At 34.1% G+C, this 131,917-nt stretch overlaps 5 protein-coding genes and 1 pseudogene across 7 annotated transcripts in view; 3 read left to right on the top strand and 3 right to left on the bottom strand.

Annotated features, from left to right (window-relative positions):
- Positions 1-4,194, bottom strand: part of LOC132031057 (beta-amyrin synthase) — a 9,625-nt gene extending 5,431 nt beyond the window's left edge. Inside the window, exons 1-3 of the mRNA XM_059420906.1 lie at positions 3,948-4,194; positions 2,799-3,036; positions 383-568 (exon numbers count right to left, since the gene is read on the bottom strand). Of these exons, the coding sequence (XP_059276889.1) occupies positions 383-568; positions 2,799-2,999 (387 nt within the window). The 5' untranslated portion in view covers positions 3,000-3,036; positions 3,948-4,194. The remainder of the gene's footprint in view (positions 1-382; positions 569-2,798; positions 3,037-3,947) is intronic.
- Positions 4,195-35,520: 31,326 nt separating this feature from the next.
- On the bottom strand, positions 35,521-37,094 carry LOC132031059 (probable sugar phosphate/phosphate translocator At5g25400). The gene has a single exon (XM_059420908.1). It carries the CDS (start codon positions 36,845-36,847, stop codon positions 35,792-35,794), a length of 1,056 nt encoding a protein of 351 aa, XP_059276891.1. The 5' UTR covers positions 36,848-37,094; the 3' UTR covers positions 35,521-35,791.
- Positions 37,095-55,743: 18,649 nt separating this feature from the next.
- Positions 55,744-62,516, top strand: LOC132031060 (beta-glucuronosyltransferase GlcAT14B-like). Of its 2 annotated transcripts, none has more exons than XM_059420909.1 (4): positions 55,744-56,439; positions 59,396-59,471; positions 59,581-59,696; positions 61,680-62,516. In XM_059420909.1, the coding sequence occupies exons 1-4, from the start codon at positions 55,908-55,910 to the stop codon at positions 62,192-62,194; spliced, it is 1,239 nt and encodes a 412-aa protein (XP_059276892.1). In that variant the 5' UTR covers positions 55,744-55,907; the 3' UTR covers positions 62,195-62,516. The 2 variants fall into 2 exon arrangements, with proteins under 2 accessions (XP_059276892.1, XP_059276894.1); XM_059420911.1 differs by lacking the exon at positions 55,744-56,439 and adding an exon at positions 57,696-58,124.
- A 2,330-nt stretch (positions 62,517-64,846) lies between these two features.
- LOC132031061 (nuclear pore complex protein NUP205) lies at positions 64,847-101,166 on the top strand. The gene is made up of 45 exons (XM_059420912.1): positions 64,847-65,141; positions 66,610-66,705; positions 70,078-70,152; positions 74,911-75,015; positions 75,096-75,206; positions 75,657-75,816; positions 77,036-77,121; positions 77,726-77,848; positions 77,928-78,158; positions 78,442-78,531; positions 79,365-79,526; positions 81,143-81,259; positions 81,361-81,567; positions 83,624-83,725; positions 83,842-83,973; positions 84,360-84,490; positions 84,570-84,689; positions 84,835-84,958; positions 85,381-85,578; positions 86,747-86,865; positions 87,679-87,829; positions 89,082-89,194; positions 89,280-89,361; positions 89,528-89,614; positions 89,727-89,804; positions 89,932-90,135; positions 93,276-93,368; positions 93,453-93,566; positions 93,710-93,880; positions 93,987-94,042; positions 94,123-94,195; positions 94,295-94,485; positions 94,581-94,704; positions 94,832-94,909; positions 95,291-95,452; positions 96,379-96,549; positions 96,623-96,760; positions 97,895-98,038; positions 98,184-98,306; positions 98,428-98,523; positions 98,675-98,812; positions 98,891-98,991; positions 100,045-100,164; positions 100,242-100,341; positions 100,880-101,166. The coding sequence occupies exons 1-45, from the start codon at positions 65,001-65,003 to the stop codon at positions 100,961-100,963; spliced, it is 5,622 nt and encodes a 1,873-aa protein (XP_059276895.1). The 5' UTR covers positions 64,847-65,000; the 3' UTR covers positions 100,964-101,166.
- A 2,694-nt stretch (positions 101,167-103,860) lies between these two features.
- LOC132031062 (putative late blight resistance protein homolog R1B-14) lies at positions 103,861-108,536 on the top strand (annotated as a pseudogene).
- Positions 108,537-114,897: 6,361 nt separating this feature from the next.
- Positions 114,898-115,969, bottom strand: LOC132029272 (proteasome subunit alpha type-6-like). 2 transcript variants are annotated; one of them, XM_059418593.1, is made up of 3 exons: positions 115,343-115,969; positions 115,086-115,145; positions 114,898-115,003 (listed from the first exon to the last, which is right to left on the bottom strand). In XM_059418593.1, the coding sequence occupies exons 1-3, from the start codon at positions 115,472-115,474 to the stop codon at positions 114,944-114,946; spliced, it is 252 nt and encodes an 83-aa protein (XP_059274576.1). In that variant the 5' UTR covers positions 115,475-115,969; the 3' UTR covers positions 114,898-114,943. The 2 variants fall into 2 exon arrangements, with proteins under 2 accessions (XP_059274576.1, XP_059274575.1); XM_059418592.1 differs by having other exon boundaries at positions 115,226-115,969.
- Positions 115,970-131,917: the final 15,948 nt, after the last annotated feature.

Below are 131,917 nucleotides of genomic sequence, written 5' to 3' on the forward strand. Positions count from 1 at the left end.
ACACAACCCTTGGGGTGCGGGCCTTCCCTGGACCCTGCTAACACGGGATGCTTTGTGTGCCAGGCTGCCCTTCTTTTAACTTATAATATAATTTTTTTTTTTTTTTGAATTGGTAACTTATAATGTTAATATTTTCTACACTACTAATGCATATAGCTTAAGGAAGGGGTAAATTGTCTCCACATGACCTCTATTTATAAGGTCACGGGTACGAGCGCGAAATAAGCTACTGATACTTGCATCCGGGTTTCTTTGTATGCATCACACCCCTCGAATGCAGCCCTTTTCCAGACCCTGGATCAACACGGGATGCTTCGTCCACTAACCTACTTTCTTTATAGCGCATATAACTTAAACTCAAAAAAAAAAAAAAAATACTTACCAGAGGTGGAAGAAAGAATAGAGGACCAGCATTTTCAGCAGGCCAATGACCATCATTAGCCTGTAAGGCTGAATAAAAATGAACAGCTCTACGCAATGCAGTTGTTGCAACTTCATGGGTTATTTCTTCACCTTCTTCTACTTTTACTGCTGCAATTCTCTGTTTGAAATTCTTCTCTCCAAGAAACTGTAAATTGATTATTTATTTATTTTAAGAAAAAGAATCGTTTAACAATAATTGGATCAGAAAATAAGAGTACTGAAAACACAAAGAATTAGATTGCTACCTCAATAATATATTGGGCTAATAACACTTTCAGTCCCTCAATAGTCTATAATTTTGATCCTCGTAATATATGATTAAACGTATTAACCTTCAACTAATTAAAAAATATTTTTGATCCCTTTATATAAGAAATATGTCACATTTAGACTTTTTATATTACCCTAAATGACTCAATATAGAGTAAGTATAAACTTTACATAACAAATAGCTAATAAAAAGATAATAGTTAATAATTCGATAAATTACTGAAAATTCACAAGTCGAGAGATAAAAATTACACATTTCAATTAATTAGTTAAATATACTTAGTCAAATATCAAAAGGACCAAAATTAAAATTTATCGATATTTGAAGGATTAAAAGCACAAATCTCTAAGTATTTACATGATATATAACTTGCTTAAGAAAGATAATTCTGGAAAAGAAAGAAAGAAAGAAATTGAAATATTATTCATTTATGTGTCACGGCCAACAACCAAACAATTTGAATTTAACAGTTAGAAATTAAAGTGATAATAGATATGCTTAACACACATCCTTCATTTATTATTTTGATATAAATATCAGGTGCAGATAAATTTTATCGACAAAAATAATTGTTTTAAACCTAAAATAGCATCCTCTGATTAGAAAATGGTTCAACCTATCTTTTTCACATTTGAATAGAAAAAAAATAACTTTACAAAGATTATTTATATTTTACTTTTTCAGATCTAGTACGAATGAAAAATTGAAAAAATTGACGTAAACGATAAAAATATATATTATAATAGACCATAGAATCAATTCTCCCTTCCAATTCAATTTATTAAATAATGACTTGAAGTCAAACATTCGATGATATCGAACTGTAAACTTTTCTTTGTGATGCTTATTGAAAAAATTGACGTAAACTATAAAAATATATATTATAATACACCATAGAATTAACTCTCCCTTCCAATTCAATTTATTAAATAATGACTTGAAGTCAAACATTCGATGATATCGAACTGTAAACTTTTCTTTGTGATGCTTATCCTTGTCTTTTACCCTTTAATTTAATTTGTCAGCCTTTTTTTTTTTTTTTTTAAATTAGTGAATTTACCCATTAATTTACAAAAGTCGTTGATCTATCTTTATTTTAATCATCTTTTTTCTTCTATATTATTATTGTTAATTCACAAAGTTTTTTAGGGTCTTCCTCTAATAGACTTCTTTTTGAGTCTTCTTCCTATTGCTTTCTTCTCTCACTATTGGACATCTTTTCATATTCTTTTTCCCACTTTCCATGATTTAGGATAGAAATATAGACTAATGAGAGTCATGTTTGAGTCTTCTTCCTATTGCTTTCTTCTCTCTCTATTGGACATCTTTTCATATTCTTTTTCCCACTTTCAATGATTTAGGATAGAAACATAGACTAAAGAGAAATATAGACTAATGTTCATCAATTACTTACAAAAAGTAAACAACTTAATCATTGTTAAAATAATCTTATATATTGAACAAATATATCCTAAAAACATATTTCTATCTAACAAGTGCACAATACCAAGCATAAGCTCACACTAACAAGTTAATTTTAAAATTTAAATTTGTTTGTAAATCTTAGGTAAAGTAAAAAATATATTAAAACTCTAATTTTTTTCAATCACACACGACTCTTCATCATCAAAATTTTGTGATCATCTTAAAAACTACTAATGTAGAGAGTACTTCAAAAAAAAAAAAAATGAAGATAGTACTAATATGGTTAAAACATGCCTGTATGTGGTCTTACGCTTTACACTAATCCGATTAATATACAATATATGTCTTCACACACTCTCTTATCATTAAACCACGATTAATTAATATATACTTTCATCTTAATTTATGAATTAACTATGGTTAATTATTAGGGAAAGTACAGTCAAATATCTATCATTCGATCGTCTAGTTTTCAAAATATGTACACAGTGTAAAGGTAGTGTATACTTTATACTAAATATACATATAATATACACACTATACATACCTATACACAACATATACAACTGAAATGTATAGGTAGTGTATACTTCGGCCATGTAGGTAAACTAGTTGGCCGAAGGGTACATTTACGTAAGTTTCCATAATTAGTACGCTTTGGTGGAAGCACTGAATATACCTGCATTCGCCAAAGAAGATCGCCACTAGGCTTGACTTTATAACGACTGTGCCAAAATTGTTGACGGGTCTCTTCGATCTCGGCCCATTGTTCTGGTGTTCCAGCATTTGGGTCGAACTCCCACGTTTGCCTTCCAACATAGTTGTTTGTGCTGTACAAATATGGTCCATCTTGTCCTTCAGCAATCTTCAATTTCCACATTCTTAATTTCTTTTTCTAGCTTCTAGCTTCAAGCTTACTAAGAGAAAAAAAAGACAATAAATTAAGAACATGTCAAGACGATGTCTTATACCACCAAAACTTACAGTATCAGTGCGAAGTTCACACATAATAATAGGTGTGAGTTTGATTCTCGTTGTCTAGGGGTGGAGAGTTACCACTAGCGAATACGTCAGGGTGGTATCTTACGCCGCCACCAAAACTTACAATCTATTGTTGTAAGTGAGAATCTCACACACAATATAGGTGTGAGTCAGATTCTCACTATCCAGGGGAGGTGCTACAACCAATGAAGAATTATTAAGCGAAGAATTTAACTAAATGTCTTTTATCAGAAAATTATATTGTACAGGTCAAATATTTCTTTATGCATATAGCGAAATTGATTTCGCCACTGTCTTGATTTCATGCCCCTTCCTTTCCATGATCTCCTATGGAACGAAAAGAGTTGTACTACCCCGAACATTCGCGCAAGAGGACTTTCATCAAGGGGGGTTCATCATTAGTAGCGGAATCGGGATTTTCACTAATGGGATTCAAAATATAAGGAAATAAACACATGAATAAATTATCAAGGGGATGCAATATCTACTATAAATTAATAAAAAATAATTTTTTAACCTTATATATTTAATGTAATTTTCTGCCCAAGGGGGGTCCGATGAACCCCTTTGCTTCCACTTGGCTCTGCCCCTGATCATCATCTATTATATATACGTACAAAAATTACCCTTATATATACAATTTGATTTTTTCATTAAAGAGGTTCGAATGAACCTCTTTCGCCTCTCTAGCTCCTCCCGGACCCTTACCACCTCATTTTCTTCAAACGATTCGAACCATTTGCTTCATGCAAAGTGAAAACCAAGTGTGTGTGTGTGAGAGAGAGAGAGAGAGAGCATATATGCAAGAAGGGCAAGATTTATATACCTGCTAGGATTATGTAGAGTGCTTGGATATGGAAAGAGAGAAGTGAAAATTCACTTAAATAATAAGAGGAGTTTCTGCTGAAAGAGTGTAGGTGTAAAAAGAATGAAATGAAATCTGGTAGACTTGTTATAATTTCTGTTAAAGAATCACCTAGTCTTTATGGGGGGAATTTGGAGAGAAAGCAATATCGAAAGAACACTTAATTAGTTCGGTAGAATGCAAAGATTAGAAATTATGATTGTGTGGAAAAAAGTGAGTGATTTATGCAACTATTTATATACCAAATAAAAAATGAGGATTGTCAAATTTTTTTGTCATTATGATAATGAAGATGCCATCTACTGTTTTTTTCTTTTTTTTTGGCCTATCTCCTTTTCTTTAAGAATTCTTCATTTTGTTTTTTTCTACCTTACATAAATGAACTTCACAATTAAGAGTACAAAATATTAGCAGTAAAAATTGAAGTGAAAATACATATGTTTAGTCATGGTTAAATGATACTTCACATAATCTTTATTAGATTACAAAAATCATATACAGTGAAAAGTACACGAATGCTCCCTCACTATTAAAAAATCTCTATTTTCCCACTCAATTTCCCACTGAAAAATGTTCAATAGGTATTTCCCACTGAATGTCGGTGGGAAATATCTAAATTGTAGTGTTTTCACACTGAAAATTTAGAAAATTTCCCAGCGTTTCAATGGGAACCTATTTCCCACCATGCGTTTTTCCAGTGATCTAATTCGGTAGGAATAAGGTAGGAAAATCATGTTTTATAGCACAATTTTCTCACCGAATGTCAATGGAAAAAACCTCTATTTCTAGTAGTGCATGCAGGAAAAACAATTACTCGAAAACGCCCTTTTACTTTCGTGCCCCCAAAACTATTTGCCGGGAAGCCCCAAAAATTATGATACTAACATGATATCGCCTTATCTCTTATATTGGTATCACACAAGACCATAAAGAAATTAATTTTGGGCCTAACTTAACTCCAAAAGTTAACTCAAAAGGAGGATTGCCCAAGATATACAAGGAGACCAAGGACCACTTATCCCACTGATGTGGAAGAACTCAACATCATTCATTTTTTTCAAAGCACTCATCACCCTCTATGAAACTGGTATGGAATATATAGTATACTAATAAGGTATCATAGAAGTCCTGTTCAGTTATTGAAAAAACACACTTTCCTAAAAAACCTCCATGATACCATCATCTTATATACATATACTGAGATGGTATCATGAAGAACTGCTTGAGTCCTTCAATGAGACACTTCTCAGTACTCCATGATACCACCATGGTATATACCATATACTGAGATGGTATAATACCATGGTGGTATCATGGAGGACTGCTTCAGTCCTTCAATGAGACATTCTCTCAGTCTTCCAATATGCTATCATCTCAGTATATTTATATATTGAGATGGTATCATGAAGGAAGGGTTCTGAGAGAGGAGGTATTCGGATAAATATTTTCGACCGGATTGGGTAGAAGTTAGTTTATGAGGAGGCATGACCCGGTAAATATTTTGCCTTTTATGAGTATTTTGTGTTGTTTTCTCTTTTATGTTCTATGTGCCGATGAAGTAAAATATATTTACTTAATTAGGTAAGTTATAAAAATAATTGCACGTAAATCTCTACTATAAGTATTTAATTGATAATTTGATATAAATGGAATTTAATTTGCTTTCATATGTCAAAGTTCAATGATAATGTAAAATAAAAAATTTACATTATCAAAGTAAATATATTACTACATTACTATTATATATAAGGGAAAACTTAGGGACTTTTGTAGTCCTCACAAGAATTTCTAAATTTTTTTTAAACTTTTTAATTAATTACTTCTAGGTCCTAATTTTATTTATTTAAGTCAATTTTTTGTTTTTTGTTTTTAAGGTCTACTTTTCAAAAGCTATCGAACCTCCTACCTCATTTTTCATGTTCTTTGGTTTTCTATTTGGTGCTCGATATCCGCATTTAGGCCCAATTAATCCAGATAATTCACATTGTATAGCGCCCATTCGGGGGGAGCGCTCCCTCCAAAGATTTTTTCCATATCCATGTTCGAACCCCTGATCCCTAATTAAGGCAAGAGCAGCTCCATCCGCTGCACAAGTTAAATTATGCATTTGTCTTAAAAGTTCATTAACATGTATAGATTATTTATTTAGAACTAAATAACTTTAGAAAATTAGGATACAAAACTTATAAATGTCAAATTCTGGTTCCGCATTTGATTTGAAGTAAATAATTTCATCAAAATGAAAGTTAAACTATTAAAGGAGTGGAATGAAAGTTTTGTTTTCACTTATATGAAAATTTAATTATTACTAACGTAATTACCCACTTGTGGGACTACAATTGGTATATGGTGGTTGTTGTTGTACACTTGTACTAACACAAATTAAATTTTTTTAATTAAAATATCTACTTTTATATCTTGAGTTTGGGCCCGGGCTTAGCACGGGCCTCACATAACTAGTACAATATATATAAGGGAGAACCAAGGGCTTTTGTAGTCCTCACAAAAATTTCCAAATTAATGTTAAACTTTTCAATTAATTATTTCTAGGTCCTAATTTTATTTTTTAAAGTTAAATTAACTTTTTTTTAAAAAAAAAAAATTATTTTATTACAGAGGGGTGGGGGAAGGGGAAATGCGGGAGGGGATTATAACATGGGGATTTGTGAAAGTCCAGGTAGCCAATCAACTGAGCTACTAGATCCCTACGTCATTTTTACTTTTTGTTCTTATGGTCTAATTTTTAAAAGCTGTCGAACACCTACCTTATTTCTTCTTTCACTTTCTTCTATTGATCTTATCTATTATCCTAAAAAAAATAATCATTTCTTCGCTAGATATTCTTGCTTCTTGTCGCTTTCTCGTTTTCCCTTTTTCATTTGTTGCTTATTATCCTCCAACTTTTTTTCCTCCTGTTATTGGTTCGTTGGTAGGCATTTCTTTTATTTTATACTTGCACTATTGAATTTGAGAATTTTTGAGAATTTGTTTACTTACATGCAGGAATTTCTATTACATTATATTTATACTTTACCGAGCTCATGTGTTTAAGAAAAATTGTACTAAAATGATTTTCAGGTATAATTTTAAAAATTATGTAGTCTAAACTAAGGTTAAAAATCACATTTAACCAGCATAAACCCTTAACACAAAATAATGAGTGCATAATTTAATAAGTATCAAAACAGATTTATTTTTATCTATAAATAAAATCACACACTCACAAATTCACAAAAATATGAAAATATTTTTCGATTTATGATTTTTTCAAGTTGTAATTATCCTACTTTATCATCTTAGTTTAGGATATCGAATCACTTGTGTCCCTTTGAGATTTGCTAATTTTTCTACTTAACTTTCTTCCTCATAAATAAATTTTTCGTTAAAAATCATCTAATTGTGTGATGAAGAAACTTTTAATAATTATAAAACTTATTAATAAGATATCATTAACTTGAAAATACATTAAATTAGTAATTTGGTAGAAAAATGTACTCCATCAGTTCCAATTTATGTGATATAGTTTGATTAGGCACAAAGTTTAAGAAAGAAAAGAAGAACTTTTGAAACTTGTGGCCTAAAACAAGTCATAGATATTTGTGTGGCTGTAAATCATTTCATTAAGGATAAAATGGAAAGTTTTAAATTAGATTTTTTCTAAATATAGAGATGTATCATTCTTTTTGGTACAAACTAAAAATGAATTCGTATCACATAATTTGGGATAGAAGGAATAGCAGGTTATACTTATTTAATAAAAGATTATATTTTTATATTTTGAGTAAGCCCGAACCTTCCATAAATAATATATATATATATAGATGTGATAAAAGTCATTAGAAATATTTATAAGTAGACATATATTACTATTAGTACTAGTAATAAGGGAGAAAGTGAGGAACTTCCGGTCAAAATGAAATTACCGAAAATCTTAACATTTCAATTTATTCTGCTGCATCACGAGGGTAATATGGTCATTTGAACTAAGAATATTTTCGGCACTCAGTCACTTTAGCGTAAATAATCGTACTTCATTGCTGCAAGTCAACTTTCCCTATACCTGTGGGGCCCAACACTCAATCTTTAGTCCTTATGGGGCCCACCATTATTGATTACTTTCATTTAATTGAAGTGTGGCTTTTTGTTTAAGTTGCATAAAGTATTAATAAATTTACCCCCACTTCACACGGTTGTAAAAATCCGCCTTAAATTTATGATTAATTTTTTTTGTTATTCAAATACTATAATAATCACAAATATATTTTTCAAAACCTAAAATAAATTATTGTTAGTTTGTTCCTCAAAAGATAATCTAAACATACAAGTTCATAATTTTAATGCTTATGCATTTTGCAAAACATTAATTTTCAAGAGCTAAACTAAATATCAAATTAAACTAAAGCATCACCTACATTTTTATTCAAATAAATAAAGTGAAAAAAAAAGATAAGCACGGAAAAGCAACAACAAAACTACTAAACCGTTTCACACATAAATGATAACCGTTTTCGTTAATTATTATGGTGATTAGTTATATAAAAAGATATTTATTTGTCTATACATTTTAAAAAGAGTTTAGATGTGCCAATGATCAGTGTAAATTGTTTATAAATATCTCGTTTAGTAAAAATAGAAGCATTTTAATATAGAAACAACACTTTTAACACAATCTGGAAAGCCATGACTTTAGAAATGCATCAAAATTTATCATATTTGAGATTATAATTGTCTCATGAACCTATTAATGTAAACATGGACTTATCATATATAGGTCCATCAAAAGAAATAAAGTTTAAACTTTCCATGATTACTAACGCATAGAATTGTATATATATTAATTTACTAATTCATAATCCAGAAAATTCAGTGAAGCACAACCCATCATTTATACCCTCATTAATCTCTTTATCATACATATGTGATATAGGCCCTGAAACTTTGAAAAAGCACCGATTGTTTTTCTTTTATTTTGAAAATTGACAGATTATTTTCTGCTGTCTAAACAACGATCCCCACCTATCCCATCTTTTGTGAACAGCTTGCATGAGAATCAGAATATATTATGCTTGAAAAATACAAGTACAGAAATCATATAAATTAAAGAACATGAAATTATCAAAAAGTCAAGCAAGAGATTGAACATACCAAAGTAGATGCTCCAGATTCTATCTTAATTTTCAAAAAAAAAAAATTAAAAAAAAAATCCAAAATATATTATGCTTGAACAATCCAAGTGCAGAAATAATATAAACTAAAGAACATGAAATTATCAAAAAGTTAAGCAAGAGATTGAACATAGCAAAGTAGATGCTCCAGATTCTATCACAGTGCCACTATATAATAGCAAGAAGCAGACTTTTGATGAAAGCAACTATTAATTTGTAAAATATAAATCTAAGAGAGAAGAGCAAGGAGTGTGATTAAGAGAATTTAATTAGTGTCTTTTGGGTTAATATGTGGAGTAGTGGAGTAATAAAGATATATTCATAGGCTAACGGAAAAATCATTGATGAATTGAATTTAAAGAATTTTTGGGCTACTAAAAATAGAGGAAAAGGTCAAAAAAAAAAAAGAGAGAGAGAGAGGAAAAAAAAAAAGATAAATGAATTTAGGCAGCGAGAGGTCTTTATATCATTGCCTACGTCTAACTTTATTATATATATATATATATATATATATATATATATATATATATATATATATACTCTCACAGGTACTTTTCAACGTATTACCTTAGTGGTAAATGAACAAGATGCCCATAATTAAAAGTGATTCTTTTATGATAAAGCATCTATATATATGTAAATAACTCCATTAATGACCCAAGGTAGATCACGCATATATCAAATTAAAAATAAAATTAAAATGTTACACACTTTTAGGATGACATAATCTATTCCTTAGCATTTTGTTGGTGCAATTCGGCAATATTATGAATCGTGCATTTGTAACTTCTTTATCTGGGCTCTAAAAAAATTATGTATTTATAAGTACTATCCTATTTGATATTTAATACCAAAAAAATAGTGACTCCAACTATTAACTCCAAGTAGATTTTATGTATTTACACTTATTTTTAAGTGGAGAAGAGCAAATATACACTCTTTAATGGACAATTCGCACGAATGCCCTTATTTTGGGGTGGTCTTTAATTTTTGTCCCTCAAATTTGAAATCTTTAACTTTTATCTTTCGCTAAAAATTTCTTGGTTTCAGGTTCGAACCCCTCTTCATTCAAAAAAAAAAAAATCTCAAGGTAGAGTTTGGATTCGCAAGGCAGAATTTTGCCTTCAAAACTCTGCCTTACATGCAAAACTCTGCCTGCAGGTAGAGTTTTGCATCAAATTGTCTGCGCAGTAGAGTTTTGCATGCAAAATTACGCAGCCAGTTTGAGGGGTAAAATCCAAATCTTTGCCTTGCGAAATTCCTTTTTTTTTTTTTTTACCTGAAATGAAATTTTCTTAAGGAGGTTCGAACCATGCCAGAACTCTCTATTTTTTTTATTAGGCGAAAGGTAAAAATTAAAGACCTCTGTTAATTTGGTTTGAGGGGTAAAAATTAAAGACCAGTGCTTTTGAAGGGCAATCCGTGTAAAAAAAAAAGATCTTTATTACTGTTTTTCTAATCCAAATGTGTACACAATAAGCGGCAAAAGTCGAAATGAAATTTTCTTAAGGTAAACTTTATACATCTAAACCATGCCAGAACTCTCTATTTTTTTTTATTTTTTTTTTTACTTTTTCTTATTTGAGAAGGCAACATACGCCAGAACTCTCTGTTAATTTGGTTAGTATAATTTCCATCATAAAAACAAAAGAATTACAATTATAAAAGAAGTTTTTTTTTTTTTTTGTACGAGGTCTAAATTCCATTTGTTGGAGCCATTGAATTTTCGTTTAGATAAAACAAAATTGTAGCATATAAAAACTGAAAGACAATATTATAGTCATCTTATTAAAATAAGACCAAAGATTCTATTGCATTTGTCCCAACCGCTTACCTTTTCATAGGATAACTTAGAAAATATGAGGTGCCCTTAGTTATCTTCTTTTTTTATCTGCTAGTGGATTAAGTTGAGCTAGACTATATATTTTCGTGAGGTGGACGTCACGTGGCATTGTCACTTCAGCGAGTCAACCCATTTTACTTTCTCCCCTCCGTTTGTTCTTCCACCACTAACACTTCCTTTCCTCCACCACCATTTTCATCGTTAAAAGCACCATTACCACCACTAAAAAGCCATCACTATATAGTGAGAATATTGATTCATTGATTTTCTTACAAGTGGAAAAAAAGTGAGAATATCGATTCATTGATTTTCTTACAAGTGGAAAAAAAGGGGGAAAAAAAGTCTTTTAAAATGACATGGGTGAAGCTAGAGGACGGAAGGGGTTCATCCGAACTCTCTTCGCTAGAAAATTATATACTCCCTCTGTCCTAATTTAAGTGTTTTACTTTCTTTTTTGATCTGTCCCAAAAAATATGTTTCCTTCTATATTTAGTAAGTTTTGACAAGTTTAAGACCACAAGAATTATTTCTTCCACACACATCTTTAATATAAGGCCACAAGATTTAGAAATGTTCCTTTATTTTAAACTCTGTGTCCAGTCAAATTAAAACACTTAAATTGGGATGGAGGGAGTCGTATATATAAGGTTAAAATCTATTATACATACTCTTTAGCGTCTTTAACTTGTGTGTTTAACTTTTTATATTTTAAATCTTTTGAATAAAAATTCTGATTTGGTCGCTGATGGATGCTTTGTTTGGTAGAATGTCGCCGCCACATTGTCAGTACTCTTTTCATCCACAGGTTCTGCAAGAATTAATGATATAAACGGTGATTGAAAAGCCACAACCAATTTAATTGCACAATTTATTCTGTCCGTGAATGGTCAAATATCAAACCGTACTTTATCATTATTAGGAGTAACATGAACCCTTTTGCTGCAATTCTTCTGACGTAAGGACCAAAAAAATATATATATATATATATATATAAAGCCGGTTAATGATAAATTAGGGGAAGATATAAATGCCAAAGATAAGATAATAAAATTTCTGAATCAAAACAAGCAAACCTATTTGTTGGTTGGCGAATATTCCAGAAATAGCTTATAATATTAAATTCTCAAATCTACATATTTTCTGACTTGGACACGTGGTCCTTTTACATTTACTTCATTTTGTACAATCTTTTTTCTCCAAACTCATCCATGTCCCGAGAGCTCCTCTTTCACGTATCATTCATAGAGATGGCTTTTTAGGGGTGGTTATGGGGGATTTAAAGGTGGCAATGGTGGTGAAGGGAAAGTGACAAGGTGACATGCCACATGACATCCACTTTATCAAAATGTCAATGTCACGTGGTATTGACATTCACCTTGGACAGTCCTAACGGAGGAACGGTATATGAATTACTTAGGTAATGGCAGGATATTTTCGTATCGATAGTATAACGGAGGGTAAATCTATGATGTTAGGGTTTACTATGAATTTTCTATCTTATTTGAATTTTAATATAGTTGTGTTTTCTGTAAAAAAGATTTTCTTAGTAGAAAAGAACATGTCTATCATTTTCTTAGAGGAGAAGTCTTGGACTTCAATAAGTAGAAGATCATTTCTTCTCATACAACAACACAATAAAATCAATGTAGTCATTAACAGAGTTTGTTTTGGGAAAGATTATTCTTTCGATAATCTTTATACTTTCTTTCATATTAGTTTTTCATATGTAGGTCAATTGACAAGTTATATTAAAATACTAGTATGCTTCTTTTAGCATAGTTTTCTTTATTGTCTAATTAAGTTATCTTCGTTCAAAATTTACAATTATTAATTTTTGCATATCACCTTATTATTCGTTCAAAATTTACAATTATTAATTTTTGCATACCACCTTATTATTCGTTCAAAATTTACAATTATTAATTTTTGCATACCACCTTATTATTTAGATCCCAACGGTTGAGACGTCTAAAACTTCCTCACCTACAACTTGTACGGGAAATTAAAGGTGTCGCCGTTTGTTGTTAAGGCCTCATTTATTTTCATTAAGATTAAGACGTCTGAATCTGAATACACATTTGAATCATTAAGATATTGTCTCTAGGTCTGAACACTGAATGATGAAGACTGTTTGTTTTTCAATATCTGAATGTGCATAATGTGTTTATTTAAACATAATAAATATACAATTCAAATTAAAAAGTAACTAAATCGTAGAAAATAAATACAAATTTAATAAAAAAAATATATTATTTGATAAAAAAAATGAAATATTTATGTTCACTAGTAATGGCGGAGATGTTTTGTTGTCGTGGTAGGTGGTGAGTGGGGGTGGAGGGGTGAGTGGGTGGTTGGGGTGAGGGGTGGGTGGAGTTAGCCGTGGGGTTGGCGGGGAGTGGGGGTGGGGTTAATGGTGGGAGGTGGGGGGTAATGGGGAGTGGGTGGTGTGGGGTAGGGGTAGATGGTGGGGTTGGTGGGGAGTGGGGGTGGGGTTGGTGGGGGAAGTGGGGGTGGGTTAGCGGGGGGTTGGTGGTGTGGGTTAGAGGGTTGGTGGTGGGGAGGAGGGTGGTCGGGGGATTGGGGGTGGTGGGGAGTGGGGGTTGGGTGGAGGTGGGTGGGAGTGGGTGGTGGGGTGGGGATGGGTGGGTGGGTGGGTGGGGGATGGGTTGGAGGTGGAGTGGGGGTGGGGTCGATGGGTGGGGTTGGTGGACGAGGGTGGGGTTTTTAAGCCTAGTAAGAGGGTTGGGGTTGGGGTTAAGGTGATGATAAAAAGTTCCATACAAAAATACCTTCTTAATGATATTAAGACTTGGTTCACAGATCTTAATGATTATATATACACTAATCAAGGAACTTAATAAGTACTTAGATCTTAATGCAAACAAATGCACTTAATGGTTTAAGGTCTGAATCATTCAGATTCAGACCTCCAATAAGTACAAACAAATGAGGCCTAAGTCTCTTTAAATGCTACTCATTTCTCCCTTCGCAAAAGTTTCTCATTTCTACTTTGTTTCTTTTAACTCTTTCCTAAAAATAAAAATTCGAAACTTAATCTTAGCTACAATATCGTAAATTCAAGATGTCATACTATAATAATATAATGGTATTATTGTTAAAGCATGTTGCTAGTTAGGTCAAGGGTAACAAAAAAGGGGCCCAAGATGTTAATTAGCTGTAAAATATATACTACAGTATTGTACTCATCTGCTTTGAGACTTTTGATATAGCTTATTGTATCATGTGCAGAATTTTGCCATGGATATGGTGTAGGAGTAGGATCAAACATTAGGGGTTAGGGCGCCTATCTGGCGGTTCTAGGGATGATTTTAAGGTCGTGAGAGTAATTCATGAGAGAATATAAAACGGGATTCTTAGATTTTTCTTTGTTTTAAAAATAGACATTATTCATTTATTTGAAAATCAATCTTAGCTTGGATTGATCGTCGCTTTTCATAGACTTTTTTTGGAATCATCGTTCTTTGTTATTTTTTCGGAGGATCAATCGTGCTTTGGAATCAATTGATTTGTTACATATTTTCATTATCAATAAAATTCCACCTTCATGGTGGCGTTTAAGCCAAAAAAATATTATTAGAGTTTTGGGAATAGTGGGACCACGAGTCAAATGGACTACACACCGTATATTCTTTAATAGGGATCACAAAGATTCAAAAATATTCTTTTGTTTTAAACTCTATGTTCAATTCAATTCTCTTGAATGAATAGTAGTTAATTTCCAATCTCGGGGGAGTAGTATATATAAGGTTAAAATCTTATATACACACTCTTTAGCGTCTTTAATTTGCGTGTGTAACTTTTTATATTTTAAAATTTTTGAATAAAAATGTTGATTTCGCCATTTATGGATGCTCTGTTTGGTAGAATACATACATTTCCCAAGAATCATCTTAGCTCTTTTCATCAACAACAATCCGGAATTCAACCCGGCCAAACTGAATATAATGATAGGGCAAATTTCCAATTTCAATCCAATATACATTTAACAACTTTCAATATATTTAGAGACGTCCAATGAAAACAAAATATAATTCATTATAATAATAGTGTATATATCTCCGTCGTTACAAAATGATATAAATATAAAAGGGTGCAAATATACACTTTTGGCTGACGGAATTTTTTAAAAATCATTTAGTTTATTTTTTAATTTAAAAAATATCACGTGATTTAAAAAAGGTTTATCCATTTTTTTTAGTAGATATACTTTTTTAAAGCCATATAATAATTTTTTTCTGGTGAATTCGGTCTAATTTATTTTAAAAAAATTAGATAGATTTTTTTTAAAGTCACGAAAATATTTTTTTATTGCATAATTTATTCTGTCCATAATCGGTGATTGAAAAGCCACAACCAATTTAATTGCACAATTTAGCTTTCTCATGAATGGTCTTTTCCTTTTTTTCTTGATCATTTTTAGGAGTAACTTGATCTCCTTCTTTCTTGCTTTTTCTCTAGAATTATGAGAAAAGATGAAGATAAATCTAATTCATCTTTTAAGCTTATCATCAAAGTGATGAGGTGGCATGCCACCGCCCACTTTTTTTTTTTTTTTATCAAAATGTCAAAATCACGTGGTATAGCGTTTATTTTTCCTCCTAACAAAGGAACGGTATATGAATTACTTAGGTAATGGGCTTCTAAATATTTTAAGTATCAATGCATAGTAACAAAATAAAACTATGGTCATTTGGTTGTTGATGTTAGGGTTTGCTATGAATTTTCTACATTATTTGAATTTTAATATAGTTGTGTTTTCTTTAAAAAAGATTTTCTTGGTAGAAAAGAACACTTCATGTCTATCGTTTTCTTAGAGGAGAAGTCTTGGACTTCAATAAATAGAAGTTCATTTCTTCTAGTCCATTTTAAGTCTAACACAATAACATCAATGTACTCATTCCCAACCTACACGACTTCTATAAGTTTGTTTTGGGAAAGATTATTCTTTCAATAATCTTTATACTTGCTTTCATATTAGTTTTCTCATGTGTAGGTTAACTGACAAATTATATTAAAAATCTAGTATGGTTCGTTTAGTATAATTTTCGTTATTCTCTAATTAAATTATCCTCATTCAAAATTTATGCTTTATTATTTAGATCCCAACGGTTGAGACGTCTAAAACTCCTCGACCCTCACCTACAAATTGTACGGAAATTAAATTCGCCGTTTCTTGTTAAGTCTCTTTAAATGCTACTCATTTGTCACTTCACAAAAGCTTCTCATTTCTACTTTGTTTCTTTTCTCTTTTCTAAAAATAAAAATTCGAAACTCAATCTTCCTACAATCACAGACATTCAAGATGTTAAGTTAATAATATGGTGTGGCCAATTATTGTTAAGCATGTTGCTAGTTAGGTCAAGGGTAACAAAAAGGGGGCCCAAGATGTTAATTAGCTGTAAAATATATACTACAGTAATGTACTCATCTGCTTTTATACTTTTGGTATAGCTTATTGCATCATGTGCAGAATTTTGCCATGGATATGGTGTGGGATCAAAAACATTTGCTCCTTTAACATCGGCGATTTTAAGATTTTAAACATCGTGGGGACTCACCTTTTTTTTTTTTTTTTTAATAACATAAGATTGCTACCAATCACATAGTACGTATAATATGCTGATTAATATCTCATTGACAATTACAAATGAGCTGCTACCTAAAAAAAAATATATTATTTGATAAAAAAAAATGAAACATTTATGTTCACTAGTAATGGCGGAGATGTTTTGTAGTCGTGGTAGGTGGTGAGTGGGTGGTTGGGGTGAGGGGTGGGTGGGGTGGGCCGGGGGGTGGTGGGGGTTGGTGGTCTTGCGCAGTGGGGAACTTCTTTTTTTTTTTTTTAACTAGTATTAACATAAATAGCACAATGGTGAACATAGGCTAATAAGCTTGCGATCATACTACGGTGACGGGGACATTAGGGGTACAAATGTGGGGTTGGTGCGGAGTGAGAGCCTCTACACACATAGTACGCATATACATAGGAAGGGGATAGTGGGCCGTGCTAGAATATATACAAAAAGTAATACCAAGGGGTTGGTGGCTCGGGAAACAAGGGTGGGCCGCAAAAATGGGGTGGCGGAGAACTGGGGATCGAGTGGAGGGTGGGTGGCGTGGTGGGGTGGGCTTGCGTCCACGAAGGGACGTGGTGGGTAGTGTGGAGTATGTAAGACATATAGCGTAAACAAGAGGATTATAAGTAGCAATATCGTTGGATAGGTGGAGGAACACCCCTTTACCGGCTTGTCCTTTTTTAAAAAGTATTTCTTATTCAAAAATGGAAGATAGAGTTTATTCATAGTTATATCTTAGCATAGATCTTAGCATAGCATAGTATATCATAGTATCTTAATAAGTGCCATAGTATCTTAGCATAGCATAGTATATCAAACAAATAGCATTATATCGGTATTTAAGGCTCGAACCATTCCGATTATATCGGCTCGCCCATAAATCCCGCGTACGGGCAATGAGGCCTAAGTCTCTTTAAATGCTATTCATTTCTCCCTTCGCAAAAGTTTCTCATTTCTACTTTGTTTCTTTTAACTCTTTTCTAAAAATAAAAATTCGAAACTTAATCTTCCTACAATCACAGAAATTCAAGATGTTAAGTTATCTTATGGCATCGTTTCATATACTTATCTTTAAAAATAGACATTATTCATGGATGGAGTTAAAATTCAAGAGGGCTTAACAAAAAAGGGGAACCCAAGATGTTAATTAGTTATGTAAAATATTACTAGCTATTGATAAGAATCGTGCTTTGGAGACAATGGATTTGATATAGCTTATTGTATCATAATAACCGTAATTTTGCCATGGAGGAAAAATGGTGTAGGAGAGAGTTCGGGAATAGTGGGATCGAGTCAAATGAGGCGGGTATTCGTTAGATATTACAATTCAAGCGTCACTTGGGAGGGTCTTAGGGCAATCGACTTTTTGTGAAAGCCGGGCATATTCCACTAGATTTTCCTTTTTTTCGAATGAATAGTAGTTAATTTTCTTTATTTGGAACTAATCTTCCAACCCTACTGGATTGATGCCAAGAAAAGGAAGGTTTTACATTCCTTTTTCGCTCCTTTCTTTGTTTTTTCCAACTTCGCGGATCAATCACCTCAAATGGATTGATTTGTACATATTTTCATTATCAATAAAATTCCACCTTCATCTTAGCAATTCTTAAAAAATCCGGAATTCAAAAAAAAAAATTATTAAGTTTTTTCAATAAGATACATTCTAACAACTTAATCAATATACTAGGACCACACACATCTTTAATAAGACCACAAGATTCAAAAATATTCTTTTGTTTTAAACTCTATGTCCAGTCAAACTAAAACACTCAAATTGAGACGGAGGGAGTAGTATATATAAGGTTAAAATCTTATATACACACTCTTTAGCGTCTTTAATTTGCGTGTTTAACTTTTTATATTTTAAAATTTTTGAATAAAAATGCTGATTTCACCATTTATGGATGCTTTGTTTGGTAGAATGTAGCTGCCACATTTTTCAGTAGTCTTTTCATCCACAGGTTCTGCATGAATATAAATGATAGGGCAAAGGTGTAAATATACCTTTCAACTTTACGATTTAGAGCAGATATATTATTATTATAAAAATAGTGTATATATCTCCGTCGTTACAAAATGATATAAATATAAAAGGGTGCAAATATATACTTTTCGTTGACGGAATTTTTTAAAAATCATTTAATTTATTTTTTAATTTAAAAAATGCCACGTGATTTAAAAAAGGTTTATCTATTTTTTTTAGTAGACATACTTTTTTAAAGCCATATAATAATTTTTTTCTGATGAATCCGGTCTAATTTATTTTAAAAAAATTAGATAGATTTTTTTTTTAAGTCACGAAAATATTTTTTTATTGCATAATTTATTCTGTCCATAATCGGTGATTGAAAAGCCACAACCAATTTAATTGCACAATTTATTCTGTCCATGAACGGTCAATATCAAGCCGTACTTGATTACTATTAGGAGTAACATGATCCCTTTGCTGCAATTCTTTTGACGTAAGGCCCAAAAAAGAAGATAAATCTAAGTACAGTACTCATCATCAAAAGTGATGAGGTGGCATGCCATCTTATCAAAATGTCAATATCACGTGGTATAGCGTTTATTTTGGACAATCCTAAAAGGAACAGTATATGAATTACTTAGGTAATGGCAGAGTATTTTCGTATCAATAGTATAACGGAGGGTAAAATATGATCATTTGGTTGTTGGTGTTAGGGTTTGATATGAATTTTCTATTTTATTTGAATTTTAATATAATTGTGTTTTCTTTAAAAAAAGTTTTTTTTGGTAGAAAAGATCTCTTTCATGTCTATCATTTTTTTAGAGGAGAAGTCTTGAATTTCTATAAATAGAAGATCATTTCTTCTCAGACAGTAACACAATAACATCAATGTACTCATTGACAGAATTTGTTTTGGGAAAGATTATTCTTTCGATAATCTTTATACTTGCTTTAATATTAGTTTTCTCGTGTGTAGGTTAACTGACAAATTATATTAAAATACTAGTATGATTCTTTTAGTATAGTTTTCTTTATTGTCTAATTAAATTATCTTCATTCAAAATTTACAATTATTGATTTTTGCATACCGCTTTATTATTTAGATCCCAACGGTTGAGACGTCTAAAACTCCCCTACCCTCACCTACAAATTGTACGGGAAATTAAAGGCTGCCGTTTCTTGTTAAGTCTCTTTAAATGCTACTCATTTGTCACTTCACAAAAGTTTCTCATTTCTATTTTGTTTCTTTTCTCTTTTCTAAAAATAAATTCGAAACTCAATCTTCCTACAATCACAGAAATTGAAGATGTTAAGTTAATAATATGGTGTGGCCAATTATTGTTAAGCATGTTGCTAGTTAGGTCAAGGGTAACAAAAAAGGGGCCCAAGATGTTAATTAGCTGTAAAATATATACTACAGTATTGTACTCATCTGCTTTTATACTTTTGGTATAGCTTATTGTATCATGTGCAGAATTTTGCCATGGATATGGTGTAGGATCAAACATTAACTGTTACCATCAGTGGCGAATCTAGAATTTTAAAATTGTGGGTGCTTTACTTTTTTTTAATTTTTTATTTTAACATAAGATTGCTACCAATCACATAGTACGTATAATATGCTGATTAATATCTCATTGACAATTACAAGTGAGCTGCTACCTAACTTTACTAAGTGCAATTTTGCAGAGAAATTAGTTATAAGTCAATAACATCTATATAAATTAGGTGTCACACCCCTTTTTCACACCCCGCATTGAACACAGGTTTTTATATTAAAGGATTTTTTCATTTGAAGTGACGGTTTTGAATAGGGATTAATTATTTTACAGAGTCGCCACTTGGAATTGAGTTTTGGTGTTCCAAGTCACCTTATGAATCCCTAATCAAAAGGAATTGATTCTCTTACTATTGGTCCGCAAAAACGGAAGACCGGGCAAGGAATTATGTTGACCGGGGAGAAGGTGTTAGGCATTCCCCGAGTCTCGTGGTACTAGCACGGTCGCTTTATCGACTTATACTTAGCTTAAATCAATTTTGGATATATTATATTCCCGAGCTCTGATTTGCTCGTACTTTTTATTGTTGAACTTTTATTAGTCTTAACCCGGATGCGTAACCGCATGCCGGACCTTTTAAGCTTCTCAAAATAAGATGCGTAACCGCATCCTTGAGTTGTTTAAAGCGTTTCGAAATAAGATGCATAACAACATTCTTAATCGAAATAAGATTAATTATTAAAATGAGTTTGACCAAGGTGTGTAACCGCATTCTTGAGTTGTTTGAAGCGTCTCAAAATAAGATGCGTAACCGCATTCTTAAGCGAAACAAACATCTTGAAACGTGCCTAAAGCTCATTTAGCGTTAAAAGCAATTATTTGTCTCTAAAATCTGAGACTTAAAATTATGATTATTATTATTATTATTTCACTCTTTTGACAACGGGTTTTGAATAAATTCGCAACCCATCTCGCTTCTTTACAATTGGTTTTACCACTCTTTTTTCTTTTATACTTGACAATAAGGTTTGAAATAATTCGCACCCCATCTCGCTTATCTCACACTAAAAATTAATCGGCTGGGCCTTAAAATATGGTTTAGGCCCAAGTATCCATTCATGCTTGAAAATAAACCTCTCAATGCAATAACAAGTGATCAAATAAGGGCAAAAAACATATATATACATAAATAAGAATCAATATTACGAAACGTAACGGGAGTTTTTCGTTTACAATTTATAACATTAATTTTCTTACACAACCTATACATAATCAGAAGGAAAAAAAGAGGCCGAAATTATACATAAAAAATCCAGCACAAATCACGCTTGTAACTGCATCTTCTTCCCTCATTCTCTCCCTACTAAGTGATATTGCCCCTGTTTCTCTCCATTTTTTGCTCTAAGAATCCAACTAACTATAAATCTCTCCTTGAATATCTATATACAGTCAAATTCTCAATTCTACACAATTCAAAATTCAGAAATCATACACTAAGCAGGTATTGTTGCCTGTTTTTTTCCATTTTTTGCTCGATCAAACAAAATTATGCTATAATCTCCCCTGATTTTTTTTCAATTTTTTGCTCGAAGAATCCAAACTAATCAAATAAGCGGCTCATTCAACATCGGTACACTATAATCTTCTCAGTTTTACTTGATTGACGTTTCAGAAAATCATACACAGTAGTTGGGTTCTCAAACGAGCGGATTTCTTTCCCCGTTTGTCTCCAGTTTTTGTCGAGCAATCAAATGAGATTTATGAAACATCTGTTTCAACATCGACACACAATCGAGTTCCAAAATAATAGTAGGTATTCTCCCTTTTTATCACTAATATTTGATCGAAGAATCCAATGTGGATTGAAGAGACGACGAATTCAACATTGATACATCTAATCAAAATATCAATTATACGCAATTAAAATTTCTGAATTCATAAACATTCAACTTCAAAAATCATACAGATCAAAGCTTTTGTCGTATAACAAGGGCGAATAACATAGTTTATTCAATTTTGATACCACACTGTGGAAGATGGGACTCTCAAGTCAATACATTTAAGTTTTGAATACATTATGTCATGATTAAAAGTATAAGATTTGGTTCAGGAAAAAAATGTGTACAAGAGATGTATGAAGAATGTATGAATGTTGTATATATCTATATTCTGTAGTGTGCCTATGATTTGGTTCAGGAAAAAAATCTGTGTGTAAAAGATGTATGAATATATATATATATATATATATATATATATATACACACACACACACACACACACACACATTCTTTAAAAAAATCTATATGTATGCAATACTGGTTGAGCCTCTTCCATGCGAAACTACATGGAATAGACCAATGCATGTAATGGAAGAGATTGTGTTAACAGTTAAAAGTTTTAAGGGATGTATTTGATGTGCATGTCAAATGAATGTATTATGTATGAAATGTGGTAAACACACAATAATCAACACACATCTCAATTTGATACAAGCAAGATTCCAAACACACTTCATGCACATATCAGTTTTTAGTATCTTAAAGACTAATTTATATAGAATTGATACACATCATATACACTCAGTGACCTCACATATCTCAAAACCGTTATAGATCAGATTCCATACAAACCTGTATCAGTTTCTATAGTATATATATAACTTATACAGATTTCTTATACACAATGATCACACATGTCTCAATGATACATATCATTTTTCATACACTTAATACAAAGGTGAGTAATCAAAAACTTTCTATTACTAATGTATACAAAATTTATATACATTTCATACACAAATTACAACACACTTCTTAGTAAGAAAATAAACAGTTCGACTACTAATTTATCATAAATTATACACATTTCATACAATCAACTGTGAAAAAAAATACATCTCAGAGTTAAAAAGGATTTTAATGCCTTCAATTTAGACGACGATTTCTTCTTCTTTGATGTTTCGGCTTTGTCAACCTCAGTGCTTCTAACTTTCGGAATATCGATTTGTCTTCGAAATTGTTGTAGTCTGTTTGTGATTTCTCCAAAGAAATCTTAGTTTTTTGTTGGACTACGTCGGAATCACACTTTGTCTGTCATGTTTGAGTATAATCCTAATCTCTCTGGATTATGGGAGATTTTTCACCCACATTGCAATGCTTGTTGCAGACGCAACTCTAGGTTTACGAGGGGGAGAATTAAGATCAAGTTTTAACCATTTTTCCGATTTACAAGGAACACAAAGATAATAATAAACTAGAACGATATAACAATCTGGATTTTAAATAAACTGAAAACGACAAAAATACAATAGCAAATGGTGAAAATTGTGGGTTGATGAAGATGGTATCGTGGTTGAAGTTGAGTGAAGGAGGAAACTTGATTTTGGGTGAAAACATGGCGTAGAGAGAGAATATTTTGAAATTGAAAAGAAAAGTGAAGAAGACAAGCAGATTTCGCCCAAAAATTAAGCCAACAAACAAATCAGTTTTCCTGGAATTAAGCCCAAAATCGTGGCAGCATTTAAGGCAGCGAAAAAGTCCAAACATGATACAAAATGTAATATATTTGTTATGTTTCGTAAATAAGGAAAAGTATCCTTATGTTTTGTCATTTAGGGTCTTAACTAGTATTATTAGGTCATTTTCCCTTGTTTGTGCTATACAAATATGGCCCATTTTGTCCTTTTGCAATCTTCAACTTCCACATTCTTAATTTCTTCAAATACCCACAAGGCATATAATTTTGTGGTATCAATGAGAATCTCACACATTTTTCTTGAGCCGAGGGTCTATCGAAACAACATTCCTACCTTCACAAGGTAGTTATAAAGGTTTGCATACAACCTACCCTCCCTAGACCCCACCTGATGAAATTATACTTGGTATGTTGTTGTTGTAATGAGAATCTCACACATATAGGTGTGCAAGTTCGATTCTCATTACATAGGAACGAAGTTATAGTCGGTGAAAATCCTCAACTGTCCAATTTCCCCTTCCTTTTCCATGATCTTCTATGCAATATAAAAAAATCTTAAGAGGGGGAAAAAAAAAAAAAAAAAAAAAGCTTACTACCCCATGCACCATCCTTTTTCATCAAAACATTAACAGGAAATCATGAAAAAGTCTCTAAAGGTCTCAATAATATTTCATGCAAAGTGAAGATGAAGTGATCACAAAAAATGGAGAAGAAGTTATAAATGAGTGATCTATGCTAGTGATGCTACTATTTATACAAATTAAGGATTGTTAGTCTGTTTTCGTTTATGGCTAAATCCGTAACAGACCCTTAAAGTTGTCACGTATTTTCATTTAGACACTTTAGCTGAGTTGGTGATCAATAATGCATTATTCTGGTGAGGCTCCTACGAAATATGAAAAAAGAAATAACAAAAAAAAGTTTTAAAAAAAAAATGATATCACAAATTAGAGAAGTATCTCTCTCACCTATGGCTTCAAAATGGGTGTTCTTTAGATTCTTGTTGTTAATAATTATATTTTTCTTGTGGAAGAATGGAGGAGGAGATGAGCTGCCATTGAAGATTGCTTAGACTATGGAGAAGAAAAGAAGGGGAAAGAAGAACACAGAAACTAAACTAGTTTCTTTTGGTTAAAAAATAGAAATAAATACACTTCTTCTGTTTTTTATACAGTTATACTCTCTCCGTCTCAAATTATCTGTCGTTTTTTTTGTTTTACATGTCTCTTAGAAAATATTAATTAGGAGGGGTATTTTACTAACTTTACCCTTATTTATTTCTAAGTTATAATCTCTTTCCATTAAATATTTGCTCTATTTACGTGTCATCTCCATTAATGACAAAATTCTACTAAGGGTAAAACGGAAAAAAAATAATTAATTGTGTCTTCAACTTCTATAAAGACAAATAATTCAAGACAATTATTTTTTATGACCATAACAAATAATTTAAGACGGAGGGAGTACTACTTATTATAAATACCCGTCTTTATTTCAGACTTATACCTGTTATAAAATTGTTCAAAATTATGAAATCTATAGCATATTAGGCGCTGAAAAGAGGTGAAAAACACACTCTTGTCTATGTCACCGGAGACATCCTTTTAAGTATTAGGAGACAATATTAATTGAGGTGAAATGAAAATTCCAGCAACTAACGTCCATAAGGGTAAATATGTATTGCAGCTTAATGGTATATTATTGATAAGTTTCATAATTATTAAAATTTCTTCGTCACACAATTAAATGATTTTAAACGAAAAAATTATGTACGAGGAATAAAGTTGATATCCTGTACTACTAGTAGTCTTACATTATATTAGGTTTTCGGCAGAGGATAGACCACCTTACTTTATCTGTTCGAAGCTAATGTTACGGAATAATAAAGAACAGAAAAGTAAAGACACGATGATTTTTACATTGAAACCGCCTAGCTCACAAAGGGTGAAAAAACCACGACCTACACTTCTGTAGGATTTTTCCCAAATCTCCACTACAACTGTGAGCCTTTGCAAATTCAAGTTACAAACCTGTAACCTAAGAACTAAACTCTAACTCCTATCACACTAATCTCCCTTGAATAATGAGCCTACTCCAAGTTAACCCAACTTGAAGTTGAATTTGACTAACCCTTATACCTATTAAATTTTCTTCTAAGAAAGCTGATAAAGGTACAATCTCGATAAACAATCCCAATACACGAATCTAGACACAAGAACCGTGAAACATAAACTCTGTAGAACATGTTCTTCAATATTTTTTTTTATCAGGTTGCACTTCTGTAATCAGAATTCTCTCAAGTATTGCATTAACCAGGGTTTGCTTAGTTTCTGATTTTCTCTCTATTTGAGTGGATGGACTTTTTCATGGCCGGACTTGGATATATATAGTGCTAGGTTTGTATCAAGTCGGCTGAACTCAAACCCTACACGGTAAGGCCCATTATTAGACTTAGAGTTTGAGTTGACTTGGGATTCTTGCTTTCACGCGGCTTCAGTGTCTTTGTAGGAGTTTGAAGTATCTTGATAATTATGGCAAGAAATCCTGCAACTTGTCCGTCAAGTCTTACTCGCAGTAGGACTCTGAGCTGAAACACATTCTTGGACCTGGTTCAAGCATCTGGTTCGTCCATCTCTGAATCGTATCAGTGTCTGAGATGGAACATGTCCATAAAGCTATTTCATTCACCCTTGTCTTGCAACTGCCTTTGGTTTACTTGCTTGTTCATTCGCTTTGTCAATCATCTAAACACACACATATGCTTATGCCAACAAAAATTAAGTAAGAAAAAATAAGCAAATCTCAAAAGGACACAAGTGACAATATCCTATACTAATATGATAAAGTATGATAATTACAACTTGCAAATATCATAAATAAAGTTATTTTTGTATATGTAAATTTATGAGCATGTGATTTTAATTTATAGATAAAAATAGATTTATTTGGATATTTATTAAATTCTCACTCATATTTACAAACATTTATGCTAGTTAAGTGTGATTTTTAACCTTAATTTTACACGAAATTCAAGATATAACCTATATTTATTAAAATGAATCTCAAGGATCAATAAAATCTATCTCTTCATATATACTTTATACATAATAAGATTAATTTTAATTTACCAAACAAGAGATTTTAAAGATAACCCGATCTTGACTGATAATATTGTCTTCATTTTCAACACTATATGTCATCCTTTAATAAATTTTACCTTTTGTATGTATAATAAACCATAGATATTTCAAAGGTTACGTATAAAATTTTTCATAATTTTGTTTATTCAATTAGAATTGCATTCTTGAAATTTTAACTAAAAGGATTATATAACTAAATTACCTATATATTTTTTAATCTCAATCAATTAATATTAATCTTTCTTTCACTACATTAATCTCTCTCCATATTTATCAGAGTAAGGGTAAAGGTGAAAAAATTAATTAATTATATCTTGATTTTCTAAAATAACAAATATTTTAGGTAAAACATACCAGAAAGACTAAATAATTTTTAAAGCTCACATATAAACTCATTAAAGTATAAATAAAAAGTAAAAGAAATGCATACATGTAAGTAAAAGAACTTTTAGAAACTCTCAAATTCCATAATACAACTATAAAGTAAAAGAAAGGCCTACAAATAAGAATCTATAGCAAACGAGCCCATAACAAGAGAAGAAGAAAAAAGTCGGCAAATAATAAGCAAAAAATGAAAAGGGAGAAAATTGAGAGAGCAACAAGAAGCAAGAATAATATCTAGCCAAAAATGGTTGTCTTTTAGGTTAATAGATAAGATCAATAGAAGAAAGTAACAACTCACCCACCTACCCCTTACCTCCTAACCCACCCCACTCCCCTCCCCCGCCCCCTCCCTCCCCCCCCCCCCTCCCCGAAAAAATACACACCACCAGAAGTTGCACTCCAAATTTAAAAAATTCATGGTGTTCTGCTTTGAATATACGCAAATGTTCTTAAAATGACATTTTTTAATTTGGGTACCAAACACAAAAAAAATAAGTAGAAAAGTCACTTATTTTCCTAGAAAACACTTTCTGTCATACCAAACACACCCTTATTCTAGATTAGGTGATAAACATGTGTATAAAATTCATGTTTCTTATATTCATCAATTTGGTGTAAACATCGAATGTGATAGTATGCTAGTTTTGATCTTGACGGATCGCAAATTGTACTAAAAGATAGAGTAAATTCCTAAAATGGTCATTCAAGGTAAGAAAATTAATGAAAAACTTCATTTTACTTTATTTTGCATTAATAAAGTCATTCAACTTATGTGTTATAAATTACAAAGTCTCTATTGCCCGATTATGAATTAGATTCGCTGAAAATCTTTGTTGGTACTTTAGATTCTAATTTATATTTTATGTAGGATCAACCTAATAACCTAGTTAGATAATTTACCTAAAACATTTACTTGGAATCATTTGTGATCTTATCAAAATTAGAAAGTGTTTGTCCAAGCTACTAATTATCAAGAAAATGACAACTCAAAACAATGTTGTATTGAAAAACGTAATTGATATTTACTTCTTTCTCTGTTTAACAATGATGTAAAAAGATAGAAACGGTAGGATGCCACTTAGGTTTTTTTTTTTTTTTTTTTAAAGTAAAATTAGAGGTGTGTGTTGTTAGATTTTAACAAATAATTTACAAAACTGAATTTGTAGATTCATTAAAGTTTATACTGACAGTAGGAAAATCTACATTGTCTTTCCTTCTTTTTTTAGTCCTCTCATGGAAGAATTTCCTTTAAAAGAAAATATTGCATCAATGTTAATTCTTAGATATTATTTTAAGTAAGATGGGCATTCAATTGTTATTTTGTGCAATTTTTTAGTTTTAATTTTCCTTTTCGATAACCAATTTTGTAAACTTAGTTGAAACATAATAATACAAAACTTCATCCATGTCCCACAACACATTCCAACTTCCTAGTAAATTTACAAACTCTTTGGTGGTTTATTTGTTACAATCGAACAACACATTCCAACTTCCTAGTAAATTTACAAACTCTTTGGTGGTTTATTTATTACAATCGAACAACACACGCCTTAAATTCTACTTCTTCTTTTCTTTTTCTTCTTCTTCTTCTTCTTTTTTTTTTTTTTATAAACAAAAAACATGAGTTTTGTCTTTTCACGTCCTTGTCAAATAGGAGGAAACTTAGTTACGTTTTCAAATAGAATAGTATGTTTTGAATTGTGATTTTCTGATTAGTAAGCTTTCCCGATGAACAAGCACTTTCTAATTTTTTGATGAGATACAAAATAATCTCAAAAAAATGTTTTCAGTAAATTTGGTACTAGGTTACTAGTTGGGTCCCACATGAAATATAAACTAGAATTTACAATTTACTAAAAACCTAAGAGTTCTCGTTTTGTAAATGATTTTTCCAAATATCTTGCCAACGTAACCATTTTTACATCGAAAGATTAAATTACCCAGCCCCAAGTAAGTCATACAACTTTCAAGCTAGATTTCTTTAAAAAGGTGGAAAAGAGAGGAAGAACAAACAACATGGAAAGTGCAGCATCATTTAATCCATGGTTCCATGATTCATCCGATCTATGTTAAAAAAATGCAAATAAAGGTAAGGTAAAGTCAAGGAACACGAGAGCTTAAGAAAGGATAACTCACTGCACGAAGCATCCTGTGTTCATGAAGGGTCCGAAGAAGGGTTGCACCCCAGGGATGTGATGTAGGCAGATTATCCTGAGACAAGCATCAATGGGATGATTCCACGGTTCGAATACGTGACGTATAGGCACGATGACAACTTCACCATTACTCCAAAGGTCCCCCTTCGCAAGGGAGCTAAGAAAGGAAAACAGTTGAACATATGATCAAGTGTCTAAATAAACACAAAATGCTAGCAAGTTTTTGAAGCAAAAACTTCAGATCAACTCTGGTCACCAAGTAAAGGAAGATATTGAAGATTCAACACTAAAGGCAGCTCGGTGCATAAAGCATCCCGCGTTAGCTGGGTCCACCACATCCTGAGCCATTTGCACAGAAAACTTTAACCAAATCCGAGTGCTTTTGCCAAAGGATGAATCCAGGCTCTCTCAATGCTCACTCCATATTAACCAAGAGATCCAGCGCGACTACCAAAAAGTACTTGCAAAAGTTTTAAGCCAAAGACGCCATCTCAAGCTAGATCATGATTTACCCTACCATAACATTCCATTAGAGGAAATATAATGTAAAAGACTGCGTAATGCCTCTCTTTTTTCTTTTAATTAGTACACAGAATCTGTGTTTCACACTATATTTTCTCTTCAACTGATGACTTCTTTACTGTATTTGTTACAAAAAACTGTCCAACATGATAAACTTTCAAACATCAAAGGCATTTCAAATGTTCTTTATAAGCTTATCTCCACGACAATACAACTCCCGGTATATAGGAAATTTCATAACTCCCATTTCACTTTTTACAACTAAATCAAGGGCTACACATTAACAATCAGTGGTAGTTTACAGTGAGTTATTAGTTGCTTTAATTCCTTTCTGCCTCATCCGCAATCGATCTTCTACACAGTAACATTGCTCAACACCAACAACATAAGTAGGTGCTTGTATGGCCATGGGGTTATCAAATTCAAAATGCTAAATACATTATCTAGCATTACCCTTTAAATTGCAGGCATTGAGAATGGATGTGTAATTTGATCCAGAAACTTAGATAGTGCCTGCTAGTGTCACTTTAGAAGCACTGAGAATGGACATGTAATTTGAGCCAGAAACTCATATACTGTGTCACTGGCTAAATCCATATCATGTATTGTCTGTTTTGGCCCAACAAATCTCACAAATTTGTCCCTTAGACCTCGCCATCACCGAGCCCAAAAGCGCGTGTACCCTGTGAATTTGTGTTATACCTTATAAATTTCTTCACTTTCATCTCTCATTCTAATGTGGGATTCGCCTAAGGTATCATGTGCACCCATCTTCATAAGCTTGCCAGTCTAGAAGTCTATCAATCCTTCTCTATGACCTATCCTCGTCGGCTGCCCTCCTTCATGGGCATCACATATTGCTTCTTCTTTCAAGTTTCTCAACATATTTCATCTCTGAGCTAATCAATCTGCCATCCTATACATCTCTTCAAATTGGAGGTATAAGACTCATTATATGTTTCTGAGCAATGTTACCATGATGAAGATCGGCTCTTCTTTCTAGTTTCTCAACATATTTCATCTCTGAGCTAATCAATCTGCCATCCTATAGATCTCTTCAAATTGGAGGTATAAGACTCATTATAAGTTTCTGAGCAATGTTACCACATAGAAGATCGGTTGAGGATAGGACAGAAAGGAGTTAGAGCAACTACTAACTCATGGTAAACTACCATTGAGTCTTACTTTGTAGCCCTTGATTTTGTGTAAAAAGTGAAAAGGTTAATCGATGAAAGTTTGTGAAATTTCCTAAATACGGGGAATTGTAATGTCGTGGAGATATGCTTATTAGCAACATTTGAAATGCCTTTGATGTTTGAAAGTTTATCGTGTTGGATGGTTTTTTTTGTTACAAATACAGTATAGAAGTCGTCAGTATGGTCAACCATACCGAGATAAAGAGTAAAGGCAAAACCGTCAGGATTCCTGATGAAGTCAATCAGAGAGGGAGTTCTTGAAGAGAAAATATAGTGTGAAACATGGATTCTGTGTACTAATTAAAAAAGAGAATCATTAAGCAGTCTTCTACATTATATTTCCTCTAATGGAATGTTATAGTAGCATAAATCGTGATCTAGTTGATGGTGTCTTTGGCTTTTTACTTCCTGGCAGTCGCACAGTTCCCAAAAGTTAGAGTATATTAGTTTATGATTGGTCACTTGGGATCTCTTAGGCTGTGTTTATTCTTTTCATCTGTGATTTTTTGGTTACATGGAGTGAGTGTTGAGAGAGCATGGAGTCAGCCTTGGCAAAAGCCCTCGGATTTTGGTTAAATTTTCATGCAAATGGCCCATGACGAGGTAGTACTTGTGATATTTTTGGGTTAGTGTTACTTGCCAGCATTTTGTACTTGCTTCACATATTTTGCTTTCGTAGCTCCCTTGTGTTCCTTTAGGTTGCGTCACCTTTAGTTGCATTCGTTCCCCCCTCCCCCCCCCCCCAACCAATAGATCAGCTTGAAATGTGTATGACTATATTCTGGGGTTGGTAATTTAACGGTTCGATGTGAAAATGGTCAGTTTTGCTAGGTATTTGGAAAGTCATTTACCAATGCAGGTTATGGTACTCAAGTTTCCTGTTGAATTTAAATGTATCCAAGTGTAGTTGTAATACTTGATAGGATAGCCTAGTCAATAGTTAAGAGTCCATTTAGAACTCTAAAACAGAGACCTAAAGAGGTATGAATGAGAAAATCCAACTTCAATTCCTATCTTTAATCCTTGCAAAGTAGTATGGTCCTTAGTGTAGGTAAATAAGATAGATATTTAATTCCATGTTTAGTGATTATTTAGTTGAACCATCTTCAGAGCACCATGTGGTAGATTTTTGGCCCGGGCAGGCTGGCTATAGGAGGATGAAGATTTCATGGTTTGGATATGGGGATAATGAGGCAAAGGTTACTGGTGCTGGTGCTTTTAGGATATAAAATATTAGACCGAGATGAGCTTAAATATGGGAGCGACATGATCAGTGAGGATTTCTATAGTCCAATCCAACTTGTTTGGATTGAAGTGTAGTTGTTGTAGAGATGCCTTTGAGGGTAGCCAAGGCTATTAATAGAACTCACATAACTTGTCTCAAATACTTTGCAGATATGGGGCAGTGGGTAAGTTAACAAACACTAGGAAAAGGTATTAGGAACAGGTGATTGAGAGCAAAGATAGAAGAATGCTGGATACATGTAGGTAGATATTGATAATTCTTTTTTGCATTCATACCATTTCTCATCACTTCATTACTAGATCTAACTTTCCTGAAAGAGTTGGTCTTGAGTCCAGGAATTCAAGTCTATTCTATCACCAACCAAGGAGACAGACTTTTAGGTGAAAATTTTGATTATTTCAGATGATAAAAGGTAGGTTGAGAAGTTTACTTGCCTTACGGATCGAAATTGGATGAAGTGGCAATCTTATCCAATTTAGCCTCCCTACCTCATAAAGGTAGGGGTAAGGTCTGCGTACATCTTATCCTCCCCAGACCTCACTTGTGGAACCACACTGGATATGTTGTTGTTCGCAGTCTTAAGTCTTAAGTTTGCATTTACCATCTTTAAGACCACCTTATTTTCTGTCTTCAAGCTAAAATAAACTGACCAAAAGAGTAACCTTGCATCTTCGTAAAGGATTCATTTGAAGTGAATAAGAGATGCAGAGAAAGAATTCAATTGATGATGAAAGAAGGAACGTAGGCCCCGTTATCTTGGACTTATATGAAGTACGTCATCTACCAGACAACCGTATATCTTCTACAACTCAAAGAAAAACATATCATCTATCGCCCAACAGGGTGATTTATTCAATAGAGTACAGCAACCAAAACTGGATTTTTCAAATTTCAGGGCAACTATTTGAACATGATCAAGATAACTCACAACATCAGTTATTACATTACTATCTATAATATTAATATGTTGAGCACTTCATAGGAAAAGCGTTAAATAACAGCTCCATTTGCTTAACTCCTAATGCAATGAAGTTAAAGACAGTTGAAGGCAAATAAATATTCCAAGAAAAGCGAAACAAAGACATATAGCGGAGCGTGGAGATATGAATCGGTTACTTTCATCGGAAAAAATCTCTTCTGGTATTACTATTCTGTCAAAATAAACATAATAGCGCCTCCAGTCATGCTCAAGTTCATGCACGATCTGGTAATACAAGCAATAAAAATAATTTAAGATCCTCAAAACAGATAATGTAAACGATTTATAACCAAAACAGAACCTAAAATCATCCACACAAGGACGCCGATAGTCTGATCTTCAGGTTTACTCAAAACAGAACCTAAAATCAATCTTTTTCACTTTTTACACAAAATCAAGGGCTGCAAATTAAGAATCAGTGATAGTTTACAATGACTTATTAGTTGCTCTAATTCGTTTATGTTCCATCCTCAAGCGATCTTCTACATAGTAACATTGCTCAGAAAATCATACCATTTCTCATCACCTCATCACTATATCTAACTTTCCTGAAAGAGTTGGTGCTGTGTCAAGGAATTCAAGCCTATTCTATTACCAACAAACGAGGCAGACTTAGGTAAAAAAGTTTGAATATTTCAGATGATAAACTTAGGGATCGAAACTGGATAAATTAGCAATGTTTACTTGCATTTGCATCTTTAAGACCTTTCTTCAATCTAAAATAAACTAAGCAAAAGAGTGCCGAGCATCTTTCTAAAGGATTCATTTGAAGTGAATATTTGGAAATTAGTTCATTGTTGCTTTAATAGTATTGGTAAGAAAACTAATTTTTTTGTTGGCCAAATTCATTCAGGAGATTCAAAATCTATATACGTACATAAAAAATCACCTTAAATATACAGTGTAATTCTTTGCCAAGAGAGTTCGGGTGAACACCCTCCATACATTTGTATATATGGGTATGAATGAGAAAATTCAACTTCTATGGTTTTAAGTGTAGGTAAATAAAGGTAAATATATACATAGATATTTAACTTCTATGGTTTAAAGTGTAGGTAAATAAAGGTAAATAGGATAGATATTGAACACCATGTGCTAGATTTTTGGCCCAGGCAGGCTGGCTAAAGGCGGATGAAGATTTCATGGTTTGAATACGGGGATGATAAGGCAAAGCTTACAGGTGCTGGTGTTTTTAGGATATAAAATATTAGACTGGATGAGCTTAAATATGGAGCGACATGATCAATGAGGATTTCTATAGTCCAATCCAACTTGTTTAGATTGAGGTGTAGTTGTTGTCGAGATGCCTTTGAGGGTAGCCAAGGCCATTAATAGAGCCCGACCGATCAGATTCACATGACTTGTCTCAAATACTTTGCAGAGAAGGGCCACTAGGAAAGTTAACAAACGCTAGGAAAAGGTATTAGGAACAGGTGATTGAGAACAAAGATAGAAGAATGCTGGATAGATGTAGGTAGATATTGATAATTCCTTTTTGCATTCATACCATTCAATTCTTTTTAGCATTCATACCATTTCTCATCACTTTATTACTAGAACTAACTTTCCTAAAACAGTTGGTGCTAACTCCAGGAATTCAAGCCTATTCTATCACCAACCAAGGAGGCAGACTTCCAGGTGAAAATTTTGAATATTTCAGATGATAAAAGGTAGGTTGAGAAGTTTATTTGCCTTATGGATCGAAATTGGATAAAGTGGCAGTCTTAACGTGCATTTACCATCTTTAAGACCACCTTATTTTCTTTCTTCAAACTAAATTAGACTGACCAAAAGAGTAACCTTGCATCTTTCAAAAGGATTCATTTGAAATGAATAAGAGATGCAGAGAAAGAATTCAATAAAGATGTCATATGAAGTATGTCATCGACCAGACAACCGAATATATTCCATGACTCAAAGAAAACACTGAAGAAAACCATATCATCTATCGCCCAAAAGTCTGATTTATTCAACAACTTAGGCCCGGTTATCTTGGACACATATGAAGTATGTCATCTACCAGACAACCGTATATCTTCTACGACTCAAAGAAAACACCACAGAAAACTACATCATCTATCTCCCAACAGTCTGGTTTATGCAATAGAGTACAGCAACCAAAACTGGATTTTCCAAATTTCAGGTCAACTATTTGAACATGATCAAGATAACTAACAACATCAGTCATTATATGTCTATCTATATTTTAACATGTTGAGCACTTCAAAGGCAAAGCGTTAAATAACAGCTGCATTTGATCAACTCCTAAAGCCATGTTGTTAAAGATAGGTAAAGGCAAATAAACTATTCCAAGAAAAGCGAAACGAAGATATATAGCGGAGCATGGAGATATGAATCGGTTACTTTCATCGGAAAAAAGCTCTTCTGGTATTACTATTCTGTCAAAATAAACATAATAGTGCCTCGAGTCATGCTCAAGTACATGAACGATCTGGTAATACAAGCAATAAAACTAATTTAAGATCCTCAAAACAGATAATGTAAAACATTTTATACCCAAAACAGAACCTAAAATCATCCGCACAAGGATGCCAATAGTCTGATCTTCAGGTTTACCTCTATTGTCCGAATGTTATCCTACTTACTGATAATATGAAGTAAATCAATAACCAACTTAATTCTGAGATTCATTCTTCTTAGCACCATTATTCTCCCCTTCTCTTTCCTCCAACAATCTTCCAGCCTCCTCATCAGCAGCCTGTGCAGCTTTCTTCTGTGCTTCGTTCGCCTTAAGAGCCTGCAATTTGGCATGGTTGTAATACGCCACGCCTAAGAAAGCCAATCCATATCCAACCAAATTCACAGCGGTAACAGTATCCTTAATCACGGACCAAGAAAATGCGATCAACAACCAATCCTTAACCACACCAGCAACATTCATAGTCAAGGCAGACGTCTTCCCAACGAGCAAAAACACAGCAAGATTCAACGCGAACGCGCAGAACGAATTAGTACCAAAGATCAACCAATCCAAATGGAAACTAGAAGTATCCTTCAACAAAGGGTATTCCACGAAAATCCACGGAATGAACAAGAAAACCAAACAACAAGGCGCGACATAATAGAGCGAAGTAATCGGATTAAACGTTATACCCTTTGATGTTAAAAGAATCTGAATCATAACCAATCTAGTAGCCTCAAAAGCTACAGCACCAAGCTGTAACATAACACCCCATGTATCAAATTTAGCTTCACCATAAGCAGCAATAGCAACACCAATCGAAATCGACACCATATTAGCCATAGTATCAGATTTAAAATTCTCTTTCTTGAACATAACACCAATGGAATAAACAGCAACAGGCATCAAAGCTTTAAGCATTTGAATAAAAGACACAGATAAATATATATATGCAGAATTTGATAACCATAGTGAAAATGCATATAAAAGACCAATAGGTACAACAGATTTGCAGTAAAGATCTATTGTCATAGTAACAGGTTCAACAACTTTGAACACACGTACAAGAAGATAAGCCAATGATGAACAAAAAGCCATGTGAATTATTGTTAGTGATATTGGATAAGGCCAATTATACAACTTACGATCCAAGATGTACTTGTTGTACACAATCACAGTGAATGAAAGGAAAATCCAAATAGCAACATAAGTATATGAAAGCAAGATTTTTTTCACAACCCCTTCACTCAAGTTACCACCTTTCCCCATATTTTTTGTCTCAAAACTTAGAAAAACAAGAAAATTTTCAAGATTTTGTTGGATCAAAATAATCAAGAAAGAGGTAGTATTTTTTTTGGATGAATAACAAGGGAATTTTTGGTGTGAGAAAAAGAGAGAAATTAAGGAGGAAAAAGTGGAGGCGTTACAGGACAAAGAAGAGTGGAGAAATGTGGACACAGTTTATAAGGATATATGTGTGAGATAGTTAGAGGATGTGAAACTGAATCTGATGTTGTTTATTTGACTTGGTAATTAGTTCATTGTTGGTTTAATAGTATTTTGGTAAGAAAACAAACTTTTTTGTTGGCAAATTCATTAAATGGCAAGGGCAAGGAGTCTCAATCGGGCCGGTCGAAAACGGGTTAAATGAAAATGAATATAATATTTAATCCATCTATATTTAACATCAGTAATAAATGGGTTAACCAACTGATAATATGAATATCCATGTTAGCCATGGCTTCACGAATAATTAGGTGAGAACACAAGGTAAAAGCTAAAATTAGGATAAACTCTCAGGGAAAAATTAAAAAAATTAAATTAAAAATTGAAAAAATAAATAAAATAAAGAGTTTAAAAATAAAAAGTTTGTAAAAAATAAATAAATAATTAATAAAATAATATATAAAAGCCTAGGCTCCCAGAAACTTTCAGATGTACGTACGAATGTACTCCTAAAACATCAATTGAAGATGAACCCAAAAAAATGTGCATTCGAGATCGGGCAGAGGCCGACGGGATAAATCTGACCCCTTCCCCTGTTCCCGCCTATGTATATAGGATATTTTAAGAAGTGAGCATCCTTCTTACTAGCAGGGTCATACAATGAAGTAGATGTTGAATTCTTTCCAAGAAATATATCTCAACCCAAGAGGTGTATGCATTTAGTAAAGATGAAGTAAGTCCCTTCTTTGGCAAAGACTACTCGCTCGCGGTAGAGCCAACAAGTGGTTCCGAATGACCTTGAGGAGGCCCCGGCGCAACACCTTTCTCACTCGAAGGATCAGCACCTTTCTCGCTCGAAGGATCTATGCAAGTCCCTTCTAGCTCCTGTCCCCGCAGCCCCTGATGGGCAATGCTCTTGGTAGCACAGTTGATGGATACTCGGGTTATCCATATACTATGACGGATAATATGAGTTTATCCATATTTGACCCACTTTTAAAATGATCCGATATTCGACCATTTAAAATTAGTTGGATCGGAAGGATAACCATAAACTTTAACCATTTTGTCACCCCTAGCAAGGATCTTCTTCTTCTTTTTTCTTTTTGGTCAAGTGTTCGATATCCATATTAGGACTCGATAAAATTCGAATTCACATTGAAAAGTCTCGGGGTAATAGTTCTAGTAAGAAAATAATGTTTTTCATGGCAATCTGATTGAATGGCAGGGACCATCTTTTTTTGTCGTATCGGTGTCCAGTACTTGTATTAGAGCCCACTAAATATAAATTAGCGTCAAAAAATCTCACATATAAAATTGGAGACCTTTTATTAAGAATGAAGAAATACTTAATTACTTATTATTACTCCGCCAGACCACCACAACCTTTGTTGGTGCACATACCATCAGCAAGCAAACTTATTCACTGATGATATTTATTATAAAAAATAAATTTGAGTTAATTTATCTTCCGTACAATGTTAAATTGATGCTTCCTTCGATCCTTTTAAGTTATTGTTGTAATCAAATAAATTTGGTCCAAAATAGTCATTGGTTAAAGATACTAGTTTTTTTTTTTTTTTTTTTTTGCCAAATCTACTCTTGCTCTAATAAATACTCTATGCAATTTTATTAAAGCCTTAGCAATATTATCAATTTTTAGAAGGAAAAATTTGAAAAAAGGTGATAAAGGATAATTCAGTCAAATAACTAGTATAATTAATGTTACAAAATCACAAATGGCGAATAAAAATGGATGGAAGGAGAGTTTAAAAACATATATTAATTATTCATAATTAAATCGTAAAATTCTAGTTAAGAAACACATACCATACTTTGAAAATTTTATCAATAGTGTAATTACCAAATATAGATAATGTTTATTTTCCAAGAGCAACCACAGGCAGCTACAATGAGGGCCCGTATTTATTACCTTAGATTTGAATTAATGCGTAGCTTAATAATTTTATACCTTTATTATAACCTAAGTTTGCACGAATTACAATGAATAATTTGTGAACGCAATTATAATACGGAAAAGAGTCAAAAATACCTCTGAACTTTCACATATTATTTACTTGTATCCTCTGTTATACTTTTTGTCTAATCGAGCTCCTATCGTTATACTTTGATGTTGATTTGCCCTTAATTTAGACGGAGTAACATGTGTCAGCCTTAGAATAAATAATTTATCCCCAATTTTGATTAAAACTCACCTCTCATTTTGACCCACAACTCGACCTGAGTGCCCCCAAAACTTGTTGAAGTCATAATCAACAACCAAACACATCATGAGAGATGTGGATGTGGGACCCACACCAAATGAGAACAAAGGAACAGAGGAAAGGTTGGTTGTTGTTACGAAAAATCAGAGGAAGGGCACATCCTCATGATGTGTTTGGTTGTTGTTTATGACTTTAATTAGTAAATTTTGGGGGCAATTGGGTCGGGTTGTGGGTCAAAATGAGGGGTGAGTTTTAACTTTTAATTCAAATTGGAGATGAGTTGTTTTATTCTAAGGCTGACACGTGTTACTCCGTCTAAATGAAGGGGCAAATCAGTATCAAATTATAACGATAGGAGCTTAATTAGACTAAAAGTATAACAGAAGGTATGAATAAACAATATTTGAAAGTTCAGGGTATTTTTTTTACCCTTTTCGGTATTATAAAGTGGACCACTAACTTAAAAACTTAAATCTTATTTCTGGTATCAAATCTTAGTTGTTTCTAGGAGTACTTTGTACATTTATAAGTCCAAGTTTGGCATGGCAACTAACAATGTTGACTTTTAGTTGGTGTTTGTTTTCTATTTATCCTTTATGTTTATGAGTATATTTTGAATATTGATAAATAAATGAATTTTTATTAAAAGATAACATCTTTTTATTCATAATACATACAAATTACCTAGAATAAAGTGAGAAAGTTCATTCACTTGTGAATCTCAAAATAAATCGAACGAATAATAGAAAATTTGACCAAAAGAGTACAAACGTTAGGTTCTACAAGATCTTCAGTTATTTTGCAACTTCGATGATTTATTAAAATTGAAATAATAGTCAAATTTAAGTTTAATACACATAAAGAATTGTTGCGATAGCAAAGATAAAAGAGAAAAAGTCATAGACAAAATTATTTTAGAAGCATCTAAAGTTTCATTTTTTATTCTATTACGGTATACAGTTTGCAAGAGGAAGAAAAGTGCTCAGAATATATATATAATATGTGGCCATTATAAGAAAGGTTACAATTTAAGCAAAGTTAATACTTGAAATACGAGATAGTAATACCTGTATATGCTTAAAAAACTTGCTCAAAAGCAGTTGGTATTTATTTATTATTGTATTGAAATGTTGTGTTTCGATGCAAGACGTTGTAATTTTAATCTAGTTATATAGTGCCATGAAAGTTGGTTTTCTTTCCCAAAAAGAAGAAAGGAAAAAATAATAAAGATTAATAGTAGTAGCAAAGTAACAATGCTTGTGGAAGGAAAAAAGGAATTTAAGATAAAAATCTCACTTAGAGACCTTAATTTCATTGAGATTTTTTTATTGAAATAGGAATGTTTAACTATTTACCAAATAAGGACAAATTTCCTTTACAATTTTCCTGTTAGAAAACAAATCGACCGTGCTCTTAACAATCACTTAACATTTCCAAAATTTAATTTTTTTTAGAAACAAATCAAAAGAAAGACGAAGAAATGAGTTATTTGAAAAACTTATGTTGTCAAAGTGTATCCAAAAGAAATACTTTGAAATAATTGTAAATTAACAGTGATACTATTTTTGAAAATCAAAATATGTCAAGAACTATTATAAAGGGAAAGCGAGAGATTCTTTTTTTTTTTTCCTTTTTTTCTTTTTTTTGGAAGGATGAAGAGGGGAAGAAATGAACCTACAAATAGAAGAGAGCAATGAAAGGGAATTCTTTTTAGTAATTTTTGAATTTTAATGGTGATCGATGAGTGATATAGAGGGATGTAAGTTGATTTTTCTAACCCCTAGATTGCAACTTTAATTTTAGGTTGGGAACTAGCGCATCTTATAATTTATTTAATAGTATCGAGGAAAGTAATGACGTGTATCTATTCGTATCAAGTTAACAGTCGCCTTGCCTCAAAAAAATTAAAATAATAGTTACTTAAAGAATTCGAAATTAAAATTGGCAATTATTTTCAACTAGTCTATCCTTAAACATACAAAATTTAAGAGGAAGAAATCAATCTTACTTTTACTAAATAGGATAACTTAATTAGACTATAACATGTATCTATTATTTTCTTAATGTACGTGAGAAGAACTAAAACGACAGTCAAAATGGGATAAAAGAAATATAAGCTTGAATCTTACCATTAAAGTATGTGATAGATGGACAGATCCCTCCACCTTTTATAAGAAGTCTCGGATTCAAAACCTAACAATCAAAATATCTGATAAAAAATTGTGTCCCTTAAACTGTATTCAATGGTCGGAATTTAGAATAGTCGCGCCAGTAAATACCAAATATTAATTGATTAAAACTAAAAAGAAAGTTTGAATCTCACTATTTAATTTTTCCTTTTTACTTCTTCCTTCTCCAATGTAATAATAGAAACTGGAAAGAGTAAAAAATAAACATTAAAGACTTACCGTGCCGGATATTTACATCAAATCACATTAATTTTTTATAATTAAATAATTTAAGAGATAGAAATATATAATAATTAACCATATATATTATGTGATGTAAACATCAAATACTCCATGTAAGTTTTTACCAAAAAAGATTGGCATAGTACATAAACAGACATTTAAACTTGGTTTTAGTTGACAACTAAAACACTTCAACTTTGAGAATGTACATCTAGACACCTTAACTCGCCTTCACTGTGTCTGTTGAACACCACATCAGCATTGGGTGTTCATGAGACACAGTAGAAGACAAGTTAAAGTGTCTATATGTACTCAAAATTGAAGTGTTTACTTGCCAGCTCCTAATTTGAATGTCTGTTATGTATTATGCTAAAGATTCGATTTTTTTTGTTCACCACTAAAAAAGATTTGATTAAGTGAGGTGGAAGTATAAAGAGTCCAGGTGGCTAACTATTATTGCACTTTGGAGTACTTGGAGGGTACTTTGGAGGAAGTGAAACTAATTAAGCGTGTTTAACGCGAAACTCCACATGCCTAACCGACCGACTTGAAGTAAAGCTAACAAATACAAAGAATTGACTATTCTTTCTTTCATATGTTACTGCACAATTTGTGGAGCTTTATTGGTAACGTTTGCTTCTTCCTTTATTCCCTCCTATTCAAAATAAATGTTCACGCATAATCAAAAACAAATTAACTTTATTTTTTAGATTTATCCTTATTAAGTGTTAAGCAACGAATCTAACGTGTCAAGTTAATAGTAATATGTAAATTTTAATTAAGGGTAATTTAGTTAAAATATCTATTTTTTTTTCTAAAAGTTACTCCCTCCGGATCAAAAAGAATGTCCACTTAGCTATTTTCACACCCATTAAGAAAATACTAATTTCTAGGTAAAGATAGGTAATTTGACTAAACTACCCTTCATTAAATAGGTATAAATAGGTATTGAATTTGGTCACTTAATATTTAATAAGGGCAAATCTGAAAAAATAAGGTTAATTTTTTCTTGATTTGATAAGTGGACACTCTTTTTAAAGCAAAAAAATAAAGGTTAAGCGGACACTCTTTTTTAACTGGAGGGAGTAATATTTTTAGGGGGTCTGTTAAAGGCTAGGTGGACACTTATTTTGAACTGGATGTAGTACTCTTTTTGTCCCAAATTATCTTTCGCTTCTTTAGATTAAAATTATGTGAATTTTGATGAACATTTAAAAATATATTTTTTCAATAAATTGACATGAGAAAAAATGTCAATTATAGTAGTACTTTTTCATATAGTTTTTTAATATTTTAATTTTAAAATATTAAGTTGATGTAACCTAATTTAACTTTGAAGTTAGTCAAATTACAATAATAACAACATACTCAGTATAATCCCACAAGGCGGGGCCTGGGAAGGGTAGAGTATACACAGACTTTACTCCTACCTTGTGACGGGTAAAAGGTTGTTTTAGATAGACACCCGGCTCAAGAAAAGATGAAAAAGCATCAGTAATAATAAACAGTAATAACAAGCAGTAATAGCAGCAAAATAATAGGATAACATAGTAAAAGAAACAATCACATAGTACTAGAGATCTAAGAATAAGCAAACATAACAAAGATACTATTACTCCTAGTACGGGAAAGAAATCTATGCGCAACCTACTAACCCTCTACCCTGATACTCTATATCCACACCCTCATATCCAAGGTCATATCCTCGGTAAGTTGAAACTGCGTCATATCCTGCCTAATCACCTCTTTCCAAGTCTTCTTAGGCCTACCTCTCCCTCTTCTCAGCCCAACCACGACCAGCCTCTCGTACCTCCTTACCGGAGCATCTGCGGATCTCCTCTGCACGTGTTCGAACCATCTCAACCTCCCTTCCCGCATCTTGTCCACCACAAATTTTACCCTACCTGGTCTCAAATCACTTCATTTATCTCTCCTGGTATGCCCACACATCCACCTCAGCATCCTCATTTCAGTTGTCAGTCTTGACGACACCTTCTTATGACCCAAAATGCTGAAAGCGAGCCTTCATTTCATCTATCCCGCACCAATACGATATATGACATCCTCGTCAATATCCCCATTACCTTGAATAACTGACCCTAGGTACTTGAAACTTCCTCTCTTGAAGATAACTTGGGTATCAAGCCTTATGTCCTCATTCGCCTCCGGAGTCACGCCACTGAACTTGCACTTCAAGTATTCTGTCTTAGTCCTACTCAACTTGAAACATTTAGACTCCAGGGTCTGTCTCCACACTTCCAGCTTCGTGTTAACACCACTTCGCATCTCATCAATCAGAACTATGTTATCTGCGAATAGCATGCGCCAGGCACCTCTCATTGAATGTGTCGCGTCAGGGCGTAAGGCAAATAGAACGGGCTAAACGATGATCCATGATGCAGACCCATCATAACTGGAAAGGGTTCTGAGTCACCTCTCCTTTGTCCTTACTCGTGTCTTGGCTCCATCATACTTCACTACAAAAAAGGGGATAATTTGCGAACCTCCATAAATTACCCATTTTTTTATAGTACTTGTCCTTAATCATTCTAATGCATGCTATAGGGACACCTCTAGCTTCCAAGCATCTCCAAAGAACCTCCCTCAAGACTTGTCATATGTCTTTTCTAGGTCAACAAACACCATATGCAGGTCCTTCTTCCTCATTCTTCTCCCTTTATTTGTTTTTTAAACTTGTCCTCGATGGGATAGACCATAAATAATAGTCACCCCGATCCAAAGAAATTGTCATATTAACTAAATTAATTTGATCAAGAATAAATGTCACTTTAAAAAATCAATAAGGCATTTCTTTCTCTCAAATCTACTTGAAAGACATACAATTCTGTTTGGAATCTATACAAGCGAAACATAAATTATAATGAAAGAAAAGATTTAATTATACATGTGATATCAATTAGTTGTGATACATTTTAGTCATGATAATATATTTACTTTATCAATGCTTTTTAAGAGCCTTTAATCTTATTAGAGATTCTTATGCGTAAGAAATATATAGATTTTTATTTTTTATTTTTTATAATATATTGTCCTAAGGTGCATTTTTAAATGAGAAATATGATAAGTCATCTCATATAATTGACCTCAATTTATTTGGGATTGAGGTTCTCAATATTATTGTTGATATTATACCCTTACTTCATAAATGATCTATGCTCTGCAAGTTTCTAAAAAGAAAAATAGAAGAGATAACGGGCAATTTGAGGAGCAATAAAAGATAATTTGTCAAATAATCGTAATGATTAATGTTACTAAATTAGTGTTTTAAAAGGCGTTTTTGGGGTAAGCCCTGCGGCGGGGCGCACCAAAAACATCCCGAAGCGATGGTGGGGGCAAAAGTTTCAAAAGGCGTATGCCCGCAATTTGGGGCGTACACCTGGGCGTTTGGGGTGAGTTTTTAATTATGTGTTGGGGCGTAAGCCCAGAAAACTTCTTCAAATTAAAACGAAATTTGTTAAATAAGTCCTTAATATAATGCCAAAATTCTCAAAAGTCAACTAGTATTTACTCAAATGTTTTAAAAAGGAATCGAAACATTAAATATAAAAGTCAAGACTTTCTCAATACTTTATCTTGTAACGAACAGTCACTTGTGCTTGTAAGTAGCGTATAATAAATTGTTTTGATTAGTTTTTTTTTGTGGGGATGAAGCACATCTATATATATTTTTCAATTATTTATAGTTTTCTTCAAATTTTTATGCAATTTTATCAATTTGAAATATTTATTGTAATTATTTTATTTTATAAAATATTAAAAATTAAAAATACTCATGGGGCGTCCCGTGCCTCGGGGCTTACGCCTCACTGAGGCATACGTAAAACGTCTCACCTCCCCCCCCCCCCTCCTTTTAAAACACTGTACTAAATTATTACTCCCTCCGGTTCAAAAAGAGTGTTTACTTAGTCATTTGCATACCCTTAAGAAAATATTACTCCAGTTTTAAACAAAAATAGGTAATTTGACTAAACTAACCTTAATTAAATAAATATTAGGATTTGATCACTTAATACTTAATAAGGGTAAATCTAGATAAATAAGGTTAATTCTTTTTTGATTTGGTGAGTAGACATTTAATTTTTTTTTAAAAAAAAACCTAAGTTGAAGCAATTTTTGACGGAGAAATTACTACTATTATAGAAGCAACAGTTTGAGGAGCTTCCCGTTGTCCAGCTAACCGTCCAGAGGCTAATTCTGGCAATTATTTAAATTCTGTTTAATATTTGGCTAAAAAGTGTTGTACGGGACTCAGTAAATCTTGGACTCTTCTACTGAATTGACTGAAACACCAATATCTTCCGGTAAATTCCACTGCATCAGTTGTGGGCGTAAAGTATGCGGGGCCTCTATAAAGCAATTTTGCCCCTGCTATTCAGCTTATTTCTTTAGTTGCCGATATCCGTTTCTGTAATTAAAACAAAGTTGGAGGGCTCTTAATTGTCCAACGAAGGCATGATGTCAGGGATACATCGGATAACCCAGAGTACCATTGAAGTGACACTTTAGCCACTGACTTTACATGTGGATGTTGAGGACCCACAACATGAAGTTTACGACTTACAGTGCATTTTTTTTTGTTTAAATTTCTATTTTGATGTAAAATAAAATTGTTGAAACTGAGAGCCCGTTTGGATTTAACTATAAAGTTCTTTCAAATTTTTTTTTTTTTTTTTGAGTGTTTGGTTAGTAGAGAACAAAAGTCATTTGTCTTAAAATAAGCCCAAAAAATTAATTGGATTTGTTTTTTTAACTTATCTAAAAAACTTATAAAAATTTTTTGACTTATAAAAAAATAAGTTGGACTACACCAACTTATTTTTTTTTTAATATAAGTTGTTTTAAATTATAAATTTCTTTTTTGAAACCTGTCCAAACAGGCTCTGAATATGATCCTAAATTAAATTTGAGAATCCAATAACGCATAATGTGATTCATAATATCCATATTTTTGACACATCATTATATTTGACTTGAAAGTACAGTTGTTTCTTATTAATTTTACTTATAAAACTCCTAAAATAAAATATCAACGATCTAACAATGCATAACAAGCAAATATATTTGTTGGTATTAATTTAAACACTAATTTGATAACACCGAAAGCAATTCTAACTCAAAGATCAACCAACCATAATTAAAAATAAAACAGAAGCAATTCAAAAACTAATGCATGATATTAAAATAACAACAGAATAAATTCAAAAACAAATTGAGGGACTAGAATTTGTTCCACACTGCAAGCCTTCCCTTTAATTTTTGATGAACCAAGATAAATATAAAAGTCCTTTTTACGTTTGATACTCCTTCATTTTCAGATTGCATTTTGTGGTTGGATTTTTAAAATGAAAATGATTGGTAAACTTCAATACAAAATAACTAATACTCCCCCAGATCCTTACTAATTTATAGGGCGACATTTGTTCATTGGTCTATTCTAGAAAGAAGGATAATTTTTTGAACTTACAAATAATTTGATTAAAACTAACCTTTTTATGCTTAATAAGGATTGTTTATACTCACAAAAATAATATGACATACTTAAAGCCACAAATAAATAAAAAATATCATTTCCAAAAGGCATATAAACAAAATTTGATAAAAGAAAAACTTAATTAACTTTCGAAATTTTAACTGTGCCGCATAAATTAGAATAGAGGGAGCATAAAAAAATCATAACACCGGCAAATCATTACTAGTTACTTACAATCTAATAAAAGGATGTTAGCAGACAGCAGGTCAACATGCCTGCTTAGGATTTTGAGGGTAGTTTAGTCATTTAAGTTAATTCTTTGATTTCTGTGCTTTAATAACATTGTATTGGCCTGCTTTATACATGTACCTTTCCTTTATTTGGACCATAACACCAGTCCAGTTTAGTTTATTTTCTTCCGTGTCAGCCGCAAAAATGTACAGCTTTCCGGAGATGTGGGACCCAGTTTATTTGCTTTAAAGACCTCCCTCACGTTTTGTTACGTTTCACTGACCTCCCCTCACGTTTATAATATTACGGCTATCTCCCCTATTTTAATTTTTTTGTAACAACTATTTTATTTTATTTATTACTAATAAAATAATAATATATCTGGACTGATTTGTCCTCCCTAAGATCTTGCTCTTTTATTTAATTCTTATTTTGTCAATATCTCCTTTCCGGTAAACTGAAAATAAAATACGTCAAAGTGCTCTTCAGTCTTCTCAGCAGCTAAGGTTCTCTTTTCATATTCCTCTTCAATCGTCTCCATTTTTCACAACCACATTTGCTAATTCTTGGCCACTGCTGAACCTATGGAACAAGAACTAAAAAAGTTGGTTATGTAACTTCTTGAGCAATAAAGCAAAAAGCTTTGAACTTTATTGACTAAAAGCAATTAAAAACAAAAATAATAGACTTGCCACTCACTAGGAGAACTGGGTCATCTTCTTGGCCTTTGGAGAACTTGAGAAATCTCTGAAGGCTTAGCAATATCTAATATAAGCATAGTAATAGAAGAATTTGGAGAAAAAGTTAACATACAAGGTTGACAAATGAGAAAGGAATGTGGAAAGTAGATGTAAAGGAGAAGAAGAAAATACCCAAAAATGAAAGGAACGATGCAGATTTTGGTGAAGTAGCTACTGGGAAAGAGCATTCATTCAGTTAGCTAAGACAACACTCAAACTTTATCTCACCCATGTTGTTGGCTTTGCTTGTTCATTTATATTTCTTAATATATAAAATTTAGTTTTAAAGTTTTCCTATATATTTTTATCCTCTTTTTAATCAATTACAAGTTACTGGGCAAAATACTTTCTCCAAAAAGTTAAAACATGGTTGATGAAGAGGCAAAAAAATTTAAAAATTCGGGTGAACTGCACATGATCCTTTTTAATATTCCTATAAGAAATAACTTTTTAAAAGAGATATTGATATAGATAAGAATTAATTAAAAGAACATGATCTTAGGGAGGGCAAAATTATCTAGATATATCATTTTTTTATTAGTAATAAATAGAATAAAATAGTTGTTACAAAAAAGTTAAAATAGGGGAGGCAGCCGTAATATTGTAAACGTGAGGGGAGGTCAGTGAAACGAAGCAAAACGTGAGGGGAGGTCTTTGAAATTTTCCCTTTCATTTATTTGTACTAGTAGTTTGGACTTGGGAAGCTCTGTGCGATCAAGAATATCTTCGTAGTGTATGAGGCAAAAACAGATGCAACTTATAATTTATTGTTACATATTGTGTAACTTTTGTGAAAATATTAAAAGTTTTAATATCTGAATCAACAATGACAATTAAATGCTTTTTTTTTCTTATTCACTCCATCAATTTTTTATTTGTGGAAGGAGGAGTACATATTTAGGCTAAATCACACATAAAATATGGTTCAACTTAGTTTTAAAAATAACAAAAAAGGAAACATAAGGTAGACAAAATAAAGCTAATAGGAGTTCAAGAAAATGTAAACAACCAACAATTCAAAACCCCAAATAGAAACTTAAAGTTTAAATTTTAATATCTCATATCAAGACCTTAAATTTTAAATCTCAAATCCTAAACTCTTATTTAATGATACATCTTAAACCCTAAATTGTATTATAAATTTTTTAGACCTAAACTATAAATACCAAAACTACATATATAAACTTTTGGCGGTAAGATAAACGCGTTATTCCCCTCTGTTGGGTGTGCGAACAAAATACGCATTGGTGGCGGAAAGAAAAAGGAGGCTACTTATAAGGAGTTGGATCTCTTAATGATGTGAAGCCTTTTGGGGAAACCGTGCGGGCTTGGCCCAAAGCGAACAATATCACGTCATGTTGAGAGTATCTTTGGTCGTTTTAGCCGACAAGCGGTATCGAGGCAATGGTTTGGCGGGATGAGTATGAAGATGGCGGAGTGTGGCGTGCGGCCGGCTTAGTGCCTTTGCCGTCTATGGGCCGGTTTACGACCTTTACCGTAGCTTTGAAGACGCATTCACAGCCTTTGTGCTTCGGTGACCTTAAATACTCTGACAGTGTGGGTGGCTCACAGACATGTTGAATCTCTGACTCGTGGTATGATAATGAGCCACGTGAAACTTAGTTCGAGGGGGAGATTATTGGGTGTGCGAACAAAGTACCACATTGATAGGCGAAAAAGAAAAATTTATTTATAAGGAGTTGGATACTCTTAATGATGTGAGGCCTTTTGGAGAAAACGTGCGGGGGGCTGAAGCCGGACAATATCACATCATGTTAAGAGTATCTTTGGACCGTTTTAGCCCAATAACAAAAGGCCTCACACCCTCCAGTTCATTTTATGTAAGTTTGTTTGACTGGACACAAAGTTTAAGAAAGAAATTGAATGAATATTTTTGAAACTTATATTTCAAGCATGTCGTGTCATTTTTTAAAAAATGCGCAACTTCTTAATCATACTTAATTTATTCTATAAGCATCAACATTTGATTTTGTTAAGAAAGATCGTGAAATTAGTTTTTCACCATAATTTTCATTTGTGTTTGGGTGCGCGCGGGGTTTCATAACTAGTCTTTTCATAAGGAAATCTCAAAATCTAGTCTAGTCTAGGAGTAAGAAGGGGAAAGAGACACGTACCAGAACAACTGTGATACGTGACATTTTATTATTGGCTAAATTGCGTCAAAACCAGTACGAAGTTTAAGTCAGCAACAACCAAGGAAAATTACTTCGGTACCTTTATTATTTTCTTCTTTTTTTTAGGTACGTTTATGACTTTTAATTGATAGTATCTTCTTAATTGGTGCATTGAATAACTTGTTTCTGTGTTACGAAACAAAAGATAGGGAGCTGGATATGTTGAACCATAAAAGATGCCTCCGTTCTTTTTTCTAACAACTCTATATTCAAAATTTACTATCTTGACAAATTTAAAATCGCGTCACAAGCCCATCATGACATAAAACGTTCTTATAAAAAAAAATTCATTTATGAGATTCAAACACGAGATTTTTGATTAAAAATGAAAACTAAACACATACTATAAGAAAGTGGGATATCGATAGCTACGTAAACTAATAACTTATATAAACAAGATCATTATACTTATGTTATGTTATGTTATGTTATGAACTTGGTACAACGATCGTCACGAAAGCTTGATAGGATGAAAGACATCATGCTAGACCTCAATTGTTCCATCACATCCCAGGTAAAGGCATGTTATTCATAAACAAGTGTTAGATAGATTATTTTTCCCCCCATTTTCATCGGTCCCTTTCTCATAATTAAGTAATTACTGGTACATATTCATTGCACATTATTCGAGCAGATCACATACACCTTTACTTTATGTAATACTAACATTTTTGGAGCTACTGATGCATGTATATTACTAGAGAAAAGTGTGTACGTGTAATTGACTTTCAAGTAACATGATATTAATAACTTTTTACACGGTTAGCTTATAAAATGTGAACTCCATAATGAAATTGTAGGCATTACAATTTTTTGGACTGAGAATGCAGAAAGTTTGACCTTCACAAATTAAACTTCGGACGTGTATGTTACAAGGTTGACCTTGGCAAGCAAAATTTCTATATGTATTCTGAAATTTGTATGTACAAGTAATATGTCAAATTCAGACAAAATTTATAAATTCAAACGCGAAATTTACAAATTAAATTTAAAATGGCTAAACTTATAATAATTTATAAACTAAGTCGTGACTTAAATAGGGGTTCCCTAATGGGCTATTTGCACCATGACTTACCCTTTTACTAAAAGTTAGTAGAAAATATTGGGGTAACTTCTATTGTCATTCTTTTCTACAAAAATGTAACTATTACTGAGTCTAATCACTATAAAAAGGACGTGAGTAGTGCAACAATTCGGCAATTTATTAGAATGTTATTGAAGGGGATGGTTTTGAACTTTTGACTCCGCTTACGCCATCGGATAAAAATTTCAAGATAACAAATTTTGACTTTTGATCTTGAAGGTTTACCTATGGGACAAGTGGGGGCCAAAACCTGAAGACCACCAATTTTAAAGATTATTGAGTGTAATTTCATGACAATTAGTTGTATCACCATTAATAGTGTGAAGGATGAGTTACAAAAAAGAAAGTGACTCATTGGTCTCTGTTTTTAGTTTGATATTTTATCAGAAATCTTCATGTTTACACATGCAATATCTGAGAATAATATGCAAGAGATCTTTATAAAGTCATTTTCGTCATTTTAAACTGTAAAGGTGTAATTAGCTCGTTTCCGCTCACACTGTACGTGGGGGTCATGCATGGAATCGTCTAGTAGTTCTATTTGCGAAAGACCTACGGACTTGGGCCTAGCAATGTGTATGGGTTAATGAGTTAGTCTAATGGGTATACACACGAGGGCCTAACATGCTTATGTTATTTACTGTTGTGTTTTATGATCTGTTTCACCTGCTTTGGTTATTTATAATATAGTTATGTACTCAGTTTTGCTTTCATGCATGATTTTCTCCACTGAGTAAGACAAAAGGGTAGGTCGATAATTTTACTGGGCTTTATGTTCCTCAAATTCACTTATAGCTTCATACATATCCTTCTCAGTTTGAGGCAGCGTCTCCAAATTTATCCTAAGGTGAGCCAACCACAGTCTATTTGTGGTAGCAGATGCTATCTTTCTTTTATGTTTTATTTTTGGACTGGTCTGTGACATTTGTATTTAAGAGTTTATTTAGGTGCTCCTTGACTCAAATAATTTGATTCATTTAGACCACTTGTCACATTCGAGGCTTTTCATTATATTGAGATTTTCTTAAAATCTATGTTTTGGACCTATTTTGAATTATACATTCTCTTGATTGATTTATCAGTACTTGTTCGCCTAAGAGTGGATAGTTACTCGTCGGATGCCAGTTATGACTAGCGAAAATTGAACTTAATATTTAGTAAATTTTCGTTCTAACATTCTCATTTCAATTTTAGTGACATTCGTTACATAGAAATGCCATGAAATGTTGAATATCGCAGTATATATTCAAAGAATACTTTTAATCATTGATGGAGCTAAAAGTAAGAAAGGGAGTTAATTGAATTCCCTTCTTTCGAAGATTATACCGTAGGTAAAAATAATTTTTGTGCATATACATAAAGGATAAAGACATAAATGGTCATTCGGGTGAAACTATTGATACCGAGTGACCCAAGAAGCTTAATAGACATTTTAGCTTTTTAAAATAATTCTATTTTTTATCCATTTAAAACTAATTCCACCATATGTATAGAAATTGTATCATTATTGTAGAAAATATGTATCACTACTGTATATGTATAGAAAATGTATCATACGTATAGAAACTGTATCATTGTTGTATAAAATATGTATCCCTATAGTAGATGTATAAAAATATATCATTGTTGTATAATTTGTGTATAATAAATATATGATCAACGTATAATCAGTGTATAATGTATACAAACTAATGATACACCTATTAAACACCGTTATTATACGCTACTTACACACAGGTAAGGATTAAACAACAACATACTCAGTGTAATCACACAAGTGGAATCTGGGGAGGGTAGAGTGTACGCAAACCTTACCCCTACCTTGGCAGCTAAAGAGATTGTTTCCAATAGACCCTCGATTCAAGTAAAGCAGAAATACAGCAATTATGAAAACATACATGTATAGTAAGAAAAATGAAGCAGAAGAGACAACAATTAGTAATAGAAAACTAAGAATAAGGAATACTAGAATACTAAAAAATAATAAAAATGTTGAAAATAATAATAATCATATTGGTAAGGAAAAGAAAAACACGTATCTACTGACTACTAACATTCTACCCTAATCCTTGACCTCCACACCCTTCTATCTAGGGTCATGTCCTCAGTAAGCTGAAGACTTACCATGTCTTATCTGATCACCTATCCCTAATACTTCTTTGGCCTACTCTACCTCTCCTTCAGTCGTCCATCGCCAGCCTCTCACATCTCCTCACCGAGCGTATCTGTATCTCTCATCTGAACATGGCTGAGATCTGAACCATCTCAGTGTCGCCTCCTGCATCTTGTCCGCCACAGAGGCCACTCCCACCTTATCCCGAATATCTTCATTTTTTACCATAACTCTACTAGTAAGCCAACACATCCATCTCAATATCCTCATTTATTCTACTTTCATCTTTTGGACCACACAAGCAAGGATTATCGGAGAAGAATGGAGACCGACAGAAAAGTTTTCGTGCCAGATATGTACCAAATGACCATAGATCTGATGGTTTCATGGTTTTGACATGAACTCCAGCAAAAGCACATTCTTCGAAGAAGCGGCAAAACTCAGGCGACACAGATCTGACCGGAAGAGTTCGAAGATCCTGTCCTTCGACGATCAACTTGTGAGCTAACTAGGGTTTCAAAGGGCCGTCGGTGGTCGGAGAACGTGAACTCCGATGAGGTGAACAGTCATACCACTTTACATGAACTCCAGTGGGTTCGAAATAGAAGAAAATGAAAGCAAACACCGCCTAATAATGGCGTTAAAACATAAAAATTCAGAAAGAGATTCGTCAAATAAATTTTCCGACAGAGATTCGTCGAATAAATTTTAGTCTAGGAATATTTTAGAATATTTAGTTTCCTTGTAAGTCTAGTCTCTACATTTATTACAGAATATTTAGCTTACTTTTAGTTTAGTATCTATACTTTACTTTAAGTCTAGGAATATTCTAGAATATTTAGTTTCCTTGTAAGTCTAGTCTCTACATTTATTACTGAATAATTAACTTCCTTTTAGTTTAGTATCTATAAGGAAAATAACATATTTTCTTTTATTTTATTCTCCTTAGTTCTCTACAAAATAGTGATATAGTCTTTTATTTTCAATGCAAGAGACAAAATTAATGCAATAGGTTTTTGTTTATTCTCTCTTCGATTTTTTCTCCCGTTTCTTCCATTCCATAACAAAAATTGGAGAGAGAGAGACAGAAGTGGCTAGGTCTTGACATTAATTTGTTCCTAGAGTCTTGGGTACTTATGACTATTTAGGGCTAAAATTTATCCAATATATTCTCTAAAGGTCACGTGATGTCCTTTTCCCTATATATAAATAGTTATATCCCAAAATATAACGAAAACTTCTAAGTTTACTCTTTTTTGTGCATTTTTTGAACACTCCTTTTATAATTTCTAACTCCCTCGCTACTTCTGATACGTCATACACACGTTAGTTTGAGTTGGCAAAATTCAAAAAAAAAAAAATGTTCGTAAATCTCATATCAGAAACCATTTTTTCTCCTTAGAAAAAAAACGATTTTCTGCTAGAAAAATGATTATTTAACTAGAATATATTCAAAACATCATAGAATAAAAATCTTCCCTCAAAAACAGATAGATTATTCCCTTCATCACGCTTGTGTTGGTGGCGGGACCCACTAACTATATTGACACCATGTTTAGAGAATTAATCAAGAATGAAAAAAAAAAGAAAAAAAAGAAGAAGAGAGAATTAAGCAAGATTTCTTATACTGTACAACCAACGCAAAAAATGCATTTTTACAACTCCCCAAACTTTCCGTGGACAGTCACAATAATTTCAACTCATATGAGAACAAAGGAACAAAGCTCAACTATGGTATTTTCCAAGAACATATAGAAGCCAAAGAGAAAATAGATAAAAATAATTTATTCTATGTTAAATTAAATCCCTTAACATAAGGGAACCTTCTATTCTTTTTTCTTAAAATTCATAACTCCATGACGACTCATATCCAATTTGGTCATACATTTTAACTAGTTTTTTAACTCTTAACTTGAAGTTGAGTTTTTTAAGTTTAAAAACTAATCTGAAATACTTTTTAGTTCTCTCACAAAACTAAGATTTAACTTTAATTTTCAAATAACTTTCTCTAACTTAACTTCACTACTACTCCCTTTTTCCCAATAAGAATAAACTCATGTCCAAACACCTACATGACTCTTTTTCTACAGATAAAAAATGATTCTTGAACTAGAATATATTCAGAACATCATAAAACAAACATCTTCACTCAAAAAGAGACCGATTATTCCCTTCATTATAACACTTGTTTTGATGGTGGGCCCCACTAATCAAGATTTGTACAAAAAAAAAAAAAAAAACTCTCCAAACTTTCTGTGAACAGTCACAAAGATCTTCATCAACTCATAGGAGAGAAGAAAAGAGCAATAAGCTCGAGAATGGTGGTACTATTTTCCAAGAACATATAGAAACCAAAGAAAAAAAAAATCTTGAAAATAGCAGATCAAGAAAATATGGAACTTACCATAAAGAAAACAAAATGGATGGTACCCTTAGCTTTTGCTCTTTTAATCTCTTTTTCCTTAATCATTTTCACACTTTCTACTAAAAATCCATTTCAAAACTCACCAATTAAAGCTAAAGTTCCAATCTTTGTTGAATCAAAACTACATATATCATCTACTAGACCAATTTCAACAATACCAAGATTAGCATATTTGATATCTGGTTCAAGTGGAGATGGTGAGACTTTAAAAAGGACATTAAAGTCATTATACCATCCATTAAATCAATATGTTGTACATTTAGACCTTGAAGCACCAGCTGATGAGAGATTAGAGTTGGTTAATTTTGTAAAAAGGGAACCTTTGTTTGTTAAAGTTGGGAATGTTAGAGTTGTTGTGAGATCTAATTTGGTTACTTATAGAGGGCCAACTATGGTTAGTAATACACTTCATGCTGCTGCTATTTTGCTTAAGGAAGGTGGTGAGTGGGATTGGTTTATCAATCTTAGTGCTTCTGATTATCCTTTGGTTACACAAGATGGTATGTTGTTAAAACTATTTGTTGCAATCTTTTTATATATCTTTGCCTTTTTTCTGTGTGTTTACTTGTGGAGTATCAATTGCTTTATTTGCTGAGATTCTTGGTTTTTCAGATTGAATAAATGTGGTTACTTGCTTGTTATTGCTTCCTTTCTTTTATTTTTAATATAGGTGATGCCAACTAGTTTTGATTAAGGGTGTGTTTGGTATGAAGGAAAATGTCTTCTTGGAAAATGTTATTAACAGTGCTCCACCAAACAGTATATGGAGAGACCTGGTTGTCTACCAGTTCTCTCAGACAGTGCAGAAGGTAAATAACACAAGATTTTACCGTGGAAAATTCCTTGCTCATGGGATTAAAAACCACGACCTACCACGTAGGATTTCAACTCCACTATCACCGAGCAACTTCAAATTACAACCTCTTGCAATCTAGGAATTTAACTCACATAAATCCCTTACCCTTACATACACCTATTGTAAGCCACACCTCTTGACTACCCTTAGCCAAGCTCACAATCACGTTTGACTAACTCTAGCCAAACCAACTAATACACTTAGACTAACTCTAGCCAAAGATACCACTCAATAGATTGAATAGGTAAACTGCCTAACAACTACTGAGAATTTACGATACCTACAACAACTTCTTGCAAGAAGAGTAGGTTTACAGTTTAAAGAGCATATGAACAAAGACTCACAACAACCTAAAGAACTTAGACATAATCTGGTGTCTGGATCAGGTTCTTCAGCTTGTAAGTGACTTTGTTCTTGAGAGCACTTGAGAACTTGTGGCGGCAAGAATTTGCACGAGATAGTTTAGGTTTTCAAGTGATACATAATATGTTGGAATAAGTTGTATATATATTGGGGAGCATGTGGGTGAGATAGAGACCACTCATCCCATGTTGGCCGCAGCACTATTGTATAGTTGTGCGGTTAGCGAGTATAGCGTTACAGTTGTTGTTGCTGACTGTACAACATACAGAGAGAGCCGATCGCGAACCAGGTCTCTCTCCATTTCTCCAGCAGTTTGACAATCATCAAAACATAGAATATACTTTGTCTTATCAGAAAATAATTGGTTTTCTTACTTTTTTCGGGTTTTGGTAAGAAAGCAAAAAAAAAAAAAAAAAAAACCGTCCCAAGAGCATTTATATGTAATGTAGGAATACACTATGGCAGTGGAAGTAGGGTGGAGGTGGGGGTGGGGACTGGCGGGGAGGGGGGTGTGTTGGTCAATGGGTGGTGGTTGGGGGTGGAGAGGAGACGATGAGCTTGGAATGTCACTTGTTTTTGCTACTTCTACTAAGTACAATAACATACCCAGCGTGGTCCCACAAGTGTACATAGACTTCTATTAAGGAGGGTGGGTCAAGTGGAGATGGGGAGAGCTTAAAGAGGACATTAAAGTCATTATACCATCAATTGAATATGTTGTACATTTAGACCTTGAAGCACCAGCTGATGAGAGATTAGAGTTGGTTAATTTTGTAAAAAGGGAACCTTTGTTTGTTAAAGTTGGGAATGTTGGAGTTGTTGTGAGATCTAATTTGGTTACTTATAGAGGGCCAACTATGGTTAGTAATACACTTCATGCTGCTGCTATATTGCTTAAGGAAGGTGGTGAGTGGGATTGGTTTATCAATCTTAGTGCTTCTGATTATCCTTTGGTGACACAAGATGGTATGTAGTTAAAACTATTTGTTGCAATCTTTTTTATATATCTTTGCCCTTTTGTGTGTCTTTGCTAGTGAGTTTCCTTTTCTGAACTAGTTGTCATAGTTTGTTCAGTATTTCAATTTCACTTTCATTTGCTGAGATTCTTGGTTTTCAGTTTGGACAAATGTGGTACGTGCTTGCTATTGTTTCCTTTCTATTATTTTTAATATAGGTGATGCCAACTAGTTTCTTCAATCTCAAATCTGTATAAATACTTCCATTGTAAGAGTGAGAATAATGGTGACAATTACATTTATAGGGCCATTTGTGGTGGTGAAAGTCGAAATAAGAAAGTCCCCCATTAGGAAAGTCATTTTCCTAGAGAAAATGTTATCCAAAATATTTTGATCAACCAAACCCTAGAAAATATTTTCCTCCATACCAAACAGACCGTGAGACTTATAGTTGTTATTGTTCTTACTTCATGCCTGATACTTGTCAAGAGTGTTTTTAATTTGAAAAAAGGACTTGTATTTTTGTGTAAATATAAGTGTGGATTTAAGATAACCCTAATTTAGCTTCAACAACAAATCTTTTATTCAAATGAGATGAGCCTAAATAGAACGTGATGGGTACAGAATATTCGTATAGTGACCCGACTAGTTTAGATCCTTGACATTGATCCGAAGTTGTTTTAAGCCGCTTGCATTTAATATAAGTGCAGGAACTGGTTCATTGAGAAAAGAATTGTATGTTGTGCAAATATAAATGTGAGATTTTAGAGAATCCTAATTTGCCTTAAAAACAACAATCTTTTAGTAGCCACCGAACCGCTTGAACTAAAAATAGACGGCGGACGTATAATATATGTATACAATATAATCCATATTTAATGTGTGTATAACCGTTTAGTATATATGTATACTGGCTTGGAAAAGTAAACAGTGAATCCGGCCGGCTATTTGTGTAAAGATCAAAATAGAAAATTAACCTAAGCAGATCCCTACAAAATATTTATGTACTTGATTGCTACACTGGTTTGAATTCCGTTTTTTGTTTTTCTTTTATTTTTCGCGAAAGGGGAGGCGCTTTTGTGTGCAGCGGATTGTTGTGGAACACTTTTAGCCTTACTCTTATGCTAATCCTATCATCTGACAAGTTAATTAGTAAATTTATTTGATCCAAATTAGACATTGGTTCGAAATTGTTCTAAGCAGCCCATGTAATATAAGTGCAAAAATTGGTTTCTTGACTGTCTTTCTATTGATCCTGTGCTTTGATGTTGTGTGTGGCAGATTTACTTCATACTTTTTCAACCGTGCCAAGAGAACTTAATTTTATTGAGCATACAAGTGACCTTGGATGGAAGGAGTAAGTGAATCACTTTTCATTTGATCAATCAACTTATTTTTGGTGATTAGATTTAATGAGATTGAGTCAGTATGTTTAGCGTACTAAGATTTTATATTTCTGCTTGTAGATACCACAGAGCCAGGCCTGTATTAATCGATTCAGGGTTGTACAGCCTGAATAAATCAGATCTATTCTGGATACCACAGAAAAGGAGTATTCCTACAGCATTTAAACTATTCACAGGTGAGAATTTTGTGCATTTGTGTGTTAATTGTGGTCGATGGAAAAAGAATCAATCAAGCTCTTTTGGCTTTTTTGCTGCTTTGCTTTCTTAATTGCGATTCTCCGCTTTCAAAGCTATATTAACTTGTCTAAAATCTCCAATAAAGCACCTCTAAATTGTTCTTTGGGCTGGTTTTAGGGCTGTTTTCAGCCAATTCTGCCGTAAGATCTCCACAAGTTAGCCGTGTGTATTTGGCTGTCAAAACCTGCTACAGTTAACAACTTAGGGGTTGTTTTGTAGGGTGTATAAGAATAATACTGAATAAGGTGTATTAGTTCAACTGGCATTATCTTTTATCGACTGTTTGGTTTGTTGTTGTTGTAGGGTGTATTTAAATAGGAATAGTACCGGTTTTGTTAATGCCATGGTTTACTATGTATAAAAATATTACTAAATAGGGTGTATTATACCAAAGCTACTACCAATATTATTTTCTCTAATACCTCCTACCAAACGACCCCTTAGTATCATATATACTTCAAGAATTTTCGTTTGCATCCTTTCAGGTTTATGCATAGCGAATCTATTGGAAGTTTGGAACTTCCACTTGGTGACTGTTTTCTTCCTCTTTCGTTCATAAACTTCTTCTTCAAACACCAAATGAGTTAAAGGGTAAAACTCCCTGTGGAGTTCATGATAGCCAGAGGCCTGTTCTCAAGAAGGTTACACAAAAGTATAGATTTTAGGGAAAATATGCTTTTTAGAGAAAAACTTGGGTTTTTGTGTGGCGAAGAAATGGTTGGTTTGGAAACAGAACAATGTAAAATTTAAAGTGTGAGAAATATCACACAGATGACTTTATTGAAAGGGCCTATAGTATGAGACAACCTGTTGAGAAAATAATTTGATTAATAAATGTGTGCTCTCTCTAACGACTTAAGCTTTTAGATAAGATGGTCACACACTTCAATATGATATCAGAGCAGGCAGAGGTCGTGGGTTCGAATCTCACTGCTACATTTTATCAAAAAGAAATTCCACGTGCTTGGATCATAAAAAAAAAAAAATGAGCTGGCACGTGAGGGGGCGTGTTGAGAATATGATCAAATTAAAAAATGTGCGCTCTCTCTAATTGCTTAAAACTCCAAACCCTGGTGCACCTTATCTTCCTACTGTTGCCTGAGAATCAGCTGCCCTTTTTAATTGTCTACTATGCAATTAAACTGTTATTTTTCGCTTTGTTCAAGTGTGGTTGCCCCATACTACGATACAATCTCAACACATTCTATAGTGAACTATGTTTTGTTATAACGTAAAACATGATTGTTTGAGTGTCTGAGTCGTCAAATTGTATGAAACTGGGAAGGATATCAGACCTGACCTGATTACACAAACTTCTGGCAAAACTATACAAAGATGACTGAACAGAAAATTTGTACGAATTGAAAAGGAGATCTTGATATGCAGAAATTCTCAATGTTTGCCTCTATTTCCTTGTACTTGGGCTCCTTCTCAAGGGTTTGTGAGGAGGAGTTCTGCAAAATAGAAAGACGAAAGCAAAGACACTTCAAACTGCCATTTTTTTCCGTCTTGAATATCACAGTGAATACTTTATCAATGTGGCGGTGATAGACCAACTCATGTCAAGCAAGCACTATTCTATTGGACTAGGGGTGTCAAATGGCGGGTTGGGCTGAATTTGGGCGTGTCAAAATGGTCAGAATTAATAAATGGGCAGCTCATGTTTGGGCTGGGCGGGTCATGTTTTCAGGGCTAATTTTGCCACCCCTATTAATTGCACCTATATAAAGTTTCTTACATGGAATAAGTTCTCATAGGTCAAGTTCCCTCTTTTTTTGTTCCTGTGTGATCAGTGTTTCAATTCTGCAGTCTGTCACTCGGCTACAAAATTAGCAATATAAATTTTTTCTTCTGTACAATCATATATCATTATCCATAACCTATAAAGATTTTGAAAATGCTCCGTTATTGTATTTCCTCAGGCTCTGCATGGATGATGCTCTCTCGCCCCTTTATGGAGTACCTTTTATGGGGGTGGGATAACCTCCCGAGGATAGTCTTAATGTACTACGCCAACTTCCTTTCAACCCCCGAAGGATATTTCCACACTGTCATATGCAATGCAGAAGAGTTCAAGAACACCACAGTGAATCACGACCTTCATTTTATATCCTGGGACAACCCTCCAAAGCAACATCCACATGTTCTAACTCTTAATGATTACCAGAACATGGTCAACAGCAATGCATCATTTGCAAGAAAATTCAGAAGGAACGAACCCGTGCTTGACAAGATTGATTCCGAGCTCTTGGGACGGAAAATCGATGGTTTTGTCCCTGGTAGTTGGTTTGATGGTGGGGATGCAAATGCTAGCATCTCACAGTACATTTTAAAAAACATAACTTCACTGAGACCTGGACCAGGTGCACAGAGAATAAAAAGTCTTATTTCTGGTTTGTTGTCGGATAAAGATTTTAACTCAAAGCACTGCCTTTAGTTCCTTACTGGTTGCAAATGGTGTACTATAATGGAAGTCTCGCGGTTGAATGACGGATTAGTTGATTGTTGCTTACTGCCCTCAAATGGTGTAATAAGTGGGGGATGGAGCAGCTATACTATATACTGCTATAAGGTTTAAGACAGGTAGAATTGTATGGTTTATAGGATGTTTTGTTTCCCCCCTTCTTTCTAGCAATTGCTTGTAAATTTTTGTTCGCCAAATGGCTGATCGGATGTTACTATTAGTGAATGAGGCACATTATTGAAAGGCATGATTAATGCTATGCTACAATACATTTATTTTAAACAAGAGTTCATAATTATTCTTCTAAATAACTGGTATATGTGCTGGTGGTAGATACCAAGTGTCCCATGAAATTAGTTGAGGTATGTGCAAGCTAGTCCAGACATCACGTTTATAAAAAATAAAAATAAAAACTCTTCTAAAACTTGGGTAAGCCTTGAAATCATACTTCTTCTCAAAGTGAAAGCTAGGAATTGAAGGGTTTTGGTGTGTTCTAACTTTTACACCTTCAATAGGATGTGTATAACAAATTCTTTTAAGTAACCTGCATCTTACTCGGAAAGAATGTTGGGATAAAGATTTGAAATCTTGATGTCAAGTGTGAAACAAATAACTTTAATCATGATTGCACGAGATGGCCTTAGTTTGGTTAATTGAAGTTGGTCTTAGGTGTAATAGAACTCCCTATTACTACTAACGATTGTATACAATGATCCGGCTAGTTGTTAGAACTACACAAGTCGGGTCATGTCTCCATTCACAAAGATGAAGGGCGCAAATGTCTAAATAGAAGTTAAAAATTCCACGTCTTATTTAGGGTGTTCGTATCTTTGTATATACATATTCTTGAGGAACGCCTTACTCTAAGGTACCTCTGTCCATCGTCGTTGATTAATTTAGGTCCTAATAGTTTTTGGTGTGCCAAGAAAGATATGATTTTTCTGATGATGGTGGTTCCCGATTCTCCTATACTTTCCTCGACTATTGCACTGTGTGTGTACTTTCTCCTACCAGAAGTAGGGGGTAACTCAACCACCAAAGTTTAGGCATATAAGAAGAAATCAACTAATTTTTTTTTTTTTTTTTGTCTCTATTGAAATTTGAACCTAACACCTCATGGAACGTTGCAATTTTGACACACATCCTTTAGTAGTAATATTCCGTATGGCTCTCACAACTCTCAAGCATGAAAATTTATTTAATTATGTCAGATTTCAAACGTTTTCTATATCAAAACTAATTATGCAGTTATTATTTCAATATTTTTATTCATTACTAATAACACAATATATAAGATAAGTTGACATTTTCAGTCGGTATATAATCTAACAAATCAATTAAAAATGGAACAATAACTAATATTGTAGTTGGTTCATTTTATGGCCACCATAAAACTTAAAAAAGAAATAGATTCTTCTGCAACTTCCGACACAAACATTGTCATAGTATTTATGTGACTATAAAATCATGCTATTACTAGTAAAATAAGTATTTTTGGAATAATTACACCCCAATAGCTTTGGGTGATCTAGTTTACATAATTATATGTTTTATATATTTATGCATATAATATACGAATACTGTACATATAATATACGAATAGTATACATATAAGTGCACAGATTTTGTATATTCGGACTACTGCCGGTAATTAAATTTGGTCGAAGGGACATAAACGAAAAAATTCCATAACATATATACTAGTAATAGCTTGTTTAGCCAAGCTTTTGAAATCAACTTATTTTGAAAGGTGCTTTTCATAAAAATACTTTTGGCTTAAAATAGTGTATATTTGGCTAATTAATTTAAAAAACACTTTTAAGCAACAATTAGTGTTTGACCAACTTTTTAATAAGTACTTGTTAGTGTATCAGAAATGCTATTAAAAAAAGTGTTTTTGGGCAAAAGTTATTTTTTTTAGCTTTTGAAAAACAGTTTATGCTACCCCTTAAACGGTTATTTTCTCCTAAAAACTTAACCAAACACTTTACTTTTTAAAAATAAGCAATTATAAAAAAAAAAAAGCACTTTTGAGAAAAAATAAACTTGGCCAAATAGGCTATAATATAGAATAGGTATAAAAATTAAGATGGTAAACCTTCAAATGGAGTTGAAAAAAAAAAAAAAGTAATACTCCCCCCAATCCAAAATAATTGAGGTTTTAAGCATGACACATGAATTAAGAAATTTACTAATTCCAAAAAACTAAGAAGAGTTTTGACTAATTATGTGTCAAGGGCAAATTAAAATAACCCTAATTATGCGTCAAGGGCAATTTTGAAAAAGAGAGCTAATAAATACTTTCATTTTGTGAAATGTCAATTATTTTAGACCAACTTTTAAAAAGTAATTTCACTGCAATGTACTAACAACAGCTAATTTTTTTTAGGGAAAACGGTCAAAAATGTCCTCTATTTAAAAAAAAAGCTAAAAATATCTCCAAATTAATTTTAAATAAAAAATATCCTCTCATTATTAAAATTTTCAAATATACCCTTATTTTAACGGAAATTCATAATCTCGCCTCATTTAAAATCGACTCAGCTAAAATTTTCAAATATATCCTATTTTAACGGAAATCTATAACGCTGCTTCATTTAAAGCCGATCCAACTAAATAAAAAATTTCTGGCCAAAACTACCCTCAACTAAAGCCTTCAAACTTCTTCTTCTTCTTCCTCCATAGAAAAACCCTAAAACTAGGGTTCTTTTTTTCCCGCCTTCTTCCTCCTCATCATCTCTTCACTGTATCATTGAAAACTAGGGTTTTTTGAGCAACAATGGTGTCCGCGAAGATTTTGTTATCGTTAATTGAATCTACATTATTAGGACCCACACCTCCTACACCATCACAGAGGATTGAATTGCTTCACGCTATTCGTCACTCTCTTCCTTCTTTCCAATCACTTCTTACATATCCGGTAAACTTCTATTTACATACATACATTTTTATTTTGTATTGTGTTAGTGTAGCTATTGAAGTATAAAAGTATAGGCTTAGGTAGAGTTTGGCCATAGATTTTGGATCAAATTCAGAATATTAAAGTTTGTCCACTCACAAAACTTTAATTTTTTTTTTTTTCCAAGTAAAGTGCATGTCCAAATACAACTTCAAGTTTTAACTTCAAAATCTATGGCCAAAACGGGAAAGTGAAACTTGAGAAAAAGAGAGTTTTTGAAGTTTTGTTGAAAAATAGTTTATGGAACTGAAGTTGTGTTTGGACATGCATTTTACAACAACAACAACATACTCAGTGTATGGGGTCTGTGGAGGGTAGTGTGTACGCAAACCTTACCCCTACCTAGTAGAGATAGAGAGGCTGTTTCCGATAGACAATACGGAAATGAAAGCAGTAGCAACAACGAAGTAGTGCGACAAGTGAGTGATAACTGAAACATTTTACTTGGAAAAAATTTGAAGTTTTGTGAGTGAAAGAAAAATTTCACCCAAAAACTGGTTTGGAAATTTTCTTCAATTTTTTTTTTCCAAAAACTGATCAAATTCCTTGGACAAAGAGTGTTTTCATTTTTTTTTTTTTTTTTTTTTTTTTTTGAAAAAAAGCTTTCAAACCCGCATGGGGCTTTCATAATGGAGGTCTCAGGTTCGAAACCCCCTGCCTACGACAGCAGGGGATTTGCCTTCTGGGTCGAGCTCGTCGCACCGGGCTTGCCTAGTGCGGGTTACCTCTCCTATGTGGTTTGTGAGCTATTGCACAGGAGCTGGGTTTACCCTGTGCGCACCCGAAGGGTAGCGGCTGCGGGTTCCCATGTCATCAAAAAAATAAAAAATAAAAAAAAAATCTATGGCCAAATAGGAGCTTAGTTATCCATACTGCTTCAAAGTGAAAACAGCGGATTTCTCAATCATACAAAAATATGGGAGATATAAAGAACCATAACTTTAATTTGACTTAGATAATTTATTGTTGGAAGAGCAGAGTCCTTATTCAAAAGGAAAAGAGGAGGTCTCTAATATTGCTGAATGGATATAGAAGATTCATATAGCCTAGCCGACCTCAATTAGGTTTGGGTAGCAGTTGATTGATTGGTTGTATTATGCGGTTGTTATCGATTTTTTAATTTGAAAATTTGTAAAAGTGTTATTTTTGAAATACATAAGCATGTATATCAATGCGTAAGTAGGTTATTGTTTGTGTTACCAATAAAGAAAAAGTAGGTTATTGTTTGTGTCTATTGGTAGATCTCATTTTCTTGGAATGGTTGGTTCGTTGGTTGATTTTTCTGTAAGAATTTTTTTTTTTGAGCCTGTGAAATGTTTTGGTTAAAATGACTGTCTTATATTTTCAATGGACAGTGATGTGGAAGAATTACTGTGAAAGAATGACGTTATTAGTGACCAAACTCACATTTTTTCCCCTTAATATGTAGCCCCCCAAGCCCTCGGACCGAGTTCAAGTCCAGTCCAAAGAAGTGAGACTTCCAGATTCTGGCCCAATTTCGCTGGATGATCAGGATGTTCAAATTGTGAGTTCCATCCCATGTTGTATTTTCTGTATCCTGTGTAACTTAATTCATGATCTTTCTTAAGGATTCTCTTTTCACTTCTATCAAAATGCATCATAATCCCTTGGGGTGTGGCTCTTTCCCGGACCTTGCTACCGTGGGATGCTTTGTGCACTGGGCTGCCCTTTTTCATCATAATCACTTGGAAATTAGAACTGTATAACAGAAACTTTTTCACGCTAAGCTATCTGATTAGGAACAGTTTGCAATTATCAAGACGCTAAACCTTGGGAGCTGTAGCTCTATATGAGCTAGAAATCTCTTCTATGCAATAATAATGTCCTTTAAATTAATTTACATATCAGAACCAGTTCAACATCTTAATAGAAACACACTCTGTTAGCATAAGTTGTCGCACTTTTCTGTCTACGCTGGGAGCTCTGCAAGAGCATATTCATAGCGGCCGATAACGAGGTGTTCTTGGATGTGTCCTAAGATACCAAATATGCCTGAAATTATGGATACACACAAAAAAAGGGAAAAATATTAAACACTCTCGGTTACCATAAGTTATTGTACTTTGCTGTTTACACTCGGAGATGTAGTAGTGCATATTCACAGCGGCCACTAATGAGATGTTCTTGGACGTAAACTATACTCCCTGTCCAAAATACATGTCATGTTTGGCTTGTCGAGAGTCAAACTACATCAAGTTTGACCAACATTTTAAGAAGTATCTTTTACTATATTGATATGAGCGGAATTGCAATTTATAGGATTTTCTTGTAGTTTTTGAATGTCTAATTTTTAATTTTAAAATATTAAATTAATCTAATCCAATCTAGCTCTAAATATTAGTCAAATTGACTCTCGATAAGTGAAATGTAATAAGTATTTCATGACAGAGAGAGTGATAAATAGTGTTAATTACTGTTTTCCTCAAAATGAATGAAACTATCTCAAATATGCTAGATTTGTTAATGGAAGAAATACTAAGGGTTTTGATGAGAACATTATCCCCTAAGGGAGAAATACTAAGTGTTCTGGTGAGAACACTATCCCGTAAGTTCATCATTTCTATGAAGGTATAACCTTCTTTTCTCTCTCTTTAGTTTTTTTTTTTTCTTTTTCTACCCCCTTTTCCTTTCTTTTAGGTTTTGCTGCCTCCCATATGTCTTAAGGCAGGCTATAATTTTTCAAGAAGTAAAGAGTATTTAAAAATTCAAGAAGTTTTCTATTATTACAAAATTTTCAATTTCTTTCACTTTCTACCCCTTTCGTTCTTTTTAAACATTTCAGGCACCTTTATTTTTCAAGTCTGGCTATTATTTTTTACAAGTAGGGCTAATTACTTAGCACATGCAAGGAGGTGTTGAGATCACAGTAAGTGCAAAGGCTTAAGTCCCTGTTCAAAAGTGTAGGGAGCTAACATCTTGTCTGGTTTTTGAAGTCACTCAAATAATGTAAAAGTTCTAAACTAGTATTTTGCGATACGAAGTGGTAATATTGTTTAATTAAGGAGATAAATGCTATAATAGTTCATTTGCTTATTTCCCCATTTTTACCTCTGCTATCTATCACTTCCATTTATTTCAAAATTATGCTATTTGGTGCTTAATATTCGGTTGTTCAACTAAGTCTCAACTAAAATGAATGCAAAGAGCACTTTTCCATGTTCACTCGATAATGAATATATTATCACTGTACCAGTAAAAAAGAACTACACTTGTACAAGATAAGTTGGGATGGCGATAAGGTCAGGCAGGATGAAGCCTTAGGTGAAGGTTGCAGAAACTTTTAGGTGGGGCAGGGAAGATATTCCACTGTGCTGAGATGTAAGGTGCATGTGGTGATTTTTATGCACACAACTTATTCCTTCTGACTCAATTCAACATAAAAAATTTTGCAGGGCAAAACTTTGGATTATAGAACTCTTTACTCACCTCGCCTGACCGCATTTTGACCTATTGCAATCTCTTGTGTCAAGTAAAGTCAATGTAGGTATTAGAGGAATTCAAGCAACATTTACTGATATAACTACTGGATATTGTGATTGGAAAATATTAGCGGAAGAGATTAGAGGAAGAGAAAGACAAGAATCACTTAGAATGAACTAAATAAATAATTGTGACGCATGTGAGAGGTAGCAGGTATCCTGTTGAATTAGTATCAAGCCGGCCCGAACATCACGTTAATCAAAAGATTTGTGGTAACACGTTCACGTAATGGTGGGAGATTAAGGCCTCATATGTTTGCACTTAATGGAGGTCTTAATCTGAATGGTTCAGACCTTAGGCCATTAAGCCTTTTTTTTTTTAAATTTTTTTAAATTTTTTTTTAAAGATTTTTCCTCTTATTAGATCTGAACAGATCTGATTCCGTCAGATTTATGATCAGGTCTTAAAACTGTTCAGACCATTCCAAACTATAAACGCTTTAAGCCCTGCTTTCTTCGACAAACCTCGTACCATTGATTCTCCTTGTATGCTATTATTATTATTATCACAGATTCATATAGCTTTGGTCAGACCTTATGATTTCTATTTCTTCCCCTGTAGAGGCTTTTTTTCTTTATGTGAGTTAACACTGCAATTAAAAATAAATTACCATGAAAAATATACTTTATCTGATACCAAAGGACTACTAGATGAAAGTCATAGCAGATTTTGATTGCTTCACCTTCAATGATTTTGGTTCCTACTATTTGGTCTCTTATTTCATGAAAAAGTGCGATGGAACTTCTTTTTTTTTTTTTTTTGTGCAATTGCTGGTCTTTATGAACACCACATAAGAGGGGAAGAAGGGGACGAAAGCCCAAATGGGGCGAGATGGAGAAGCGATAACACATAATGTCAACCATGGTGTTGTCGTTTGTTCATATGAAGATTGTTCTCCACTTTTCTTTTACTCTTTAAATAAATCTTGCTGGAATATGTGTACTGTCTGCACCTTAGGCAGTTAAATTTTAAGTATTAAATACAAAATATTCATTGATATCTAACAATTTTATAAAATAATAATTTTAATGTTGTTAGATTAATGTTTTTTTTTTCTTTTCTAATACCTCATTGTTATTGTATTTAATTAATATTCTGTTTGAATTGTATATTTATTAATTTTGTATAAATAAAATATACACCTTCAAATGTTAAAAATAAACAGTTTAATCATTCAGTATTCAGATCTAAAACATCTTAATCATTCAGATCTGCATTCAGATTGACATGTTTTAATCTTAATGTAAACAAATGGCCCCTAAACAAATTATATCTGCGTTTTCTTTGAATAGAGCGCTTCATTTTTTTCTATGTGCATTGGGTGAATTTTACTCTTCCACATTTGTTTTGGTGTTGCAAACCATTTGCATTGTCTAATTTGTTATGTGATATTTAGGCCCTAAAGTTGAGTGATGATCTACATCTTAATGAAGTAGACTCTGTTGGGTTGCTTGTTTCAGCCAATCAGGAGGTAAGTCATTCTCCTTTTTTGTTTCTCTTGTAGATTTTTGAAACTTCTTATGTAATCAGTTTGCTCATTGCGAAGAGTAATATACAATTTATAGGGTCCAAGTTTCTTAACTGATGAATTCAATTTAAGAAGTTTGATGATAGAAAAACTACAAATTAAAAGTTAAGCTTCTCCTGTTTGATAATATTTTTTTTCTCTCTTATGGAATAGGCTCACTTTCTAACTCTCTTTCATATGGTTAACTCCGACGAGCTACTACTTCAATGACCATTTCTTTCCGTTTTAGCTATGGTGAAGAAAGGCTTCCTCATTTCTGGCGATAAATCCTTTGAGCTATTAGATATTAGTGATGATGATAACTAAATGGGTTTTAGTAATAGAATGTTGCAGGAGATTTTCAAGCAGAGTCAAAATCGACAACAAAACTTGCGATGGGTATGCCACATTCTTTTCTTTTACACTTGCCAAAAGAGTTCCACACAACCTTTTAGGTTCTTTTCTTTTCGTCTGCAAGGGAATTACCCATGCTCCTTTCTCTTTGTTCTTCGTTAGTCAAGAATCTGACAATAGGGGGTGATGAAAGCGGGTGCCTCAAGTCACATACTCGAGGAAAATATTGCTCTTGAGTATCGGTATGTGCCTGTGGTATATGCCGTGCTGGACGATGAATAGAAGTTGTGTGATTTGGTTTTTATGGAGTTAGGTGGTCTTGGGAAAGATTGGCTACATATGGAGTGTGGTTTTGTATGTTTTGCGGGTTAGTCGGAGTAGAGGCAGGTGGAGAATTCGTGGTGCGCAGAGGAATCCGGTACTTGTAGCATGGTGGTGGTTGGAAAGTGCTCCAGCACAGGAGATTCCAGAGATGGAAATGAGGAGGGCGTGGTAAAGGTATCACTGCTGGATGAGTGACGTCTCAAACTTGGTTCAACTCCCCTCGTAGGGCTTCAAGTTGTTCCAGATAGGCGATTTTTTCTTCGTTATGCGTGTCATCCCTTCTTCCGGGTGTGTTCGTTAAAGTCGGACCAGTCCTCATTGGGTCAGTGTTTTGCAGATTGGTTATCCTTCTCTTGGATCTGAAGTTGTAACTTGATTCAACCAGTTTCGTTTAATCGACACAAATCAACCTCTATTGGGGTAAGTATAAGAATAATGTAATCGTAAAAAAGAAAAGAAAATAGAAAAGAAAAAGAGAAGTTAGTTCGGGAGTTAAGGAAGATAAAGCACATAATTGTGCCAAATTGGTGAAGGTTTCAAAGAAAATGTGTCCTAATACACGCATAGCCCCTTTTTGCCGGAGGTAGGCCTACGGTGCATACAAAATTGATGATAAATGATCCATTTTTGACGCATTTCAAATTCAGAATAAACTTAACTTTCCATTTAGCAAAAAGTATCTTCGGGAGCTTACAAGAGATTGGCCGATGGAAGCCTGAGATGAAAGCACAGGGGATGGCCACAAGGGCGTACAATGGGCCGTGTGGCGCTCTTTTGGGAAGTGTAATAGAATAGAACCTAAGGCTATCATTCCTGCTTTCGTCTTGGTGGGCTTGTTCTAGGGTCGTAGTCTGGTCCTTGATCATACTCGAGGTCTTTCTCGGGATCCTCTTGTATTTCCCAACTTTCTCCAGGGTGTACTCGGGTTCTTCTTCCATGACTCATCGTCCTCCATGTCGTACTCGGCAAGGTAGTATTCCGGTTCTTCCTCCGAATGTCTCAATTACCCCTCCGTCTTCCAGGTCATAATCTTCGGAGTTATACTCCGGTTCACCCATATCTTCCCCTTCTTTGCCTAGTTGTATCATGTCATTTACGGAACCACAAACTTCTTGCCTAAACATGGTGATAGTGAGGTCTATGTGGGGTAGTATCTCGAGGTTAATCTAAGCGACTAACCTAGTGTTTGCGATTCCTCCAAATCTATCTGCACTTGGCTGGACCACGGAGCCTCTGTTGGTCAACCAGGTGTAATACTCGGGTGTAAACCACGTTGCCTCCCTTATGTCGATCACGATTATCTCTCCCCACTCGTCTTGCATGTCTCTTACTCATGCCGTGAGAACTGAGATATCATAACCATCCTTGTATGGTGCCATGTGGGATCATAAGGGCTATTTTGGGCAAAAACCGAACTGTCGCAACACTCTGAGCAGGGTGTATAACTGTATCCCTTCTAATCCGATCAACTCAGTGAAATACAAATGCATGGTCCTTACCAAGATTCTTCCCGCCAGCCAAGGGCACTTTCACAAAATGAGATCTCGTATGAGGTTAATTAGAAATGTGCGCCATTTTTCTTCTCTTAAGGAAGCATCCCAGAACCGCATTCGTGTTTTTTTTAAAAAAAAAAAAGAAATGACCTCATTCATTCTTTTTTCATGATTCCGAATTCAACTGCGGGTGTCTATGCAGTAGTCAACATTCGAGAGATGCCTATAGAGTATTCTAAGGCACAAAGCTGTAGCAACATATTGCAACCCTCAAAAAGTTATGTTCGTCTGAGCATGCTGGCATAGCTCGAAGCATTTTCGCGAGGACCATAGGAACCAGTGTTGATCTCTCCGGCCCTGCGAAAATACTCAGGACTAATGGCAAGATATTGGTGTTGACTTTGCAAATTTTCTTCGAAAAACTAAGGCTCTTAAAAGGGCTACTGCGAAGACTCGGCATCACATATGTTCCCACCTTCCTCGAGTGCATGCGAACTCATTCTGGTATTGGTCATTACTCTCCCGGCGACCAAATCTCAGGAAGAGATAATCAAATTTTACCCAACCTTCTTCCACATTCCTTTTTTTTTTTTGTTTTGTTTTTGATAAGGTAATATTTTTATTAACAATTGGGGAAAAAGACCCCGTATATAAGCCAAGCCTTATACCAAAAAGAGAGAACCTACATCAAAACATGATTCTAAAAAAAGGAGACCCAATCTTCATACAAATAGGGGTCTCATGGGAACACCAAAAGCAAACTAGAAACAAAAGACTATTTTGCAACTTTACAATATCTAGTTCCACCGCTTCGAACGCTCTCCCATTTCGCTCTTGCCAAATAACTCACGTTAGTGCTAGCGGGGCAACCTTCCAAGCCTTAGGACTCTTCTTCCCCCTTCTATAACCCCAGCCATACAAACAATGCCTCCTTCACCGTTCTCGGCATCACCCATCGCACCCCAAACCAATCAAGAACCACTCTCTACACTCCAAGTCGGTTAGCCACTTGACAATGGAACAAGAGATGATCCACAACTTCACCTGTACTCATGTTGATCTTCTTCTTTCTCAGGTTTTCTGCTGTTAATATCATACCCCTTGCTGCTAACCACGCAAAAAAACACACCTTCCTCGGAACCCTGGGAACCTGAATAGCATGATGAGGGAAAATACATTCATCTCTCCTTAATAACCTTCGTAAAATGATTTAACAGTGAATAAGCCAACTCTACTCTCTCGCCATCTCCAAATATCCGATCTATCGATAAGAATATCATGTCCATACAGTAACTCAACCAAACTATAAAATTCTTCCAGCTCCCAGTCCTGAAAATTCCTCTTGAACCTCAGATCCCAATCAGTGTTATCAAAAGCGAAAAGCGCAAAAAATCTAAGGTTAGCTGGGGCTTTAAGCGCCAAAGCGCAAATAAAGTGTGGGCTTTAGTGAAAAAAGCGCAATGGTGCAAAATTACAAATATATATATATGTTTAGTCCAAGACTAATAATAGTAAGCATGAATAACAAATATATGGACAAAGAAATTGTAAAAACATCACGATAAAGTGAAATATCAATCATCTAGTGTCACCTTTTCAAGGGAGGCATACATTCCAAGGAAAGTATGTCTTAGAGCCTTGATGACGACACTGAAGCGCACATAAAGCGAGGCGAAGCGCTCAACATGTTTTGAGCCTCGCTTCAGGGCTTAAAGCGCGCCTTTAACAACACTGATCCCAATGAACTTCCCCTTCGTGAGGCCTCGCAATTTGTTGGACTATCATCTCTCTTTGGCCGGACACTCTATATAATATAGAAAACTACCCTCAACTCATTCTCCCTACACCACTTGTGTGTCCAAAAACTAACTTTGCTACCATCTCCAACTTTGAAAGAAACGTGTCTACTAAATTCTTCCTGCCCCTTCATAATACCCCTCCATAAGCCACATCCAAACGGTGTTGTGATGTCTCTAGTCCTCCACCCGTCTTCTATAACGCTTGGATGTCATATTTAGTAACAATGCATCACAAGCAACTCCATCCTTTTTCAAATTTCTCAATCGTGCTTACAAATCAACCACCTAGTGATGAGTCCTAGGTCTGGTATTATCCAGACTCTCTGCCCTGCCCTGACGGAGCTTTCACCCTCACACAACTGCCAATAGAGTTGAAGTTCTGTATCAACTGATATTCATTAAGTTAAAGGTGTTATGTTCTGATGCTGGTAGATTACTCTCCCTTCTTCAACGCTTGCTTTGATGTATCACAACCCCATCAAAAGTTTTAACTATTGAGAGATTCTGTTGACTAAGCCACGTCTATGTGCGAGATTTCAAACCATGATGTGGACAGCTCAATAATCTTAAACGTTTCAAAGAATGAAGTTTCTCTCTCTCTGGACATATCCCTGATTGAAGTACATTTTGTTTTAGAAGTTGAATTTGTTTTTCAGTCACCACGTCTAAGTTCCTTTCAATACAAAATTTTTCTTATCTCACTTTGTTTTTTGATCAATTTTCACTCTCTTTCCAATTATTGCTGTATGCAGTGGGGATTATTGGGACGTGAGCCATTAGAGATATTCCGCCTTGCAGCTGGACTGTGGTATACTCAGAGAAGAGATCTTATAACAGCACTGTACACACTGTTGAGGGTATTACTTCATTCGTAGTTTCAAGGGATAGAGAAATTTATGTCTAGTTAGCTGCTTGTTAGATATGACTCATTTTGCAGGCTGTTGTCCTTGACCAAGGACTTGAACCTGATCTTGTGGCAGATATTCAGAGATTTTTGGACGATCTCATTAATGCTGGAGTTAGAAAGCGGTTGATTTCACTCATAAAGGTTGTTAGATTAACTTAATTGTCTTTCATATCTATCCCTTTTGGTTACATCTATTCATTTTTTACCATCTTTATTGACAGAGCAAAGATAGACAGTCCGATGGGTGTTTTGTTTGTGTAGGTTTTCCTTCAAGTCAATCGTTGTTCAAAATTTTCATTTGTATGTCCTTAAGTACAAACAAAGTCATATTTTTTTTTTTTTGGATCAAGTACGAAAAGAGTCATATTTTTGCTGTAAAGTATCTTCCAGTGTCATCTAAATTAAATTTCAGGTTATTTCAAAATTTAAGACTGTTGTCCTCCTCCCGATGATACTGAGAATGTGCTTTCAGTGCGTGTGATCATGTGAAACATGAGTATATAAATTTGTTCGTTGTTCATTTTGACAGAAATGAGGTGAATGATTATATGCTGATGGTTTCTTGATATTATATTTTGAGTATACTTTTAGGAACTCAATCGAGAAGAGCCAGCTGGTTTGGGCGGGCCTAACTGTGAACGCTATATTCTTGATTCAAGAGGAGCTTTGGTGGAAAGGAGAGCTGTTGTTTCTAGGGAAAGACTCATTTTGGCTCATTGCCTTGTCCTTTCTGTTTTGGTTGTGCGTGCAAGTAAGTTACGGATGGTTATATGTTGATCTTCTCTTTGTTCACTTCCATAATTTTCTAGAGAAGCTGTTTTTTTAGGACATACTTATTGTAGCATTATTCTTTTTATTTTGATTGCACGGGTTAGTAAGTTTTGAGTGGCTTAAGTGGACTCCCAAAAAGGATATAGTTATGCAAGGGCCTTTTTGTTGATTAGAAGTTACTCTTGCAGCTCCTTGTTTTTGTGTTAAGTCTGTTTGGCCGTGCCTTTCTATTTCTAGGCTTCTTTCTTTCGCGTGCATCATCAAATAGAAGAAATGGTAGTTGAATTATGGAGAGGACTTATATTTTCGTCGTTCTATTTGGGCATGCATGGTTTCAGGGAAAGATTTCTGTGCTGTAGATGATTTCCTGTAAATCCAGCAATGGACCACTGGGAGGGTTAATCATTCATATATTTTGTTTTAGTTCTTCTTGACGATGACTGGTACATCTTGTTTGTGCATAACCAAGAGTAATTTTCATGTTTAAGTGGCCTGGTATTTTATAAAACCAGCACTAAGCTAACCTAGCTTCGTCACATTGTTGTAGAAGATTGCATGCTCATAATATCAGTTTTATGTTTCTGAAGTTATGGGCTGTATGCTCAAAAATGTTATTTATTTGAAGTTATGTATGTTAGAGTTCAATCATTCCTTATCTGGTACATCTGCGTGTCTCTGGCCTTATTTTCCTGCATATGACTCCCAACATTGAAGTAAAAAAACACCCTCAATGTGCTTTTGACTGACATAGAAGAGACTGTATTCATTTGATTCTTAAATTAATATCGTGGTTCTCCCCTTTCCATTTGCCTAAGCCTTGGGGGGCGGAGTTAATCGATATTTGTGATGGTGGGAGGTAACCGGTGCTCGATGGAATAGTCAAGGCGCCCACAAGCTGGTCCAGCTACCACCGTGATAAAAAGATGTTGTGGTTCTCCCTGTTGGATTCTCTGTATGACTGTCCCCTGAATGGGTGTACTTTTAAAATGAAGCTTCCAATGTGCTTTGAACAGCACAAAAGGAAGCAATGTTCCTTAGCCAGTGTTTCAAGTTTGTAGTGTAGTCAGGAATAGCATATATGCCTGGACTGCTTCACATCTCGTTTAGTCTCCTTTAAAAGCGATTTTTTTTTTTTTTAAATTTGTAATTACTTATCTCTTTTACCACTGAAAAAGTAATTACTATTTTTCTCGTTGTAGGCCCTAAAGATGTGAAGGATGTCTTTTCCGCTCTAAAGGATAGTGCAGCAGGGCTTACCGGTAGCATTGACACTTTAAGCCATCAGGTTTTTGCAGTTTTTAACCATGGTTCTTTCAAGCTTAATGATGAATAACTGATTATGAAATCAGAAGAAATAATTTAGTGGTTTGGCTGAGAACTTAAAGCATCACTCTTAGGCATTTAACAGATGGGTCTTTTTGCAGCTGTATCTTTTCAAATAAGAACTTTGTAACTTCTCCAAGTGATACTTTATGCTCAATCATCATTTGTTAACCGTCTTGATGTAGATCAAACTACATGAAGTTCATATTTTCATTATTCGCCAGAATTAAATTTTAAAGCTCAGCCTCTGTCTCTATATGCCATTTCAACTTTTGTCCCAGAATTGGGATTTAACGCTCAGCTTCAGTCTCTACATAGCATTTCACTTTTTGTGCCTTTTAAGAGTTCCAGTCTTCTGATTTTGTGGTTTTGCCTCCAGAATTATCCTGCTTTAGATTTTCTCTACATTCTCTTTTTCTTTTTCAAATGCCGAATAGAGGAGAGAATGAAAGTATTTTCCATCTTAAACTGCATGCCATGCGTACCCTCTGGCTATCCCTTTTTCCTGTTCTTTAGTATTTTGCTCTATACTTCTATCTGATCATCCTCTTTTGAAAAAACTGCAGATAACATATAGTCTTCTCTTCTCTCTTGTGGTGGCTCTCATATCAGATGCATTGAGTGCAGTACCTGATAAAACATCGGTCTTGTCTCGTGATGCATCCTTTAGGCATGAGTTCCAGGAATCTGTAAGCAGACAACCATCTTTAAATGTTTGACAACTAGTGGTTTGTCATTTTCTAAACCCTCTATTGCTTTTTTTTCTAGGTAATGGTCGCTGGAAATGATCCTGTTGTTGAGGGCTATGTTGATTGCTTAAGGAGTGCGTGGGTTGTACATCTAATGTTAATACATGACGGGCTTGATGCAAAAGACACATCAGCAAGTGCTTCATCAAATAATGATATAAGGAGCATCTATTCATGCTTGGAAGTTATATTCTCCAATAATGTCTTCCTGTCTTGGCTGGATAAGATCCTCCTAACTCCTGCCTATCAGGTGAGAATTGACTTGTATCTGATTATCAACTACTGACGTTTTATCTTAGAAATTCTCCTTACCCTTCTCAACTTTTTTGTGCACTGCCTCGTGATGACTCACCTGCCTTATGATATTTTATTCCTGTAGTTGTCATGGATAATTAGCATATTTTTTTGAGCTGTATAACAAAAACATGGTCCTGGTAGCGTATTATGCTTGTGGGTTTGACCCTATTTTCGTAGTTGTCTAGTCCCTCCATTTTTTAATTATCTCAAGTTTCTTTTCTATCTCTCATGGGCAGAATGATGATGAGGATATGATCTACATGTACAATGCCTATTTGCACAAGATGATAACTTGCCTTTTGTCCCATCCACTGGCCAAGGACAAGGTTTGTTTGGTTTCTTTTCTTCAATGATTCTAATTTCTTTTGAGGATAAATGGTTGTAATTGCCTCTAAAAAAGAAGTTATGCTTGTTATTTCCACCCATTTGTGTAATTTCTTTCTTTTTAAGGCACTTGTAATTAAAGGAGTCTGAGTTTATGTCCTATAAAGCAAATGCATAAATTACACATTCACTATTGTAGATGCCCATGTATAGTTGGGTACTCTAGATTGTATTGATTTTTCATTTCGATACATGGGATTCTGGGGTGGACTAGGATTCATGTTGGGTTTCTGATTGGATTCATTGCTTGAATATTGGCAACACATATCTTTATTTGCTTTAGTCATCTTGTTCTTTATATTGCTGACTTGAATCCCTTACAAGTCCTAAAATATGTTGCTTGAGTCTTTGCTTCCTCTATCACATGTGCTATCAGTGATGGAGGGGAGAGCTTTTGATAAATTAGAGAATGATTTTGGTGCACTGCATGTATGTGCTCTTTGTTGTTCTATTCAGTCTGTACTCACTGGAATTTATTGAAGGGATTTCTTTAGTCGGAAAGATTATTTTCTTGAATGAGCTGAAGAACTGGGATTATTGTCATTGTTTGCTTAAAATATTCAGATGGTTTGAACATACCATCATGATATAGGCTGTGGCCTGTTGGTTTTTTGAAAAGAAGCTTTAAATTGGTATCAAGTAATCTTCTTTTGAGATTATCTTGTGGTGGGGGTTTTGGCTTGTCTATGAGATGTTTGTCATTTACTGAGTGGGAACATAAAGATTGGTTTCCTGTTCATTTATTTTTAATTTCTTAGTCACTTTTTTATTACAGGTTAAAGAAGCCAAAGAGAAGGCTATGACGGCACTTAGTCCGTACCGCGTGTCTACTTCACATGATTATGGTGTGGATGGAATTGGGCATTTTCAAAAGGCCGATGAAACTGCACCACAAACTTTTGTCTCTCTCTTGGAGTTTGTGAGTGAAATTTACCAGGTTAGTGCCTTTTCCTGCTGCCTTTTTTCGTCTTTTTGGGATGGTTGGTGGGTGGGAAGGTTTTGTCGTTTTCTATCTTATGCTGATGTTCTCTTTGTATCGGGGTCTTCTGTTACATAGTGGGCCTTTTGGCAATGTTATCAAAAGCGAAAAGCGCAAAAAAGCTCTAAGGTCCGTTAGGGGTTTAAGCGCAAAGCGCAAATAAAGCGTGGGCTTTAATGGAAAAAGGCACAAATAATAATAAGCATGAGTAACAAATATATGAACGAAAAAATTGAAGAAAAATTCCGATAATGTGAAATATCTATTATTTAGAGTCACCTTTTCAGGAGATGCTCATTGGTACAGAATATGTCGTAGAGCCACAATGACAACATGAAGAGATTGACCCATTGTAGTAGATGTTTTTATGTGGTTTTTGAAGCCCGTTAATGATTGTTTTATCGACATTGTTTGGGTATTTCTTGTTCGGATTGACAAAGTTCATTGTACATAGTATGCATTGCCTTGAGGTTGTTTTAGTGAATTCTCGTTAAGAATGAGTTTGTAGAGATGAACCTAAAGTTGTGATATAGCAGTCAAGGAGTTGGAATGAAAGCCATGGAAGTCCAGGACCTAGGGGTGTGGCTAATGGTCAAAAAAGTTGGTTCAACCATGATGGATAAGGGTTCAAATCCAGTAGAGACATAAAACAGGTTATTTCTTCTCCTAAGCCTTTGTAGGTAGAGTTACGCGATACGTATATTGGTGAGAGGTAGCTGGTACTTGGTGGAATAATCGAGGTGCGCGCAAGGTTGCCTCTACACCACTGTTATTAAAATACAAGAAAAGAAAGCCATGGAAGACCATTATTCTAATTCTAGTAGAGACAAATTGCTCGGTATTATTTTCCCATCTGCCTAACCTTGGTGCGGCCTTGGTTTTCTTGTACTAACTAATGGGAGGATGCATGTATTCGATGGAATAGTTGCGGTGCATGCAAGCCGGCTATGACACCATTATATTAAAAAAAGTTAGAAAAGGATGAAGTTGTGGAGACAAAACTTACGAACTGCTTTTGTTTTTCCCAGTGTCGTCAAAGGCTCATTAAGGCGCGCTTAAGCCCTGAAGCTCAGAAAAGCTCAGGGAGGGCGCTTTGCCTCGCATAAGCTGCACTTCAGTGTAGGTAAGGGCATTAAGTCATATGCCTTATTGTCCATGAGTTCCTTGAATTGAGTGGTAATAAACAACCAAATCATGTATTCTTGTAGGATTTTCTACTTTTTGGTATACTTCTTGTATGCGTGCTAGTTAATGGCGTTTTTGTTAATAATATTCTTATTCATCAGAAAAAATCGGCATATAAGTGTATTAGTTGTTAAGAAAAACATTATGATTGAATTCATTACGTTTTTTCCGGGACACATATATTTTTATTTTTTTCAATCATTGCGCCTTTTTTTAACTCAAGCCCTCATTTAAGTTGCGCTTTGTGCTTAAATTCCTAATAGTCCTGGGGCGTATTTTAGAGCTTTTCACCATTGACAACACTGGCTTTTCCCATTTTTGTTCTGTTGTCTTTTCCCCATATTGTCTGTCGTCTTACTTTGACTTCATTATTTGTGATCGTTTATTAGAAAGAACCTGAGCTTCTGTCTGGTAATGATGTTTTGTGGACTTTTGTCAACTTTGCCGGAGAGGATCACACTAACTTTCAGACACTTGTAGCATTTTTAAGAATGCTGAGTACCTTGGTATGTAAGTTCAGCTATATCGCCAAGTTGGTGAATGTTTCATCTCTTCTAATGATAAACTAGTTTCAACAAAGTTTGTGATTGTAATGCATTGAATCCAGGCTTCTAGTGCTGAAGGTGCTTCCAAAGTTTTTGAGTTACTTCAGGGAAATACATTCCGTTCTATCGGATGGAGCACTTTATTTGATTGTCTATCAATTTATGAGGAAAAGTTCAAGCAAGCCCTGCAAAGTGCTGGGGCAGTTCTGCCAGAGATACAGGAAGGAGATGCCAAAGCACTTGTTGCTTACTTGAATGTTCTGCAAAAGGTAAGTCATAAGTGTTATCACTGGCCTGCCTCATTTTTATCTTGTTCTTTACAGTTTTTTACATTATAGACTAGAACACAATGTGGTTGAAACATTATCTCAACAAATTTTATTTCTTGTTTCGGGGAGCTTTGTATGGGAACATATCTTCATAGATATATTCATAATTACCTAGGTCTTTAGTCGCCACGAAGTCTGAAACTTCCTGTATTTTGGAGAGCCCTGGTTGATTGTAATGAATTTTGGATAAACTGCAAAGCTGGTGGTTAGATTATATCATAGAGAATAGGATAACATAATAGGCTTCATTTATCTCCCAGCTTGTGTTGTCTTGTCTTATTCAGGAACGATTATATTAGGAAATTTGTGTCTCTTTAGGAACTTCTAGGATATATTATATACCAAAATTTGTCGAATCTAATGCTTCATTCACACTGTTCTCTGACTTAGTGGTTTCTCTTCATCGCCCCACAGTCCGCCCCACACCAAAGGGGAAAAAGGCCTCTCTGCTGTTCCCTGTTTGCACATAGATTGAAATCCTTTTGTCATATCATAGGAAACTTGAGTTTCCAGGGTCAGGATTTTACTTTTTTCTATGTATTAAAGAAGTGAAGATATTCCAGTAACTCTTAGCTCCGAGAAAGTAATTATGAGAAAGCACAAGGGCATTACAGGAAAAGAGATTCCATTGACTTTCAGTCCCAAGAAGGTGCTTATCAGGAAAGACACATATATCCTTTTCCGTTGTAGACGGAACTGACAAAGTCTGATATCTGATCTATATCATTTATAACCACATGTTTACACCATTTAAACAAAAATCCAGAAGGTACTTGAGCTGATTACTGGTCTTTGTTCACCATTAAAACACCTGCTGTTCTTTTCCTGTAGCGCCCATATCATGCAAAAGGGGGGAAGCATACCATAAATTCATTTTGCTTTTCTGCGCCCTTACCCCTTTCTTTCTGTGGAATGTCTGAGTTAAAATTTTAGGGTTACACACTTAAAAGATTAAAAGTATAGGAAACAATTCCGCATCATTTGGAAACCAAGAAATCTGCTGTTTTCAGCTTCAGAACCTGGCTATGATGGGTTCGTCCTTCTACCATTCTCCACTTAGATACAAGACTTGGTTTACCAGCTAGGATTCAAGAATAAATTTCAACATCTCCCTTGCTACTGAACAACTAAGGCAATGATGATTTACATATCCAGTCTAGCATGATATAAGTGGCATTTAGTGAAAAGCCAATGCTAAATTTAACCGCTGTCATACTTTTTTTGTTCAAAAGAATCCATCCAGAACAAGCTAGCCTCGGAATGTTCTTGGTTTTCCGGATAAAGCTTTCATGGCCATATTTCATGGTTGGCAGAGTACTATATTACTTTTTGATAAGGTAAATAATTTTATTAATGATGGGAAAATCTTCCATGTACAAGCTGTATACCAAGACAGAGGACAGTGTTGTGTATTTGGATTTAACTGAGTAGATTCCTTCACCATGTTTTGTCTATGACAGAGCATCTCTGCCCTTATTTACCAATTTCTTCTTTTCCTACTTACCTAATAGCTCAAGTAGACACTCTGTTTCCCATTCTTTCTAGAGCCTCACAAGAATGATAATTCAGTTTCTACCTTCTCTGCATTGACCCCCAGTTGCATCAGTTTGCAAAGCCAAACTCTATATTTGTTTTCGGGGGTGGGGTTTTCATCTTCCAAGGGGCTATGCAAATCATCCAGAATTTAACCTTCTAACCTTCTAGACACTCTGGTGCCGAATTTTTTATGAGTTTGGTTATCTGGATTCTGGCCATTTTCCTTAATATGCATCCACAGTATGCAACCATATGTGTATATTTTGTACTTCCACTAAACCCTATAATAAACTATGGCAGAAATGAATATTTTATTCTTCTCTCAAGTTATCAATTGAGAGATCATTCAACATCTAATTTGAACCATTTTCAAGACATTATAGAGGAAATTCTGTCTACATATATTTTCTGCTCTGGTGAGTAGATATAACAGGCTTGAGATGGTTTTGGTGTGCTGCAGGTAGTTGAAAATGCGAATCCCATAGAAAGGAAGAATTGGTTCCCTGATATTGAGCCATTGTTCAAGCTCCTTGGTTATGAAAATGTCCCTCCTTATCTTAAGGTAGGTCATCTGTTTTTCATGCAAACTCTCTTGGTTTAGTTGCTATTTCAGTTTCATGGTTAGATCCTGCCACTGAGTTCTGCTTCTAATTATTTTTTTGTACCTGTGATTATTAGGGTGCATTAAGAAATGCCGTAGCTACTTTTGTTCAAGTATCACCAGTTCTGAAAGATACAACTTGGAGGTATTTAGAGCAATATGATCTACCTGTAGTCGTGGGAAACACAACACAGTCCTTGACAACACAGGTCGGTGGTGTCTGTGTTATTTACTCTACCTTGCACGCTATTTGATTCTTTTTTTGTATAACAAAGTAATAATTATTTAATATAATTGGGGAAGTCTCGTGTACATACAGTTGAGCTGTTCAATTAATTAAGAGCTTGATTCAGATGATCTGTAGTGCCAAACTGCTGTCGGAATGGGTGGGTTGGGCGGGAAATAAAGGAAAAGATAAGACCGTTAATCTGTCTGGAATGAAGTTGCAATTTTGGGTTTTCTAGTACGGTGACTGTTTTTCATGGTCTAATGCATTGGCAGTGCCTTCCCAAGACAATTTCTTATTCTCTCCATCTTCCTTCTATTTCGTCTATTTTAAGGGGAAACTATCTCATCTAAAACTTTTTTCATGCAGATTTATGATATGCGATTTGAGCTGAATGAAATAGAAGCTAGAAGGGAGCAATACCCTTCAACTATATCATTCATAAACTTGTTGAATACACTAATTGCCGCGGAAAAGGATGTCAGTGATAGAGGGCATAGGTATTGGGCATTTGGTGATTGCACGTTTAATATTCTTTGGCAACTGTATTCTTTCTCATTCTGAGTTACCTCTTTGCAGATTCATTGGCATCTTCAAATTCATTTATGATCATGTCTTTGGACCATTCCCGCAGAGAGCCTATGCTGATCCTTGTGAGAAGTGGCAACTTGTCATAGCTTGCCTCAAACATTTCCAGATGCAAGTCTTATCTCAATTTTCTCTATGGCCTTCTCTACATTTTTGTCTTTTCCCTCTTGGGCCTTGTCTGTGAGGGGTTTGATCGTTGCTTATAGACTTTATGGAAGAAGTTGCTAACTTTCATGTCCAATAATGTTATTTGCAGGATGCTGAGTATGTATAGTATCAGAGATGAGGATATTGACAGTGTTGTGGACCAATCTCAACTGTCTGAAGCAGGGCAATGTGCTCCACTGCAGATGCAGCTGCCTGTAATAGAGTTGATGAAAGTATTGATTCCTCACACTATTCTGTTATTTAGTGCGTCTTTTTCCTGTTGATGCTATCTGATTTTGTTTTAACTTTAAATCTTTTTTCTTTTTAAATTTGATATATAATACTTCTTCCATCCCAGTTTATGTGTCACTGTTTGAATGGGCACTAGGCACAGATTTTAAGAAAGAAAGACTTCTGAAACTTGTGGTCTAAAATAAGCCATAAACATTTGTGTGACTAAATAATCTAATCAAGGGTGAAATGATAAGTTTAAAGTTAAATAGTTTCTAAATTTAGAAAGATGTTCTTTTTCGGGTTACCACATAAAATGTGACAGTGGGAGTAAGTATTTGCTAGTATTGGTATGCATTAAGTTACTATTGCCATGCTTATCTTTTGCAACTCAGTTATGTAAAGTCTTTTTGCTGTTATGCAGGATTTTATGAGTGGTAAAACTGTGTTCCGGAATATCATGAGTATTCTCTCACCAGGAGTCAATTATCTAATTTCTGAAAGAACAAGTCAAATTTACGGGCAACTTCTCGAAAAAGCTGTCCTGCTTTCTCTGGAAATTGTAAATCTCATATTGGAGAAAGATTTAGCTGTGTCTGAGTATTGGCGTCCTTTGTATCAGGTAAGCATCCAAAACCTCTTCGTGAGTTACTGCTTTATCTTTTCGCCTAATATCCACTGGAAGAAGCTGCTAACTTGATTGAATATAATCTTTTACTAATTTATTTGTAATCACTGTTTGCTGATTACACCCTATTACAATTGTAAAAGTGTCGTGAGTTGTTTATTTACAATTAGTTAAAACGATCTTAGGTTTTTGGTGATTGGGCATAAGAAAGGAGTTTAGTATAAGAAAACAAGTTACGATAACTTATTACTTTATCGTACATTCATAAATCAAAGTAAAAAAGAGTTTTGAACTTTATTGACATTATTTTTGTTGAAATCAATCAAGTCTCTTATAGTCATGATTTTTACTTCATATATGCTTTTCTTAATCATAAGTTTTTTCATTTTTTTTTTGTCCAAATAATTATTAAATTCTGCATTTATGCTATTCTTTTTGTGTGTTACATTTGTGTGTGTGTATATTTTTTCATCTGCGCCATGATTTGTAAGAGCACTTTGCACTTGAAACTCTAGCATACCAGGGTGTTGTTTTACCCTTTTCATCTTTGACATCTCTGTTAGCTACGGGGAAAGAATATGTGTTAAAAGTATTTAGAATTCGGTTTCTTGAATGCCTTGATTAGGGTTTGTAAGTATCTATTCTGGGTCTCTTACACTCCTTATTGGCTGCCACCCTCTTTTGCTGTATTTTCGGCTAGTACAACTTATTTTCCCATAGAAACATTTTGTAAGACATTATTTGTCAATAAAAGTTTACCCCAGCATGTTTAATTTGTGAACCTCTTTCGAGTGGAAAGTGGTTCCATAGTGGCCAGAACATACAGGAATAGTTCTAGCCATGCTTTTAGTTTTTCTTACTATGTATGCCACTTTACAAGGTAGCATTGTTTTGTTGTCGCCACTAGAAGCATTATTAAATGTTTAATTTCTCGAGCGAGTTACCGGTGGTTCAGGGAAGAATAACAAGGGAAACATTTTCGTGGATGGAGAGTAATGACATTAAATGAATCAAAGTTACTGCAATGAATATTTTCTAACTTATTCTGCTTTGCTGCATGTGAGCATGTTTGCTGCATTTGGTTGGAGTTGTTTGGCTGCATGTGGTTGCCTTTTCCTTTGATGTTAGCTCATTATCTAACTGTTGCTTCTTGTCTATGCAGCCTCTAGATGTCATTCTCTCACAAGATCAGAACCAAGTTGTGGCTTTATTGGAGTATGTTAGATATGATTTGCAGCCCCGTATTCAGCAATCGTCTATCAAAATAATTAACATCCTGAGGTAATCCTTTCATCCTCTTTTTTTTCTTTTCTTCATTTCTACTCCCTAAGCCGCAAATCTTTGTCATTCTCCAAGTCCTTATTGTTCAAACAACATGATTAAATGCATTGATTGAAGTTCTACTCCTTCACGTCAGCACTATATCATTTACCTTTCCAAATAAGGGCATTTAACTTTTACTATACTTTTTATAACATTTATTATACTATTTTGCATCTTCTTGATGCCATCTATGAAGCTACTTATTTCATAAAAAAAGGGCATTTACCTTTTACAGTTTTCCACTTTTTCTCTTCCCTTATAATTATTTTTTATGGATAGCAACTATTCTAGGACAACCCAAATAAGAAATGTGGCATCCAGTGTTGTCAAAGGCGTGGCTCAAAACGTGTTGAGCGCTTCGCCTCGCTTAATGTGCGCTTCAGTGTTGTCATCAAGGCTCTAAGACATATTTTTCCTTGCCAGTGAGCGTCTCCTGAGGAGGTGACACTAAACAATTGAACAATTGATATTTCACTTTATCATAACTTTTTTTTTTCCCTTCAACTTCTCTGTCCATATATTTATTACTGATTCTTATAATTATTAGTCTTGAACTACACCTATAAATTTGTATCTTTCCTCCAGTTGCACCTTTTTCCATTAAAGTCCACGCGTTATCTGCGCTGAAAGCCCCAATGGACCTTAGAGCTTTTTTGTGCTTTTCGCTTTTGATAACATTGGTGGCATCTCATTTAGTACTCAGAAAAGATTGCATTTTCTATTTTACTGTACCGTTGTCTAATATCGATGATGCTTTTACGTGGATGGCAGTTCTCGCATGGTTGGGCTTGTTCAGTTGCTCTTAAAATCCAATGCTGCAGGGTGCTTGGTTGAGGATTATGCTGCCTGCTTAGAGCTGCGATCTGAAGAATGTCAAATCATAGAGGATTGCCGTGAAGATTCAGGTGTTCTTATACTACAAGTAAGTTACCTGGATCTAAGACTTCAGAACTGGATGATGATAGATTTTACTCTCTAGCAATAAGTCTTGATCCTGTATTCTTTAGCCAAGTTTAACTGGAATGATCGGAATGGCGGAGAAGGATGTTTAACTGAAAACCTTGAATGAGGTGGAGTCTGTCTTCTTTATTAGTTGGTATTGTACTGTGTAATGATAAGCTGTAACCCTAATCTACTTGGACAACGTGCTATTAGGGGAACTTGAATCTTCTAGTTTTACTTTGAAAAATAGGTCTTCCAATAACACTTTAAAAAGGCACTGGCTTGCTATATGCAAATAATATAAGTTTTAATTGAGAAATCTATAAGTAAAAACAATTGATAGAATCTATTGCCAGAACTTGCTATGCTAATTGGATATGTTGATGGAATAGAACTTCAAAAAGTCTTTATAAACAAAGATATAGTTAGAAATAGTAATACTGCGTTTGCCCTTGGAATGTCAAGATAAGTGTCTGCCCAGTATGGTGTGTTGTGAATTTTCCGCAGTTAGCTTTTATAACTATTTTCTGCTTTCAATTTCACATATTTCGGCATTTTATATTTGTGAAGTGCACATTTAATTTTCCTTATTTAATGTAATACGCTGTTTTCCTTCTTCATGAGTTTCTCAAGTCCTGATCCTTAATTAAAATATTAAGCTTCCCTGTTTCTTGTTTGTTACTTTGAAGTTCTCTGTCTCTTTTTTTTTGGCTATGAATTTGAAGTTCTCTTTTTTCTCTTTAGGCAATCATAGTCTGCGGGTTCCTAAACATGGGACATTAAGAAGAAATTAAGTTGTACCTTTTCCCAAAGCTTCTGATTCCTCAAATGAGTTTGCCTAGTCTATTTGAATGGAAAGCGATGCTCTTACTTAGGTGTCGGTGTAGCATCCTGAAAAGAATCTGTAACTATAGTCAAATACAGATGCATCTCTTCACGTCTTTTTGTGGCAATATGTCTTCATATGTAGAAGCCATGTTTAATCTTTTGAGCACATATGACATGTAATGGTGCTAATCATATATCACATAACATGACATGTAATGGCGCTAATCGTACATACCCACCAGCATTCACTTGATGCTGGATATCAATAAAATCATCCTTTTCTGATAATCTTTTTTGGTGAATATTATTACTTATCAGAGAACGAATTTGGTCAAAGCTGGTGCTCCTTTCCTTTAAAAGTTTGGTAGCAGTCATTGACTGATTCTCTGGTTCTTCAATTGCAGCTGCTTATTGATAATATTAGCCGGCCTGCCCCAAATATCACGCATCTATTACTCAAATTTGATGTCGATGGTGCTGTTGAGAGGACCGTGCTTCAGCCAAAATTTCACTATAGGTTCTATTTCAATCGATATATGTTTTTTTAACTATGTGCTCCTTTGTTTTATTCAAGGACTTGAAATTCGTTGTTTCTACTGCAGTTGCTTGAAGATCATTCTTGATGTGTTGGAAAAACTTCTGAAACCCGATGTCAATGCTTTGCTCCATGAATTTGCATTTCAGGTTGGAATTGTTTGATCATTGTATCGGGGTGTATGTTCTTGTTTATTTGTCTTTTCATGTGAAAAGTCTATTGACTTTAAACTGCAGAGTTTTGTCATTCTATGTTCTTGGAAACTGTTATAACTCCTTGTACTTTGGTGAGCTTATAATTGGTTACTATATGCAGCTTCTTTATGAGTTATGTACCGATCCCCTGACTTGTAATCCTATGATGGATTTGTTGAGCACCAAAAAGTATTTGTTCTTTGTACAGGTGCGACTGCGTAGATTGAAATTATTTTAAATAGTACTCCACATTTAAGAAAAAAAATTTCTTCTTCTGATCAATATTTTTCTCAATTATTTGTTTAAATTTATCTTTACAGCATCTGGATATAATTGGTATTGCTCCACTTCCCAAAAGGAACAGTAGTCAGGCACTTCGTATCAGTTCCCTTCATCAGGTCTGTTTTTGAGCTAGTTGTTCTTTGTTCGTTCGTCTATTTTACTAGGTGAATATGCTTTAATTTTTTCTCTAATTTTGCTTAGTTGATCTAATTAATTGGTTTCACATGTCCCTTGCTTCTTCAGAGAGCATGGCTTTTGAAGCTGCTAACAATAGAATTGCATGCGGCTGATATGTCTACTTCCACTCATCGAGAAGCTTGTCAAAGTATTCTATCTCAACTATTTGGAGAGGGAATTTTTGAACACGATGTTGATCTCGGTGTATCTTCTCCGTATCGTCAAATCATTCCTGGAGTTGATGGAGCCAGAATGATTAGTAAAGCTAAGGTAAAGTTTTTACTGCTCAGTGTGTCATGAGTATATTCGGAATATGATTACATCCTGTCGTGTTTGCACTGTTCTCATTGTTACTAATGACACATTCCAAGCATTTTATTTCATGCTTCTGTTTGCTGTATTTGCATTGTCCTCTTGTCCCTCTCTCTGGCCATCTTTTACTATCACTTCTCAACATTCTTTTTAACATGCCAACAATTTATTTGCCTTTTGTTCATACGAAGCTCAAGCATTTGCTCAAAATCATTGAAACTTTTTTTTTTCAAGTCTGAACTTTTACGTTTTCTTCTGTCTTCATATTTATATGCACCTTGCTCTGATTCTTCCACTTATGTTAAGTGGTGACATAACCCAGATTGTTCATTACATATACCCGAATCTCTGTTCAATGTGTTCTTAACTTCTGCCGCCTCCATTCTCTATATCTCGATCATTTCTTCCTCCTCTTCGTCTGCAACAGTTATGAGATATCTCCCGAACCGTTTAGAGCAACTTTCGCCATAGTTTCTCCCTTTTGATGTTGATTCCCTTTTATAGTATGTAGAAGGTGTCATGTATAAGTTGCTTCCAAACCTGTGCATACTGCTATCAAAATATTTCTAATGCTTCTGTTGTTGCTATTTCAAACCCCTTGATAGTCGTTGCTTTGTTTACAAAATTATGCTGGGATCATAATGCAGGATTAATAACCGTTGGATTGTTTAGTACTTATTGTTTCGTTCAGTGGAATAAAAATGGATATATAGTGTATAATCCAAGTTGGTTTGATTTTAAACTGGATAAACTTAGATAGATTTTTGTTTCTAATTTTAACCTTACAACAACAACAACAACAGAACAGCCACCCAGTGTAATCCCACGACGTGGGGTCTGGGGAGGGTAGAGTGTACGCGGACTCGACTCCTACCAAGGTAGGACTTGTTTCCGAAAGACCCTCGGCTCGATAGAAAGCATAAAAAGAGGTCGATAAGGCCAAGAAATTCAAAGCGATATGGAAATGAAAATAACGAAAGCGACTAAGCCATGATGGAGCAACAGAAAAGCGGCGTAGCTATCACGGATAAAATAAGATAATCAAAGTACGTAATAACAAATAGTAGCGTAAATCAAAGCACAAGAACTTATATCGCGATAATGTGACTATGAATACGAAAGGATAAACGATACTATCTACTAGCCTTTACCCTAATCCGAGTCCTCCATACCTCCTATCTAAGGTCATGTCCTCGTAAGTCAGAATCGCGCCATGTCCCGTCTAATCACCTCTCCCCAATACTTTTTCGCCTACCCCTCCCTTTTCTAAAACCATCCATGGCCAACCTCTCACACCTCCGCACTGGGGCATCTGTGTCTCTCCTCTTCACATGTCCAAAACATCTCAGTCTCGCTTCCCGCATCTTGTCTTCCACCGAGGCCACTCCCACCTTGTCCCGAATAGCCTTATTCCTAATCCTGTCACTGTTGGTGTGCCCACACATCCATCTCAACATTCTCATCTCGGCAACTTTCATCTTTTGAACGTGAGAGATCTTAACTGGCCAACACACCGACCCATACAACATAGTCGGTCTAACCACCACTTTGTAGAACTTGCCCTTAAGTTGTGGTGGCACCTTCTTATCACATAGCACTTTGGAAGCGAGCCTCCATTTCATCCACCCTGCCCCAATACGATGTGTGACATCATCGTCACTCTCCTCACTGCCTTGTATAATAGACCCAAGATACTTGAAACTACTTTTCTTCTAGATGACCTGGGTACCAAGCTTCACTTCCACGCCAGCCTCTTGAGGTGCTTCACTGAACTTTCACTCCAAGTCCTCTGTCTTGGTCCTACTCAGCTTGAACCCTTTAGACTCTAGAGACTGTCGCCAACCCTCCAGCTTAGCGTTAACTCCGCTACGAGTCTTGTCGATCAGGACTATGTCATCCGCGAAAAACATACAACATGGCACCTCACCTTGAATATGCCCCGTCAATTCATCCATCACCAAGGCAAAAAAAAACGGATTAAGAGCTGATCCTTGATGCAACCCCATCACAACTGGGAAGTGCCCTGAGTCTCCTCCTACTGTCCTTACCCTGGTCTTGCCTCCCTCATACATGTCCTTGATCACCCTAATGTACGCCACATTTACACCTTTAGCCTTCAAGCATCTCCATAGGATCTCCCTTGGAACTTTGTCGTAGCCTTTTCTAATTTTAACCTTGACCTTCATAATATAGCATTTTGAAAAGGGCTTTGGCAGAAGTATACTTCATAATGTTATTTGTTTTATCCTCTCTAGTTAATCCTTGGATTGTTATCCCACATTGGATGTGGTATAAAACTATACCAAGATCCCGATATAAAATTATACAGGTATTGTCTTTACAGAATGTTGAAGCGTGTGACCATCTCATCAAAAGGTTTAGTAGAGAGGGCTCGCTTTTATTTACTTATTTATATCTTCAACACGGTTCATAATCTAAGTTTGATTTTAAGCTGGATAAATTTGGATAGTATTTTGTTTATAATTTTAACCTTAAGCTTCATAATATAACATTTTGACAAGGGCTTTGGCAAAAGAGTGATTTGCCTTGTTATTTGTTTTGTCCACGTCTGGCTCCGTGGATTGTGTCCTACATTGGATGTGGTATAAAAGCTTAAGCTATAGGAAAAACATACTTTTATTTACTTAATTATGTCTTCAACACGTTCCCTCATATGCGGCTTGATTCTTTTTCATGATGGTTTTTAATAATGGGTGGTGATGAAACTCGAACCCATGATTTCTGCTTGTTCCGTGTACCATGTTGTAGTGTCTGGCGATCTCATTTGAAAGCTCAATCAGTTAGAGAGAGCACACTTTTATTGATTTATGTCTTCAACATCGAAATTAAAAATTCAACCAAACAAAGTATAGAACAATATCAAATTTTATACTGGGATTATTTTGTTATCCTGGTAACCAAATGAGCCCTTATTGTGGTATTCCTTCCTTGTCACTTGTGTTTTCTTCATAACTTTGATTTTATTATTAATATTTTTTGGATAAGATCTTTCTTTTCTTTTGGATAAGTAAGATAAATATCTTCTATTTTCATTATTAAAGAAAGTTAGAACAACTTCCATTTGCATTTATGTATAGGTATTGGAGTTGCTTGAAGTTGTCCAGTTTAAATCTCCTGATACTGTGTTGAAATCTTCACAAGCAGTTTCAAGCGCGAAATATGGGTTTCTGGTAGGAACCTTGTTCGATTTTGGATCAGTTTTTCCTTGCTTTTATTTTCTGGGGGAGTAGTCTTTCATTCTCTGGAATTTGCAGGCTGAAGATATACTTACCAATCCCACTACTTCTGAAAATGGTGGTATTTACTATTACTCAGAACGTGGAGACCGTTTAATTGATCTAGCTGCATTTCGTGACAATTTATGGCAGGTGCACTATTTCTCAGCACTCCAACTTTTCCTTTCTTTTGTCCCTTTATTTTATTTATAAGATCCCTTTAGCCATGTGAGATTATTTTCACCCACTGGAGGTGCTACATAACTTTTCTTTTTAAATTTTTATCCCTCTTTCAGAAATACAACTTGCTTAATCCCCAGAATACCTCGTTCAATACTGAAGTTGAGCTAAATGAAATTCGAGATACAATCCAACAGCTGTTACGATGGGGTTGGAAATACAACAAAAATCTTGAAGAACAAGCAGCTCAGCTTCATATGTTAACTGGCTGGTCTCAAATTGTTGAGGTCACATTTCTTCTCCTTTGTCTCTTGGTTCTGAATTTGTCGGTACACTTTGCTGTATGTGAGTGTGTAGGGCTAACATTTCCTGTTTATGCAATTTTTTTTCTAGGTCTCTGCCTCCAGAAAAATATCCGCTCTTCCCAACCGTTCTGAAATATTATTTCAGTGAGTGACATGCGTTTTTTTTTTTTTCCCGTTTTGTTGCTAATCTGTGATCCCATCTCACTTTTTACTTCCATGCATAGGTTGCTTGATGCCTCTCTCGGTGCTTCTGGTTCTCCCGACTGTTCACTGAAGATGGCACTGATACTGACGCAGGTTGTACTTCTTTCATTTTCTTGGTTTGTTGAAGTGGTGACACCATGTATTATCAGGTACCTTTATTATTATTCTTAGTTTTATAAGATATTTGTGTAGGTTGGTGTCACATGCATGGCCAAGCTACGTGATGAAAGATTCTTATGCCCTAGTGGTTTAAACTCTGATACTGTCACTTGTCTTGACATCATGATGACAAAACAATTATCTAACGGAGCATGCCATTCCATTCTATTCAAGCTGATACTGGCAATTCTTAGAAACGAATCATCAGAAGCATTGAGGCGGCGGTATCATGCTTCATATTTGATTAATCTATTCTTTTGGTTTTGCTGTAGAGACAAAAAGAAGTCTCTGACTTCTTTTGTTTGTTTCTTGACTACAGCCAATATGCTTTGCTCCTTAGCTATATCCAGTACTGTCAGCATATGCTTGATCCTGATCTTCCAACCACAGTTATGCAATTATTGACAATGGATGAACAGGAAAATGATCTGGATCTTGAAAAGGTCTTACAATCTTAGTGGGGAAACAGCCCATTGCACCTCCCTCTTGTTATATTCTTACTGGATCAATTTAACACAATGATGTAGTGAGTTATTGTTTCATTTTTTCATTCTGTTCTATCTTGAACAGATTGTCAAAGATCAGACTGAAATGGCACATGCAAATTTTTCAATAATAAGGAAGGAAGCTCAATCACTTCTAGATCTGGTGTGTAACACAGATGAAATGAATTCTTAATTTTATTTGTTGTTTCTTCTGATGCTAATCTGTATCCGGGCTTGGAACCGGCAATGTGAGCAAGCTCACATAGGCGGATTTACCTTCTCTCACTAGATGCGCAATTTATTTTCTTAAGCGTGTATCATCGTTACTCTATCGCTCCACTTTCTATGATTATCATAATTCATCTACTTTGTACTCTATCAAAGTCTAAAAGATTGATTTCCTGTTCCTTTTCCACCGTATCTAACACATTATTGCTCCATATTTCCCTTTTACATTTTGAAGTGTAAATGTATCACAATTGCTTTCCTGCTGCACTAGCTTACCATGTTTTTTTTTTTTTTTTGGGTCAAATTCTAAAAACAGATCATAAAAGATGCAACTCATGGCAGTGAATCTGGAAAGACTATCTCGCTCTATGTTTTGGATGCTTTAATTTGCATTGATCATGAAAAGTATTTCTTGAGCCAAATGCAAAGCAGAGGCTTTTTGAGGTCTTGCCTTATGAACATCAATAACTTTTCTCAGGTATATGATATATTACCCCCATAAGATCTCTGTTGATATCTGAGCATTCTTACCTTTACTTCAAGTATTACTGTTATACATCTTTGTTTTCCTGTCTGTTGGAGCATCTGATCACGTCGCCTCCAAATTCTTTTTTTGGATGTAAAATCTCTTCAACTAAATTTCATTTACAGGTTTTCATTGTTTCCTTCTAGTTTCACATTTTATTCCTGTCAGCACTTTTTTCTGTCAATATTTATTATTAATTATTAATACTCGTATTTGTAGTAGGTTCACTTGAGTATCCTTGCTATTTCATGTGTCTACTTTGTATTTGTTTCCTTGGTTCTGCAGCATATTTTAACTGTAATGTAATTGAAGTGTATGCAAAAACCTCTTATTATGACATGCTGTTGCTAATTGAAAAATCCTAGTAAACCAGCTTAATTTTCTCTTAAAATTCCTCTGCTTTGGTAGTAATTCAAGCCATGACTTCTAATATAAAAATATGGATCAATGAATCATATGAGTTTTTGGTATCAACTTCAGTAGATCAATGTCAACCACAAATAAAAATGTTGCGTTTCTTTTTGTTGTTGTTGATGACTTTTACATTTATTTTGGATCTTTATTCAAAACATTTTGTATTCTTTTTCTTGTTTAAATGAATCTTTGTTTGTGAAGTGCGCTAAAGAGTACAAAGATGAAATCAAAGGAAAATCATGATTATGTTAAAGCTCATGCAGCCTCGTTAGGGGGTGTATTTCTCCTTTGAAATGTGTATTAACTTTCCAACCTGATGGAAACCCTCAGTATTTTGTGTCTGTTGTTACAGAAATTCAATTCTATGCATTAACTTGTATGCAATATGTTGCGTAGTTCTCTTTTTCTTTCTTCTAAATCTACTTTTCGTGGGTTTTAAAAGTTCGATTGGCATGTCCCATCAGGATGGTGGGCTATCTTTGGAGTCAATGCAGCGTGTATGCACTCTTGAAGCTGAACTTGCTCTTCTTCTGAGAATTAGCCACAAGTATGGGAAATCTGGGGCCCAGGTGCTTTTTTCAATGGGTGCATTTGAGCACATATCTGCCTGTAAGGCACTGAATATGCAATTGAAGGTATTTGTTCTTCTCTTCATGTGATTTGCTTCGCAGTGTCCTTTTTGATTAAATTGTTACAATCTTTTACTAGGGAAGCTACCGACGCATGGATGGCAAATTTGGAAGAGAATTGTCAGTTGATGTTGATAAACAACGAATGATCATAGCTCCAATCTTGAGATTGGTGTTTTCCCTTACTTCATTGGTCGATGCATCTGAATTTTTTGAGGTTTGCTTCGTTTCTTCAATATAATATAATGCGGTATAATGTAATAAAGACATGGATGAGATCTCTGAACGCACTTCTCACAATTTGGCACTTATGCACATGATGTAATCATTTTAAAAAAAAAAAGAAACTTTGTTTTTTGGATGGGAGTGGGCTCATGCAAATGAGGAAGGGGAAAATAGAACTGGAAAACCCTTTTACTGTGACTGAAATCCTGTATCACTTATGTGCAGTTGCAACAACTAGGTTCAACCACAATTCCGATGTAGTCATCAACTCCCTCCTCCCTAAATTTTTTGGTGGAATTTGATTGGACGTGGAGTGGAAGAAAGAAACGAATGGCTTTTGTATTTGGATCCATTGGGCCTATAAGATGTCATGATAATTCCTACAAGAGATGTTAGTAAGGGCAAAATGGGATGTAAAAAAGTTTCAAATCTAGAAAGGTCCCAATCTTTTCAGGATGGACGTAAAAGGAAAAAAGACCCAAACAATTTGGGAGATAGGTATACTATCTTAAAGTAATTGAACGAGCAATAGGATTGAATATAAATGTCATGAAGAAGCTACTATGCCTTATTCCAATTAAATAGTTTAAGCAATTTCCTTAAAGCTTATTTCTTTCGCTGGTTTTTCCTCATTTGACCTCACTTTTCTGTGTGTATTTAGTCCTTATCACACGGAAACGCTATCACTCCCTAGGTCAAGTGCCAGTGGAATCTAGCCAGCTAAGTAACATTTTCTAGCACTATGTCAGAGAGTGATATAAAAAGGACCAAGAAGGAGTAGAGCCAAGTATTTAGGTTGTTCTTGGTTAGGAGAAGCTCAACCTTCTGTAGTTATTTTTCATGCACCAGATTTTTATATTTTCCGGAGCAACTAATAGATCTCTCCCTTGGCTCCAATTAGCATCCCTAATTCTGCAGTATCTCTTTTTCTTATTAATTTAGTTTATAGAAAATGATTAATATTGAAGATTTTTACTGTTTAATTTGCTTTTGTTCTAGCCACACAAAGGAATGACTCTTTATTTCTGCTTCTCCTTACTGCGCTCGTCCTTCTCATTCCTGTTGAGTTTTTGAATTTTCTACTCTTCTTAAAATCTGTCATTTTAATTACATGGGTGACTAGCAGGTTAAGAATAAAGTTGTGCGTGAAGTGATTGAATTTGTAAGAAGTCATCAATTCCTTTTTGATCAAATCCTTCGAGAGGATCTTTCTGATGCTGATGACTTGACAATGGAACAAATAAATCTGGTTGTTGGCATACTCACAAAGGTACACATATGCATACTCTCTTTTAGGTGGATTTCAATCCCATTGATGGGTATATTACTGATGTTTTAGCCATCTAAATTGCCACTTGCTAATCTTGTCTCTATTCTTACACTTTTTCTTACTTCTAAACTGTAAAACTGTGTAGATTTGGCCATATGAAGAGACCGATGAATATGGTTTCGTTCAAGGGCTTTTTGTGATGATGCGTTTTCTTTTCTCTCGTGAACCAGACTCTTTCATTACAAACCAATCCATATGTTTTCTCGAGGTAATAAGAGTTTCCAGGTTTAGCTTGATTGTGTATTCTGGAGGCAAGATATATATAGCGGTGAAGCTTGTATAGTCATAGACCTTCTCAGTTGTGTTTCCATTTTTTTATGTATTATCAGGAACAGCGGAAGGCAGACGTGAATGCATCTCGTATTTGCTTTAGCCTGAGCTCTTATCTCTGTTTTCTTGTAACGAAGAAGTCTTTAAGATTGCCGGTACATCAAATTGACTTGTTTAATTATTTTCCTGTGTATTAACTTTTAAATTAATGGTTGGGCATGGAATGCTTATGTCTTTTTCTCCTGCTGGTGCCTTGAGGATATGAAAAGGCATGTGTCACAATTTTGTTCACTGTATTTGGATCAGGTCTCTGATGGTCCAATGGACTATCGCACTTCTGCTGGTCAGCAACAGCCAACCTTGAATTTACTTGGTTTTCTTCTCAATTCTCTGACCACAGCATTGGAAAGAGCTACTGAGGACAGATATTTACTGCTTAGCAAGGTGAAAGATATGTGTTTTGGCTACTGAATAAAGAATTAGTATTGATTATCTGAGCTCTAAATCTCTTTATTATCCCAGATTCAAGACATAAATGAACTATCAAGACAGGAAGTGGATGAAATCATTAACATGTGTGTTCCCAAGGGCTGTATTTCGCCGTCCGAAAACATCCAAACAAGGTACGTGCAGCTTCATGTAATACAATTGGAGGGTGGTGGGTACTAACTAGGAGAACATAGTTTAGATTTTGTTCTCTCATGTTTCTCCTGTACCTCTGAGAGATTCGAGGGGAGTGTTAAAATAAGTATCTTGAATTGATTGTACAGTGTATTTGTTGAGAATATAAGAAAACAAAAATGTGCTCTCTCTATAAGCTTAAGCTTTTAGATGAGATGGTCACACATTTCAACACGGTATCAGAGCATGCCTCCTGGCATCGAATCTCATCGCCACCTATTAACAAAAAGAATTTCCTTGTGCTTGACTCATGAAAAAAGAATCAGGACCATATGTGAGGGGCATATTGAGAATATAATTAAGAAAATAAAATTGTGCTCTCTAATAGCTTAAACTTTTAGATGAGATGATCACACATTTCAACATTGTTGTTTTAACTAGAAGAGTAGTTAGTTCTGTTAGAAAGATAGATATTAATACTAGTGATTAACTGTTAGTAGGGTCGGTTAGTTACAGGTTATATAGCCTGCATTATACTGCTCATTTTGGATAATTCAGTTAGAGTGAGATGATTTTCACTCTCTATATTTTCTTTCTCCTCCTCTCTAGAATATCTTCTTCCTATCTTCATAAGCTTGTTACTGGCGGACCTAGGTTATATTTTAACAGTGTATAGTTCTATTGGTGGAGGACTAGATGATCCAACACTGTCTGTGCTAAGGAACAGTTTTATGGCGCAGTGATGACAGCTCCAAAAGAATAACTACTAAACTGTATCAGGAACTACTAAACTGTATCAGGACATAATATATCCTTGAAATTCCATTAATCTCTAAGGCACAAAAGAGGTTCTATTTGGAAGTCAAACCGTAGGAAGTACACTTAATTTTTATTTCATTAATCTCTATTGCAAAATGTAGATTTTGTTGACCATCACATGTAGGATGTACAGTCATATGCTTAGTCTAACAATTATTGTGCTGACTAGATGATCCAACATTGCTTATCCCTTTAGTATGCTAATCAGCCTAGTTTTCTGATTGGTTATATTCCAGGAGATATGTCGCAATGTTTGAGATGTGCCAGATTGTTGGAGAGAGGAATCAACTTATGACACTATTACTTCTACTGGCGGAAAACGTGATGAATATTATCCTTGTTCATTTTCAGGACAGGTATGATTATTATTAAAATTTTCTTCCTTTTATGGTTGCACATATTCTGCTTGGCTAACTTCAATTGGGCATTGCAGTTCTTTCGAATGTGGTACCAAACCCTACTCGAAAGATGACTTGAATTTGCTATGTGGAAAGTTAATTTCGGCTTTGGAGAGGCTTGAATTGCTAAGCGAGGTATGCTAACAAAAACGCCTTTCCTTCTCAGTGCGGCTTCTTAGTTTTTACTCTTTTGCATAGTCTTAAGTTAACTTCTCAGGTTACTAATCCTCTTAAAGTCGTGAATTCATGATTCTTAGTTTGTTCTGCCAGTAGTCAGATGCATTTCAGCAATATGTATACTTTCTATACCTGCATGCCAATGCTCTTAATAACTCTCGCCCTCAGTGCTTTGATCTAGTGGTAAGAGCGCAACTTATAATGTGTGGATTAGCTGAGGTCACGGGTTCGAATCCTGCCATAGATAAAAGCTTCGTATTCAAGTGGATAAGGATAGAGGGATGAGCCCATTATTCACTGAGTTTTGCACCGTTCACTATTGGCCCTCTGGGATTCCTCAATTATAAAAAAACAAAAGCTAACAATATTTCTCTTGTTCAGCCTTATTTAGCAATATGTAATTTTTTTATACCTGCATAGCAATGCTTGTTATATTTCTTCTTTTATGTACTTTTGGGAATTAGCATTTCATTTTCATATTTTATTTGTTCTGCAGGATAAAACAGGTCATGACCTTAAGTTGTTCCGGAGATTAGCTAGTTCTCTGAAAGAAATATCAATTCAGAAGTCACCTGTTTGAGTGGCCATCTCAATCCTTTTCTTTTTCTTACTAAATTTCTAGCATAGGGTGTATGATGAATTTTGATGGCTTATAATGTAATGTAATTGTATATTATCTTTTATATGTAATCTGTTCTATATATATTTCCTCCGATCTATTGTACATATTGTATATCACACAACAGGCTCTAGTGTGCAATTTAGATATCCCATTTCCATGGATTTTTGTTTAGTTTGCTCCTAAATGTTTTAGGCTGGAATTGGATTTATCCATTAAGAATTAACAAGAAAAAAAGCGGAAGTGAAAAAAAAAAAAAAAGTCAAAATGTCCACGAAGTTTATATAAAGTGAGGAAAAGATCTATGATCAATTCTATTTGAACAAAAGATATTGACCCTGCAGACTTGTGTTTTATTTTTATTGATCTTCTGTGATATCTTTATCAATCTCATTCGAAAAGGATAATATAACTAAAGAACATCTGCAATGAGGCGTACACAATATCTTCCAAAATTAAAGATACATCCTTGACAGGTGACCATGCAGTTTCAACATTCTGTATTCTTAGGTTGATTCTTAGTTAAATGGCCATGTGAAATAAAAATTGTCTGAACGATGGGTTTTGGATAAGGCACTACAATTTGGTAAACTAATTTTATGTTGCACCTTCTTTAAAAAGATTAGGGTATTGCCAAATATAGTATTATTATGAATTATTTAAAATAACATGAATATTGAGCGGAAAAATAGATTTCTATAGTTGATTTTAACTTGAAAAGGTCAATAGTGTTGTACTGTTGTTCATGCATGTAATTATGTATATGCGTACCTACAATAGACAATCAAAAAGAAATTGAGGTCTCTCGTCTTATTGTTTAAGTTTGTCAAAAAGATGGTGGAAAAAGTTCATTTTATGCCTCACACAACGAATTGAAAGTGATGTGAGACTTATTATTGGACATGTTGATTTTCACGGTGTCGCTTATTAACTCATCAAAGTTAGCTCTATTCCCTTCCTCCAGCCCTTCTTTCAACTTTGAATTTAAAAAATAAAGAAAGACTTTTGAAATTAGTGATTTAAAATAAATAATAATATCTGTACAGTTGAAAATAATCTTATTTGAGAAAAAAATCATGAGCTTAAAGTTAGTTTATTTTTAAATATAAAAAAATGTCATTCTTTTATGATAAACAATATAGAGTCCAAAGTCCTAGCTATTCCCATTTCCACCTTATGGAGAAGGATAAGAGTTTGAATTTGGGTTTTGGAAAAGGAAACTCACACCAACACTCAAATAAGGACAATGAGATCTTAAGAAATTTCGCTTTATTGACTACTCGAACTTTCACCTTTTTGCACAGTAGTTCGATTCCACTTTGTAATTCCCTTCCCAATTTTCCCTTCCCCTATCCCTATGTAATAATATATATATTTAAAAAAAAAAATATCTAAGGACTATGACTGATATTGTTGCTGTCTATTTTTGTTTTTTCTACTGACTAGGGACTGTATTTTTTAGTGGAGCTGGGAGTCTATGGTAGAATACTTAATGAAGCTTAGAGGGAAAAAAAGTTCTTTCTGTGTTTATGGTGTTCTGAAAATGGAAATTCCTGCCTCTATTAGAGGTGCTTTATCCCCAATGTGCGTTTTTCGGTGCGAATCCAGATTTAGTTCGGCCCCAGTGCGGTCGGAAAACAACAAAAAAGAAATAAGAAAAAGTTCCAATCTAATGTTTACACGCAACATGTCAACTTACTATGCTTAAGTGATTTAATGTGGCAGAATATATATTATTTAACAATAGTCATGTGAAAGAAACATATGTACAAACACATGATATGTATCTATGGATTTGATCCTAGAGCTGATTTTTGTGTGAGTTAATTAGTGGATTCTTGATTTCATTTTTCCTCCTTTGTCGAAAACTTTGGTTCTCTTGTTCATTCTCGGCTTGACAGTACTTTGTAATACTAGTGAATTTTCTTACTCTGCTTGTATCAAGTATTGGAAGCTTAGGACAAAGTGGTAATTTAGCTCAAGTAGAAAACATTCATGTGAGTCTTATTTTATTTGGTATGATGATGACATGAGTTGAGTTTAAATGAAGCAGTGATGATTCATACAGTCGACTCTAACTTGTTTGGAACTGAGGTGTAGTTGTTGTCCAAAAAAATCATGTGAGCAATGCTTTCTTCTATGCAAGGAAACTATCTTGCTCGGGCTCTTCAAAAATGTCGACTGGTGCGTGTCAAATTCTTCAAAAGTAGTGCATTTTTTAGAGGATTTAATATGGGGGCGGCAACATTTTAGGAGAGTCTGAAGACCATAGCAAGGAAATGATAATACAAGTTAACATTGCTTTAAATAGATACTGAATGAATTATACAGAGGTGAATAAATTACATTACCCCAACGTTATTTACCAGAACATTTTTGGAACATCAAGCATAGATATTTGTCAATGTTGTAGCATAGTAGATGCATTTTATAATTTTTATATTAGGAATTATTTTATTAGTAATTTGGTTAGTGGGCATTTAGGATCAGATACTGATCACAAATCTTTGTCCTTTTCCCTGTTAGCCATTCATCTTTCCATTTGTTTATTTGAGAGATTAGCAAAGTTAGGTTAGTGGACACTTTTAAAGTGTGATAATGATCACTAATCTTCTCATTTTCTATGTTAACAACCAGTACTTTTGATAAAGTTCAAAAAAGAAAAGGTGGGAATTTTGCTTTTTCAGTTTTTTATTTGAGAAATACGGACTTTTGGAAATTCATCAAGTGAAACAAGCCATATAACAAAGACATACACAAGAGAACAAATGAAGCATCCGTGTCTGACGGATAAATTAAAGAAATACGTTTTCCTTTTTCTGTTTTAAATTTGAGAGGATACGAGCTATGAAGATGCATCCACAATCATACTAAGAGAAACTCTGCCTATTGTTAATTATCGCACACATAAAAGAGAAAATAAGAGAGAAACAGTGATATGGCTTATGCTGCTATTACTTGTCTTATGAGAACCATAAACCAATCAATGGAACTTACTGGATGTGATTTGCAACCGTTCTATGACAAGCTTGAATCCTTGAGAGCTATTCTGGAGAAACCATGGAAAGCAACAGACGATCTCGAGGCATTAACAATCTTGGAAGCTGAAATCGCAGAACTAGCATACTGTGCAGAAGATATGGTTGACTCAGAATCAAGAAATGTTTTTTTAGCACAAAAAGTGGAGGAAAGAAGCAGAGCTATGTGGGAGCTCTTTTTCAACTTGGAACAATTACTAGATTGCATTGACTCCACCATAAGACAGTTGATGGCAACATGGGACAGGTGCAACAGCATGGAAGATCTAAAAGCACAAAATTACTCTCTTGCCAGTTTACCTGAGCATGTTGTAGAGCGGCCAGAGAATATAATGGTTGGCCATGGAAATGCATTCAATATCATGCAGGATCAACTCGCCGGAGGAGAAAGGGAACTAGAAGTTGTCTCAATTGTAGGGATGGGTGGCATAGGCAAGACAACTTTGGCTACAAAACTCTACAGCGATCCATGCATTATGTCTCACTTTGATATTCGTGCAATAGCTACTGTTTCACAAGAGTACAAAGGAGAAATGTACTCCTAGGCCTTCTTTCTTCTACAAGTGATGAACCTTATGATCAACTAGCAGATCGACTGCAAAAGCTTCTAAAAGGCAAGAGATACTTGGTAGTCATTGATGACATATGGACTACAAAAGCTTGGGATAATATAAAACTATGTTTCCCAGACTATAATAATGGAAGCCGAATACTCTTGACTACTCGGAATGTGGAAGTGGCTGAATATGCTAGCTCAGGTAAGCCTCCTTATCACATGCGCCTGATGAATTTTGACGAAAGTTGGAGTTTATTGTACGAAAAAGTCTTTGTGAATCAATGTTTTTCCCCAAGAATGCAGAGGATTGCCTCTAGCAATTGTTGTGATTGCTGGAGTTCTCTCCAAAAGTGGTAAAACATTGAATGTGTGGAGAAGTGTTGCTGAGAATGTAATTTCAGTAGTTAGCACAGATCTGGAAGCCCAATGCATGAGAGTGTTGGCTTTGAGTTATCATCACTTGCCTTCTCACCTAAAATCGTGCTTTCTATATTTTGCAATTTTCGCCGAGGATGAACTGATTGCTGTAGATAAACTTGTGGAGTTATGGGCTGTAGAGGTATTTTTGAAGGTAGAAGAGATGAGAAGCATAGCAGAAGTGACAGAAAGATATCTAAAAGATCTTATCGATGGAAGTTTAATTTCCATCCACAGTTTGAGTTTTGATGGAAAAATAGAGAGCTGTGGAATGCATGATGTGACCCGTGAACTCTGTTTGAGGGAAGCTCGAAACATGAATTTTGTGAATGTTCTCGAAGGAAAGAGTGATCAAAATCCATATGCACAATCCATGCAGTGCACCTCTAAGAGTCGAGGTCGGATCAGCATCCATAATGAGGAAGAATTGGCTAGGTATCGTAACAATGAGGCTCATTCCATTATCATGTTTGGTAGATTCTCATGGTTCACCGCGGTTTTGCATTTCAAGATAGTAAGAGTACTAGATCTTGCTTTATTAGCTTTTCAATTTTTCCCAGTGGAATACTTTCTTTAATTCACTTGAGATACCTAGCTTTGCGTCTTTATCCTCTCTTAGAGCATTATCTAGGATTCGGAGAAGAGGTTCTAGACATTCCTCCATCGATATCAAGGCTATGTTATTTGCAAAATTTTATACTTACCCTTCCATTTTCCCGTGAATGTTACGAATATCCTTTAATATTACCATCGGAAATTTTGACGATGCCGCAATTGAGGCACCTCCGTTTGGACTGGAATTACTTGCGATATCATGAGCTTACAGAGAAAAGTTTGGGTTTGCGAAATTTGCAATGTCTCTCTGGATTGAGTCCTTCGTGTTGTAGGGGGTCTGTCTTTAGACTATTTCCCAATTTAAAGAAGTTGCAAATATGTGACGTCCCAGAAGACTTTCGTAGTCAGAAGGACCTGTATAATTTTCCCTACTTAGATCAGCTTGAAGAATTGGAATTTCATCTTAGTTATCCATATGCTGCTTGCTTTCAAGAAAGCATTACACCTTCAGGTTCTACTCCACAAAATCCTCCAAGGTTTCGGATGAGAATGCGAGGGCCACCTCCTGCAGATGCTTTTTCTCCTCTGCTCCTACCTCCTCCAGATGCTTTTCCACAAAACCTTAACAAGTTAGCTTTTAAGGGGACTTCTTTGCTGTGGAAGGATTTGAGCATTGTTGGTAAATTGCCCAAACTCGAGTCCGTTAAAGCATCATATGATGCCTGCCTAGGCGATGAGTGGGAAGTAGTTGAGGAAGGCTTCCCTCACTTGAAGTTCTTGCAACTTGAAAATTCATACATTCGGTATTGGAGAGCCAGTAGCCATCATTTTCCGTGCCTCAAACGACTATTTCTTGAAAACTGCAGGTTTCTGAATTCAATCCCTCTAGATTTTGCAGACATAACCACAGTTGCACTAATTGATATACGTTACTGTGCACAATCTGTTGAGAACTCGGCCAAGCAGATTCAGCAGGACTTGGAAGACAACTATGCAGGTTCTATTGAGCTCCATATATTGAGCTCCATATCCATAAGGCTTGTAAGACATCTTCGTCGTTGATTTTACTTCTTATAATTGTTCCTTGCATTTGTGCTTCCAGATTATGTATACTAAGGCTTGTTTTGTCAAGAATATTTTACTTGAATTAGTCTATCTTCAGTTTGATTAGGACTGTTGTGCAGAATACAAGCTTCCAAATTATATACTAAGGGTAAGGCTTGTTGGTCAAGTATATTTTACTGATTTTATCTATTTTCAGTTTGATTAGAGAATTATTATACAGGGTATGGACTTTTAGAGCACGGTACAATCAATTTTACTGTAATATTCTTTTGTATAAATAGAAGACAGTTTTCCTAATGCAAACTAGATAATTCTAAATTAAAAGTTTTAATTTTTTCAAAAGATCTTTTTCCTGTGAAATTCTGGTCCAATAGTAAAATGCGGGGTCCCCATACGTTTGAGGTCAAGTGTTCAACTATTTATAAACAGAGTAATTAATTTGTAACTATTTATGCTCTTCCACAATTTGGGTATCTTATCTGAGTTTAGTAGATTGCCTTTGTAATTTTCTGCAATAGTGGGTAGAATCCGTAAAGGGAGCCTTGGCGCAACGGGTAAAGTTGTTGCCGTGTAACCAGGAGGTCATGGGTTCGAGCCGTGGAAACAACCTCTTGCAGAAATGCAGGGTAAGACTGAGTACAATAGACCCTTGTGGTCTGGCCCTTCCCCGAACCCTGCGCATAGTGGGAGCTTAGTGGACCCGCTGCCCTTTTCTTTTAGTGGGTAGTATCCATGCCATTTCTATGAAAAAAAAGAAGTTTTGAAGATTAGATTTTTTTACATTTGACAAACTTGATCTCTCTTCTGTTTCTTTAACATTTACTGATCCGCCATCTGTTACAATGGTCTTTAGTCAGATTTCTTTTGTTCTCCTTATTCTTTTCTTTTTATGGAAATAAATAATACCATACTTTCACAAGCAGGCATGTCAAGTAAGGGTTTAAGTTTTTTGCACTGGTGTACAAAACTTTTATAACATCAGGTAAAGTTGAGCTACAACAACATATATCTCTTCATAATAAGCTTGATATAGTAACTTAAATAATAGAATAATAACTTGCTATAACAAGCTGCATTGATAGTGTAAAAATTGTTACACTATCATTGCGTGTAACTTAAATCCGTCCAATAATGTGTTAACTTGTTATTCCTGCATGCTCATTCTTGCTATAGTTTTCTCCTGTTCCTAAGTTTTGGGAATATAACATTTCATTTTTGATCTCACGTGGCTGTTTTTTCCTGGCATAGGTGGCGAAGACCTTTAGGTGTTTCGCAGATTAGCCCGTTCTCCGAAAGTGATGCAATCCGAATCGCCTCAAGGACTTTTCTACAACCTTCTCGGGGATTCCAAGTGTGGATGACTGCATGGGAGGATGAAGTGGAGAAAGGGGAGCATCAAGATGGCCAAATGAGTGAAGAGGATGGCTATGAGTGCAAAGAGGGACTATTACTTAAATGCAAAGCTATCATTTCCAAAGAAAGACCAGCCAAACAAGACCCTTACTTCATTTAGGGTAGAATTGTAATAGCTAGCTAGTCTTCCTTTCTATCCTAGTATAAATAGTATACTTATAGTTTTCATTAGACTTCGACTATTTTGATGAATGATATTTTGCTACTCTATTGAGAGTTTGAGTGTTTGAGGGCTTGTTGAAGCCATTGATTGTGTGTTTGTTGAGAGGATTGGTTGCTTGGGAACTTAGATTCCCTTGAGGTCATCCTAAGAGGATTGGTGCTTGTTTGTATGCTAATTGGAGGTCTTAGTTATTATAGAACTTTGGTTGCCAATTAGACTCTCTCATTGTGTCATCCTATTTATCTTTACTTTCTTGTCAAATTCCTTGTTTTCCCATATCCATTATTGTATCAGAAAGAGATGTCAATCCAGAAGTCAAATGTGTGAGTGGTTGTTTTTGTTCCTTTTCATTTTCATTCAACAATTTTAGTATGGGGGCAAGATGAGTGCAGATGGCTTGTAACTTTATTGTATATCATCTTTAATATACCGTTTGTATTGTTAGAGTACTAAAATTTTATATACATATTTAATGTGGAAGGGCAGACTCTAAAGTGTGCAAGTTAGCAATTCAGATTTCAAGTAAGGAGATTGAGAACTTCTCATTCGGATCTACAAATTTCTATTGCTACTATACAGAAACTTTGAAAGACCACTAAATAGCACAGGATAGTTACATGTTGTTACTTATCTCATAAATAGGATGTGAATATAAGCCTAACTAATTTTGCATAGTTGTCTTCAATATCTTATTGAATCTGCTTATTGGAAATTTCACAACGTAATTCAGATAGGACTTTTGGAAATTCGTAAACTATCGAATTCAGATTTCTGCTTCTTTGTTATTGTAGGAAATTAGCCTTTGGATTATGCTGCTATTTACTTCCCTTTATGAGCAATCAATGCAATTTCCTAGAGTTAATTTGGAAGTGTTCTATGAAAATATTGATTCCGCGATTTTGAGGCATTTACAAGCTTAGAAGCTGAAATTGCAGAGCTAGCATCCAGCACAAAGTATTACAGTTGACTTGGAATCATGAGAAGTTCTCTCAGCAAAAATCCCAATTTCACAAAGAATAAGACATGCTTTTTCAAAACTCAAATTTGTATAACTAAGTTAGTGCAAAAATTTATAATTTGCATGTGTACTAAATAAATTGTGTTAGTGTTCTGAACTAAGTTAGGATTTAGCAGAACTTGTTTGCTGTGGAATGATTTGAGCATTGTCGTTAAGTTTCCCAAACTCGAGTCCCTTAAACTAGAAACGACGAGGAAGGAGTTGACACTTTAATTTCTTAATTGCTATGAAAAAATTTAGACATTAGGTACTGCAGAACCGGAAGTGATCACTTTCCATGCCATGAACGACTTTTTCTTAAAGGTTGCTTGTTCTTGGATTCAAACACTCAAGATTTTATAGCAATAACCACTCTTGGTCTAATTGATATAATTAGGATGTGACCATTCTGTTTCTCCCACCATCTCTCATTTCCTTTTCCTTATAAGCATTTTGGTGGATACAATAAACTGTTGGGTATATCACATATAATATTATAACTTTTATTATCACTAGTTTTTGAACACGTGCTATTCCAAATTAGTAGGTACAAACTTTTCAATACAATTGAAACATTGTTAAAACATGTGCATGAGATACAAAAAACATTTAAAGGGAATAAAATATAAGCTCGAAATAATGAATAAGGATTAATATTAAAGCAAACTTAAAAGTTGATCTCAAATCGATCGGAATAAAAAGATATCGATCCACTGTCAAAAAAATAGCAATGAGACATATACATATACACTTTCAAATTCAAAAGAAAGTGACACATAGATGCTAATTAGACAACTTGTAGTCCCATTTCACACAATCACTTTTACATTCTAAGCTCATCTTCACAAACTTTTATTTATTTATCCCCAAAAAAAGAAGAAAAAAAAGCTTTACTAATAGTTAGGATAAAATTCGCTTAGAGCTAAACATGAAAAAAATAAACTTTACTAATAGTTAGGATAAAAGTCACATATTGCTAAACATGGTTCGAAACGAAAAGTATTATTTCAGAGGATTAGCATTGCAAATTTAACATTAGAACAACAATTACATCCGTTGTCAAATATAGTTTTTTAAAAAAATGAATTATCACTTATATATTCGCAATCCTAATAGTGATAATTCAATTAAGAGTAAAGTGAAGCTGAATTGAAATTCAAAATGAAGGAAAAAATTGTATTTTACGGAAGAACAACCTTAAGCAAGAAAAAAATTTAAAAATGATGAGTTTGGTGGATGCAATCTTCTGTGATCATTTTAGTTTTATATTTTTATTTCTAACATTAAAATTTTTCACACAAAAAACTTTGCTCGAGGAATAGTGGATATATTCTACTTCTATTACAAGAGAATTAGATGAAACGGATTACCAAAAATGCACATAGACAAACCAGATTTAATTGTTGCAGCCTGCAGTTTGACTCCTCTTTTGAAAGAGCCGAAGTAGATTACTTAGTAAATGAGTTTTCCATGAATATATTGGATGATTTTTCATAAGTGATTATATTAGGAAGCAGAAATTCACCAAAGTAACGGTTAAATTTCTCCATTACTAATGCCTAAAGGGTATTTCCATTAATACAAGGTGACACTGGTATATTGTACACTAATATAAAGGTAATAAATTTAACATTCAAGAAAAGTTAATTTGGGGATTACAGTTACTAAAAGCAAATGTCTAAATTTAATACATAATATGAACTTGATGCAAGGATTAACTCTATCTCCTATCAAATGCCTAAATTTTATGCATAATATGAACGTGATGCAAGGATTAACTTTATCCCTTACGGAGTATTTAATTTTAGAGTGTATATTTACATATTTGTACAAAACTATAATTGAAGTAGTTCTAACTTGAAGGATGTACAATTTGGGCTTTCAACTTTTTACTAAGAGGCTGAGGCTTCCGACTTATAGAGGACCATCTCAGGACTTGTAATAAAGTTATGCATTAATGTGTGATGAACAATGAAATAAAAAAGAGATAATGAAAAGGCCATTCTTATATTCATCTTCCTAAACTACCTAGAGAAAATAAATGATATGATAAAGCATACATTCAACTCTTAAAGAGTAAACCGTGGGATTATAGTTACTAAAGACAAGTAAATGAAATATGATTATTTAATTAGATTTACTATTTAATTAAAAAAATTAATTTAGTGTAGGGGTAAAATGGTAATTTATTGGAGTAGGAACTTCTCACTTTTAGTATTATATGATGATTAATTCTTCTAGCATGTACTAGTCTAATACATATATCATAATTTAGTTGGTTTTTTTTTTTCATATTTGATTGGTCAATTTTTTTTTCTCCATAAAAACAAGTTCCTTAAAAATGAGAAAATGACTTGTCTAGTAAAAGTAGTGAAAACAAGTTCCACAACTATCCTTCCATACTGATTATCTCTTGCCCACCCTCTAACCCACCCCACCCCACGCGTTCCCTCACCCCCATGTTTAATTAGAAATCTACCACTATCTTTTGTGACTGTTATTTTAATATAAAATGCACTTAATATTGATTAAACAGAATATATAATGCACTTAATAGTCTGTTATATATATTTCCTCCATTAATCTAGAGTGAATCCCACTTTACCCTCCTAACATTAAAGGGTTGGGAAAGGATACCCTCCTCACATATTGAATGGGAACGATAACCCCCATATCCAATATTTTCCTGTGAGAAATTTTGTTTTTAATAAAAATCTTTTTTTCTTTTTCTTTCTAGAATTAAATACAATATATAACTCTTATTATTGTTCCATTCACTTATTCTTCTGAAAATAATGTACAACAACCACTTGAAAAAATCTGTTAATAAATTTCAAGCTACATTTCGTCAGTTTTTTTTTTTTTTTTTTTTTGGTTTTTTTGTGGGGGGTTGGGGGAGGGGGGGGGGCGTGGAAGGACTAGATTGCCAAGATCTTAATTAATATACAATCTAAATACAGTCTAGTATTAATACCCGCGCGAGCGAACGATATTAAAAGACACTAATCTATGTTAAATTGTGATGTCGCTTGTTTGAGTACATTGTATCACAACATAATGTCAAGTATCATCTAATTTTCGATATAATATACAACGATATTTCCGTGAAATTACAGGAAACAACTTAAATCTTTTTAAATATTATTTGATTTAATCTTTAGATTTAATTCATAATGTATATATATATATATATATATATATATATATATATATATATATATATACACACACACACACATTTCTCTAACCCTTTTCTCATTCAGTTTTTCTTACTATGATGTTTTAATTATTTTCTTTTTCATTTAGTATCTTACGTTTAATCAAAATAATATCATAATGATTTTAGTCGTGATTTTGAATTCGTCCAAAATATAAATAGAAAGTTTCTCTTGTTACTTGTCATAAGATATATTGATAAATTTAATAATTACTACTTAGCACTATTTTACATAAGCAATTGAATTATCTTCTCTTTTGTTTCCAATCCCCCAAATTTTTTTTGTGTGTGTGTGTGTGTGTATATATATATATATATATATATATAGAGAGAGAGAGAGAGAGAGAGAGAGAGAGAGAGAGAGAGAGAGAGAGAGAGAGAGAGAGAGAGAGAGAGAGAGATACGAAAGATTCAAAACTTGGACATGTAGAGAAAAATATAGGTAAGATTTAACAAAGATTAAACCTCATTTTAGTGGCTAGTTTAGTGACTTTTTATTTATTTTTTGAAATTAATTAATTATTCTCACCGGAAAATATTGGATAGGGGGGTTATCGTTCTCATTCAATATGTGAGGGGTGTATCGTTTCCCAACCCTTAAATGTTAGGGGGGGTAAAGTGGGATTCACTCATTAATCTATTGTACATATTGTATATCACTCAATACCCTCTAGTGTGCAATTCAAAAACGAATGTCTATATTGTTAGATTTAATGAGGAAATCATCTTGTATGCTCAATTTCACTTTAAATAAAAGGATACGTTCCTACAAAGATTTTTATGTTTTATTTTTATTGATCTTTTATGTTGTGTTTGTTTATCTCATGCGAAAAAGATCATATAATTAAACAACGTTTGTAACGAGCCATAAGCCTTATCTTCCACAATTAAAGATACATCCTTGAAAGGTGAACATGCAATTGTATTCTTAGGTTGGTTCTTTCTAAAATGGCCCTATTTATACTAACAGTAGAGAGTTATGGAGTGTTTTTCATGTATGTATGTACGTAAATAAATGATCAAAAAGACGGGTTACTATTGTTAAAAGTCACCTCTAAACTATGCTAATCACTGATTCCAAATGCAAAATATAAATAAAGAAAATATTTACTCACTCCGCTCACTTTTATTTGTCCACTATTCCAAAAATAGATTTTTACTTTTGCTTGTCCACTTTCGCATATCAAGAGAAAAATAATTTATTTTTCCTGTTTTACCCTCAGCATTAATTATTCATTCCAAATAATCATTTTGCAAATCCAATACAATTATATACCAATTGATATGGATATTATGGTAAAATATACACTTCATTTATTATTTCCTAAGGGGTGTGCAAAGTCCAGAGTGGACATGAACGGAGGGAGTATTCTGTTTAAATTTGTTCATATGGTTTTGATTTGGCACACAATTTAAGAAAATACAAATGACTTGAATCCTTTGGTCTTAAAGTAAATATATGTAGAATGTACTAAATGTCCTTTAATCTTGTGGTCTTAAATATGCCATGTGAAAAGTTGTAACTACAGAATTGCCAAAAAAGAAAAGAGACATTCTTTTTAACAGTCTAAAAGAAAAGTAAGACAAACAAATTATTAATAAAAAGAGAGTAACCTGATGGATTTCAAATCGGAAGGCATGGAGAAAAACATTTACTTTGTGTCTCACACAATGGACATAATTGGTGTGAGGCTTACTGATTATCGGACATGTGGTATTCACGGTGTGACGTATTAACTCACCAAAATTAACTCTCTCCCCTTTCTCAAACAGTCAAATTTGTATAATGGTGTTTGACTGAGCACAGAAATTAAGAAATAAATAAAATTTTTTGTAACCAATAGTTTAAAACAACTCATAGTATTTGTATGGTTATAAATAATATCATTGAGAATAAATAAAACCTTAAAATTAAATCATTACAGAAAAATATAATTCTTTTGCTATAAACTAAAAAAGACTATGTCACAACGATCCTCCAGAGCCCCAGCTATTCCCATTTCCACCTTATGGAGAATGACTAGAGTTTGAATTTGGGTCTTGAAAAGGGAAGCCCACACCACAACTCAACCAGTTATGACAATGACTGAGAATGTTGCTGTCTGATTGTTTTTACTGAAAATGAAAATTCCTCCCTTTGTTAGAGAACGCTTTACCCCAATGTGTGATTTTTTGCCGCGAATTCAAATTTAAACCAACAACACAATACAATACAATACAATAGGTAAAAACCATCCAAACAAGCAGCTATTGATTGCAATCACAAAAAAGGAGTAGAAGTACATCAGGTACTGATTACAATCACAACTTTGATGAGAAATTCAAGAATAGGAGTAGTCAGAAGACGCCCAATAGCAATACCAGTGTGAAAGACACAGATAGCAAAGCACATGAAAGTCACAACTCCCACGCTGTTACAACTCTAGATATTAACATATAGTCTTAACATATGTTATCAACATATTATCCTGTATCTAATCAGTGGCACTTCCTTCTTCTTGAATAGCAGCAAAGTGCTCATCAATTTCCTCGGTAGTTTAACACTCTAAAGAGGAGATCTTCTTTCCTCACAACACCAACCTGCCAAAGAACAGTAGCGCTTTTGTTAATAGGGAACTGATAAGGTCTCATGGTGGATAATGTGTGGAAAGAAACAAATTACCTCAATTTCACTAGTCTTGAAATCCTCTTCCAGAACAGATTGGAGTGCAGAAACTGCAGCCTGCAGAACAAAAATAATGTATCAGCAACACTAAAGTGTATCCGTCAAACTTCAATATTAGACCTCAATCCATGCAAAACCAGTGTATAGCCAAGAGACTGGAATTCCACAAGTAGCACGAATTTGAAGAGAAAGAAAAAGCTTCTCAACAATGGAACGGAAGGTGAATGGAATATGAGAACTTCCTTTCCTTTTACCTGAACAGTTTCCTCATAGGAAAAACCAGGGAACTTGTCTCTTTTTTTCCTCAAAATTTCCATTGCCTCGCCCTCTTGAGATCCAGCACTCGTAATCTGCACCAAGGTTGATAATGTAATAAATAACATCATGAACAAGAGAAGACAGCAAAATTTCAACACTTCAGAAAAATCTCAAGACAGGACTCAAGAGCACTTAGCGACCTCTCATAAACTAGAAATATAAGAGATTATGGGAGCAGGTCTACAGGAACTGGTCACCAACCTTTTACTGGTAATTACTGGAAAAAAAAATGAGCTGGTACCAGTACCACTTTTGGGTCTTACAAGGTGAGCGTAATAAGCATTGAACAGCAAAGACAGAAACCATAATGTCTAGCATCTACGTTTCAATACATCCAGAAATAGTTTCATGTGCATGCTTTTTTAAAACTACATATCTTCTTAAATATAGTGGGTGAAGGTGCCTATATGTTCATGTTCTCTCCCTATCAAGGATTCACAAGACCGCATTTCCATCTCTAATTAGTCAGTTGTATCAACATATACGTCACTGTACCTTTTTTTTTTTTACTGGTGATATGTAAATTCCATTAATATACCAGCAAAAAGAGAATGTTGGGAGCAGTTACAACCAAACATATACGTCACAGTTCTTCCAGTAGTTTATTAAATGAGTTGTCAAAACGTGATCACGTCTCAGGTTCACCTATAACCTAATTTCCAAAATGAAGTTCAACATTATCTGGATAAAGAAAAATCTCATCTCAAGTAATATGAAGCAGAGCTCTCAAGTTCCAGTACCTAAATCACAATTGTCAACATGCATTCAACTTAAAAAATTTCTTTACTAGAGAGACACATTCATTTCACACTGAAAAAGGTGGTGATACTAGTGAGATATCACTAATTCCCTTGCAACGTTAAACAAAGTAAAATCATCCACTGAATTACAGGATTTTAGGACTGGAGCTTTCTTATGTCAGTTGAAATTGTCAACGGGTTCAATAAACAATAGCAATCACTGGTTGGCTACACACTGTATACAGACAGTATAGCAATAAGTAAAAAATCAGTGCTAGGATATGATTGTAGACAGTGGGACAAAAGGGCTAAGAGGCATCAGTGTCTAGTTTGAGGCTGTGGTGTAAAAAAAAGAATAGCCACACGATCTTATGAAATTGAGAGACAAAAGGTGCTTTTGACTGATAAGGAAAGATGATGTCTAAAGGTTTCATGACTAGGCCTGTAAAGTATTTCCTTGTAGGAGAACATACGCAAATTATACTGATGCCCTTAGCAATATCTAAAATGAAAGAAACATCCCATTCTTGTGGCTTAATTCCTCAAATTACAAGCAGCCCTGATCTTTCATGAATCAAAGTTCTATATAAACCTCTTTAGCTGTTGAGAGAATTTGTGACAATGGAAACTTCATCAAATCTTTTCATAATTAGTTTCACAATTAGCCTTTAAAAATCTAAAAATTAGGAAGTCAAGAAAGTCTGTTTATTTGTGATAGAAGGGACAAATGGAATAATGGCTCTTCATCTACTTTTGCACAATTCCAGTTTTAATTTCCTTCGGTCAGAGTAACTTGGTAAGTGGAATATTCTTACCAGTGTTTTAAAAGGCAGTTTCAAGACTCGTCACGGGGCTCACCTCAGGACGAGGCACTGGCAAAATGCCCCGGGGCTCACGTGCGGGGCTTAGTTCCTGTGAGGCTTATGCCCTAAGCGCCCGACTGTACGCCCTAAACACGCCTAATGCCCAACGCTCGGGCTCGCCTAACAGTTCTTACACAAATTATGTGTTAAATTCTTTAATTAAAATCGTTGACCCTCATAATTCTTTAACAAATGAATGATACTTAATAGTTTTTCATCTATAGAAATAAGAAGATTGAGTGTAACTCAAATAACAAGTCGTAATATTGCATATTTACTATTTGAGAACTTCATGAGGATGAATATCACTTAATATTTCTTTTAAAAATATATAGCCGATTTGTACATTTTCACTTGTCATTGGTCTTTTGTCTTATATATCAAAATTATCATATTTTATTATTTCGCTATTTGAAATTAATTTTCATTTTATTTATGAAGGAATTACATTTTAATTATAATATTGATAAAGTTTATTGATATAAAATGAATAGTATGATAGTAATATTGTTTTAAGAAATTGTGATTTTTTTCATTGTTTCAAAAGTTAAGATGTTAGAGTTGATTTGTATTCCATAATAGCTTTTATTTCATTGTATTATTTATACTTGTAAAATTATGTTATATATAATTATAAGTTGTAAGCAGGGGTAGCTCAAGGGTGAGGCTAGTAAAGCTTTTGTTTTAGACCCTCAAACTTTTGAGGCCCCAAAAAATTTTACCGATGAATTTTATGGTTTAAGTTTCTCTTAAATAATGTTGAAGATTGTAAGTCTGAGATTAGTCTCCATTGGTGCGTTGACAGTTTTGGCACCACTCAGTCCTACATATGAGATTAATTGCAAGGCATATTTCCTCTGGTTAAGCAACATGCCATGTCTAGACTTCTGCACCTCAATTCCAAGGAAGTATTTAAGGTTTCCCAGGTCCTTCATTTGAAGTGTTGATTCAATGTCCCTTTGGCTGCTTTAATCATTTGCAAGTTGTCTTCTGTTATTAGTAAATCATCAACATATACCAAAATGACCACCAGATTTCCATCCGTCTTTTTAGTGAACAAAGAAGTGTCATATACACTTTGTTTGTATCAGCGAACCAATTAAGGCATCGGAAGAGTTTAATATTCTTGCGCTTGAGGCTTGTTTAAGCCCATGCAAAGGACTTTAATAATTTGCACACTTTGTTCTCCCCCGCTTTTATGAAATCCGGAGGCGGGGTTCCATGAACACATCCTCAAACAAATCACCCTGCAAGAAAGCATTATTTACATCCATCTGTACTGAATTCCAACCTTGAGAGGCTGCTACACTGATAATTGTTCCCACAGTCACTATTTTGGCCACTGGTGAGAAAGTTTCATGGTAGTCCAACCCCTGTTTTGATTGTATCCCTTTGCTACCAACCGCCTTATATCTCTCCCCTGCTGATGCTTTGTACTTGATTTTATAGACCCATTTTGAACCTATGGCCTTTTTTCCAACGAAGTAATCGGTCATTACCCATGTTCCATTCTCTTAAGGCACGAATTTCCTTCGCATTCGCATCTCTCGTTGAGAATCTTGTGATGCTCTTTATAGGATTGAGGCTCACCGGGCCGAAAAACAACTTAGATATGTTTTGTAATTATTAGACAAGTGTTCATAGTAAGGCGTATGCCAATAGGATACATACCAGTCTTAGTGGGCACAATGTAATCTTTTATCCACATAGGAGGCTTCACAGATCTGCCACTCCTTCTGGATGATACTTGAAGAAGTGCAGATCTCTCAATATTCTGTTCTTCAGTGGGTGTATTCAACACTGCAGTTTCGACCTTTTCTTTCTCAGACAAAGGAATTTGTGGACTTTCATCTGGCATCTCTTGAACATGATCTTCAGATGGAGTTGGTGCATTGGCTTCACATGGGACATTGTCTTCTGGTAAGGAACATCCTACATCTAAACTCAAGGAGGAGGTAGAATAATGAAGCTCGGTGTTTCTTTCATCGTTGACAATTGCTTTATCTTGAAAGGAAATAAATGCTCCTTAAATACCACTTCCCTACTCACAAAGAAGGTCCTAGAGTCCAAGTTGAACAACCTGTACCCTTTCTGTATTTCTGAGAAGCCTAGTAAAACTGCAGGTTTTGCTCTGGCAGCAAATTTGTCTCCTTTAAGTAACACAGATGCAAAACTCAAACACCCAAATACCCTTATATGATTTGGACTAGGAGGCTTCCCATGTAAAAGTTCATAAGGTGTCTTGTCATGTAAACCAACACTAGGAACTCTATTTATTAAATACACTATTGTTTTAATGCATTCTCCCCAAAAACCAGCAGGAACATGAGATTGTAATTTGAGTGCTCTTCCCATCTCCAATATACGTCTATGTTTTCTTTCCACCACCCCATTTTGTTGTGGGGTGTATGAATAACTACTTTGATGTATAATGCCAAGATTATTTAACAACTCATGCACTTGATTATTAAAGAATTGATCCCGTTTCGATCTTAACACGTTTATTGAATAACAATCGATTAAATACCATGGGAATAAAGCTTTTCAACACAACTATCCATACGCCTTGTAGAATGTAACAACTAATCTGTGTGTATTTGCTAAAGTCATCTACAATTGTGACAAAATAGTGCTTTCTATCATGTGTGGGATGTTTATGAGGACCCCATACATTAAGTGAATAAGATCTAATAGCTTGGAAGTTTTAGTGACACTGATAGGAAAATCTTTCGCGTTGTTTGCCGTGGAGCATATCACCACGTGATCTTGATGCTTGTTTTCATGCTCCACTTTATTCTGCAACTCTGGAATTTTCTTTAAGGTGCTAATAGAAGTGTGTCCAAGTCTCATATGCCATCTACTTAAACTTGTATCGGCCATTCCGGCCCTTCTCCCGACTACAGGACTAGCATACCCTCGAGGATGTACAACCTCGGACTCTACCAATCCCAATCACTTTCCCGATAAAGAGTTCTGCAAAGACACATAGGTCGGGATAAAAGAGCCGAATATCTTAAGCACTAGTTAGCTTTGACACTAAAAGCAGGTTGAATTTAAAATCTGGTACATGCAACACATCTTTTAATAAGAACTTCCCTAATATCTCAGCAGTTCCAGTATGCTCTATTTGTATTCTATTCCAGTAGAACACATGCTTTACTATGCTTCTCATTCTTGACTAAATTCACGCTAGTCGGTGCTTCCTTAAGATGTGTAATGTGATGTGTTGCCCCTAGTCAATTATCCATCCCAAATCTTTACAATTACTTTGATATGAAGTAACCATACCGCCATGTTAGACTTACCTCCTCATTTGTATTTTTTGTTCATGTCCACCCGATTGATTGTCTTGATCCTGCGAAAATGCTTTCCTTCATGATATTGTTGTTTAGAAGTGCCTCCATCTTCCCAGGATGATTGATGTGCCTGTGGTCTGTTTTGTGGTATGTTTGCTCCATATTGACCTTGCATTTTTCCTTCTTAGTTTCCTACATACTGTGGCTTTTTCTTATTCTGAACCTGTCCTCCTCTCTTGCTCTTGAAGTCTGGAGGATACCCTATCACCTGTAACGTATTAGATGGATGCCTTTGACAACACAATATCTGCATATCCCTTGTCTTTGTTATGGTTGATTCGTTTGAAAATTTTGACTCCTTTCCTCGTTAACAAGGTTAACTTTTTACTAGGATCATTATCGACTTGCACCTAATTTCCTTTGACCCTCTTCCGAGCAACATATCAAAGGCTTCATTCAGCATGTGTGCGGGTGTTTTGAGCAAAATAGCACTTCTCACTTGTCCAAAAGTCTCATTCAAACCTACCAAAAATTGCAGTATTCTCAAATTCCTCATATACTCTAAGAAAGGTTTGGCCTCCTCACAATCACAACTAGGAGGTATCATTACATCTAATTCATCATAGATCTCTCATTTTCGAGTAATATGTTGTCACGTTATGTCGGTCCTTAAGTAAGTGCTCCTATTTCCTTCCATAAACGCAAAAAATTCTATTCAAGTTTGACTTGTCAAATCTCTCTTTGAAATCAACTAGATTCTCCTAGAACTAGAGGCATACCTGATAATACTTTTCCTCAATTTCGGTGCTACAATTGCACTAATCCAAGAGATAATCTTCACAAAGATCACATCCGATCCACATTGAATTTCTCTAGTTCCTTTGTATGTACTCCTAAAGGCACGTTCCATCACAAAACCTAGCTTATTTTTTATTAACAAAGCTAAACGCATTGATCAACTCCACAAATTATAGTTTTCGGGACAAATGAAGTCATCGGTACTAGTGTTGATACACGGAATATCCGTGTTTTGCAAAAGTAAAGGATCATTGTTATCTATACTTTTTGCTACTGTTGTTGAATTACTTGTTTCCACCATTGTTGCGATCTCTGCAATCTCAACAATGGTGATTTTGTGTTATTTTTTATTTTTATCATTCTTCTTCGAAATCAAATAGAATTTAGATATCTCGTTGCCTTGCGGCTACGATACCACGATGAATTTGCTTGATTTTGCGTGAAATTTTAGTGAAACATTGAATGTAATCAAGGAATTAAGATCAGAAGATATTTTGTGACTAGAGAGAAATAGTAGACTCACAAATTTCATTGATTTTTTGTTGAATGTCACGGATGGCTTCTGATGTGATATTTATCTCCTTCCGAAACCCCACTAGTCACATGACACAACATGACTTAACTAACCAGTATTAACTTTTCTAACAACCTTCCTAACTAGCTACTTAAGCACACACTCTCATTATTAATAATGATCCATATAATGTAATTCATCAGATCAGAAGCAAAGAGTTCCACTTTAGTTTCTTTAACCACCTGGAAATAGTTACATGTGTGAAAGTTTGAATCCGGTCTAGCCCTAAGATTTATTGTAGTTTATTTGGTGTATATTTGAACCATTGTCTCATCAATTTTCTATCCAGGTGCCTTAAAATGTGTCTTGAACGTGGAGCAAAATGAAATCGCGCAACAACTTACAGAGAAGCTAACTGAGGTAAGACTATGTGAATGTTTACCTTTTTAAAAAGTAATGTTTACCTTTTTAAAAAGTACGAATGTTGAATCATCTACTGAGGACCTGAAGAACTTTCATAAGCAATCTAGTCCATTAAATTTGCGAGCTAGGCTTCCCTCATTATTTTGAGGAGTTGTATTTCTCAAAGCTTGATTAATGTGTTGACTGTTGAGCCAGTAACAAAAGCAATTGTCCAACTATTATTGCAATTATTTGTTTTATTCTTTTCTTCTTTATTCTACATGTATTTGATGTTCATGCTTCTTAACGGATAATGAAGGTTGAAGCAGTGGTTACGAGGCAGCAAGAATCGAGAATGGGATCAGCTTCAAAGAGTGAAGCTCAACATACAGTCACTACCATCTTGCGTCTATGGTAAGCATCCATTTTCTTAGTTCACTTCTATGAGTTCTAAGTGCTGAATAAAAAAAGTAATAGATAAACTGATTATAAGAGTTCTACAATCAACTTTTGAAGAATCTCTTATCAGTTCAAGACATTTCTTTTATGAAAGATAAATATCAGAGTAAATATCTCAAAGGTCACTTCGACTTTGAGTAATTTATGTGGCAAAATCACTAAACTTTGCTATATCACAAAATAAAAACACTGCTTTGGCCTTTACTCATAAAATCACTCAACTAAATGTGTCGTCAAAGAAATTGGACATGACAATATTAATCAATTTTTTTATGCCATGTAGACATGGACCCCACAAATAAAATAAAATAAAATAAATTCATATTTTAATTTTGGATATTCATTTCAGTTTTTTCTAAAATTTAATGTATAAAAATTAATCTACTACTTTAGACACTTTACGTGAGAGTTAAGTGGTTAAATTTCAATTGACTCATTGAAAACACTAATGCCAACGGATTTATTTTTAACCTTAGTTCCACCGTATATTAACCAACAAAATTGTTGTTGTGTTTTTTTTTTTTTTTGGTTAAAAAAAAAATTGTTGCCTAATAAAAGGAAAGGTCCAATCGGTCCAATGTGGCCTCTTCCTTTTGTAACCAATAATATCATTCACGTGTTTCTATATATTCTTTAATTATGATTAATTAATATGTATTTTTATTTTATTTATTTCTTAATTATAATAAAATTTCATATTGATTTGGTGTAAATATCTTGTATGAGTAAGTCTTATCTATTAAATAGATATACGTAAACAAGTAGAAAGATAAGAAAATAGAGGAACGAAAAGAAAGATTGTGAAGCTAAAAAGAAGGAAGGAGGTAATAAATAAATAAGAAAATAATTTCAAGAAAAAGAATAAGAGCACACATAAAAATAAGGTAGAATCAACAAAGATATGACATGACAATATTAATTAATTTTTTTTATGCCATGTAGACATGGACCCTACAAAGAAAATGAGTTTTAAATGAAGGGTTGGTGGATGGATGTTGAGGTATTAAATTTTTTTTTTTTTAATTTGTGGGGTTCATATCTACATGGCATAAAAAAATTAATTAATATTGTCATGTCATATGTTTTAGATGACATATTTAGTTGAGTGGTTTTATGAGAGTAAAGGCCAAAATTGAATGATTTTATTAATATGTAGCAAAGTTCAATGACTTTGCTAAATAATTTTTCAATGTTGAGTGACCTTTTAAGATATTTACTCATAAATATCACAACAAAGTTATCCAATCGAGAGGGAATTTAAGATGCAATGACTATGAAGGTTCATCAACTACAAGGTGGCTGAATCAAGAAATGAGAAGCAAAGACCACTAAGAACTTTCTGGAATTGCAACTGTATAAACCCGCACGTAAATATTAATTTCCCCATATACTATTTGGAAATCCTCCCGCAATTTATTTCCTGAAAAGCACACTAGGTTGCAGGCTATTTAATATTCTCAGTTTTCACTATTTGTATCATTTCCGCATAAGAGTGGGATAACTGGAAGCTAAAGAAATAATTTAAAAGCAATTTTAAAATTGGATTCTACAACTTGCTAAGCTCTTTGTGAAATCACATTTTCCAGGTTTGAAAATGTACAAAAACACAAATCAAATTTGTTCCCCCATTTAAAAGCAGAGGTTTCTCCAGGTGGTGAAAGGTGCGAGAAATATTTTTCTAAATTATGTTATGTTCTTTAATATTGTTTGCGCATAATCTTTACTATGGTTATTTTTATTTACTATTATAAACTCCACATCTACACAATAAACACCAGAAAAAACAAAGATTAGTTAAGTTTTTTAGGTTGTTGTATTAGTCTGTAGGATGACTGAAATGTGGTCTAATTGGTGTGCAATCAGATTACACTCATGTTTTTACAAAACTAAAAGAAAATTTGAAATATATTTGGTTAGATTCTTTGTTCTTGCAAACTGAATTTCTAATCCCCTCTAATAATTGGTTTTTTCTAGGTTTTACATTTGATGGGAGGATTGCAAGTATAAAATTGATTTACTTGCTTCGGCATCAAAAGAACCTATCCTTTTATGGAGTTGAAAGTCCAATCGTTTTGCAATGCTCAATCCCAATTTTTTTTTTTTTGATGTCTTTGTTTGAACCATACGAGTGTCGAGTATGTACCTAAATATTGTGATGAACAAAAACCTCCAACTTATATAACGAGCAAATCACTATAACTAAATCAGAACTCTTTCTTGCGCCTTTCCGTCTTTCCTATTTTTTCAATTAATATTTTTGTATGATTAATTATCTTTGATATTCTTCGCGTAACGCGCGGGTACGGATACTAGTAACAAAAAGAGAGAGAGGCAACTAAAAGCAACATACATACGTAAATTCAACAGAGAAAGAGACCCCATGTATGAAAATCTAAAAAGAAGAGGTAGAAACTGAAAGAGCATACGTACTAATATTGGAGAACATCCAAAGACAATATTATGATTACGTTTTCAGAAGTAGCTTTTTTTATGTTGACTTTTAGTTTTGATTTATACAATTGTTAGTTTTATTACAAGTGTTTTTATGATTGAGATATATATTGCGTAGTTGATCTAAATTTTTTGGTGCACCCATCCATCGGGAAAAAAATATTTACTTAATTATTCGTAGCCTGGACACCGATATTCGACTCTGCCACTGAAGAGCATACGTACCAATACTGGAGAGCATCCAAAGACAATGGCAAAGATGGCGATAATAACATTCAACCATTGATGCAAGAATGAAGAAATGAAATTTAAGGCAGTTGTACTCTGTGCTTGCGAAGGGGTACTAGGCATTTAAAAGTCGTTAAGGCAACAGATTTCTTAAGTTTCAATTATGCAATTTAGTCCACATTCTGTTAAAAGGACTCATGTTTTACTATTTTGCACTTAGATTCAGTTAATTCCCTAAAGAGGACACTTTTGGTCCTTTCTGTCCTTCTATCTTACTTTCTAACCCAGATTAATCCCAAAGTGGAATGTGGAAATCTTAGTTCCCAAAAGAGTAAATGTTGTTTCACGATTCATTTACAAACATTTGCAGATGTCCAAGTTAAACAAAAACAATTTTTTTGGAATTGGTGTTAAACACTAAGAGAAAGATACGTTTTTGAGTTACTTGATTTTAAATTTGAAGCTTAAGCTTGAGAGATATTTTCAAATTAAAAGATGGAGGATGTCTTTTTGGGGCTAGATTCAACTTAAAAAGAAATGAGCAGATTTTAAATTAGATGTCAACGCCCAAACTTAATTATGTCAAAATCCAAAACTTGTTAAAATAACTTAAAGATCACTCGTATCTTTCGGGTTATAAACAAGTGGATTCATTAACGGTTACGGAAGTTGCATTATATGTATAATTCAAAATCTAATTAACCGTGCACATTTGAGAGGATTAATTCCTTTGCAATTGGTTTTTGTTGCTCCTTTCAATCATGTTCAATGAATTTCCTGTATGCTTTTATTGTTACAAGCTATGTTTTTTCTGTCAGATTAACGTTTTGTTTATAAAATTAAGCAAACATATTTATTAGGTTATCGCAAGGTGCTATTTTCAAAAAAAAAAAAAAAAGAAGTTAAAGCAAAATAGTGAACTACTATAGCGAAGTAGACTTAGAGAAACTTTGCAGTACAGCTCTTCTTGTACCTTACTCTGATTTTTCCAATAGTATGCTTTCACTTTGGTTAAGACTTCTAAATAATTTGGGAGCAAGATTTTTTTCCTTCTAAGCGTATTTAAGAATTTACATTTGAATTTGTTATCCTGTACTACAATTCATCAAGTTCGATGGGGAAATTGGTACTCTCTTAGCTTTGCAAATCGGATAGATTGTTTCTGATATAAATGCAAATGAGCTTATCGATCTATGAGTTCAATCTTTAAGTTTCTTACTATTGACCATTATAACTTAAAATTTTTGGGTTCATATCTACCATTTGTTGCAATATTGGTAAGTTTTTATATAGTATATATTTATGCTATGTGTCGAAAGCACTGAGTTTAAGAGGGTGTTTGACTAAGTTTATAATTTGGTCACTAAACCAAATTTATAAACATTTTTTTGGCTTATCGCGTGTTTGGTAAAAATAAAAGTGATTATAAGTCAAGTGTTTATAAGCTAAAATAAGCAATAAAGTATAAATTGATTCTCCCAACTTATTATTTTTAACCTTATAAGGACTTTTAATTTGACCAAGACTTTTACTATTCTATCCCTAATATTATTTTATAATCTCCGAAATATCCTTAGCTTATAAACACTTTTAGTTTGACCAAGACTTTAACTACTCTATCCCTAATATTATTGTGTAATCCCCGAAATATCCTTACACTAACAAAACCCCTAACCCTCTTCATCACGTCACTTCCTCACCCTACGTCTTTAAAAATTAAAACCCAGCAACTCGTGATTTGATTGCTCAAATTTTTTATCACATTTGAATATTTTAATTTACGTAGCAACAAATAAAATTTCATTAATTGCATTTGCGTTTCTTCTATTCAAATATTTTGTGCACCATTTGAGTATGTTATACAAACGAATTTTAGTATAATTATTAACTATTTTATTAAGGCTTATGACTATAATTTAGCTAATAATTATATTCATAAGAAATAATTTCATCTAATCAATTTTACATTAAAAATAAATTAGGCATAAATTATTTTGTATTTGAATTAATTTGAAATTTACATTCTTATTAGCATAAACAACTTTAAAGGCATTTTAGTCATTCAAACAGAAAAAATGCTTATCAGGGCTTTTGCCACACACTTCAACAACTTATTATCAGTTTCAGCACTTTTATCCAAACGCGTAATTGCTTATTTATTAAATCAGCTGCTTTAAATCAGTTAAGCCAAACACGCTCTAAATAATGCGGATATAACAATGTAAAAGAGTGCATCCGTTAGCCCCGATAATGTGCATAGAACAACATAAAAGAGTACATACGTTAAGGAGGCAAATTGCAAATTACTCGAGTGAAACAAATGGAGTAAATTTGTCAAGGATCTAGGATTAGCAGTTCGTAATTGGCCTTACCCACAGAAGCATTTGTGTATTTCCTTTTGCCTTTCAATCACATATTATTTACGTCCAAGGCTACATATATATGCTTAAAAAAACACTCAAAGATAGAAGCAAACAATTATATGCTATGTGTGTAGAATCTATCTATAAGTTCAAGACAATATTCACTAGAAAAAATTACTCATTTATTTCTCTTAAACATTCTTAACCATAAAGAGGTCAAGGCCAGTGGCAAAGGATTTCAATAAGGAGATACTAAACATATAGAAATAAATATACGAAGAGTACGCTGGTGATAAAAAATAATTTTGATATTTATTGTCTTCTCTACCTCCGCCCCTGGCTGAGGCTCCTTAACCATCGAATCATAGTAGAAATCATTTCAAGGACCAAACATTCTCCACAAGATTTAGCACAACACCAATCCGAGTCTGATCGCTATATTCTCGTTCATGAATTTCATATATCTCAACTCTTCTCCATTCTTCCATTCCAACGTCATATACGAACATGGACGGATTAATCCCAAGAGTCGAAACTGATACAATCTCTCCCTTAAGGTTAGCGGTAAATAAAGCGCTAAAAGATCTATCTAATAGTAATTCTGGTAGCTTAATCGTGTACTTCACCCATGTTTCAGTTTCACCACTACCATTTAGAAGAACATATAAACGTATGGTTCCTTTATTTCTACTATTCCTGGTGTGTATTTGACCTTACCAATGAGTACCTATGCACCATCAGGGTACAAGATAGATCGAATTAACTTCTCCTCTTCAACACTGAATACAACTATGTCACCTTGTCCGAATAAATTTTCACAATACATGAGCCCGTCGATACAGATACATTCTTGCGGGTAAAAATCGGGAATATTTACCTCCCTCTACGATTTGTCCAGCCCGATGGTGAAAATCCAGTTACTCACTTTATATGTACGATCCCCTGATTCATATTTAAATTCAAAATCTGCCTTCAATACTTTGTATTTCTTGGTGGTGGGATCAAAACCTATGGAGCAACAAGTAAATGATGAATCTATTTTATTTTCCAAGGGTTGATTAGGAAGAAAAACATGTTCTCTTGTGAAAGGATTGCAAACAGCAACATCTTGAGTATTTTTCCACATACAAACTATGCCATTGATAGATTCCGCATAATGAAGATTTCGAAAACATGGCTCATCCAAGTACTTGACGGGACAAGTAACACAAGATAAGTGATCTTGATGATTTATTTCTCTCTGGCCAAAATTGTAGTATATGACATCTTTGTTACTCGAACCTATGCAATTCACAAGGAACGGAGCGACACGACTCGTTTGATGTTCTACAATGAATAAGGGTTCGGATATAAGGGAGCCAAAGGATTTCGAAACGCACCTAAAACGCATTAAAGACTTTAGCAGGAAGCCTTTTCAGAATTTCAAAGACGAAATCGTTCGGAATGCAAGAATTACCCGTGGCGACAATAATCTTCTTTTTCTTCCTGTATGCTTCGTTGTGGCAGACGGCCATAGTATTATGTGAAACGTGAGAGCAAGAACAAAAAGTAATATATATATATATATATATATATATATATATATATATATATATATATATATATATATATATAGGGATTTCGAGTTGGACTAGGTTTTGCCGCGATATATGTTAACAGGCCTAAAGGAATGGATAGAAGCCATTTCTAGAGTATATTTTTAGATTTTTGGTGTTGGACTAGCTTTGGGAAAAGGACCAAAATAGTACATTATCTTTGTGTTAGAACATAAAATCATATATGTTCTTTTATATGGAGCATTAATAATTCATTATATTTATATAAGTGATGTATTTTTAGTCAACTCTCAAATATTCTGTTAAAAATTTGATGGAAAAGGGCAAAAATGCTTTGGAACTATTAAAGTTAAAAATACTCTTCATCCATCTATTTTCTTAAAAATACCCCTCAATTCAACTTTTTGGCTCATTTATGCTCTTTGACGAATGGTCAACCTAACTTTAAATTACACATGGTATTTTTTAATTACTAGTCCGATTTTCTAAATCTGAAAAAATTGAATTTTTATAAAATCTGGAATAACTATTTTTTTTTTTAAAAAAAAAAAAGGGGAAGGGGGGGGGGGGGGGGGGGCGGTGGGTAAGCCCATTTTTTAAAAAAAGAAAAAAAGAAAAATTAGGATTGGATTTTATTAACAAATGTGGAATTTTATTAGATATGGAAAACTGATTTTTTTTATATAAAAAAATATGGAAAATTGAATTTTTTAAGCAAAATGTGCAAAACTAATACTCCTTAATTTTCTTCTAGATTAAAAAAAAATAGTCTTTTGGTTTTTTTCCTAAACACGGTTTTTCCCAGTTTTGTAAAAAAAAAAAAATCATTTTTCCAAATTTTTATAAAAATCCAATTTTTCAGATTTTGAAAAAAGTCCACTTTTTCCTTCTTCTTTTTAAAAGTGTACTAAAAATAAAATCATGAAAATCTAAATTTTTTAGGACAAAAAAAAAAAATCAATTTTCTTGATTTAAAAAAAATATTTTTTCAGATATTTTAATTAAAAAAAATCTTGTTTTTCATTTCTTTTATTTTAAAAAATGGGTTCTAAAAAATCATTTTTCCTGATTCTTAAAAAAAAACATTTTCCATATTTCATAAAAAATAAAAATAAAATTAATTTCAGGTAATAAAATGCCATGTGTAATTTACAGAATTTCTAGTGTTGACCATTAGTCAAGGGCATAAATGGGCCAAAAGGTTGAATTGAGGGGGTATTTTTAGCAAAATAGATGAATGAAGGGTATGTTTAGACCTTTTCTAATGTTTCAAGGGCATTTTTGCCCTTTTCCGTCAAATTTTTAACAAAATATTTGGGAGTTGAATAAAAGTGCACCACTTGGCGCGAATATAATAGGCTATTAATGCTTCATATAAAAAAACATATAAAGAACTTTTTCTAAAACCCAAATATAATGTTCATTTTGGTCGCTTTACTCGATATATATATATATATATTAACGGGTGCCTAAAAAGGTATGAGATAGAAGCCATTTATAAGTATATTTTAGATATGATTTGATTTTTATCGAATATATAAGTAAATTTTTCCGCACTTTGCACCGATTAATTTTATGAAATAATCTTTTTTAATATATGAATAAAATAAATATCATAAAAATTCTTTTTAGACGTCAACACAGGTTAATTTTTAAATCTGAACCCGTTTTATTATTAACAAAGTCTTATAATTTTTCGTCACTTGGTACACAAATGAAACTATATTTTTTTATTTTCTTAGAAAACTATTTAAACAAAGTAAAGGATTCCAAAAAATTAATCTTTTTATGTGCATATGTTGAACAGATTTTACATGGTTTTTTATACATAAATATCTAGCATATCCTTTTCTTTCATTAGGGTCTAGGGAGTTTAAATCTAATTTTCTTCTTGTTTTATTTATATAACTGAGATAAGCTTAAATAGAGAGACATGGACATTGAGAATTTATATAATCAATTGTAATGGGACCGGTTTTCCACTTGGCAGATTTTAAAAAGCTCTCATACAATAGTGTTTGTCATGTAACTCATAAAGTAAAATAAGGTGTTTTCCAAGTTGAATTAGGTTTTGCTGCAATCTATATATTATTAAAAAGAGGGTAATTTTAGGACAAAAGTTCGTTAGTAGGTAATAGTTAGTTACTTTAGTTATTGTTTTGAATTTTAATTTAAAAATAATTGAGAAGTTACCAAGTGATAAAGTTAAAAACTACAAAAAGAAAAATAAAAAATGATAAACGCCGGGAAAATTTGGTTCCACCAGATCAGGATAATGGTCTGGAACTTCTAAATTGTTACTTAGGACTAGTATATATACCCGCGTGATGCGCGGACAAAATTAAAAGAATATTAATCATATTAACATGTGATTTATGTGGTAGCTAATTTAGTTTTCAAGTAATTCTTTATATTTACAAAGTATAATACTTCCCCTGTCACTGCGATTATCAAATACAAGTAAACCTATCCTGCAAAACAACGAACCATATCATACTCCGAATCAACTTTTTTTTTCTTAATACAACTAGGAACCAATTTTTATAGACAAATAAAAGCATCTCTTATTAAGAACAAATATATTAACCTTCCTAGTTACACCTGCTTGTAACTTTCACGTTCAAGCCAAAAAATAGGATCCGAAAGGTAACCTAAATTAAGAAAAAAGAGATAAAATTGTCGAGAAATATTTAAATTGTTTTAAAACAAACAACCTATTAAACCTAAGAAAGATCCATATATTGTATTTCTAAATATCGCCCATAATTCACAATGATCATATTTTTTATTCCTTAAACCCTTTATTTTCTTTATCGCCGATATTATTGTGGTACTATTTTA

The sequence above is a fragment of the Lycium ferocissimum genome, chromosome 9 (assembly GCF_029784015.1).
Source record: "Lycium ferocissimum isolate CSIRO_LF1 chromosome 9, AGI_CSIRO_Lferr_CH_V1, whole genome shotgun sequence".
Lineage (NCBI taxonomy): Eukaryota > Viridiplantae > Streptophyta > Magnoliopsida > Solanales > Solanaceae > Lycium > Lycium ferocissimum.

Coding starts and splice junctions, on each gene's coding strand:
- LOC132031059 (XM_059420908.1), bottom strand. CDS start 36,847: ATGGGGAAAGGTGGTAACTTGAGTGAAGGGGTTGTGAAAAAAATCTTG.
- LOC132031060 (XM_059420909.1), top strand. CDS start 55,908: ATGGAACTTACCATAAAGAAAACAAAATGGATGGTACCCTTAGCTTTT. Junction 56,440..59,395: donor TCCTTTGGTTACACAAGATG/GTATGTTGTTAA, acceptor TGTGTGTGGCAG/ATTTACTTCATACTTTTTCA. Junction 59,697..61,679: donor AGCATTTAAACTATTCACAG/GTGAGAATTTTG, acceptor GTATTTCCTCAG/GCTCTGCATGGATGATGCTC.
- LOC132031061 (XM_059420912.1), top strand. CDS start 65,001: ATGGTGTCCGCGAAGATTTTGTTATCGTTAATTGAATCTACATTATTA. Junction 81,260..81,360: donor TAAGAATGCTGAGTACCTTG/GTATGTAAGTTC, acceptor CATTGAATCCAG/GCTTCTAGTGCTGAAGGTGC. Junction 98,307..98,427: donor AATCCATATGTTTTCTCGAG/GTAATAAGAGTT, acceptor ATGTATTATCAG/GAACAGCGGAAGGCAGACGT.
- LOC132029272 (XM_059418592.1), bottom strand. CDS start 115,474: ATGATGTTATTTATTACATTATCAACCTTGGTGCAGATTACGAGTGCT. Junction 115,146..115,225: donor AGTCTCTTGGCTATACACTG/GTTTTGCATGGA, acceptor TTTGTTCTGCAG/GCTGCAGTTTCTGCACTCCA. Junction 115,004..115,085: donor TCAAGACTAGTGAAATTGAG/GTAATTTGTTTC, acceptor GTTCTTTGGCAG/GTTGGTGTTGTGAGGAAAGA.